This window comes from Mustela erminea, chromosome 8 (assembly GCF_009829155.1).
Source record: "Mustela erminea isolate mMusErm1 chromosome 8, mMusErm1.Pri, whole genome shotgun sequence".
In the NCBI taxonomy this organism is placed as follows: Eukaryota; Metazoa; Chordata; class Mammalia; order Carnivora; family Mustelidae; genus Mustela; species Mustela erminea.
This window is the reverse complement of record NC_045621.1, coordinates 44,318,469-44,462,323: the sequence shown is the minus strand read 5'-3', so window position 1 is coordinate 44,462,323 and position 143,855 is coordinate 44,318,469. Positions and strand designations below refer to the sequence as shown.

The 143,855-nt window shown below is 49.6% G+C and overlaps 2 protein-coding genes across 6 annotated transcripts; both read right to left on the bottom strand.

The window, feature by feature from the left end:
• Positions 1-42,815: 42,815 nt before the first annotated feature.
• On the bottom strand, positions 42,816-63,494 carry ASB1 (ankyrin repeat and SOCS box containing 1). Its single transcript, XM_032355364.1, has 5 exons — positions 63,132-63,494; positions 59,644-59,785; positions 57,310-57,612; positions 49,741-50,126; positions 42,816-48,511 (listed from the first exon to the last, which is right to left on the bottom strand). The coding sequence occupies exons 1-5, from the start codon at positions 63,178-63,180 to the stop codon at positions 48,384-48,386; spliced, it is 1,008 nt and encodes a 335-aa protein (XP_032211255.1). The 5' UTR covers positions 63,181-63,494; the 3' UTR covers positions 42,816-48,383.
• A 5,575-nt stretch (positions 63,495-69,069) lies between these two features.
• Positions 69,070-137,508, bottom strand: TRAF3IP1 (TRAF3 interacting protein 1). 5 transcript variants are annotated; one of them, XR_004288655.1, is made up of 20 exons: positions 137,233-137,508; positions 133,859-133,927; positions 133,324-133,485; positions 131,361-131,504; positions 130,821-131,255; positions 129,355-129,426; positions 128,396-128,471; positions 126,020-126,121; positions 124,557-124,652; positions 119,766-119,867; positions 117,630-117,650; positions 116,379-116,463; positions 115,838-115,921; positions 113,149-113,272; positions 112,908-112,944; positions 110,226-110,302; positions 84,079-84,302; positions 81,695-82,135; positions 77,908-78,627; positions 69,070-69,663 (listed from the first exon to the last, which is right to left on the bottom strand). XR_004288655.1 is itself a non-coding variant. In XM_032355354.1 (18 exons), exons 1-18 carry the CDS (start codon positions 137,353-137,355, stop codon positions 81,970-81,972), a joined length of 2,199 nt encoding a protein of 732 aa, XP_032211245.1. In that variant the 5' UTR covers positions 137,356-137,508; the 3' UTR covers positions 80,425-81,969. The 5 variants fall into 5 exon arrangements, 3 of the variants coding, with proteins under 3 accessions (XP_032211245.1, XP_032211247.1, XP_032211248.1); XR_004288656.1 differs by lacking the exon at positions 77,908-78,627; XM_032355354.1 differs by lacking the exons at positions 69,070-69,663; positions 77,908-78,627 and having other exon boundaries at positions 80,425-82,135.
• Between the last annotated feature and the right edge of the window lie 6,347 nt (positions 137,509-143,855).

Sequence of the window (143,855 nt, the reverse complement as noted above, 5' to 3'; positions counted from 1 at the left end):
TAAAAGAATCACACAACATAACCAAGTTGGATTTGTCCCAGGAATTCAAGGTTGGTTCAACATCTGAAAATCAGTTAATATAATACACCCTATCAATAGAATAAAAAGCAAAAATCACAGGATCATTTCAATAGATGCAGAGAAAGCACTTGACAAATTCCAACACCCTTTTGTGATTTAAAAAGAACTCAACAAAACAAAACAAAGGAACTTCCTCAAGCTAGTAAAATGAATCTACAAAAAGCCCACAGCTAAATTCACATGTGATGGTGAAAGATTAGGTGTTTTCTCTATAGGATCAGGAATCAGCAAAGGTGTTTGTGCTGTTTCTTTTTTTTTAAGATTTTAATTATTTATTTGAGAGACAGAGAGTGAGAGTAAAAGAATACAATCAGGGGAAGGGGCAGAGGGAGAGGCAGACCCCCAGCTGAGCAGGGAGCCTGATGCCAGGCTCGATCCCAGAACCCTGGGATCATGACCTGAGCCAAAAGCAGATTCTTAACCAACTGAGCCATCTGGGCACCCCTCACCATTTCTTTTCAACATTGTACTAGAAATTCTAGCCCGTGCCACCTTGACAGATTAAAGATGGGCACAAATTCTTTGACATTCCTTCCACCAAGTCATCTATAAATAGAGATAGTTTTACTTATTCCTCTCCAACCTGGATGCCTTCTATTTATTGATTTCCCAACTGACTGTCAGTCCTCTTTACACTTTCCTTTTGGCCCCCTCCAGCAATCATGGGTCCAGTCCTTACAGCTCTCTGACTTCTTGGAAAAAGCACAACATCTACCAAGAAATAAAGACCTCAGTCCTATAACCACAGGCACTGAAGCAGGACACCAACCTAAATGAGCTTGGAAGCAGATTGTTCCCAGAAGAGCCCAAGCAGGTCTACATCTTCACTGTGGATGCTGAGCAGAGAACCCAACTAAGCCAAGTCAGATCTCCAACCTAGAGAACTGTGAGCTCACAGCCAAAAGCCGTTAAGCTGAGGCTGTGATGATTTGCTGCGGCAGCAACAGATAACTAATACACACTCTCCCCCTGTGACCACTGATGATCTCCTTCAAGACCCTGCGTGCTGCATCAAAGTAGGGGAAAGAAAGGCTCATGTAGGCCTCAGGTATGGCATTCCTGCCTCTTTAGGAAAACACCTTTCATGGGCCTGTGTGGCTCCAGGAAAAAGCATGGAAGATAAGAGTGAAGACAAAAAAGCAAGAAGTTAATCTGCATGGTAAAGTGGACCTCAGTGGACCCCCGATCACTCACCTGGAGGGTATTTCCTCCCTATGCTTCTGTTGCTTTGTTTCATCTAAACCTTCTGGAACTTTGGGGCACACAACAGCCCTTAAATGTTTTGAGGAGAGTAAGTAGAAGAATGCTGTCCATTTCAATCCCTGCCTTAAATGCACAACAGTGCAGGAAATAAACCAGCGAGCAAGCTATCCAAAGTCAACTGAGACAGGTGAAAACTCCCAGCAGACTACAAGGGGCTCAGAACTTCAAGACAGTTTATTTGGGTTTCAAAGGAGTGACCCCAGAAGCTGAAGGACTTTGGAATATCCAGGAGCAGGTTATTTCGGTCATTTTTTTTTTCAGCTTGTTCTTGCTTTAAGATTGTTATTTCTTAGTAACTTCCCGTTCTATGGATATAATCTTTTTCATTCTCTCTGAGAATAATAATTCTTTTTTTTAAGATTTTATTTATTTGACAGACAGAAATGACAGGTAGGCAGAGAGGCAGGCAGAGAGGGGAAGAAGCAGGCTCCCCACCGAGAAGAGAGCCCAATACGGGGCTCAATCCCAGAACCCTGGGATCATGACCGGAGCCCAAGGCAGAGGCTTTAACCCAATGAGCCACCCAGGTGCCCCACTAGTATAATTCTTTTAATTTCAATTTTTAAATTGAATATAACTTAACTAATTCGAATATTTCATTGTAATTTAATTTAAACATTTTTGATGTTCCCTGAGTTGTGTCTACTTTTCTCAGAGCCGACTGCTCTGTCTGTGATCTCCATACTGAGTCTTCCATCCTATCGGTCTCCCTCAATGTCAGCTGTTCTGGGTTTGGTCCTAGACATCTGATCAGTGGACTATGGCAGAGAAAGCTGAGTGGCAGAGAAAGCTTCATCATCATGGAGAGCACCCACGGGCCTTGCCACAGGCTCCTGGGCACGGGGCAGGCCTCAGCTGGACAGAGCTGCCTTCCTTCCCTTTGTTCCTTTGGTGTCCGACGGGTGACTTGAGCCCCTCCAGCAGTGCTGCTTCTCCCTTGCTCCCACTTCCCACATGAGGGTCCCCTACTCAAAGACTGAATATGGGATCGCCATGTCAGTCTTTATGCAAAGGGGATGTCTCCTCTCCAGATTTGCCCACAACTGAGACCCCTGCCTCCATATCCCTAACATAACACAAAACCACCCTGCATGCAAACCACACAGGATGAAAGAATCCTAACTCCGCCCAGCCTCAAATGAAACCAGGCGGGAGAGGATCCTGTGTGGCCTCCTCTGGGATCCCATGGCCAGGAGTCATGGCTGAGGACTCCAGAGGTTTAAGGAAGCCGGGCTGGGCACCATGGCCACAGGAAGCTCAGGCGGGTTGTGAGCTGTGGCCCACAGCCTGCCCCAGACAGCTCTTCGGCAGCCAGTCAAGGTCTTGGAAACCAAGACCACTGCAGAGGCACCAATCTGCCTGCACACGGCCCAGATGCTCTGGAACCTGAGTCCCCACTCCCTGCCCGTGCACACGTACACCCATGCATGGATACACACATACGTGCACACAAGGCCCACCACCACCAGCATAGCCCCCATGTGGCCTCCTTGTATCATCGTTCTAGATTCCTCTCTTGCCTTTGGCATCGGTGTCCTGGGGCTGCCATAACGAAATACCATGAGCGAGTGACTTCAAACAATGGAAATATATTCTCTCACCCTGCCGGAAGCAGGAAATCTGCAACCAAGGGGTCATAAGACTGCACTCCCCACAGAGGCCTTAGAGGAGGGTCCTTCCTCGTCACTCCCAGCTCTTGGCAATGGTTGGCATTCCTGGGCCATGGCAGCAAACCTCCAGTCTCCGGCACTGTCTCCAGGCCAGCATCTCCTCTGCGTGTCTGGGTTTCTCCTCCTCCGGCTCTTATCTGGACATTTATCACTGATTTTCGGGCCACCCACATGATCCCAGATGGGATCCAAGATGACCCCATCAGAAGATCCTTAACTTAATACATGTGTACAGGTGCTCTTACCAAACTGAGTCCCACTCTGGTGCCATGGTGTCTGGGCACCAGCTCATGGGGCCACTGAAGACCGCACAGCAGCATGTGCACAGCCGCTAGATTCAGAGTGGGGACGTGCTCCCACAGTCCACTGCTCGCTCATAGCTGCTCAACACAGCTGCCCACCCACAGCCCAGTGGAGGTGGGCGCCTGGGAGCCAACACCCAGATAGGGTGGCCACCACCCCAGAAAATGAGACTCCCTCCAAGACAGTCATCAGACCCCTGGCAGAGGCCTTGAGCCCAGCCTGGCCCTCCCTTGCTTCCCAGGGCTGCTGTTGCCATAAACACAGTGGCATCTGACCCCAGAGCCAGCCAAGGCATCCTCTGAGCCCCAAAGTGTGCAGGGATCAGGACACACCCAGCTCCAATGGGGTCATCACCCCCCACACACAGAGGAGGGCACCCTTCGCCTACCCCAGCCCTCCCAATTCCAGATGGGGGCACATGTCTGGCACCCACGACCACCCATGCCACTGCCTAGGGTCCTGCTTCAGATTCCAAAGAACACAGAATCCAGCCATGCCCCCACCTGACCACTTGATCCGCTCCCCAGAGCCTCCTGTGGTTAAAACCACCACTACACTGGGCCGGCCCTCACCACTGGCCTGGACACCAGGACTGGGAGTCCTGGCCACTTCCCATGGGGACCAGGCTGATGTAGCAGTCCCTGATTGTTCCCCACCTCCAGACCTCAGAGGGCCTACCTCAGGTCAGAGAGACGCTGTGCGCTGTGATGGAACTGACTCCCTCTGGGGTCCCACCCCCAGGGACAAGCAGTGGCCTGGCCCTCCTTCCAGCACTGTCCCTTCTGAACACCACAGGGGGGTGACAAGTCTTCCCACATTCGGAGCCTGACCTTGGCCCCCAGCTGCCCATGATTACAGCAAATCAAAGGCCAGAAGGGAAACAACTCTGAGTTCCCACCTCTCTCTCTGAGTGAATAAGATAATAATGGGTAGGCTTGGGAAGGTGGGACCTGTCTGGATGGGATCTGTGGGGCCTGAGAGTCAATGCATTCCCTGGAAATCTGGGGGTCCTAGTTTGTTCCCCGCTGTGCACGGCTGGACTTTACTATAACCTCCTTCCACACACCAGGGCATCCGTTCCCCACGCCTCGTGTTCAACAAGCTCTGGAGAAAATTCCTTAATAAACCATGAGTGTTAATACCCAGGGCAATAAATAAGACGCAGTTAAATTTTCCCCAGGGGAAAAGAAAGTAGGTACTTCAGAATCATAAAAACATAGCCTTTCCACAAAACAGTCAGTATTTGATATAAATAGAGAACAAAAGGGCACTCGGGTTTGTTCAAACTGTTCCGTTTGTTTATACTAAGTGCACACAACATAAAACTCACCTACTCAATCTTGAAAATCAGTCTTCTCCATCGTGTACATGAAAGTTATAGTTGAGAGGTGTTTTTTTTTTTTAATAACTCCAACCCATTTGGTGGTATCCAAACAGTGAGAAGATACAAATCTTATTTAAAAAAAAAAAAAAAAAGTATCTAGACTTCCATTTAAAAATTAAATAAAGAAATGCACAAAGGCCGGCAGGCAGGTGGGGGCAGCTTCCAGGATCCGGTGAGCTGACCACCCCCTCTCCAGGAGCAAGTGACCAGGAGGGGCCTCAGTCCCTGAGGAGGACCTCCCAGTCCCCCACCGTGCCCCCCACACGCACAGACCCAGTAGTGCTGCAGCAGGAGTTACTAAGAGGAAAGAATCCAGAGAGGTGTTCTGTCAGGGGCCAAGGGCACCGCGAGCCCCCAGCTCTGCCCATTCACTGTGGGACCCAGGGTGGGACTTAAGCCACTCACTCACGTAGGCCACTCTTCTTAGCTAAGAACTAGGGACCCAGCTGCACCGCCCAGAGTGGCTGAGTAAAAGCCAAGTCATCGGAGCATGTTCCAAGTGCCCACGACAGAGCCTGGCGCCAAATGGCAGTTTTTAAATGACGAGTGCCCACGGTTAACTGTTGTTTGGTGCGGATGGACACACACAATCCAAGGGGCAGATTGCCTTGGAAATGAGAATGGGGTGAGCTCCTGTCAAAGACGACGTGACAAAAAGAAATGCAACACAGACGGCAGCGAAGTGATTCTAATGTCCTGAATCCACAAGGACAGAGAGAAGCAGAAAAGGTGACAAGAACAAGAGATCAGTAAGTGGCACTGACAGTGCAGATCCAGGAAAGCCAGCTCCTCTGCCAGGAGTTGGGCCAGTCAAGAGGCAAACCAGTCAACCCCCGCGGAGCGCCCCCAGGGTGCCCAAGCAGGGACGTGCTGTCTCTGGAAGGGGGAAGGGACCCAGAGCGGAGGAGCGGTTGCAAGTCTTGAAAGAAGCACTGAGCCACCTGCTCCGCTCCATTGCCCTAGCTGCCACAGAGGTTTCCTTCCCTGGAGAGGGCAGGACCGAGGACCTCAGGTTCAAGTACAGAGCAGAAGGGACTCCAGAGAGAGCACTGCGGAGGAAACAGAGCTGTCTGCTTGGAGACCTGCAGCCTTCTCCCCAGCAGGCGCCCCAGGGCTGGTGCCCCACTCACCCTCCAGCCCAAAGCCAGAAAATCACAGCCTGAAAGAAAAGACCCACATCTCCTGGCACAGGGCCACCCCTGCAGTAGGCGGAAAACACCTCCCGCCTCAGCTGCCCAACGAAACACAGGAAGCCCATGTGGATTTCAGGAGTTAATTAATTTTTAGCCCAAGATTATTCCACACAATATTTGGGACATACTTATACCCAAAATTTATTCATTGTTTGTCTGAAACCCACATTTAACTGGGCTTCCTGTATTTTTATTTGTTAAATCTGGCAACTTCATCCCCCCTTCGAAGTGTGTACACATGCTCACGCACACACACGTGCTTACACTCTCATGCATGTGCGTGCACAGCTCACAAACATTTTCACAATCTCATCTTAGATACAAGCGGTCATAGATCATGACACTTTGGGGGAAGCCCTGTGTCAGGGACAGGTGGTGGGGAGGGGGCTGCAGGAGAGGACAAAGCATCTAGGAAGAAAGAGAAACCTGGAAGATGGAGCTGAGGAAATCTGAACCTTTGGCAGAAGTGTGCTCAGTGAGAGGAGAACCGTAAAGAGACACGTCGTGGGGCACCTGGGTGGCCCAGTGGGTTAAAGCCTCTTCCTTCTGTTCAGGTCATGATCCCAGGGTCCTGGGATTGAGCCCCACATCGGGCTCTCTGCTCAGCAGGGAGCCTGCTTCCCCCTCTCTTTCTGCCTGCCTCTCTGCCTACTTGTGATCTCTGCCTGTCAAATAAATAAATAAAATCTTTTTAAAAAGAGAGAGAGATGACATGTGATAGCTCAGAACTCTAGGGGCAAAGAGAAGGTCCTAGAAGTGTCCAGGGAGAAAACAGGAAGGTTTTCCACGCTGGACCAAGCATTACCATGGCACAGGCCTCCCCAGAACAGTCCCAAAAGCTGGAAGAGACACAGCAGCATCGTGGAGACTCTGAGCAACCCAGGACTCTAAGCTCAAACTGGGTCAAATACGGACATTTTCAGAATTGCAGGATCCTCCCAACTGACCACCTCTGCCCCTTCCTCAAGAACGCCTGGAGCCTGTGATCCACCAGAGGCCCAGGAGTCAACCCACCTCAAGGAGACTGGGGAGCAGGACAGAGGTCTCCGACCAAGATAAGACATGGGGAGGTAGGGCGGGGGTTCGGGGAAACTCTACCCAGAGCAGCGCCCACGGTTCCAGAGGAGCCTGCCCCTAGAAGACGGATGGAGACGTGGTGTTTGCATGGGTGGCGGAGAGCGTGGCATTGTAGTCACGGCAAAAACATGGAAGTCAAAGCAAACAATCAGAATCATCACTGGCCCCAGGCAACACAACAGCTTGTCAGGCAAGGAGAAGTCATCTCTGTTCTAACACGGCTTAGCCGCGAGCAGCAAACACAGACCGTTTATCTCAGGGAGATTATTACCACTAAAGTGGAAAGGCAGGGAGCTCGTGTGTGCACGCGCATGCGTGTGCCCGCACGTGTGCTCGTGTGCATGCGCTGGAGGGGGCCCCATGTGGCAGAAAGGCAGCCGATCTGAGAATTGGAAAGTAGCCAATTAACCGAGTGGTTCCACAACCCATGTGGACACCAGTGGGACTGGCTGGAGGACTAACAGTGTTTGCCCCGATGGGCGGCCAGAGCAGGGCCGCCATTCTGTTTTTTACTCCAAATGCTTTGCGTGTACAGCTGATAGAAAGAACAACTAAACTTTCTTTGTATTTTTTTTAAGATTTTATTTATTTGTTCGACAGAGAGAGACAGCAAGAGAGAGAACACTAGCAGGGGGAGTAGGAGAGGGAGAAGTAGGCTTCCTGCCAAGCTGGGAGCCCAATGCGGGGCTTGATCCTAGGACCCAGGATCTAGATCTGTGCTGAAGGGAGACACTTAACTGACTAAGCCACCCAGGTGTCCCTTAACTTTTTTTTAAAATAGAGTTTTGTTTTGTTTTCAATCTAGGTGAGCATCAAGCTAGAGCCAGGGTAAAGACTGGGAGTTTCCATCACCACTGTTCACCGCCCCAGAGAGCTGAGGCAGCAGCCCAGAGACTGCATCCTGGTGTCTGCAGGGGCCCAGGGCTCAGAACGGCTGTCTGTCCTGAGAAAGAAAAAGCGGCTGCAGCGTTCAGTCAGGCAGCTTCAAGCCAAGTCCCCTCGCCTCTTATCCTTTTCACCAAGCTGTCTCCCCTGAATTCTGGGGCCGCCCAATTAGTTTCCTGCTTCTGCTGTAACAAATTAGCTCAACGTTAGTGGCTTAAAATAACACACGTTGATTATCTTACACTCTGGGGCTCAGAACTCCAAATTCAGTCTCTCTGCACTAAAGCCCAAGGTGTCCGCAGGGCTGTGCTCCTTCTGGAGGCTGCCCACATTCCGGACATTCTCCCACCCCAATCCTCAACTGAATCACACCCGCAAGACCCTGTGCCATGGGGGAGCCGACGCGCACCCCAAGACCCTTGACTGAATCACACCTGCAAGACCCGGTGCCATGGGGGCTGACGCTCATCCCAAGACCCTTGACTGAATCACACCCACGAGACCCTGTGCCATGGGGGAGCCGACGCGCACCCCAAGACCCTTGACTGAATCACACCCGCAAGACCCGGTGCCATGGGGGCTGACGTGCACCCCAAGACCCTTGACTGAATCACACCCGCAAGACCCTGTGCCACGGGGGAGCCAACGCGCACCCCAAGACCCTTGACTGAATCACACCCGCAAGACCCTGTGCCATGGGGGAGCCGACGTGCACCCCAAGACCCTTGACTGAATCACACCCGCAGGACCCTGTGCCTCGGGGACCGACACACACCCCAAGACCCTCGACTAAATCATACCTGCGAGACCCTGTGCCATAGGGGGGCCAACGCACACACCAAGACCTTTGACTGAATCACACCCACAAGACGCTGTGCCATGGGGGGCCGACGTGCACCCCAAGACCTTCGAATGAATCACACCCCCAAAGACCTTGTGCCATGGGGGACCGAAGCACAAAGGCTCTGGGCACGAGGATGTGGATGGTCGGGGGCCATCTGCAGCCCGCCCCAGTCTGGTGGTGACAGACACAACGGAGGAGTTCAGAGGGATGCAGGCAGTCTCTAGAAGCTGAAAACACCAGGGAAACATGTCCTCCCTCCAAGCCAGAGAAGGGTCCCCAGAGCCGTCTGGGAACAGACTGGGCTTATAAGCCACCAGACTGGTGGCTGCTTGTGCACTGTGCCCGGTCCCCATTCATAACAGAGACCAAGTGATGACAGGGAAAGGCTCCTACTCTTGAAAGAAGGTTCAGCACTCCCCATGCCCTGGAGACAGAGATGCGGTGCACCACGAGAGAGTCGGCCACACGTTGGGGTCAGAAAGCAGACGGAGGCCCTGGGCAGCGCCTTTGTGATCATGGTGGCAGGAGGGAGCCGCAGAAGGCATCCCCTGTGAATCAGTGGTCAGGACAACCGCAGGCCCACTACAGCGAGTTTGCCGTGAAGACCCATGGCTTGGGTCACAGTCTGGACCTGTGATTCACAGCCATATGGGGAGGTCGGGAGTAACAGATGTCAAAAAGCCAATACAGGATTGGCAGTGATTGACTTGTAATTGATCCATTGTCTTAGCATCCCTAGGAAGCTAACTCAACGCTCCTGGGAAGCAGGCTCGCGACAGCTGGACAGTTGGCGTGGATGCGAGCAGAGGTCTGGGAGCACAGAAGGAATCAGGAGACAGGCTGGAGGGGCCAGTGCCAGAGGCCACTTCCCTCTCTGAGCCCAGGGAGACTAAAAGTCACCACAGTCCAGCAGGGGCTATCCAGGCGTGTTGGACACCTGAGCCCACGCTCAAGACAGGCCGCTCAGCATGGACAGGGCAGCCCCCAGGAGGGCAGCGGTGAGGACGACTCTAAGCGGCCTCGCTCAACAGGACAGTCTGTTAGGTTGACAGTGGTCGGGGAATCACACCTGGGGTGACGAGAGCTTTGAGCTCTTATGGCCAGAGGAGAGCAAAACCCCAAACAGAACTGCCTTGGAAAGTCTGCCTGAGTCTCGGCCGCCCCGCTGTGGAGAGCAGAGCCGGGGGAGACGGAGGGGGTGGAAGGCCCCAGGACGTTCTCGAGGTTTTCACAAGTCTCAGCGGTGCGATGCGGAACTCGGCTGCAGCGGGGAGAAAGAATTACGGCTTGTGAATGAGGAAAGCGAGAAGGAGCCCCGGCCCGGGTTCCCCCCGCCTGGGGTGGGAAGTTCAGGATGAATTTCAACTGTGAAGACCAAGGTGATTTAGAAGGTAAAACATTTGCGTTTGTGTCAGATTTCCACACCTTCCCCCTCCAGGTCCCTGCGCCCCTGCTCCCCACACCGCATTGCTCAGCCCACGCCCCCCTGATGACAGCAGGCTTCAGGGGCTCACGTCTGCAGGTTAGAGCCCTCCACAGCCCTCCTGCTCCCCCGGGGCCCACCCGGAGCCTTCCTCAGACCTGATCCTTTGGCCGGGCCACCCGGGGAGGAAACTCCTGCCTGTGGTCTCGCCAGCACCGCGGGGCCAGAGTACACACTACCCCTATTGTACACAAGCCCCCAGCTGGCCAGGGGCCAGATTCACCCCCGTTATGACATATTTTTTAAATCCTACCATTTATGCATTGGGTTTGGTAGCTTTAGGTTGCTGATGTACTTAATTTCACCACTAGGCTGAGTCTGAATGAACTGGAAGGAAAACATACAAATATAAAACAATGCCTGGCCAGTCTCAACACCAAGAGAACAGGTGTTTCCTATCTGCATCTCCCTGGGTCTGCATCTCCCCGCTGGCTATTCTCCGCCTTGGGAGCTAGGTGTGCCCCGAGGCGTTCTCTTTTAAACAGTTTTGTGATAAACACGCGGACCTGGGGCCCAGCTGGACCTCCCCTTGGGACCGTGCTCTCTTGGGTCTTTTAAATAGAGCAGAGTTAGCAGGAAGGCTCATCTGTCACATCAGTCGACGAACGCCGGGGTCAACTATGTGCAACCATCCGGTATTTCAACTCCCACTGCAGATGACTATCTGTGGACAAAGTGAGAGATTTATACCAAACCTCACCCCTCCTTCCTTCCAGAATTGTACTCTAGACTTGCAAACGTGATTTTTAAAAGTAATAATAAAAGGACAGACTAGCTGAATAAAATGATAGGCAGGGAACCCAACATGTTTTGGGAGAACTTGCTTTTCCTTGGGCGCCATATTGCAATGGAGCCTCCCCTCAGGCTAGTGAGAGAAGCTCAACTTTAGGGGCCTCCATGACCCTCCCTTCAGGTCAGAGGCCTGAGCCCACTCCAGCAAGAGGCCCACACAATGGCCTGAGTTCCTAGGGGCAGTGTGCCCCCCTCAGCCACTGGGCTGGCTTCCTGGGCACGTAGCCCACAGAGGCCCACAGCCTCCCATGCTCAGGGCCGGGGGTGAGGGGGAGTCCCAGTGGTCACTTTCTTGAGGTTCTTCAAAAATTTGTGTTTGGTAAACGAAGGTGATGGCACAATGGTATGTGCCACCTCCCCAACCCAGGGACCTGTGCCTGAGGGCTGGGGGCACACGCCAAGTCACAGGGTGGGCCCTGGCTCCTGGGAGAGTCTGCACTTGCACAACATTAAATAGCAAATAAAAAAACACCACGACAGGTCAAAAGAGAAACCACAGGAAAGGCTTTGTTCCTGCTTTTCGAACAAGGGTTCCTGTGTTTTCATTTGGCACCGAAGCCTGCAAATTATACAGCCACCCAAGCTGGTGCCCGGGGTCCTCCCTGGAGGCGGAGGAAATGCACCCTATTGGGGTGGTGACATTGGGGGCCAGAAAAGGGCCTGATGCCTGCCAAAGCGCTGGGAAAGCAAGGCAATTGGCGGGGCGGGGGGGGGGGGGGGTCCTTGATTTTAAAAATAAGGGAAGGAGGCCAGAGAGCACAGTGAGGTCGTCAAGGTGACACCACACCACACTCCCCTCTGCCCCAGGTGGGTTTGAATCAGAGAAGACGGAGAGGGTGTGGTGTGACCCTGAGTGGGGACCACCACCCGGCAGGTCTCCCTACAACAGAGCCGTGACGCCAGGGCCTGTCACTTTGTCAGAGGTGGCAGCTGGGGGGGAGGGGCACCCCCATGCCAGCACCAGGCTGCTCCGTGCACCTCCAGTCTGAGCTCAGCACGTGCAGAAGAGGGGAATTGATTTTTCTTAGCCTTTGGCCTTTCCGCCTGCCAGTGTGGGTTGAGTTTACCAGGGAGAAAAAAATGATCAATAACTTCCGATAGCCTCAACCTACTTGGGCGGCCCACGTACACTCTTCTGAGTATTTTCAATTCTCCTGGCCCCCTGAAAAAAAAAATTGCTTAGTATGAAACTATAAATGAGATCAATATAAAGATATTTTTAAAGCTTATTTTGCTCCAATGGGGACCCCAGTGAATACATCTATCTGTTAAATGCATACAGCCCCAGAATGTTTCATTAAGCATCGGAGCCCTCTAAATTCCTCGTCAGGCCCGGCCCTGTGAAAAGAACAGAATTTAAGAGCCGCGAGAACGTCCACTTGGCGGGGCCGGCCCCACCGCCTGTCACAGGGCCCTTTGTAGGGCTGAATATATTTTGGCTTGGGGCAGAGAAAATGCATTTGCCAAAAGGGTTATTATTACCTTAGCAGTGATTCATTTAAGCGGTTTCCCGGGAGTGCTGTTTTATTATGATTTCTCAGCTCTCGGCTTGGTTCCTGCCCCTGCGGGGGGACCAGGCGGGTCAGAGCACAGACGGCCCATTCAGCCCGCCCTCGGGGCTCCAGCCATGGCCTCTATCTGCCGCCCGCCCCAGGTGAGCTGCCCCACTGAGGTCCATGGGGGCCTGGGCTTGGGTGCTGTCCACGTCCAGGGAAGGAAAGTAAGGCCATCGCCATTCCTGGTTCCCAGGACTCGTCTGTGTCCTGGCCGTGCTAGCTGCCCCAGCTGGCAGGTATGTTCTGTCCTCGCTCTGACCTTCATTATGCCGAAGGAAGACCGAGACAAAGCAGTGAGAAAAGAAACCGAACTTGCTGGTAAGGTCTGCAAGGGAGGCAGGCTTTCCAGAACGGCTCACCAACACAGACAGGACCGGAATGGAGACAGAACGGGACGTTACCCAAGCTCCCGAGTTTGCAGTGAGTCTCTTCCTGGGTTTGGTCAGAAAGCAGCACCTTGTGATGTGATCTGCATGGACGAACAGTCACAGCAGATGCTGGGAAACATGCCAGCATCGCAGGAGTTGGTGGAGTTGGGAGTCGGGGACATCCAGGAAGAGTCCAGGTGTCCTCACGGTGTCCTCGCTGGGGGAAGCAGGCTCCCTGACATGCAGCCATCAGCCCAACCCGCCTTCCTGACTTCTAACCAGCCTTCCTCTCCTCCCCGCAGGAGGGAAGGGACAGCCATTCTCTTCCTGTCACATGCTGACCAGAGCCCCAGAGGAAGCCCCAGAGCCCTCATCCAGGAGCCCCAGCCTGATGGGAAAGGGCTCTCCAAGGAGCTGTGGGCTCGAGTCGCCGAGGTGGCTCCCTCTTGTGTTCAACCCCCCTCCCCAGAGACTGAGGGCATGTCTGAGGAAATGCGATTTGATTGGGTCGCTGAACAGCCCAGGAAGGGGGATGGGGTGCTCCCAATCAGAGGCAATCCCCCGCAACCCCAGCACTCACCTTCCTTTCCATAGAGAATCTGCCCAAGAGACCCTCCCTCCCTTCGTGGGGACCCGACCCTCCCAAGGAGCCAGCCAAGCGCCAAGCTCCCTGCCTATCCCCATTTCACCTCCCAGACCTGCGCCCCCCGGACAGTGGCCACTGGACACAGGAGGCCACTGAGGTGTGCCGTTCGTGTCAAATACACACTGGTGTCAAAAACTCTGTACGAAACAAGGACACGCACTGTCTCACTGATGATTTTTATATAGTTTACAGGTTGAAATAATGTTTTAAAGAGAGTATATTAAAAAATATATTAAAATGACTGTCACCTGTTTCTTCTTCCTATTTTAACGTGGCATAGACACGGTGTTCAATTTTGTAGCCACATGTTAAAAAGGAATAAGAAACAAGCCTCTCCGTATCTCAGGGCTGGGGAACTGACTAGATCAAGAAGACTTGTCTCATTTGATGGTCCTCCCTGGGAAGCTCAGGCCACCCCAGGAATGAGATTCATAAGTGGAGGAGGCTGTTTCAAGTCACCAGCCAGGAGGTTCTGGCCCCTTCCATCTAGACAGCGGCCACCTCCCACACAGAACAGACAGTTCTGGCCCTGTGAGTTCCCACCCCCTCCCTTTGCAGCAGCAGAAGGCAATTCTTAAAACACATCTGAAGTGAATCTAAGCAATCCAAAGACATTCTATGCCCAAGAAAAAGGTTCTCTTCGACTTTCAGTCTGAGTCCCGGTGAAAAGAACAAGGTCTGAGCTGATGCCCAAAGCAAGTGCCCTTTTGAGGTGTTGCCACAGGACCCAGCCCTTCAGTTAGGATGATCAGGAAACTGAAGTTCTGGAAAGGTGACTGACATTCCCCAAGTGACACAGCTGAGGTTCAGGGTGCCTCACCTTTTTCCCCTAGTTTATTAGGTTTTTTAAGCTATGTGGGGGCAAAGAAAGATGGAAGAAAATGGGATATAATCCTAACCTGCTTTTGTTCCTCTTGGAGAAGGAGACGGAGAACGGGAAGGAAGAAGACATCCTTCGGTGCAAAATAAAACCTAGATCTTTAATGTATACAGATGTGGGGGCCTGGGGGTGTACCTCCAGCCACACAATTTGCCGATTTTGAAAGAAGTGGTACGACAAGAAATGGGGAGGCAAAGGATGTGTGCAGTGCAGGAGTGAGACCAGTGTTCACTGGAACAGCCCAGTCCCAGCAGGTGCTCACCTGGGCCATTTACATAACACACCTAGTCTCTGCTTCCCTTCGGCCACCAAGCTATGAACAGCCCCATGTGTGCACAATAAGGGAGCAAGTAGGTGTTTTCCCAGCAAGATATCACCAGAGCGTGTGATGAGACACACAATCTGAGAGTCAGCACTCTGAGCACACGGGAGGGAGGGAGGGAAGGGGGGAGGGAGAGAGCGAGGACAGGCATCCAAGGACCCAAACTATACTGTTGACTCCTAGGACCAAATGGCACCAACTGCCCTTGTGACCACGGTGACAACAAGAGGAAGACAGAAATCCTTCTCTTCACTGGAATCCATAAGGCGCAGCTCAGCTCTGAGACACTGGAGGTGACGTTGCTGGAGCACGGAGAAGGCAGGGGGCTGGGGGGGGGGGCACAACAGGGGCTTGCTGCCTCCCCCTTCCATCTTCAGACCCATGGACTCTCCCTCAGGGGCTGCCCAGAAAAGAAGAACCAGAGAAAGGACTACAGTCGTTTTCAGCCTCCTTTCAAATCTGGAAACCCCATCCGTGCTCTCCTTTCTGAAGGAGGAAACAGTTGGGGCTAGCAGAGACCGCCCGCACGCTCCCCCTCTGTTGCTTTCCTGATCTGCTGGAACACTTAAGCAGACCTTTTGGGAAGGACTTCTGGTACAAAAAGTAATCACTGGTGCAGCTAAAAGCTGGAGAGAAATAAGAACAGGGAAGCAAAGTCCAAGGTCTCAGTTATTAATTTTATGAACTACACGGGGTTGCGGTCTCTCTGCAGCAAACTTCCTTTGTCATGGATGAATGTAAACATACAAAATTTCATTGGCAATTCTGGTCAAAATGTTTAAATAGAAAAATTTATGAGCAAAAGAGTGATTTTATTATTCAGTTCTGTTGCAACCAGCCCCTTGAGTTTTTGCTCAGATTTATTTCAGCTTAAAGGCAGTTTTCTGTTCATTCTCTAATGCCTTCAACCCAATTAACACGTAACAGTTGATCAAACACTCTTGCATTTTATTTTTTCTGATTGTAAAAGAAACTCATGTTCTTTCTGCTTCTGGGAAGATGAAGTAGACCTGTTTTTTCCCTCTTTTCCCCACTAAGAATAGCTGAAAACTCTGGACATTGTATGCAAAACAAACACAAAACCCCCTGAAAGGTGGTAGACCAGGTAGGGTTCCAGGGACTCTAGGAAGACACATTGGTGGGGGAGGTTTCCTGGCTTTGCTCTTGTCTAGTATATTCCAGACTCAGAGATCAAGGAAGCTGCAACCCCGAAAGGTCAATAGGCAAAGACCCAAAAAGCCCTAACAAAAGCCTGCTCCCTCTAGCCAGAGGATCAGGAAAGAGGCCACCTGGCTGGGCAGAAAGTTATTAGACAATCACTTTTACTCTAGCCAAACACGATGGAGAAAGCCGTGGCCCCTCCTCAGGCATAAGAGCAAGGGCAAGTGGAGCCCAGACCTCTACTTCCACCCTCCCCTGCCAGCAAAGTATTGCAGGCTTCAGGCCAAAATCACTCATCACACCAAGAACCAGGCAGATCTCAAACTGAGTGAAAAAAGACAACCAAGAGATGTTGACAGCAAAGTGGCAGAGGCATTAGAATTATCTGGCAGAGATTCTAAAGCAGCCATAACAAAAACGCTTCCACAAGCAATTACAAACATGATTGCAACAAATGAAAAAATTGAAAGCCTCAGCAAAGAAATCGAATATATTCTAAATGGAAATCTAAGAACTAAAAAGTTTGATAGAAGGCTCAGTGGATAAGCTCAACAGCAGAATGGACGGGGCAAAGGAAAGACAAGATAAACTAGGAGACAAAGCAGCAGGCATTGTCCAAACTGAGCACAAAGAGAAAATGTTCTGGGAAGAGACACTACAGAGTCCCCAGGACCTACAAAAAAAGTCAAATGTCCATGTCATCAGAGTCCTGGAAGGATAGGAGAAAGAAGGAGGGGCTGAAAAACATTCAGAAATATAGTGGCTGGTAATTTCACCGATCTGACAAGACACAAACCTACAGATTCAAGAAGCCGAGCAGGCTCCAAACAGGACAAACCCAAAGAAATCTGTGGACACATAACTAAGGTCTAAAAGTAAGACAAGGAAAAGATCCTAAAGCAGCTGGAGAAAAACAACATTGTATTCCAAGAGAAAGAACAATGCAAATGGCTATGGATTTCTCACAAGAAATCAGAGTCCAGAAGGATGCAGCACGATTGTTCACATGCTGAAGAGAACAGTCTGCCCAGAATTGCTGCCCTGGGTAGGAATGAGGGGGAAAAACGAGATATCCTCAGATGAAGGAAGACTACTAAGAGAATCTGTCACCAGCAGACGTGTCCTAAAGAATGCCTCGTGGAGGTTTTCAGAGCAGAAAGCAAACAGTAGAAGAAGGAACTTGGGACATCAGTAAGGAAGAAAAACACACATTAAGAAAAAGACACAGAGAATGACCATAGGCTTTCCTTCTCCTCCTGAGATTTTGAGATTATGTTTGACGTTTATAATTATAACACTGTGTGAGGTGGTTCTCAATAGATTTAGAGTAAATATTTAAAAGGATGATATCATCGATTGGGTACAGTAAAGGGACATAAAGAGAGGTAAGATTTCTATACTTAACTCCATTCACCAGAAAGGGACCCCATTAACCCCATCTGAAACATTGCCTCTAGGGTGACAGTGCCCCCCACCAGGCTGAACTAAGGGTGAACGTCTGCACCTGAGGGGTTCCTTGGTCCCTGTCCACCAGGGGAGTCTGCTGGGCTGACTCCCCTTTCCTGGCAGAGGGCTATCCTTTCCACCACCTCTTGAAACCAGAAGGGAAGCCATATGCCTCTTGCTGAAAGTCACCTGAAAAGATTGGCCGTGAGTTGAAACTGCTTTCTGCTCTGAAGGGCTAGGGCTGTTAGGGAATGACTAGGGAACCATGCAAAGGAGGTTTGGGCTCCCATCATCAACACTACCTGTATGAGTCTTATATTAACCTATCACTACTAGCAATTGCCATCTGGACTCATCAGAGCTGTCCCAGCACTGTACATTCGCAGACCCCTAAGCTGAGGCCATCGTAGAGGAACAGGGCAAAGCCAGATGGAGTCTACCCTATGCAGGTGCTGCCAATGTGGACAGGTAATCCAAAGGAAGAAAAAGAATGGGAGAATGAACAAGAATGGGAGAATGAACAAGAATGGGAGAATGTCCCACCGTCAAGAGGAGGAAGGATGATATGTGGGGAACAGGTGTCTTAAAGGGATTCCAAAGTAATCATGGGAGGGGAGGTCCCAGAGCATGGGTAGCTAGAGGGCATGGGGCTCCCCCTTGTGGGGAAGAGAGAAGGTACAGGCCCCCCAACCACCAGCCAACTTGTGTGCAAAACAAGAGCACCAGCTTGCCCTCAGAGAGGCAATTTCCAAACCCCCACTCTTCCCCGTGGAACCAGCTTCAAAAACTTTGGGATTCAGGTAGCAAATAGGGACCAGGTGAACAAAACACACCTGCACTTGTAGAGGTAAGGGGCAAGACGGCTAAATCCAGACAAGACCAATGACAGGTTCTGAAGACACGATTTCAGAGACAGAGAGCCGGAAGGCAAGTGCAAAGTGGAAAGACTCAAACTGTCCCAGGGTCAGTGGCTCGTTCATGCCAACAGTGTGCTTAGTGGTGAACACCTGTCTTTGTTCCGGGGGCTGGGGTCACACGGGCACTGCATGCCTCCATGAGCAACCCCAATAAAAGCCTCAGCAAGTTTTCCTCTGTTGGCAGCACTCTATGCGTGCTATCACGCATCCTTGCTGAGATTATGTGTGTCTATGTGACCACCGGGAAAGCCACAAGAAGCCTGTGCCTGCTTTCTCCTGGACTGCCCCCCCCAAGGCGCCTGCTCCCCCAGCATCATGAAGACAAGCTCCACGGGGCCTGAAGAAGGTGCAGAACTCTGGGCTCCAAAGGCTCTCTGAGCATCTTGAGTTGGGTGGGGAGGGGTGCCGGGAGGGTCAGGATGGAAGGGCCTCGAGCTTTTTGTGCCCTTCCTAGCATGGGGTTACCCTCTGGCCAAGTTCTCCAGCAGCACCTGCCTGCCCTTTAGAGAGAAATGGAGAAGCACGCAGACGTCCTCCCCGAGACCTGGCTGTCTGTGCCCGGGGCAGCCAGCCGCAGGTGGGGCTCTGTCCACAGCGACAGTGGTGCATATTCCAGGCCCCGCCACTCGCGTCGAGGGGCTGCCCTGTGCCTGGCAGGCTGTGGAGCAGCATCTCTGCTCCCTATGCTCTGGTGGCCAGCCCCTCGGCTGTAGTACCTAGAAATGCATCCAGCCACGGCCACTTGTCCCAAGGGGGCAGGACCACTGCTCTGGAAGCCACTTCAGTCACGTTCAGGATTTGGTGTGCAGCTACTTTCTTCCAAACTACTTCTGTTTTCTTTATAAAACACACACACATACAAGCATATGCACACGCACACACACGCATCCCACAGAAAGCCACCAACCAGGAGATACAAATGAATAGATACCTCGGAACAGGGGCCACACAAGTCAGGTGGCCAGGAACCCATGTGACAGCCACAAGGCCATGGCCTTCCACCTTTCTGGCCACGTGTTGTGAGGACAGGGCTCAAGACGGATTCCAGGCCGGTCTCAGCAGATCGTCCGGCTTTCCGGGAGCTACCCGGGCTGCAGGGAGCCCACCAGCCTCTGCCCAGAGACAGCAGCTTGGAGAGCCTGACCACATGATGTCGCTGTCATCTGGGTCCCATGAGACATCACGCTCTTCAGATCTCCAGCGACAGCAGGAGGGGGTTGAGAATATGGAGAACTTCACTCAAGGCAAGGCATCGGGCAGTGGGGACGCAGTGGAGGGTCCTAAAAACCCCTCTGAGCCGCCCAACCAGAGTCCTCGCCAAAGCTCGTGGTCAAAGTCTTTGAAGAACGGTTTCATTCCTTCGTGATTCACACCCCTCCTGGCTCCACAGAGAGCAGAGGCACAGAAACAAAAACGAGTCATCGGAATCAGAGGGAACATTCCAGGGCCCCAGCACCAACACAACCCCACGGCTGGATCAGCCCCTGAAAGGGGGTCACGCCATTCACAGGGGCGGCAACCCTGGGACAGAGGAATTCCTCATTTCAAAGTCCTTCTGTAAAATGCTGCTGGCAGCTGGTGCGTTTTTCCTTTGAGAGGAACCAGAACAGTTCTAAACGTTGCCCCTGGGGGACAGGCCCTGCCAAGGGGGGGGTCAGCACAAGTGGAAATTGGGATTCTCCTGCAAGCGGTTAGGAACGGCGCTAGGGCGCCAGGGTGAGGGCCGACTGCAGTGAGGCTGCGGCAGGAGCCATGTGGGCTGAGGTCACTCACCCTCCACTCGGGGACTTTCTGGGGAAGGGAGGGAGCACACGGGAAGGAGAGGAAGTTTGTCAAGACTGATGATTACCAGAACACAATGAAGCGCTCAAACTGTGATCAAAGGGCGGCCTCTCCTGCTTTGGAATAATTCTCAACACTCTGTAAGAACATGGATTCCACCTCGGGCCTCAGGCCACGTAGGCCAAAGGTGAGGCTAATTAAAACAACTTATGGAACGTGAGGATGGAGGCAAGAGGCGGAGTTGCAGCTGGAGGAAGAAGGCACCTAAGCCAGCCCCGCACCCCAAGCAGCACCTGGGGAGCCAGGGCCCTGTGAAACCTGATTCAGACCAGGGCCAGGATGCTCTCATTAAACTTGAACCTTAAACCATGCCCTTTCATCCCGCTGGGCCTTTGCACAGGCCGCCATTTGTCCACCCACCCCCATCCTTAATCTACTAGATTGTTCTGGAAAAATCCCCTCCTTGCAAGATTCCCCAGACCCTAGGACATCACCACGTAAGCCAGATCCCTCCTCTGGGGCCCACATGACAGCCAGCAAGCCACTTTTCCCATTTTTTTTTTCCCCTTGGGTCACTGGGCTGAAGGTCCCAGGAGGGCAGGGCCGGGTCATCCTATTGGCTGGGCACCAAGAGCAGGGGCTATCCCTTGACTGGGCCTCCAGAAATGCTTGTGGAATTGAGTCTGTGTCCTGGGGCTGCTGACACAAAGAACCACAGACTCGGGGGCTGAACACAGCAGAGATGGACTCTCTCACAGCTCAGGAGGCCCAAAGTCCAAGATGGAGGCACGGGCGGAGTTGGTTCCTTCTGGAGCCTGTGAGGGAGACTCTCTGGCAGGCCTCCCTCTGGCCCGCAACGGCTCCAGCAACCCTTGGCACTCCTTGAGGCTGCATGAGGCCAACTTCTGCCTCCCTCTTCACGTGGCCTCATTCTCTCTGGGTCTCTTCCAAGTCTCCATGTCCAAACCTCCCTCTCCTTCCTCTCTTAAGGATACCGGTCATTGGATTTAGGGCCACTCTTCTTCCAGTATGATCTCATCTTGACTTGTTTATATCTGCAAAGACCTCACGTCCAATGAAGGCCAACATCCACGGGTAGTAGGGGTTAGGACAGGACACAATTCACTGCACTGAGGCAATGCCTGAGGGAAGGTCAGGCCCAGCCCCAGAAGCAGTATCCTTAAGCATCCCATCTCCCTCTCCTTTCCTAGGCCTTTGGTGGTGAGCACTTCCTGCCCTTGGAAAGGTGACCATAGGACACCAGGTGGCCAGCAGTGCTGCCCAGTGAGGGAACAGTCCAGTCTCCACACCTGAAATCCCAAACTGGAAGTGAGTCCTCAGTCACTAATCATAACCATATCCCAAACACACACACCAAACCACAGTTGTGGGAACACAGGCATGGGGGGTAAATGTGTGAGTGTGGTGTGTGTGAGACATGAGGTCCATATGTGATACGGGTGTGGGTGTGTGTGGACAGCTGAAGGTCTGCCTTATTCTGCTTACCTTGAGAGATTTCATGGACTTGATGTGCTTCATTAGATAAAAAAAAAATGTTTCCAAGAAACCAGGAAAGTTTCCCCAATGGGGCAGGGAGGTGGGAGAAATGATGTTTTTCCAGCTGCAGTCAGTAGTAAATGGTGGCTGTATTAGTCAGCTCAGGATGCTATAACAAAGGGCCATGGGGGCAGGGGGCTTCAACAATGGAAATTTACTTCCTCACAGTCCTAGCCACCAGAAGTCCAAGATCAAGGGTCATTAGGGTTAGCTGCTGGTGAGGTCTCTTCCTGGCTTGTAGACAGCCACCTTCTTGCTGTGGGCTCACACGGCCTGTCCCCTGTGCATTCATAGAAAGCGGGAGATCTCTCCTGCCTCCTCCTCTTATCATAAGGATATCAGTGAGATTAGATCAGCGTGCCATCCTTATGACCTATTTTAGCCTCAGTGACATCCTTAGAAGCACTAGCTGCAAATATTGGGGGTTTAGGGTTTCAACATACGAATTCTGAGGAACGTGATTCGGTCCATAATAAGACGTAATTTGAGGAGATATGAGTGCCAACACTTCTCTTTGAAAGAGCGTAAAGCACCGAGGAGAAAGGACACCTGAACAGTGCTGAAAGAATGTGGGACAAGGTGCATCCTCACCTAGGAGGCTGAGGCGTGAGGCAGGAAGTGTGACTGGCTTGGGAGGGGCTCCAGGAATACCTAGTGAGGCCACAGAATTGGGACCCCTGGATCCACACCTGCTAGAAACACAAGGAGTTTCCCTGGCTCCCTAAAGGGACCCGATGTTCCTGTGAGGGATGTGAAGAGTGAATGTCTGAGAGGAAAGAAGCACCCCAGTCGCCCTCACAGGATTCCTGGTGACTTTGGTACCATGTGCTGAGGGACTGAAGGAGGGGTTCCCAGGAGACCACACACAGATTCACAGAAGCCCAGAGCCAAGGGGACTCCAGGCAAGGCATGGTGATTAGGGGACCTAATTATGATGATCCCATAGTAAGCAAACGCATTCATGCAGCACATGTGAGAGATGGTCAGAAGGGCATGGGTTCTAGCAGGAAGTCATACCAGATATGAGCTGTCCACCCATTTTCTTGGGCTTTCCTCAAACATTCCCTGGGGGCCAGGTCCATAGCAGCCTCCAGATCCTCCAGACTGTTCTTCATGCCACCCTGGAATATGCAAAGTTCAGAGGACTCCCAGGAAGCCACCTGAGTTTGGGGGAGGCTTACTTTCCCTCATGGATGTACAAAGACAATAACGAGGGTTCCTTCCCCTATGCTGCCTTTCCCTAGAAGATGCTGTGTGTGGCTCAGACCAGGCTCTGTGTCTCAGGGGCGCCACACCCTTGCCGAGCCCCCACCTCCTCACCTGTGGGTTGGTACTTCTCTCAGGAAAGATGGGAGAACGGTACTCAGCTCATGAAATCATTGTGCCAACCACCAATACTGGCCAAGAAAAACCCATGATTCACCCACAGTGCTGCCCTTTGCATTTGAAGAGGGGATCCCAAAGCAGCCAACCAGCAGAGGGCACCCCTTCAGGCCCCACTTCTCTGTTCAACTGGGGTTGGTGTCTCCAGCTCTGCTTCTCAGCACCTCTGCTCAAAGGAGGTGGTGATGGCCCCATTCACTGTACATGGAGCAGGCTAATTTGCTGCTGGGACTTTTCAGTCACTTAGAGTGAAAATAATTGCATCCACATGGCATTTGTTTATAGAGAATTTCACTCATGTTTCACTGAGTACCTTCCTTTTAACTTGGTGACTGAACCACCACCCACCAGGTTCCCCTTCTTCGATTACTGCTGTTTCCTGTTCCCTGAGCAGTTTGGGTTCTATTAAATGGTGTCAGGTACACTGCAAGAGGGCCTCAAGTGCTGAGTAAAGGTTAGAGATGGCCTACCACACAGTAACTATACAAACTCCTGCAACCACTTTAGCCCTCTGAGCCTCAGTGTCCCCCATCTGTAAAGTTGCAACAATAACTTTGCTAACTATTTCATGGGACAATTACGAAAATCAAATTTAAAAATCATATGACAAAATGCAAATCGCTCCTGATATAAGTAGTCTGGAATTATTCCACCAATCTGCTCTAGTGTGACAGAATGGCTTGCACCAGACCAAACTCCCTGCCAGAAAGAACAAGAAAAGCTGGATAAAACACAAAGATCCCAGGGAGAAGAAAACTGACTGATATGAGTCTGACACTGAGTGCTGCTCCCACCCTCTGGGTATTTGGAAATTCCTAAGTAGCATGGATGTGAGAGGATTAGAAGCCCAGCAGAAAGTGGCTCTGAGTAAGAGAAGCAGAGTTCCTATCCGCAGAAGCAGATTCTCAACAATTTCACAGGTCTACGAGGGGAAAAAAAAAAAGAAAAACATCTATAGTCCAAGGTACCAATTCAGCCAAAATGGGAGGACCTTAAGAGACATGCATAGAAGAGAACACATAGAAGGGAGCCCAACACTCTTCACCACTTGTCTCCTCGGAGTGATTGCTTTTGCACAAACAGCAGCCCATGAGCTGACAGGCCCTGGAGAAAACAAAAGTCAAGAGTCTGAAAAGCCAAGCAGAACTTCAGGCACTGTCACTATTGAGTAATTGTAGTTCAGGGTACATCGAGAAGCATACCCATGAGCAAAGATGATCCAGGAATTGATTTGGCCTGACAAAGACCAAAAACCACCTCAAATCAGTTCACTACCTGATTAAATTCAATCAGTCTGCCCCAAATCTAACTGCCTATCATAAGCAAAAGTAAGCATTCTCTAAAGGAAGACAGTATCATTCAGAACTCCATCAGTTTATGATACAATGCCCAACATTCAATCAAAAATTACCATACACATTGGACTTAGGATCAAGAGAAAAAGTCACAAGAGAATAATAGTGTAGAAACAATTCAAATATCCATTAACAGTAGAATAAACAAATAAGATGTAGTATAGTCATATAATGTATTTCTACATGATAATAAAAAACTACTGCTAAACAAGAAAACATGGGTGAATTCAGACATAATGGTGAGTAAACAACTCAGGGATAAAGGAATACATACTAAGGAATCCATTTATGGGCAATTCAAAAATAGACAAAACTAATCCATAGTGATAGAGGTAAAAAAAAAAATGGTAGCCTTTAAGGAAAAAATCATATGTAAGGAACATGAGTGAGACTCTGGGGTGCTGGGAAGATAAAATATCCTAATAGAGGTGATTATTCAGATCTGAATATTGGTAAATGATGATATAGAAATAGAGGTTGAGACAGATAGAGGTGTGTGTGTGCATGTGTGTGTAACAATTCATCAGGCTAACCTCAGGATTTGTGCACTTTATCATGTACAAACTACACCTCATTGAAGATTTTATTTATTTATTTATTTGAGAGAGAGAGAGAGAGCATAAGCAGATGGAGTGGCAGGCAGAGGGAATGGGAGAGACAGGTTCCCCACTGAGCAGAGAGTCCAACATGGGGCTTGATCCCAGGACCCTGGGATCATGACCTGAGTCAAAAGCAGCTGCCTAACTGACTGAGCCACCCAGGTGCCCCTAAATTGTAACTTATTGAAAAAAGAAAAGAGCGAAATACTATTTCAAAAAAAAAAAAATAGAACTCAACACATGACTTTATAAGCAGATTATACATAGCTGAAGAGAGAATTAAAGAACTAGAAGATAAGTCAGTAGAAAATTAAATACAGATAAGAAAAATACAGATGGAAATACAGGAAATCATTTTTAGGGAAATCTGGGACAAGGAACACTTAATATGTAAACAAAGAAAAAATTACAAGGCGGTAGGTAGATTTGAGCCCAAATATATCAGCAATTATAATAAATGTAATTTTGTTAAATATACAAATTAAAAGACAAACTATAAGATTAGATAAAAATACAAAGTTCAACTTGATGAAGTTTAAAACTTAAAGAGACATATCTTAAATATAAGGATTCAGAGATTGTGAAAGTAAAAGGAGTATTCAAAAAGATATACTATGCAAACATTAATGAAAGGAAAACCAGTGAAGTTTACTAATATCAAATTAAACTCAAAGCAAGAAGCATAAATAAAGAGATCCTTCATAATAAAAGGGTCAGGAAGTATTGACAATTCCAAATATATATGTACCTAATAATACAGGCTTTAAATATATAAAGCAAATTGAGATGCCTCGGTGGTTCAGTCAGTTAATATATCCAACTCTTGGTTTTGGCTCAATGTGATCTCAGGGTCATGAGATCCAGCTCCAAGTCAGGCTCTGTGCTCAGCAGAGAGTCTACTCCTCTCTCTCACTCTCTCTCTCTCCTCCCTTACTCTGCCCCTCCCCCTTCATACTTTCATTCTCTAAAAATAAATTAATTAAAATATATATAACATATATACAAAGCAAATAATTACACAAATAGATGAATCCACAACCAAAATTAAATACTTTAATAAATATCTATTCAAAGTGGACAAAATAAGCAGACAAAAATATCAGTAAATACACAAAAGAATTGAGCAATAATTTTAAATAAACACATTGTATTCTCTATTTTCCCCCTATAGTGGAAAATTGTGGAAAAAAATTAAAACACTTTAAAAAAATAATGAAATTAGAGATATTTTGAAATGAATGAAAATGAAAGTAGAAATATCAAAATTTAAGAGATTAAAGTCAAAGGCATGCTCAAAGGAAAAATTTTTAAGTTTATATACACATAAAAGAAAAAGAAAAGAGGCTAAAAATCAATCAAAAAAGTCAACATTTCAAGAAATTTAAAAATAAGAATAAGTTAAACCCAAAGAAGAAAGCAACAAAGCTTAAATTCTTATCTAGAAGCAACTTGTGAATGTGGCTGTCTAATAAAGTGAACCCCAGTGAGATTCACACATGAGCCACACTACAGAAAGAATTCCACCAGTGAAGACACAGACTTAAGGGGATAGAGACAGAACTAAATTAAAGGAACTGATTTGATCCCCAAATTCCACTAACAAGAATAAGACTATGAAAACGACTCTACTGCAGATATGCACCATCTTTCTTACAAAAAGGATGACTCAGAGGGTGGAGCCAAGAGGCCAAAGGACAGAGCCAAGCACTCTGGAGAATCATTTCTGGGTCTGAAGAATTAATCAAGAAACCTCCAACAGTGGCCCAGTTGGATGAGAGAACTGTTATGGACCAGCAACTTGTTTGCACCTCCTATTTCCCCCTCTTTAAAGAGGGGTCTCTGTAGTGACTTTTTGACATGCTGGTCACACCACCGTGTGTTAGGTGTCAGGAGCAGATAACTCAGCTCTAGTTTCGTGGATCTGAAGATGGAGAGGAATGATACCCGAGGAGCTGTCCTTCCAGAACTTGGAATCTACAGAGCATTGTGGCGAGCACGGCACGCTTGGAGAAGTCTGACCCATGCAGAGAAAGAAAAGGATCTGGTGGGTACAGCTGCGAGGAAATGAGAGGTTGAGAAGAGTTGGCAGGCATGGTGTTTATGACCTTCAGTGAAGGGTCAGGGAAGTTTACTCTCACGCTCAATGACAGAACTGGAAAGCCACGTAGGGTCAGTGTAGACATAGGAAAAGGTGAAAATGGGGCCAGATCTCAACCCTGAATCTAAAATTGTACATCCAACTAGACCTGTTCCACATTTTTCACAAGGATGTCTCCAAGATACCTCAGATTGAACATTTCCAAGACCAAACCTGGTCTAGTAGCTTCCACGTGAGTGAATGACAAGACTCCGTCCAGTTGCATGAGGTAGAATTCAAGGCCCAGACCTTGATCCCTTCCCCTTCCTTACCACTCACCATCTGATCAGTCACCAAGACCAGAAGATCTGACTCCTTAAGCAATTCTAGTGTCAGCCCACTTTTCTCCATTCCCCTCTCCTGCGCCACCAACCCCCACCACAATCCAAGTTGCAGAATCCACACTGGCCTCAGGAAATGGGCAAATCATTGGCCCCACCCCTAGACATCAAGACTGGCTCTTGTGGCCAATACACTCTTTTCAAAATACAAGTGCTTTTGTGACTTTCCCTAATTAAACCATTAGGTGGCTTTCCAAGGCTCCTGGAATGAGGACCAGAGAGCTTACCTGGCCCAGGGGACACTCCACAGTCTCCACCTGCTGCCCCCACCAACTCCCTTGTTGCTCTCTCCCTCCAGCCTCGCTGGCCTGCCTGCTCTCCGTCCCTGGGGTTGCTGGGCACCCTACCACTGTGGGCCTCTGCACAAGATCTCCCCTCCCTCTACCCTCAAACCTGGCCCTTCTCCTAGGAAACTCCTAGATTTGGGCTGGGGGTTTCTCCCTAGAAGCCCTCCCCCTCCCTTAATACAGGCCCCACTAAACAGTACTCCTTTACTTGGCATCCCCTGCTTGGGTTCATTTAACCTTTGAAATAAGCCTAAGCAGTAGAGGACATTCTCGGTCTCCCCTTATACATGAAGAGACATGGGCCCAGAGGAGTGAAGAAAAATGCCAAGGTCACAGAGTTGGGGACACTGAAGGAATGGGAGGCTCAGGATATATCTGATGAACAGAACGGGGAGAAAAACTATCAGTAAAGTACTTCTCACTTAGAAAATGATGCTACTAAGAACAGGTAGAGAAGTAAAATGCTGTGATTGTGGCTTCCTTACTTGTAAACTCCTTCTCCCCCACAGATTCTCTTTCTCTCTTCTCCCTCGCTTGTTTCCTCCTTCCCTGCATTCAGTAGCTAACCTGTCTCTCGTTTAATAATTCCCAAGGAAGCTGCCTGAACAGTCTTTCCCACAGATTTGAAAATTCCCTGCAATAAAAACGTCAAGGGTGAAAGAAGACAATGCATTTTTTCGGCCCTACATCAGGCCAAATTACACAATAAAGGACCAACGACTGAACAAAAAAAAACTCAGGATGAGGGCCACATTTAACTTGCTGGAACCCCAGCAAGTGTGAGGGACAGCTGAAGTCGTCATTCTCCAATGCTTTTGTACATGGGGTACAATCTGCTCAGCCCCTCCCTCTCTTCCCCAGGCTCCTGCCCAGCCAAGGCAGATACAAACCCTGGAAAGACTCTGATCAATTCCCACAATGGTGACTGCTGACAAAAATGTCCTTCTTGCTAGAAGTGAAAATTTGCGTTATGCCTCCTTGGGTTCCCTCCACTGGAAGCCCTGGGGGCCCAATGTCCCTAGGGCTCTGAAAGCTGTCCCTTCCCTATCTCTGCACTGGGTCCAATGCACCTGCTTGGCTGAATGCATGACTGTGACCGTACACGAGCCGAATGGACGAGTTCGGCCAGGCTGACAGCATGGCCACACTTGGATCCGGGAGGCACCGGGCCCATCCCTGCACCGATGGAGATGGTGCGTCCAGATGTCTCACAGTCCGGGCAGAGAAGGGACAAGGCCTTTCTCAGCACTGTCTCGTTCATCAGGCAGCCCATTCATGCTTCCCAGCTTTTTTTTTTTTTTTAACCTTTTTAAACTTTCTTATCTAGGTGAAAGGACTCAAAGACTCCTGCCCCCAGAGTAGCTGAAAATCTTGCTCTGTCCAAATACCAATTTGCACCTTGTTGTTCTATGAGTGACCAGCACTTTCTATCTTGGACTTATCAGAAGTCAGTGCAGGGTCCCCCGAGAAGCTCGGAACACCAGGCACCAGCTCTGGGTCTCTGGAAATGCCTCAGGAACACTGTCTCTTCTGACCTGTCCAGGACAAGGTCAAGGCCCAACCCAAAGAATGAGGTGCAAGCCCTCCCCAGAGTCCCCATCCCCAAAATGACCCACAATAGGCCAGCATCTGAGCTGGATGACTTGTAAAGTTGATTTTTATTTGAAGGGTTTGGGGAGGGAAATGTTTATTTTTTCTAGAGTCAAACCAGACGTGGATGGTGACATTCTGATATGCTGACCCCCAAGGTGGCAGGCACTTGGTCCCACTGTTCTCATTACACTGGATCTGAACTTACACACACTCCCCATGCTTAATCAGCAGGTCAATCCAATCTCTCCACCCCTCTGAGGCCTCCTTAATTTTGACTTTGCCATCACAGACAAGAAGGGGAAATGCCAAAGATGCTTAGTTACTCCCCAGAGACTGTCATTGCCCCCTGCCTTGATTTGTTAATAAGGAAAATAGGACCCAAAGCAGAGATATCCTGCCCAAGTCTAGAGACCCAGCCAGCATCAGACCCAGAGTCCTCCAACCCTCCAAGTAGATTCAGTCCACAGGAAGACTCACGTTAGGCCAGGTGTGTTTCTCTCTTTCAATAGGAAGACCCTACAGGACTCAACACTATCACCAGCCCCCGGGGGCCTTCTGCTTGTCCATCCTGGCTCTGGAAACCTACTGCTTTTTGGTTTTCACCCTATTTTCCATGTAGATTAAGATAATGCTTGAAATCTAAGGTCCTTCTAAGTATCAGTGACAAGGTAGCACTGGGTTCAGGGCTTCCCCTGAGATGGCTGATATGTTAAAATATAAACTTAGTCCCAAGGAAATCAGCATGCACACACATTCACACACACATACACACACACACACACACACACACACACACACACACACACACACACATACACCATGCTGGTGTCAGAGGAGGCCTGGTGGAGAGTCAGGACTTCCCAACACTGCCCAGTGGTAATGAGGTGGCCACCCTGCCACCCTACACCCCTACAGGTTCTGGAAAGTCATCTTCTCCTTACCCCAGGGTGTCAACAGAGGCCAAGAAGGGAACCTGGAATTCCACCCCACATGACAGTAATAAGGCCACCCCCCCTTCTCTCAGTGACAAGGCATCAGAGGTCACCTGCTAAAACAGATTTAAACAAAATCCCAAATACCCAAAATGTTCAGGATTCAACCAAAAATGACTCATCATACTAAGAAACAGAAAAATATCAACTTGAATAAGAAAAGACAGTCAAAAGATCTCAACACCAAGATGACACATATGCTGGAATTATCTGGCAAGGATTTTGAAGCAGCCACCACAAGTATGTTTCAATAAGGAATTATGAACAAGCTTGAAATAAAAGAAAAAATAGAAGTCTCAGCAAAGAAACAGAAGATGTGAAGAACCTAAAGGAGAATTTATAACTGAAAAATGCCATAACCAAAGCTTTTTAAAAATTCACTGGATGGCTCCACAGCAGGACAGAAAAGGCAGAGGGGAGAACTGGTGAACTGGAAGAGAGGGCAGTAGAAATCTCCAATCTGAACATCAGAGGAAAAAATAGACTAGCCCCCAAAATTAACAGTCTTGGGGACCTGTGGGATGATACGGAAAGATGCAACACTCATGTCGTCCAGGTAATGGGAACAAGGAGGGGGACACACAAACACGCCTACAGATTCAAGAAGCTAAGCAAACTCCGAAAAGGATAAACTCAACAAAACCTGCACCAGAACATGTCATGAGACTCCTCAAAGCTAAGGACAAAGAAAACACCTTGAAAGCAGCAAGAAAAAAACATCTCTTTTTTTAAGTCTGTTTATTTATTTAAGTAACCTCCACACCCAACATGGAGCTCATGACCCTGGGATCAAGAGTCATATGCCCTACCAAGCCAGCCAGGCGCCCCTAGAAACATCTCCCCTATATAAGAAAAACAATTTGAACGATATGATTTGTCATCCAAAACCATGGAGACCGGATGGAAGCAGCACAATATCCAGCAAGTGCTGAAAGGAAAGAACCATCGACGAAAACATCTTCCAAACTAAAGGGAGACCCTGGGTAACCTCATATGGAGGGGAACTCAGAGAGTCTGTCAGCAGCCAACCTGGAGTAAAGGATGGCTAAAGGAAGCTCTTGAAATGAAAAGGAGGGGCGCCTGGGTAGCTCAGTGGGTTAAAGCCTCTGCCTTTGGCTCAAGTCATGATCCCAAGGTCCAGGGATCAAGCCCCGAATCGGGCTCTCTGCTCAGCAGGGAGCCTGCTTCCCCCTTTCTCTCTGCTTGCCTCTCTGCCTACTTGTGATTTCTGTCTGTCAAATAAATAAATAAAATCTTTTTTTTTAAAGATTTTATTTATTTGCCAGAGATAGAGAGAGAGAGTACACACAAGCAGGCAGAGAGGCAGGCAGAGGCAGTGAGAGAAGCAGGCTCCCTGCCGAGCAAAGAGCCCAATGCGGGACTCAATCCCAGGACCTTGGGATCATGACCTGAGCCGAAGGCAGCAGCTTAACCAACTGAGCCACCCAGGAGTCCCCAATAAATAAAATCTTTAAAAAAAAAAAAAAAAAAAAAAGAAAGAAAGAAAAAAAAAAGAAATAGAAAGAAAACGAGAAACAAAGGATCTTGGAACATCAGGACAGAAAACAACAGAAAAAGTAAAAATACAGGTAAATACAATAAATTGGGCTTTATGAAACTATTTGGAAAAACACATATGTTTTTCAGATCTTAAAACAGTATTATGAGATGCACAGATGGTGGGCACCTAGGAAATCACTGATACCGTCTAGATTTTTTTTAAGATTTTATTTATTTATTTGACAGAGATCACAAGTAGGCAGAGAGTCAGGCAGAGAGAGGGAGAAGCAGGCTCCCCGCTGAGCAGAGAGCCCGATGCGGGGCTCAATCCTAGGACCCTGAGATCATGACCTGAGCCAAAGGCAGAGGCTTAACCCACTGAACCACCCAGGCACCCCTAGATGTTTTTTCAAAGCTAATTTGGAAGAGTTTCATTCAGATTTCACAAATAAAAAACAATGTCTGATTACTTTGTTTGCTCTTCAAAATACCCATCATCCTCATTTATAAGGGAGATTCCCCACTGACAGAATTACATATTCATAAAATCTTTCATTTTAGTGCCAAGTTTATTCCAAATAGAATTGCTCAATTTAGCAAATAAAAAGGCTGTTCAGTTAAATGTAAATATTATATGGGACACAGTAATACTAAAATTTACCTGAAATTAAAAATGTAACTGGGCTTCCTGTATTCAGTCTGGCAACCCTATAGGATTTCAATCATTGGGGTCCATAGAATGGGTGCTCTCCTGAGTAGAAGCCCTTCTAGAACCTCGTCCTCTCCCAGCAAGAAGCAAGGGACCTGTCATCTCAGTACCACTAGTCTTGGGACAATAAATAAGGTCCTTGTTCAGAAATGTCCCATTTCCACACATCAGGAAGTTCTGGGTTCTTCAAAGTTTTAATTCATCAGGGTAAGGATTATCCAGTCTTAGGGACCTTAGAGAAGAAATGAAAGTCTTTAAGCTACTGTCAGGCAAACACTGGTGGGGGTGTCTCTAAGGCGGACTTCCTGAGTACATCCCCCCATCCAGCTCACTGTGCTCGGCTCACGCTTCTTCTGAAACACTATGGAGAGCCGGGCAGGGGTGAGGCGGATTTCAAAACCATCAGTGCGCATTTCCCAAACCCCTTCCCCTAGGCTCCTGGACATGAAGCCAGATACCCCCGACACAGTCCTGGGGAGAGAAGGAGGCTGGGGTGAGCTGCTGGTGTACCGTTACCCTGGGCTAGGCAGCCTGCACATCAGGCCCTCAGCAAGGCATTCTCTGGAGGGTATTTCAGTCCAGAAAATGAATTCATTTTTGTCAAAACATGTCTTTCGTTCTTTCATTCATTCACTCAACAGCTTCATGGAGCATCTGCGATAACCCAGGCCCAGGATATACAGCAAATGAAACAGGAAGCTCCTTCCAATCAAAGGGCATGGGTTTACCTAGGAGACAGCAGCTCCCATTCTGTTTCCCCAGAGAACAGGCTCATCTTGGGCCTGGAAGGCATGCAAAGTTCTAGCAGAGGCTGTGGTGCAGATCCAGCTGGGAGGGTTGCACCATGTGGGAGGAGGGGTGATAGTGGCCAGCCACACCTCCTCACCTTCCTGAGCCTCAGAATCCCTGCCCAAAGTCAGGCTGCATGGGACCCTGCTGGCCGCCCGAGGCCTTCTCTGACACCAGGAGGGTCAGAGCCAGCCTCCATGATCACTGCCACAGCCACGTACAGACCTCCAGGGTGTCCTCACGCATCAAGCACAAACGGATCTGTCGTCGATCTGTTTCTCGGCTCCTTATGCTGCTAGTCTACTGGTCTTACTGGTCGGTCCATCTGTAACTGTACATGCTGGCACTCACCATCTGTATCACAGCCTCAGGCTAAGTCCTCAGGTCAGGAGGAGCAAGACTCCTAGCATCTTTTTCTCCAGTGCCGGCCAGCTAGCTTCATCCCTTTATGTTACTGCATAATTGTTAGAACTGCCTTTCCAGTTCAAAAAGGAAGCCAGTAAACATTTTAACTGGAATTGCATTAAGTCCCAACATGGAGAAATTTGACAGTTTTGTATAGTGTCTTTGAACAGTGATGTCCTTCAAAGCTATCCTGCACACCTTCTGCTGCACACAGCCCTGGCTACTTGCCTTCCATGTCACTATAAACCGCACCTTCTTAAATCTTTAATTTCTCATTTCCTGGTCTTGATGCACAGGATGAGACTGAATTTTTTTAGTTGGGGGAGGGTGGAAGGGGAGAGGAGGGGGTAGAGAGAGAATCTTAAGCAGGCTCCACGCTGAGCACAGAGCCCAACCCGGAGCTCAGTCTCCCCACCCTGACATCATAAGCTGAGCTGAAATCAAAGAGCAGGACGCTTCACTGACAGAGCCCCCACAAGGCGTCCCAGACTGATTTTATAGTTGATTATGCACTCAACAACCTTATAAACTTTCTTACTAATTCTAATAATATATTTGTAGATACTTCAGGATTTTCTATATTTATATTATCAGATAACAAGTTTTCTTTTCACTGTCCCAATTCTTAGACCATCTATTTATTTTTTGTTAATTGCCTAAGTGCCCCCAACTCAAAAGCAAGGCTTGGAATTTTTCGCCATTGTTATAATGCTTGCCATAGGAGTTGGGTTTTTTTTACAAGTAACCTGTGTCAGAGCAGAGATACCTGCTTCCATTCCCAGTTGTTGAGGTTTTTCTTTTATTAATCAGGTTTTCTGCATCCACTAGTATGATCATATGATTTTTATCCCTTAATCTGTAAACATGGTGAAATATATAATTTACTGTGTAACATAAACATTATTAAGGAAGGCCAAACACACACACACAGACCTCACAGTGTGTACGAGCTCAGAGAACTGGAAGTTGATCGCCAGTATGATAGCCCAAGGTGGAGGTTCCGGACGGGAAGAAGCTCCTCTGCGCCCTCCAGCTCTCCCCTTTGGACCCCACTACCCCGCGGAGCCTGTCCTCACCCACACCCAGGGAGCAAGCCCAAAGGGGAACAGACCTGGAGCAGCCTCACCCTGGGCGGGCGTTCCCCTGGGGAAGAGTCTGGGCCCTGTGCTGTCCGGGAGCAGCCCAGACCATGAAAGAGGATTTCCTGGAGGTCGAGCCAGCGCCGCTGACATGAACCCCAGGCGGGTTTCACGCACGGTAGTTGATAGATCGCTAAAGCAAGTGTTCTGGGGTTTCTTTAGGATTTCGCACCTATCCCACGTGAGATAGGCCAGTGCTTTTTGTCCTGCCTAGTACTGGCTGGGTTGTGTCGTCCAAAGTACTCCGACCGCCCTAGGATGAGCCGACTCTGCTGGTTGCAAAAGCGCAGCCCTGCAGCAGGAGTGCGCCTTCTGCACCCTAGCTCGCTGCTGCAGTACCAGGCTGTGCCGGTAGAGGGAGCAGGGGCCGCTGGAGGAGGGCGTTTCCCTTCCTGCCTCCGCGCGCGGCTATCCTTGCTCCCTGTCCCAAGGCCCTTGGTGGACCGCTGCGCACCCAGGGATGCTGTGCCAGGGCACCCGAGGCGGGTTCCTCGTGGATAGTTCAGTGGCACCCCCGCGAGCAGCTTCCTGTAGGTGCCCCCCGCCACCCCGCTTGGAGAGTTCAAGAACACTCACCTGGAAGGCTTGGAGTGGCTCACCAGCAAGTCCAGCCATGTCCCCAGCGGGCTTCTCAGCGAACGAATGGCACCTCCCTTCCCCATGGCCAGCTTCCAGGTGAATCGTGTAGACATCCCACAGTGTGTTGGGGGGTGGGGGCTAGTACCTGGGGAGGGGGAGTTCTGCCTTCTGCTCGCTGGTAGTTCTTGCCCACCAGTCTTGCCCCAGTAGACATGGACCATCTCCAGTCCAGATCGACCCCACAAATTCCTCTGCCATCTTCTGAGCTGAAATGACACCGTCTCCAACAAGGTCTCAATCCCCACACCCTGCGGCAGGGATTCCTCTCTTCCAGATTTGTTCCTTCTGTGGTACTCTCCTTCACTGTTCCTTAGAATCCTCTTTCGTCCCCACATAGTAGAGAAATCACTGGAAAGAGTTAATATTCTTTATACGAAACCTGCTTTACTCCGAATGTGATATGGTTACTCTCTGCTGGCCTGGACCCAGAGGTACCTGGTACCAGGAGTAATCACAAGGGACAGGCTTGCACAGATGGGATTTGGGAATTGACTGTACTCCTAATCTTAGGCAGTGTTGCATTCATTACCAGTGGGAAACGGGACCCTAGTAATCTGTGGCGTGCACTGGCGTAAGACTTAATCAAGCTATCACCTTTGGTTGATGGTGATTCTGACCAAAGCAAGGGCCTTGGAGCCCCAGTAGTGGCTGAGCTTGTCTTTCCGGGGTGGTTATGACGATGACAGAAACTCCGACATGGGCTGGAGTCTCTCCAGTGCACAAGAGTGGCTCACAGAAACAAAACGACTAGATAGGGTGAGAACCAGAGAACGATGATAACCACTCTAAATGAAACATTCTACTCATAGCCACGGGGCTATTTCTAAAAATCACACCGAAAAATTAACTGCATTTGTTGAGAATAACAGTTGGATTCACAACCTCACCTTTCTCAAGGGAAAGCCAGGGCACTGACTGGGAAAGGATCAGGAACCGCGGAGCGGGGACCTCTGGTCAGACCCAGATGTAACTGCCCATCCTAAACCCTGAGTCACTCTGAGCCTTTCTTACCAGTAATAAGTCTGCCCTGCGGTGTCTTAGATCAGTCCTGTGACAGCCTTGCCAGGGGCAGGTAGGTGCCTTGAGATGGGACACTCAACACCACAACACTCTCTATGGCCGCCAGACCCATAACTAGGGTCAGACTACAGAGGGCTTCAGAGGGACAGGTACACGCTGTGCCTCTGGAAGAGCAACCTGCCCATCTAGGAAATAAGTGAGATTTTGCTAATATCTGTCAGGAGAAACATGGAGAATATATGTGGATACTGAAGGTGTTAGACCAAAGCAGATGGAATATAACACCAAGTCAGACCAAATTCATTGATGATGGTAAAGTAACTGAAGATCCAGATTTAAGCTGCTCACTTGGGCAGCTGGGGGTGGCTCTAGCAGCATATTTGATCACTTGATTGAAACCTAAACTCAAAAAATGGCCTACAATTAATGAGGTGTTAGGAATGTCAGATGGATTTATGTTGTGAAACACACATTTATCTCTTAAGTACATGCTTCCAGAAGGCCCAGGAGAGACTCCTTTCGCTAAGGCACTAAGAAACATATTAGGAAGAGGAGTATCCACACCGTTGAAAACCTCTGTGATTCCTCTCTCTGGCAGGTGGGTGTAGGGGGGGGCACTGCCATAGAGATGGGCAGATACCCTTATTTCCCTGGGGATGCCGGGATTCTAGAGGCCAGAGGCCAGGTGGCAGGATGTGACCACCAGAGGCAGGGGGCTGCCTCTGTTGAGAAGAACAGCAGGTATATACGGGGAATCAAAATACCACACGGTCCACGGGCACCTCTAATATAGCACTGAATATAGCTGAATATAGCACCCTAAAAATACAAGAGTGCTTGTGATACAACATGGGGGACAATCTTTAGATCTAGGAGCCAAAAACCTGCCTTGAGTCACAACTGGGGATGACTGCCTCTCAGCCAGTCCCTAGATCTAACCCAGTTTACAGGCCCAGACCCCTGGACTGGAGGGGAGGCTGGGTCCCTGGCAAAAGAACTCTGCAAGGCTAGAATCTTTCTTCGTTGCCTCCTGGCATGCTAGGCTTGTCAGGAGAGGGCGCCAAAGGGGCACTGGGAAGGGGGCGCTGCTCTTCAGCGTTCCATTGGACTTCTTCCTTCTTACCCCCTCCACAGGTGACTGCTACAGGAGAAAGCAGTGGAGCTCCCCTCCAGCAAGTTTCAGCAGCACCCAACAGGCAACTTCATCACATTCCCACGGGAGTCCAGCCTGCTCCAGCTAGCTTCCCACCAAGTTCAACCTCACCCCTGCAAACAGCTGCCCAGCAAATTCCCTCCACACTCCAGTAGGTGGACAACCCAGGGGACTTCTACCCTAGAGTAGGGTACAACCACTACAGAACATGCATCGGTTTCCCCCGGTACCCAAAAGATGAGCAGTCCCACGAAAGCTTTGGTAAACCAAAATGGCATAAAGGAAAGAAGCGATCACTGTTCAGTTATATGGAAATTTTTTGAGGGTTCCTAGACCCCAAAATCACCTTTCTTAGGCTTTTCCAATTACCTTAGGAGACATCTTGCTAACAGATACACGAAATAAATCAAGACAAAACACGGATGTTCACACAGTTCAAAGCCCTGACTGCTTGACGCTGAGATGCCGAGTATGGTTCCTGGGGAAGGAGTTTGCAGGACCACTCTCTGCTGAGGGTACGCCCACCTCTACAACGGCTTACTGCAAAATGAACACAGAACACTATTTTCACTCTTTACCTTTTTCATAAAAGTGAAAATCCTCTTCAGAGTTCTTTCAGTTAGCAACAGTGTGGACTAATACAGGTCTTTAGTAAAAGCAAAGTGGTGTGATGCAAACTTTCAGAAAGCAGACAACACCTGTATTTACTGACTGAGCACAGCCACAGGAAAGACGCAGGTCTGAAGATGCTGAGAACTTCTGTGCATTCTCATCTCGCAAAGCTAGTTACTACAACATTTGTGAATGCCTACTTACAAGGGGCACATCCCCCCGAACTTTGCCACAGTCGCCCCCACTCCGCCCTATTAGTTTCTGCACTAATTTTGGCTCCTACGCAGCCTCTGCAGGTCCTACAGTCAATGGTACCTGCCTACTAGGTTCTGGACTTCAGGGGACATGGCTCCTGCATGGGTCCTGGGAAGAACGCTTCCCCTCAGCAGTGCTGGGAAATGTGGGACAGACCCTGGATACAACAGACCAGCTCATACAGCCTGGAGATGCACTGGCAGGAGGTAGGGGGAGAGGACCATCTTGAAGCCCTTCAGTTATTCCCTAAAGGTCTTGGGCGACAGAACAAATCAAGCCAAAAGTGGACTGAGAGTTCTTTACTGTCATCATTGCTCCCCACCACCACCCATTCCCTCAATGCTGCAGACCCCAGTTCTGCTCTCAGCCCACACACAGAGTAAACAGAAACCGCCAGATAAAAGGTGGCTTGAACAATAAGGCTTTTATTCCCATACCCAGCAGAATAATGGGAGGGAGGCAGGTCCTTTGGAAGTCTGACTTGGAAGCTGGACAAATCCAACAGAAGTCATATGAGGTCAATAGTATCTATGAAAAAAGGTAGACCATCTCTGTCAGCCACAAAAAGACCCCAACTGAGTCCTCATGACCAAAGCTGAGTCACACCCATGCCATAACTGGCAACAACAAAATGAAGTCCCCTAGTGCGTCCCTCCCAGCAGGCAGAGTCCACCAGACGGCCTTTACCACAGGCACTGACAAGAGGGAACTGTGGCCAGGGTCCTGGCCAGGGTCCTGGGCAGGTGGGAAAGGGCAGAATGGCCCTCGCAGCCTCCCACACACCTGCGCTCACGAGGAATATCCCCAGGGTGGGTGCTGGACTTGCCCACGGCAGCCTCTCAGAGGCTGTTCTCAGAGATTCTCTCCACGCTCCTCCCCTTACAGTGAAGGAGGGAAACACAGCCGCTGCACGGCTTAAGGCTTTCTGCAGTGTGATGCTGAGTGCGATGCGGCCCTTGGCTGAAGGTTTTCCCACGCGGGCTGTGCTCGCAAGGCGCTTCTTGTGGCGAGTTCGCTGGTGCCGTTCGTTGGAAGCCTCTCTGGCGGAAGGCACTGGGCGCATCTCGGCCTTCATGTCTTCCGAGTGTGAACTTGCTAGGGGTGAAAGAGGCGGGATGGGCAGCTGAATACGGCCCCACACTAGTCCTATTTAAAAGGCTCTCCCGCCGCACAAATCCGAAGTTGGGGCAGGGTTTCCCACATCCTACTCCTAACGTCTCTCCAGGCTCGAACGCTCCGTGCTAAATCCGAGCGATGCTTCATTCCGAGCGCATAACAGATTTTCTCAGGTGGGAACGTTCTGCTGAGGAATGAGCTTGGAGATGCGGCGAAGACTCCAGCACCACCGCCTCCCGAGCCCTTCCTCCCGGGGGCTCCTAGCGCCCGCGGCACGCACCCGCCCTGACCGCGTCCTGGCCCCCGGCCGCGCTCTCAAGGCTGCTCTCCGGCGAGAACTGCGTAGCTCCGTGAGGCCGGAGCTGCGGCACTCGCTGCGCTCAGGCGGGCCTCCAGCGTGGTGGCTGCGGGAAGCTCCCCGGTTCGCTGTGCTGCCCGGTGGGAAAGGCGTCCCCGGCGGCTGCATACGGCGGGGCTCCCGCCACAGAGCGGCCCGGTGCTGGAGGAGGCACACGGAGAGCCTCTCGGGCGTGCGGGCTCCGCGGCTCCGGCCGGAACTCTCCCGCGAACTCCGCGCGCCGCACCGACCCCCCGGGACCGCCTGAGCCAGGGCGCTAATACGAAACACCCTGCCGGCGGGAGCCCTCGCAGCGCAGCAGCTCACGGCCACACCCTCGGGAGTCCTCCCGCCCGCACCGCGAGAGACCACGCCGCAGAAGAGTTCGGCGCCAGAAGCCCCGCCCCCAGCCGGACGACGCGCAGGGGAACTCCCCCTCCCGGGTTCTCATTGGCCCGGCACCGTGTGACATCATCAAAATGGGCGCCGGGATTTGATGGGAGGGGCGGGGCTTCGCCCCATCTTAAAGGAGACGCGCCAAGCTTTACAGGCGGGTGCCGCTCCCCACCTCCCGCGGTGCCGTGGGTGTGGTACTGTCCGAGCGCCTCCTTAGGGAAACTGTTTCTCTGGAAACTGGATGTTCGCCTTAACTTCCACAAACTTGTTGATGGTACCCTTAGCACTGGGTATCAACTGTGTAGCGCTGCCCTTCCCACAGTGATCTTCTGCCTGGGCTGCACTGGTCTCTCCGCGGGTGTATGCACTTAGGAAGCAGCAGCTGCGGCTTTGGGGCTGCCCCCTTGCGTTGTTCTCTAACGAGTTCCGGCTCCTTCTGCTCCCTTCCAGACCTCGGGCCCTCCGCTCCGCCTCTGACCTCTCCCTTAGGAACTGAAGGACTAGACAGCTCTCACCCACACGCTTCCCCCACGCTCCGTCCTCTCAGCAGAGCTTTAAGGCTGTAAGGTCCGTAGGGTTCAACCTCAGGGTCGATCCTACTAGGACCAAGTCAACACTAACCACCGCTGCGCCTGCTACTGTTACTGGGATAACTTTCTTGCCTGTGGTTTCCTTCTTGGACTTGGGTCCGGTGACTTCCCGGGAACGTGTCAGTAACTGAATTCCAATTCCTCTCCAGGAACGTCCAGAGGCAGGGGCGGTCTAAGAACGAAGACCTCTCTGGGTCTTCCTCACATCTGCTCCAGACTGGTGCTGTCTATGCCCACTGCACAGCCGCCATCCAGGAACCTTTCACTGTGCGAGCTTCCCCCTCGCCTTCTGGGGTCGGGTCCCCCACCTCCTGGGTACCATGATTTCCCCTTCCTCGGGTAAATCTACACTTCCCCTCATTTTGGAGGAGTACGTCCTCTCGTGGTTTCCTAAGTGTACGTGGAACACACATTTTTAAAGACACTACAGTTCTTTAGCTTGGCTTTTAATCTAGCTGCAAATATTCTTGCCCGAGTTAACGAAAGTGAAGGCCCACCCTCATCTATGGCCCAGTGTGGCATCTGAGGACTCGCCGGTACTTTGTACACATCCTGTTCATTCTAGCCACAAGTTGTAGGATCTTTTCTCTCCAGTGATAGGTGAGAGCAAGTCGTCTCCTGTTATTATCAGCAGTACACTGGCTCTTGTGATCTGGAAACCCTGGCCTTTGTTCTCAGAATTCTCTTGATTTGTTGGCATCTATTGTACAACATGTGAGCATGTGGCCACATTCTGTACTGGCATCTACGTGTTCCTCGGTCAAAAACCAAACCATACTGAATAAAACAAAACCTAGATTAGTCTCTTGCAAGGCTTTAAGCCTGAAAACCAGGTAACTCAAGGCTACAAAAGCAATGAGCTCCGAGCTGCTCACAGACTAAGCGGCTTTAATGGGACAAATATGAAAATTACTTTGCTTTTTCAGCTGATTGGTTGCCTAGCAGTGTTCTTATTTGGATAAGGGTAGCTGAGTCAGGGAACAAGAAGTCCAGAGATAGAGTGACAGACCCAGCATCTGGGAAGTAGCCGGTGTCCTCTACTGAGAAGGGCCTTCAACACCAGCACCAATGGTCTACCTTTCATCCGACATACGGCACTCCGTTTTCTTCTGCACCTTAGGCTAGTGATATTCCCCAGGAAGCCTCTTTCTGCTCTAATCCTGCGGCAGGGTACGAGCCCAATTCCCACCTGAAGAGGACAAGAAGAGACATACGGAAGACTGACTGTGATGAGCCTCCTTCATCTTTCACTGGGTTGGGGCAGCTACAGCTGCCCAGCTGGGTCAGGACCAAGTCTTAACTGGCTCTCAGCCGATCCTCCCACTTTCACCCACTTCGAAGGTACCTGAGCTCCCCTGCCCATTCCAGAGCCTTCAGGAGCTTTGCAGTGAAATCAGATTCACAGATACTCACTACTTTTGACAAGGTGGCTTTCTAGGTCAGTCATCATTCATTCATCTGTTTTCTTGAGAGGTTTGTTCCTAAATGTTGTTGCTATTCCGTCATCTCAGAGTATTTGTACATTTTTTGAAAAGTAAAATCCTGCTCTCATTTCAATGGGATTTCAGAAAGGAGTTATGGCAAATGGCCACACCTACTGCACAGAAGGCTGGGAAATGAAGAATATACTGGGACTTTAAATGTCCAGCTAAAACTGGGGGCTGTTATCACAGATGAACACTGGACAGTGAAAGAAAGCCACCCATCTCTACCACACAAATTTGAGACAGAAAGTGAGGTCACCTTTCCAGCAGAGCAGGAGATGTGTGTGTGCATCCAGGGCGGGGTGGGGGTGGGGGGATCAGGGTGTGAAGAATGAAGAAGATATCTGAAACAACAGATAGAACATGCTAGTGTCGCTGAAATAGGAGTAAATGTCTTTATTTAGTTCCTTCCCTCCTGGGTTCATTCCAAAGCTTCACACCTCCCCCTCCTGCTGTCAGAACACATCACATGTAACAGAGGCCCAGAAACAATGGTTCTGCCCACACTTCTCCACCTCCTCCCCGCTGCAGAGCACTGTAGGGACAATTCATCTTGTTTGAAAGCCATGGATTTCACACACTTTACAGGCACATCCTCTTCAAACTGGAAACCCCACCAAGTAAAACAGGCTTGGCTGGAAGTTTCTATCTGTGCCACATTCTGGGTGCCTCTCTAGAACACTAAGATCCCTCCAAGCAGTTCAAAAAAGTTCCTCTCTCCATATCTTTCCAGACAGCCAGTCACTTGGCTGAAACGTGTTTTCAAAGATTTCACAAGTCCAATTTCCACCCATTGAGATAAGCAGTCCAAAAAATTAAGGCGTGGGGGGGGCATTGAATGAAAGGGTAATAAAGCATTTATTAAAGTTACAATAACATCTCAAAGAGACCCGTCACACTTCTGGAAATGCTTAACCAGGCACAAGTGTGAGAACAGTCATGGCCCCAGTTGCTGAGGGCAAACACACCTTCATTCCCGGAGCAGGAAGGACAAACAGGAGCTACCAGGAACATTCCCGCCAGCCTGTCGGCAGGCGCACAGGCCCACTGCAGGTCACACTCTTGTGCTCATCACCAAACAAGGCCCAGGAGCTGTGCAAATGCTGCAGGGCAGAGCAGCAAGCCGGGACTCTCCACATTCACAAACGCCACACTCACACTGCACTGATGTACATTCATACATTACCTGCTAGAGATCCAAAATCAAAGCAACTGAAAAAAAAAAAAGGATGCCCATGCATTCCAGACACTGCGCAATCCTATGTTAAGGCCACAGAAGTCAGCCCTTCTCCCTGCCTCAGCTCTGCATCTGACTGTCTGCTTAGAATGTATAGTATGTGTTCTTTACACCACCACACTCCAAAATCTGCATGTCCTTCCCGTGGAATTCTCTCGGGACATAGTCCCACTAACCACTCATGAGTGACAACAGTTATTTTATTTCACACTGAGGGGTCAGGCGGGGTGGGGAGTTAACAGGTAAGCCAGGGATAAAGAGGTCACATGGCCAAATGAGGCACTTCCAAGTTGGGGCAGAATCCAGAGTACTCAGGACTATTCACCAAGTGCCTGGCGGGACTGAAGGGGCGGAAGCCTCAGTTCCAGAAGACCCACTGCAAGTGCCATCCCTGACCTGCCAGGGAGCCATGGGCGCTCAGAGGCCTGCTGCCCCCCAAAGCCTGAGGGCAGCCCTCACTGAGAAGGCCACATAACACTTCTGGGGTGTGTTTCTCCTGGATTCTGGAACAGCTAGAGGCCCGTCACCCCAGGGAACTGTGGGGAGGCTCTGTTGCCGCCAGAAGGTAAGCTCACACCTGCCAACACCACACACAGTGCACTCTGCAGCTAGACTGGGGTTCCCTGACCCTGTGACTCCAGTGACAGGCAACCTTAAGAACTTCTGGGGCTTGACAGAGAACAGCCAACATCTTATCTTCCAACCAAGAGCATTTTAAAAAATAAAAATATTGCCCTCTATTAGCACCTTCGTTACATAAAAGTAATTTTATCACCCAAATTAGAAAGGACATTATCTCAGAATAAAATATAAATCTTCAGGTTGAATAAACTTGACTGTCAGTTACTTAATATATGTCCTTATCCTTATGAACCTAAAAGGAGCCCTCTGTGCCAGGGGCCGATGCTGTCGGCCCCCATGACTGTCACTGCCCCGTGAGGTCCCCAAGGTCACAGGCTCTTCCAGCACTATCACCACCTCCAATGCAACCCCACTGGGAGGAAGGACCAGAGTCACACCAGAAGTTCACAGCCACAGGGACCGCTGGGAACAGAGCGCCTTCGCACAGGTCCCACAGGCACGCGCAGCCAGAGGGCTGCAGAAAAGCATGGGAAAGCCCTTCTCTCTGAGTTTCCTCAGCTCTGACCTCACTTGCTGCATGTTCTTCCCCTTCTACTGCTGCATGAACGCTTGATTTAAAAAATTGATTCAGAGAAAAAGAAAAAAAGAAGAAAGGATGGCCCTTAAGCCTGAAAACAGAAACAGAGTCAACAACAAAAAACTGCTAATTATCCTATTTTTAAACTCACCTAACAAGTACCTGCCAGCAGCAACTTACCAAATATTAAAACAGAACATCAAAAACCCAGTATCACTGCCTTAAACCCTTTTCAGGAACATGGCAGGACATAAATAAATAAATATGTAAATAACATAAGTAATACGAAAAGGCCTGGATGGGTCTGGGAAACAGACTCAATACCGGCACCCAGGATGCCAAAGTGGAATTCTCAGAGGCCATCGACACTGCCCCTGACCCCAGTCCCTGCCATATGTCCACAGCTGGCCAGGCCCACCACAGGACGCTGTTCAATGCCCAGGAGGTCTCCCCCGAGTGGGAACACTCAGGACACTCCTGGCTGTCCAGCTCACTCCCAGGGGTCCGTCGTGCCCTCCCCAGGGAGAGCTCTGGGGCCCGGTGGGCAGAGGCCTCCTCAAGTACCACCATGTTTCCCTGCTACAAGGGACTTTCGGGCCCCATGCCTCAGAAACACAATTTCCTAAAGTGTTCTGACAGAGTTACTCTTTCCTCTTTAGTATCCGATCCTGGGCAAGGAAAGGAAAGGGGGCTTTAGTAAAGTGTCACTCAAACAAGTAGGAATGGCCTTAATCAGCTATCTATACTGTTTTCAGATTCATGTTTGGCAGCTATGAAGTTTCAAACTACAGGCTGAACCTCACAGTTCTCAGGATTCTGAAAGCATCGGCCAAGTCTGGCTGAACCAATGACCAGACCTGAACTCTGCACAGGAAGGGTGGAGGCCCCGGACCCACACAAACTGGCCCAGAGCACAGCACATTCAAGGGGCCGAGCAGGAGCGCCCCTACTCCCTGGCACCCTCTCCTGCCTCATACTACCTCCTGGCCAGGTCGTGGGGAGACCCAACTATGAGAATCAACTCAGTCCGTTCCTTTCATAAAGACCCCAGGAAAATGGTTCAATCCCCAGAACAAAGCCCAGCAACTGCTTCGTCCGGCAGCAGACCCCATACCACCCTGCACCGGGCCCTCACCTCCCACAGCCCAAAGGCCGTGCCCACAAGTGTGCGACTTCTGCAGTGGCACCATTCCCAGGCGTGGCTTTCCAGAAGGTCCAGGGACAGAGGCACCCTCCCACCCGGGGCAGGAGTGGGGAGGCCCCATCCTAACATACCTCTGCAGAAAGCACCCAGTGAGGCAGACTCAGGTGTGCCATGCATCTGTAACACAGCCCATCTGGAGAGAACCTGAGCCAAAGGGGCCGAACCAGGGAGGCCCAGAGTTGGAAGAGCTGAAAGGGAAGGTCAACTTACCACCCACTCTAAAACTCCTCTCTCAGTCCTACCGAAAAGGTGACCAACCACTGCTTCCCCACCTCCAGGGACAGGAAGACCCCGCCAGTGGCCCAGTCCACCCCTGGGAAGCTCCAGCTTCCCTATATCCAGTGAGCCCTACCTCCCCGCAGCTCCTGCCACAGCCTAAGCGTGGTCTCAGCCCCACCCAGACTGCCACAAAAAACACCCCGAGTCCCTTCTCAGCTGAAGCCCTGGCAGCACTTGGCTCTGACCCCAAGAACCCTCATCAGCACCCACAACCCGCAGCTTACGGCCTCACTCTGACCAGCCCCCCGCTCTGTACAAGCCCCGGCAGCCAGGGGCCCAGTCCTTCAGCAGCAGCACACAAGCCCAACCTCAGGCTCAGCCAGCCATGCCGCACTTCAGTACGGTCACAGCTTATGACAGGGTCACTGTAGCCCCACGGCACCTCCGGTGATTGTGTCCACCCTCTGAATCATTCAGGGCCTCTTCTCCCCTCAGACCTCATGCATGCACCTGCAGGTCACAGCCTGGCCTTCTGGCCAAGCCATCCAAGACACACAAGGTAGGGTTTAGAATCCTATCCTCAAGCTGCATTAGACAATGACAGACACCACTTATCTCCGTGGCTAAAACCTACAAGGCTGTTAGTAATTAAGTAAACCTGTATCCTTAATTCAATCATTACAAATTAGATAGCTCTTATGACAGAAAACCTAGGCACAGATTTGAAATCTGCCTATTCCTAAACACTTCTGAAGGTTAGAATCACCACGATTCTATCCAGTGGTCACCAGGGGTGGTTTCCCAGGAAACAGCATCACCTGGGGAGCTCTGAAGAGGCAGCCAATGGCCCACCTCTGCGGACACAGCCACGTACTGAGCCGCACAGCCTGGGCGTGGGTGAGCCCTGCCCACAGCCACAGACTTGGGGATGAGAACTCAGCTCGTCTCACCCCCAGCACCCCTAGCAGGCCAGGGGAAGAATTCTGACCTGGCTGCTGCCCCCATGCTCAGGTCCTAGGAGCAACTGCCAAGACATGAGGTCCAGTAAGGCAAAGAGCAATCAACCGCGCGCTAGATGTTTTGTCCACTGGACACCAAGCAACAGAAAGCCTGGAGCCATCCCGAGGACACGCAAGTCCCCCGTCGGGGAGCGTGCAAGGACCAGAAGGCAGCGCCGCAGGTGTCTCCTTCGGTTAGAACTGGCAGTGAATGCTGTGGGAGCGTCCTTGGTCCTAATGCAGGCAGTCATCTGACTGGCTAGTTCCTCGGTGCGGGCCTCCTAAAATCAATTCGTGTCTGGAAGCTCTTCCAAGGGAAAGGGCAAAGAGTTCACGAGACCTGCTGGCATGATGCGAGGCACAGGTAGGTACAAGAACAGGTGCAGCGCTGCGGGAGGTCCTCCACTTAGACTCCGGCCAGATGCAGGCACCGACTGAGCTACCCAGCTGGTCCATGCAGCCCAGAAGCCACCCTGGGAGGAAGGCAGTTAAGAGACGACACTGCCACGAGAGAACACAGGGAGTGGTAGGGAAGAGCTGAGTGTAGACAAATACCACAGGTCACCCCCAGGAGCAGGGAAAACAGACTAGCAAGTTCGTGAACTGCATTTCTGTACTCTACCTTTTTTTTTCTTTTTTTCTTTTTTTTCTTTTTTTTTTTTCTTTTTTTACCAAAACTCTCTTTTCATTTAGGTATTAGAAGGCTTTAATCAAACAATGAACTTGAGAAGTAAAAATATAAACAGAAGCACAGTTCTGGAAAGTGCTAGGTGTCCTCCCCGCTGGAGCCATGAGCAGGCCAACTCAGCCCGTACATACACTCACCACAAGGCCCACTTTGTGAATATGCTACCATGAGAATCCAAAACAGAGATACTGAGGAAGGACAAAATGAAGTTTTGTATGGACTTTTCAGCTGACAATGACCCCAGGACTGTCCAATGCCCCGAGCACCTGAGATGGAATTACAATCCACGAGAAAAAGGCCACTTCTGCTTCACCAACAGCCAAATGGGATTCCGTCAGCAGCACAGACAGGATGTGGTTCACAGGGGCAAGAATCGGTGTCAACTTTCACTGCAGATCACCTTCCTCCTCACTGCAAGCAACCGCCACGCTTGAATTCTACTCATAAAGCAGAAACTTTTTTATGGGGTCTGGCAGAGGCAGCGAGGGAATCAGATGGAGTCGGTATTTGCCAAGAGCTCTTCTCACGGCCACACGGCACAGACTCAGCAAGGTCCTGGGAACACCTGAAATGCCATGGGAAGAAAAGGAGAGAGAGGGAGGGAGGTTAACCAAAGGCTCGCTGAGATGGACAGACAGAACCACACTGAATGCCCGCGGCCAACTTCCCAATTTCACAGTGGAGAGAGCGGTGCCTGGGGAGGAAGGTCTTGTCACCTGCTCCTCCCGTCTGTGGAAGGAGTGCAATCTTCACGTGGGGCACCTGCTCACCAGGATGGCGCCACCTTGACCGGGTTTAAGTTCCTAGACAGAAACAAGAGCTGACCACTAAAGGCCCTGGTAGGTGTGAATGACGGACCCTCATCTCCCGTCAGCCTCTGCTCTTGTCAGTCCCAGAAATTCCAGGGGGATCCAGAAGAGACACGCCGAGCAGTCTATGAGGAGAGCAGGCTGACAATTCTGCTCTGAGTCAGAAGAGCCCGGCCGGGCCTCTGCCTTGTGAAGCAGGCAGGACACCGGCAGCTTCTCTCAGCAGGACTCCAAGTGACCATTAACCAGCCCCTTTGGGGGAGGCTCAACGTGAATGTGTCTTAATGACTGGCTTAGGAAGCTCCAACAATAAAAACACAATAAACTCAAGTTCTGTATAGGCAAGGGTTAGGGAAAGGTTTTCAACTCAGATGCCCTCGAGACCCAGACAAGGAGGAGGCCGGGTGCAGGCAGGTCACAGACGGCCCACAGCAGCCAGCAGGAGGCACACAAGGTCCACCTCTGAGCCCCAGAGAGGGCCTTGGACAAGAAGACCCAGTCCAGATCAACTGCAAACAACCTGGCCATCGATTGATTAATTCATTAGCAAAATCTTCCTTCATAAATAAGCAAGCTATGGAGTTTATTCTAACAAAAACCAGAGGTATCACACAATAAACGTAATGGTGATTTGAGTGGAACTGAAGAAAGGGAATGAGGACCCCTAGAGGAGGAAGGGCCTACCACCTGTTGTCAGGCAACCGTTTAAAAACCATGCGAAAGTAAAGGGCTTTGGGGTCAAGAAGCAGAGCAGAGAGGTAAAGAGACTATAATTCCAGGAACTTCCAACGTGTACTTTTATATATTTCTTTGTATTGATTCTTGGTGTCTAGGAATTTGAAAAGACCACTCTGGAAGTATTCTGGAAATGGCCTAGCCCTAACTGCACATTCTAAGTGCTTGTTGGAAGAGGTTTTTTTTAAGCACTACAGTTCGATTCATTCAACTGACCCACGCAAGTCAGAAGGGAACTCGGGCCACTTACTTCTGGCCTCTTTAAAGACCTGCAACGCCTCGGGGTCCACCTTCCTTCTGCCTCTTGACTCTGGGCCCAAGGATTCCCACTTCACCAGGTTCAGGTTGGCTCCAAATTCAACAAGCAGGCTCACGAAGGCTGCCTCACAGCCATGACGCAGGACAGCATCCATGACACACCCGGGGGAGCCCCGGTAGAAGCCCTGTGTGTTGACGGGACCATTGCAGTTGAAGTCAGGGTTCGCCCCTGCCTGGAGAAGCAGCTTGAAGCACTGGAGGTTGTGGTAGGCCGCGCTGATATACAAGGGGCAGACCACCAGGGAGGTGAGGCGCCGGGAGAAAGGGGGCCGGATGTCAGGAGTCAGGTGGTGGTTGACGTCGACGTCAGCCCCATACCTACAGGGGAGACACAGGGACAGTGAGACCTTGCGGTGGAACGACCAAAGCCACCAGACCCCCACAGCACTGGAGACAGGCCTGACCTCTGTGAGTACCAGGACACCACTCAGGAGACACCACCGATCACAGCGGCCTCCTGACTTACAGAGCTGAGACCATTCCAAACAACTCGGAACCCTCTCACACAAGCACTCATCAGGGAACTCTTCAGAGCCTCTGAAGAGCAGACAATATTATGGCTAGTCAAACTACTTCAAAACAAAGGATAAAAAAGGAAAATTTCCAAATTCATCTTATGAAATTAGCAGAACAATCCCAAAATCTGACAAAAGCCACACCATTAGAAAAAAAAAAAAAAACTTACGAGTATCAACCTACCCACCTTCAATAACATGTTGGCAAAGCAAATCCAAAGTATGAACCACAACTTCATGCAGGTTATTCCAAGAATGCAAGGGTGGTTCCAATATTAGAAATTCTAAGAACCCTGTCCATCATATTCACAGAACTAAGGGGAAAATCATGATTACCCTTATAGATGGAAAAAAATGCGGCATGGGACAAAACCCAACACTAACGCAGGTTTATAAGTACTCAATAAAATAAGAAGTGATAGACATTTCCTTCACAAGATAAAACCCAGATGTTGGTGTCTCACCTAATAGGGCAAGGGGTGGCTCTCCTATGGAGGCTGGGGCGAGCCATCTACACCCACTCTCCAGCCCATTCTTATTCAGGCATTTTAAAGATTTATTTATTTACTTGAGAGAGAGAAAGTGCACAGCTTGATCTCAAGACCCGGAGGATCATGACCTGAGCCGAAATCAAGAGTCAGACAACCAACCAACCGAGCCACTCAGGCACCCCTAAATTTTAAATAAGGGTATTAGTGCAATCCGACAAGAGAAAGCAATTAGCTGATGAAGATCATAAAGAAAGAAAAAAAAGCTTTCCCTATTTGCAGAGAATATGACTATGTCTGGAAAGCCCTGAATAATTAATGAAAATACAATAAGCAATGAATTTATTAAATACTTTAGTAAAGTTACAAAACCAAAAGCCTTCATACATACAAAAATAAGTTCAAATACAAAATGGAAAACACCTTACTTATGAAAGCAAAATGAATTTTAGAATGAGAGATCTAAGCATAAACTTAACAGTACATATCCAAAATTTGCATAAGGGAAGTTAAAAAATACTCAAACAAGTGGGACTCGGAAATGGGGAGCCCCACCACTGCCTTGGAGAGGAGGGCTCAACACTAGTAAGAGCTCAATTTTCCTGAAGTCTATTGTATAAGTGAAAATCCCATCTTGGAGCTAAATAACTTGATTATAAATATAAGCAAAAGTAACATCTCTGCAATTCCAGAAGCTGATGATAAAGTTCATTTGGAAGATCGAAGAAGAAAAGATGTAAAAGCAAAGCTTTTTAACATGAAAATTAAACAAAGAAAAACCTGTGCCTGGCAAACAGCAGCATAAGCAAAGTAAAGCAGTAAGTGGAAAAGTTGGGGGGGATGTTACAAGGGATTAATAGCCTTATCACAGAGAGAGCCAACAAAAGGGAATGATGGGGGTGGGGGCGGGCGGGGTGGCACAGTCAGTTAAGCATCTGACTCCTGGTTTCAGCTCCAGTTATGACCTCAGGGTTGTGATCCAAGGGTCATGATCCTGTGATTGAGCCCCAAGCTGGGCACTATGCTATGCACCCAGTCTGCCTAAGACTCTCCTCTCCCTCTGAGCCTCCCCTCTGCCTGCTCAGGCTCTCTCTCTCATATAAGTAAGTAAATCTTAAAAAAAAAAAAAAAAGCAAAAGCTCAACTGCTCTACAGGAAAATGAGCTAGAGACGCTGACAGCGGCAAGCATCTCTCAGTCATCTGAAAAGATACTCAGCCTCATCATAACACAAACGCAAATTAAAACCACCTTTACACCTGAAACTAATGTAACATTTTAATTTTAATTTAAAAAAAAAAAACTACCCTGAGATACTACTTCTCACCTATCACACTGGGGAAAATCAAAATTTTATTAACCAAGCTTTAAAGAAACAAGAAGTCTCATTCAGTTCTGGGGGCAATGCAAAATGGAACAATCCCACTAGCACTGGAACAATCCCACTAGGACCCACTAAATTTGGCAAGAACTGGGAAAACTACATATCCATTTACCCTCTGACCCACCAATCACACCCTTGGAATCTCTTCCCAAGTTGCATCTGCAAAATTCCAGAAAGATGCACGCACGCAGCAATTCATTAAAATGTTTCATGTAAGAGCTGAAGGCAAGAAACAACCCACAGGTCCCTCAAGAGGAGACTGGGTGAACAAACCGTGGCCCATCCACATAAAGCAGCACTGAACCCCTGTGAAAAGGTGTAAGGAGTGTCACCACTACTCCAGAATGACCTCAGAACACACTCGGGCAGAACAGTCAAAGTGTGTACTATGCTACTGTTTATCGGAGAGAAAGTGGTTACAATACATTCGTGTATCTGATAACACACCTAGATATATGCACGTTATGCTTATTTTTTCAACAATGGAGGGATCAACTATGAAAGCTTAAAAATGGTCATCTATAGGGAAGCTGAAGGAGACTGACACAGAAGCTAGACCTCTTTTAATATATGTTGCTTTACAGACTTGACTTTGGAACCACATAAATAAGTCATAAAACAAATTAAATAAAAGGCAATCCCCAAAAACTAAAAGCAAAAAGAAAACCACTTTAGCCCCAACTGTGTATCCAGATGGTGCCATGCAGTCCTGACTGCTGGGGGCCTCCTCTTTCTGGGTGTATTAAACCGCCAGACCCAGCAGCAGAGTCCCCTGGAAGGCCCTGAGATAGGAAGCATAGCTCACCGGCCTCATGCTCACAGCTGTCCCCGCAATGATCCCTGCCCAGACGTGAGGAAATCATCTCTTAGGCGACAGGTGCAGGAGCAGCCTGACATGCCAACCTCATTCTTCAGCAGAGCCAATCTCTAAATGACTCTAAAAAGGCAGGGGCTTTGGGTTCCCACAAGGGACCTGCCCTTGTCCCTGCCCTCAAGGGAGTCTAAATATATGACTTACTATAGGGAGTTTGGAGTTCTCTAGCCCAAGTGCAAATTACCAACCTCGGTCCCTTTCATCTAAGCAGAGGCCATGGACTCAAGCACGGAGGGTGGCCTGGCTCAGGGTATCAGAGTCCTTGCAAAGTCGAGAGTGTGCTTGTTAAAAATGCTGCCTGGCATGGGGCGTGAGAGCCCACGTCGGGTGAGGAGTCATGTGTGAGAGGCGGCAGCAACATCAGACTGGTTACAGATCAGGACTGGCAAAATAAACAAATGTGTTAAGGAGAAGGGGAACCAGGTCTCTGCTGGAAAAGCAAATAATAAAGTCAGAAACGGAGAAGTAGGATATACCAGATTAGATTAGAAGTATCAGGATGAACTCAACTGTCAATGTACATAGATACAGAAATACAGACAGAAACGTACATGTAACCTTAGCTCTGTCCAATTGGAGGGACTGAAAACAGCAACATCCCATAACCAAAAAACACTATCGGTACCCAGATCTTGGCCTCTAAGCACCACTCTCCACTAAAAAGAAACCAGGATGCTTTGAAGAAATGACTCATTCCAGGGCTAAGACAGGCACAGTACTAGATGAGCCTAGACTATGTTGTTACAAGAGAAAGTAAGAAACTGATCAAAGGCTGCAGGGGACATGTCCTAAGGACAGAGCTAGGCTCCAGTTTAAAGACTCTGTGCAGCCAAATCCGAGACAATCTGAGCATCAAAATAAGTAATACTACTATGGGATTATAACTCCCTGGAAAATAAAACTGTAAGTCTAACACAAATAAATTAAAAATCTGATGAGAAATACGATATATATGTGTTGCATGGTCCCTTGCCACAAAATACGAATTAAATAATTACAGAGGGGAAAAAGAGTAGCTTTACAGTGGAGAAACCCAACAGACACCACCTTAATCAAAAGATCACACTGACATCAGCAGTGACGGGCCCAAGGACAACCCTGTGCAACCGGAGAGGACCTAAAGAGCGCAGCCTTGCTCCTGGGAGAGCTCCGCCAGGCACGCATTACGGGCTCCCCTCTGAGTCACCACTAGACAGACGTAGGCACCTGCTTCCCTGAGCTTCCATCATGCCAGACAGCCCTCCAATGCCACCCAGGTTTCATCGGCTCGTGTTTCATGGAATTAGGAAATGCCAGCATGGAGAAGCAGAGAAGACGGGTAGGCAGGCAGGCGCCTACGGCACAGGAAACAGCCCCATTTTCCAGGCCATGCTTTAAATGGCCAGCCAGCAGTCCTATTCTCTGGCCTGTCTCTTCAACACATTTGGAGTATACGAAGGAACTTCTCCTTGAAACCCACATGCCTGCTTGCAGGCAGCGCAGGCCTAAGGAGGAGAAGGGAGGGGCACACAGACCAATGTGTTCCCAGGACCGTCCTTTCCCCACTGAAGCCGCCGTCAGACACCACAAACGTAAATCTCACCCAGCCTCCTAGACACTCCAGCAGGAACAGGAAAAACGCTCCCCACCACACACCAAACCAAGCAGAACTGCCATTTCACTTCACACACTCAACCAATAAAGAAAAAGAGAACTAAATTTTAAGCAGTGATTTTTTTTTCCTTCTCCTGTTAGGGATAGGTCTTCCAAAATGTTTGTAATTTTGGGCAATATGACAATCTGGTATTAGCTGGGCTATGGGAAAGACAGCCCTTCATCCACTCATAAAAATACGCTGGATAGGATCCAGTTAATTTTAATCCTGACTGTTTTCCAAAATTCCCCTCCTGTTTTTAATATCTTTGGCAAGGAACCACTGGGACAACTCAGTGAATCAATATAAATTTTGCACATACAGAAACATCACTCCTTTACCTTTTTTTAAAAAACACCAGCAACATTTATCAAGGGAATTTACAAGTAACAAAATTGAATTCACTTGCAGAGAAACAGCAAATCACGGCATGACAGCAGAGAACCCTGCGTGTAAGAACAATGACCTAGGAAGGCAGCTGCTGACATCAGATTTAGATTGTAGTATTTGCTCAGTAACTCAACCATATCTCTCTCATTTTCCAACAGTCACTAAGTCAGTTACCTGGTAATTTAAAAAAGAGAAACCTTTCTGACATGTGTTCTCACTACCTCATTATAATAGTAACGTCCTAGCTCCATGAGGGAATGCAATGTCTTCGTAACGGTAACACTTTCTCAAATAGGGCATCCGTACACGCACTTCTCAAAGTCAAGCCTGCAGTTAATCCAAAGCAGTTGTGCATCATGAACTGACTGAAAGGCCTTACAGGGATTTCTGGAACCAACATGAAATTTCACTGACTGATCCTATTCAAAAATATTTCCAAATTAATGACTTACATTCTCTAAGATGCAAAGATACGGGACTAAGGTGGCTTAGATGATCAGGCTAAAAATTTTTAAAGAGCAGGGAAATATCATAATACCCTCATTTGTCTTGCCAAAAGCCAATCCCACAGTCATTTAAAAAATAAAAATTAAAAAACTTTAATGTAAAGTATATCCTCAGTACCTAATTCAAAAAACACACGCAGCCCTACGCAAGGGGACGCCAGGTCTCTTGCTCCTCAGAACCACGCCCACTGCCGCCTGTAACAACAGGACCCTCACCCAATCCTTTCCACACTGAAAATTGTCTACCTAAACTGTACTCTGTCCAACCACAAGAAATGCCTCCAGAGCAAAGCATGGGAAAAAAGCATCTTAAGTAGAAAGAAGTCACTGGAGACACGGAAAATGAAAATGTAATCTGGTTCAAATTCTTTAAAAATGTAAGGACTGGTACAACTAAAATAAGACCATAAACCATCTAAAAATAACAGAAAGGGAAAGCAAACAAATACAGATCATGGAACAAAGATACAAAATAAAGAACAGCTAAGAAACCAAGAGAGAGACATAGACCTAACATCAGCTGTGGCAATTAGGTTAACTGTACTTAAAAAACAAAGAATCCTATACGGTCAAATAAGAAAGGTGAGCACCCAAAGTACTTAAGCCCACGAAGATTAAAAACTGAATGTGACAGAACATGTAACTGAGCCTTCAATGAGACCTACAGTTCCCTTTTGGTTTGATAGTGAGCATAACCAAAGGAAACAACTTTTAGCATCAAAACATAGGAAGCAAAAAACACTAAAATAAAAGGGGGAAATGACAAATCACAACAGCAATTAGAGGCTAACAGACTTCTCTGAACTTGGGGCAGAGCTGATGGCTAAAAATGGGAAAAAATAGAGGGACCATGAGTAAGGCGACTGAGGCTACCACACTGCCTGCTGCAAATAAATACCCGTGGTCACATGCTTTGTTACAAGCATCCACAACATGTGTGACAGTAAAAAAAAAAAAAAAAAGAAAAGAAAGAAAAATTAAAAACTCAAAAGAAGCCCCAAAATGCAAGTTATTTGTTCCACATTACCTGAGCACGACAAGATAAAAGTAGTTCATAAAAATGTGCATTAAGTTTTTCTCCTCCATAACAACAAGAACAAAAAGGAAATCAACTTCAATAATACCTAACTTAAATATAGGGGAAAAGTTTAGCAAGTAAGAACAAAGCTACAGGTGAAAGAAATAATAACCTTGAAAGTGGACACTCTGAGAAGAGTAATGAATAATCCATCCATCATTCAACTGAAAAAGGAGAAAAATAAAGTAAAATTAAGGAAAATGGGAAAAAATAAACTAGAAATTAGTAAGCAGAAAAAGAAGAGAACTGACAGCGAAGAAGTAGCTCTTTAAAAGGACTAACAGATGGGGCGCCTGGGTGGTTCAGTGGGTTAAAGCCTCTGCCTTCGGCTCAGGTCATGATCTCAGAGTCCTAGGATCGAGCCTCGCATCGGGCTCTCTGCTCAGCAGGGAGCCTGCTTCCCCCGTCTCTCTGCCTACTTGTGATCTCTGTCTAATTAATTAATTAACTAATTGATTGATTTTTAAAAAGACTAATAGACAATTCTTCCAACACATCTAACTTTCCAGAGAGAGGGGGGTAAATATAGACAACAGGGAAAGAGCTGGCCACCATGGGAGATAGTGGCCATGGGGCCACGTCCTCCACAAGGGCCCGAGCCAGGCGACAGTGGCTGGGTGTCCACAGCACTGACCTGATGAGGGCCTGCAGAAGGTCGGCCCGGCCCACACGCGAGGCATGGTACACGGGGGTGCTGCGGTGGTGCCGGCTGCCGTTGGGGTCAGCACCAGCTTCCAGGAGGATCTGAGCACTCTCCAGGTGTCCGTTTACCACAGCCACGTACAGGGCAGTCTGTCCTTTCACGTCCACAAGATCCACCTCGGCCCCTTTCCGGATCAGGAAGTCCACACAGTTGCCGTGGCCTGCGGTGGCCGCGATTCTCAGCGGCGTGCAGGGGAGCCAGCCACAGCACCAGACAGACTTCTCGTTGATGCGGCTGAGAAAGAGCACAGGGGAGCCAGGCTGTGGGGGCAGCTGGGAACCCCACACACAGCTCTGCTTCCTTGCAGACTGGTCCATGCCGGGAACAGAGTGCAGGAGGGCAACCTCTTCAGACAGACACCGTGGTGCTTCAAGAATGCCTCCGCATGTGCTGTTTTATGAAACGCTGGCTCCATGCGTGGGGCAGAGCAGAACTGCAGAGCCCATTCCACAGCGGAGGGCCCTGAGGCACAGGCAGACTGATAGTCCCAGAGCTAAGACCTCAGACCTCCCAACTCCAGCTCCACAAAGGACGGAAGGGTCTGCCCAGGGAGGCAGCGCAGGATGAACGGCAAATAGTCGTTGGCAATCTGCCAGGGTCCCGAGGCCCCTTCTCACCAACCACTCACTGTGGTGGCCTAAGGTTGGCCTTGGCACCCTCACTGGGACCGGGTGACCCCGGTGATCCCCCTACCTGTGGCATAGCACAAATGCCAGCCTGTGGGAACTGCTAAGGTCATGCAGTGCTCCACTCCCAGCCAATATCAGCTGAAGAGAATAGGCTACGCTCAGCCCTCATCAAAAGTGACCATCAGACTGGGACTCCCTGTCAAGGAATGCCACGGCCATGAAGCCCACTGACCCACCATGTCACCAACTGAGACACAGTTCACTTCAAGCTCCCAGGGCAGCTGTGAACAAGCCTGGCCATCCAGCTCACAGCAGAATGACACAAAATGACACACAGTGGGTCAGGGGCTCCTCCTTCAGCTGAGCCCTGGCTCCCACTAGCCCAGAAGACCAAAGTACTCATGGTCACAGTACAGAGCAACAAAAATCCATCAGCAAGAAACAGATTTACTAAAGCCAAATGTAAGAAGAAAGGAAAAAAAAGTACTTAGAAAAGCAATATGAAAATACCTAGTTGAACTCTATTGTTTTTATTGTACTGTTGCATCTGCAAACTTAAGGCTTCCTTTGGGCTTGAGTCATCTGCATTAACTATTCATGCGGAATCCATCTGCTACCTTTGTATGACGATTCCTTTCTGGATATTTAGAGCTTTTTTTAAAAAAAATACTGATATCTATTCTAATGAAATAATGCTAGGGCATCAGAAGTTAAAAAAAGAAAAAAAGAAAAAAGAAAGAAAGAAACCTATTCTTGAATTGTTAGGAATACCTCCCTTGAGAGCTATTTACAGAAAGCAGCATTAATTTCAGTATTGACACGCAGACATTTCTTCCAATTCACTACCAACTTAACCCCAAAGGGAAAAGCAACACAAAGCAGGAAGGAGTTTTGGGTGGCACGTCAGCTGCTAATCTAGCTAGGGTTCCAATCTCCAACCCACAAAGCAATCAGAGAACACCCAGAGGGAAGGCAGACTCTGTGCTCTGCCAGGGGTCCCTGGTGGGAAAAAAGGAGTACCAACACCCGCTGCTGTTAAGGAAGAGCCCGAGCCAGTGTGGAGGAGCAGGGAGGAGCAGGTGGGCTCTGGCAGGCAGCAGGCCGGGCACTACAGACACGGGAAAGAAGAAGGTGAGCATACTGCATATCCCTGGGTGATGAGACAGCTGGGCTGAGGCTGAGCACCAGGCCTGGGGAGGGCAGACACCTGGGGACCAGAGACACCAGAGGAGGGTACATCAGGAAGTCTGCACCCACAGCGGGATAAGCATATGAAAACAACAAAGTTAGGGGAACTCATGTATACAGCTTAGGGTAAAGAGCCACAGGAGATTTGGAAGGAGGCAGGACCACTCTTGAAGAGAGTAACAGTGCTGCCATCAGGACTAATAGCAAGAAAGCTGACATCAGGGAGGGCCAGAAGTTTCCAGAAAATACCAAGGTCAATAACCGAGCTGGATTCGAATTCAGGTATCCCTATCCTCACCACTGGCTATCTCCTAGTAGTCTGACCATTCTCCCTCCGTCTCCTCCTCCAACCGTCTTCACCTGCTCACCAGGGAGACACAGTGCCCTCACGGATCACACCCCTCAGCTTGCAGCAGCAGCCGGCCCACCCCAGGACAGCGATGCTCACCTCCGGTAGCTCTCCTCCTGCAGCAGGCTCCTGAGGGTCTGGAGGTCCCCCACGTAGGCTGCATCATGGAGTCTCGTGTCCTCACAGTGCTCCAGCGGATGGTCACAAAACTGCTCCCTCAGCCACTCCTTCAAATTAGGACCTGCACTGAAGAGAGGGGCTCCTGTCAGCTAAGGGAAACCATGCTGACACCAAATGGGACAGGGGTCGGGGGGGGTGCCCTCTACCTTGAGCCCTTTGTCTTCAGACTGCAGGTCTAACTAATTAAGCTCAAACGTTCCAGAATAAACCATTCCCATCCTCCAGAAATGCCCAGAGCTGAGAAAAATACAGAATGTCTCCCTTAGTGAAACAAGCACATTCCTGACACCACACCTGACAAGGGCGATGATTTTTAAAACGTGATTGGGACAGGAGGCAAGGAGTCAATCCTACTGAAGAATACAGAAGATCCTACATAAAATAGCAAGGTGCAACTTAAAATACATACCAAAAACCCACCACAATATTACTCTGTTTATCTCAAGGATGTAACAATGTCTTGATATTGGGGGGAAACAAATAATCATCGCCTGTATTACAAGAAGACACTTGCATCTGGCAAAATTCAACAGGCACACAAATGCTGCTGCTTGTAACATGAATGACTACAGTGAGCCAACCTGGGCCATGACCCCACAGGAGTCGCCATGCGCAACTCATGAGACCGTAACCTAAGATGGGTGTACTGTACTGAATGTAAGTTACACCTCAGTAAGAAGGAAAATGTTAAAATATATGCATATGAACAGAAAGCCAGCTTCACATAATGAAGACTATACAACTGGAAAACAGTAAAGATAACTAGAGTCAACCGTACCATGTGCTTGGACAGGGTGAGTTAATGCTAGAAAAATTTTAAATGATAAGAAATAAAATAAGTGGTTTAACAAATCTCTTCGGGGTTTTTACGTGAGATGTGACAAAAATATTATAAAAGTCTATCTGGAAGGGCACCTGGGTGGCTCAGTCAGTTAAGCGTCTGACTCTTGATCTCAGCTCAGGTCTTGATGTCAGGGTCCTGAGCCCAAGCCCCACTTTGGGCTCCATGCTGGGTGTGGAGCTCACTTTAAAAAAAAGTTTATGTGGAAACATGACAAAAAGTCACGTTTTTTAGTACATATGAAACAAAAAGACCCAACCCATTAACAGAACATATTATCTCTTATCAGAATAAAAAATAAAACAGAATCAGTTGCCCAAAAAAGACGTTAGTATAAAGATAAATGGGTATCAAAATCTGAGGAATAGAAAGAGTAGTTGCTATAGACTGAATGTTTGCCTCCCCTAAAATATGCTGGAATCTTAAACTCCCCAAAGTGATGGTATTAAGAGGTAGTGACTGTGGTAAGTGATTACACAGATCATGAGAGAAGAGCCTTCGTGAATGGGATTAGCGTCCATATAAGAGAGACCCCAGAGAGCTCCACACACCCTCCACAGGGCAGGACAAAGTAAGAACACTGCCTCCAGGAAACAGGCCCCTGGCAGACAAAGAACATGCTGGGCCTAGGTCTTGGGACTTTCCAGCCTCCAGAGCTATGAAAAATAAGTGGTCAACAGATCTTTAAAATCAGATCCCTGTTTACAAATTATCGAGTTCTTCCCCTCACACTGGAGCCCAGAAATCAAGAGTTCTGCGGATATCGGATATCGTTACAGACAGGGGCTTAAGGAAAGAGTGTGACCACGAACTCCGAGCCTGTGACCAGGCACCAGTGGAAAGCACACCCCTCCACTGGGACTCCTCCCGATGATGAAGTTGCTTTTACATTCACATCAAATCTCTAAAATACCTACTGCAGACAAGGCCTGAGCGCTGTACAAGAGGGGTGATGAGAAGGCTTCCTTGCCCTTCAGGACTCAACAGAACACTGGCAGGTGTACACACACACACAGGTTACTTGAGCTGATCCCACATCCACGCCTGCAGCAGATTAACAGGCAGCCTCAAGGAAACCCTCAGGGCAGCCTCCACCCTGATCTTCCTTCAGTTAGTAGTTCTCCTCCACAGCAGTTATCCTGCAGTTTCACCCGCCTGAGTGAAAAGGCTCAAAGCAGGGGTGAGTAAGATTGAGGAAGTGTAGCGCCAGATGGACAGGTTAAGTGGGAACCACAGACGTTTGTTAAGTTTTTCTCTGGGCCTCCCCTCTGCTGGCCTCTTTTCAACCCACTCCCTGGCCCAGCTAGGCAGTTTCCTCTACACCCAGCTCCAGATCCAAGGACACTTCGAGTTAGCGTTTCTCTGATCATCATCTCCGATGTCAATGCGATTACTTCACATAGGACTCAGACCTTACCTGGAAATCTGTGCCCCTCCATTCCTAGGCCTGCAACACTGTAAATAACGAAACAGTACTGCTCAGACAGGAGAGGTACTGCATACTGGCCAGAGCAGCCTGTGTTCCACACGACTCCCCTCTGTACTGGGAAGCCATCATCCATCCTCCTCTCGTTCCATCTCTCTCTCACGTTCAAATGACATCCCAGACACTAAAGTCCTGATTCAAAGTATCAACCAAATTCTAGGAGAGAAGGGGCTTTGTCTGAACTGCCCTTGTTCACTGGGGTGTCTCCACCCCGGGCAAGGTCTGGTCCATAGCAGTTCCTCAAGGAAGGACTGCTGAAAGCACGGATGGAGGGATGAAAAGCGCCAAGTCCCCAACTGTCAACTCCTTGGAGGGGTAGCTGTGCAAACACCCAGAGGAACGTGTGAGGTCCAGAGCACAGAAAAGCATTTGGTACACAGGGCCAATTCAGCAACGAGCACAGAGGAAATCCCACCACAGGTTAAGAAGGAACCTCCCCTGAACACAGCAAAGAACACGCTTGGCCTGCAACTTCACATCTGCTTAGTAGTTGGGTCTCCGGGTGAAAACCCTGCGTCTGATGGCTCTTCTGAGTTGTGAGCGTGAGCATTTCCAGCTGCCGGCTCTGCTGGTGGGCCACGGGCCCCTGGACATGCTGTGTCACGGACAGCTCGCTGAGAGCGCTGTTATCGCTGTCCCTTGCCTGTGCGTTTGCGGTAGCAGCCCGTCAAGCCGTGGGTGGCGGCGCGGAGAAAAGACACCTGCCGTCCAGAGGAACCGGCCTCGGGGGGCTTCCCAGACCCCTGCGCTCAGAGCTGGATGACGACCCGTGTCCTGTTCTTAGGGTCCTATCACATCCCCACCGGTTCACAGACCGGCAGTTAGAAAGCAAGTTCCCAGCGCGACGATGTCACCGCGAGGCCGAGGAGCGGGCACACGCAGCAGCCGGGCCGCCCCGTCCGGCGTGCTGCGCTGACCCGACCCCGGCGGCAGGGCGCGGCTCCGTGGGTCTGGCCCTCCGGGGACGGGAAGGCACGGCCCCGGCCCGGGAGCAGCCACCGGGGCCCCTCGGCCAGGGCGCTGGCCCTGTCCTCTGCCGCCCCGCCCCACCCCGCGGCCCGGCGGCTGCACGCACGTTACCTGCGGGCCCCGGCCCGGCCCGCCCGTGGGGGCCGCCGCCCTCCGCCATGGGTGCCCCGGACTCGCCCAGTCCGTAGCCCTGGCCCGAGCGCGCCCCGCAGACCGGAAGCAGAGCCGCAGCGACCACTTCCGGCGCCGCGGGAAGGTGGGCCGCCTCAGGGGCGCGGCTTCCGAGGGGCGCGCCCCTCCCCCAAGGGCCTACGGGGCTTGGCGAAGGGAGCCAGCGCCCCCGCCTCCGGGCTCCAGTCGGAACGTGAGACTCGGCGAGGCGGGGCGCGCGCTGTCGGAAGGCGCGCCGTGTCGGGGTCGCGCGCCGGCAGCGCGGTGGTTTCTCTGCGGGAGTGGAGGAGTCTGGGAAAACACGCTCACCTGCGGGGCGGAGCCTAACTCATCCCGAGGAGCTCTGGCTGTCCGGACCCGTCCCCGCCCTCGCAAAGGAGGCGTGGCCCTCGCTGTTGTGGGCGGGGCTGAGGGCGGGGCTGAGGGCGGGGCTGCGGGCGGGGCTGCGGGCGGGTAGCGCGGTGGTTTGGGACAGGACCGCATCCCACGCCGAGCGCATTTCGCGGTTCAGGTGATCCCCGCGCTCCTCTGTGGGCTGGAGCAGGCTCGCGAGCGCGTGGATGCGAAGGTGCCGGACGTCCAGCCCTAGTCACCGCAGCAGGTTGTGCGGGCTGGGCGCCGCTGCGGTGAGCATGTATCTACGTGCTGAGAGAGGAGTGCGTTCCCTGAATCCCTTCCATGATTGGGGGGGGGGGGGGGGCTTGTCTATTAAATATTGCCCAGTGCCTCACACTAAGCATTTATTGAGTAAATTAGGGAACAAAGGAATGCATCTTCCTGCACTCTCGCGCTTAAGCGTTGTCAAACGGTGTGTATAGAGTTTGCATTCTTGAGCGCGATTCCCTTGGCTGCAGAGCTGGCCGGCCCTGCGAGGGTGTTTGGTGCGGGAGGAGGGCTTTCTGCAATGCGTTCGCACTCGATAAGGGCAGAGAGCTCCCCCGTCAGAGGCTTGGGGGTGACGCCCTCTGTCCCACAGGGCAGGGAGCCAGGGGCGTGCCCAGCCCACCGGCCCTCCACCACAGCTGCCACTGGGAACACCCAGGAGCTTCCAAAACACCCCAGCATGAAAACAAGCCAAGCCTCTGTCAGCGGTGCAGTCAGTAAACAGTGTGGTCTGGCCATCAGTAAACAGTGTGGTCTGGCCATCGTGGAATGATACTCAGCCTTCAAACGGAACGGGCATCGGGTGGCTCAGTCCCTTAAGTGTCTGACTTCAGCTGGGGTCCTGATCTCAGGGTCCTGGGATGGAGCCCCTCGTTGGCCTCCCTGCTCAGTGGGGAGTCTGCTTGTGCCTCTCACTCTGCCCTCCGCCTGCTTGTGCTCTCATGCTCTCTCTCTCTCTCAAATAAATAAAATCTTAAAAAAAAAAAAAGTAAGAATATTCTGACACCTACAACATGGATGAACCTTGAGGACATCATGCTAAGTGAAATAAGCCTGTCACAAAAGGACAAATACTGGATGATGCAACTTATGTGCAGCACCTGGAGGAGTCAAATTCATAGAGACAGAAAATAGCGTGGGTGCCCCAGGCTGGGGAAGGGGAGAACGGGGAGCTGTTTAAAGGACACAGAGGTTCAGTCTGAGAAAATGATAAAGTTCAGGTGATTGACCAATGTACAACAGTGTGGAGGTACTTAACTGTACACTTTTAAAAGGTTAAAGTTATAAATAATAAAAAGGTTAAAGGAGTAAAGTTTATTATGTGTATCTTACAACAATTGAAAAATAAATTAATGAAGGAAGCAAGCAAGCTAGCAAGCTTGGCCCTGCCCCACCCCTACTGTGGAGGTCCTGACGCAGCTGGTCTGGGGTGTGGCCTGGGAGCCCTGTCCCATTGGCTTCTGCTGTGCTGGCTTCCCCGGCTACCCGGTAGGCATCAGTGCCTTTGCACTGGGGTACATGGCTTGAGCAGAGCATCACTCTGTGCCGAGCCCTGGCCCTGAGGTTGCCCTCAGAACCCTGTTTCTTCGTGAGAAAGATCAGAGGCCCCACTTATATGCACAGTCTCCCACCCTCCTCCAAAATGCCTGCCAACGGGGACCAACGCTGTCTATACTGGACGTGGCACTAACCCTCCTCCATGAGCCTGGTGCTGTGCCCGAAACACACAGACACCCACTAGTCTCTCCTTTCAACACCCGTGTTAAGGATCTGCTGTGCCCCCACCACGGGGAGGGGGAGAGTCCCCGGTGTGGAAATCTCAGCCCTTATGCCTGAGTTGTAGGGGTAGGTAGTGACTCACAGCAGAAGCGGCAGACTCTTAGGGAACGACTCACCTGCTCCCGGGAGACCAACTTTACGGCTTTGCCCCAGACTCAGCAGGTTCCCGAACAAAGGACTCCTAGTTTTAAAACCATTGTGGGTTGGGAACCCTCCTCCCACCCCTCAGATTGCTCCCCACCAGCCTGCCTCCCACTGCCTCCCTCCCTCCCCACCAAGTTAATTTTTCCTGCTGAGCCACTCACTGAGATCAGCCTCTGTCTCACGGGGCTGACAATTCCTAAGCAATCCTCAGAAGTCCCACAGGTTCCTTAGCTGGACACGTGGGGCCATTCGTACACACGCTCCAACATCCTCCCTCCTACAGCTCCCAAGACACATCCAGAACCCAGGGTCTGCCCACAGCAGGTCCTCCTGTCCCCACATCAGCAGCCCAGGGGGCCACGTCCCTCCGGTTCCCCAGATGCCTCCCCGCCCCACCCACTGGGCAGCTGACGCCTGGGCTCTCTGCCAGCCTCCGCCTGCACATGGCCACGTCTATCTCTCCCCACCTGGGCTTACAGTCCCGCAAGGCTGACGCTATCTCTGCCAGCAGACCCGTGCTTTCCTCGAAAGCTGCCTCTGGTCGGATGGGTACTTTGACTCTCTCGCAGGACTTGTTATTGAACAGATGGATAAAGCCATTTATTGGCCAGAACTGACAGGGTGCCTTGTCCAGGCGCTGTGCCTGGACCCTCGGGCAGGCGTGAGCCCACCCGGACCCTGCCCACAGAACCCATGGCCCAAGGCAGCAGCGGGCATGGTGGCTCCCCAGGAGGACAAGTCTACCCCCTAACACCTGAAACCTGTGAGCATGATCTTGTTGGGAAAGTGGTCTTTTTTTTTTTTAAGATTGTATTTATTTATTTGACAGAGATCACAAGTAAGCAGAGAGAGAGAGGAGGAAGCAGGCTCCCTGCTGAGCAGAGAGACCGATGTGGGGCTCGATCCCAGGACCCTAGGATCATGACCTGAACCAAAGGCAGAGGCTTTAACCCACTGAGCCACCCAAGCGCCCAAGGGGTCTTTTTTTTTTTTTTTTAAGATTTTATATATTTGACAGAGAGAGACACAGCAAGAGAGGGAACACAAGCAGTAGGAGAGGGAGAGGGAGAAGCAGGCTCCCTGTTCAGGAGGAGGGCTTGATCCCGGGACCCCAGGACCATGACCCGAGCTGAAGGCAGACACCCAATGACTGAGCCACCCAAGTGCCCCTGGGAAAGGGGTATTGCAGATGTAATTATAATGTAATGATCTCAGGCACCCTGGACTCAGGCCCTAAATCCAAAGACAGGTGTGCTGATAAGAGAAAGGCATGATTTGAGACTGAGACACCCAAGGAGAAACCACGTGAGGCAGAGACTGGAGGATGAGGCCCCAGCTAGGGGAGCCAGGAACTATCAGGACCAGGAAGAGACTGCGAGGACGTGCAGAATCTAGCAGGGCACACACCTCGATCAGTCCCAGACCTCTGTCCCCTAAAGTGTGCGAGAATACATTTCTGTGTTTAAGCCAAGTGCACGGTAACTTTGGGGGCAGCCACAAGAAACGCATTTACCCAGGCATGGAACCAGAATCACAGACCACTGGCTGAGCCAGGGCTGTGAGCGGGACTGGGGGGCATGGAGTCAGAGAAGGGTGTGAAGCTCACCACAAAAGACAGGAAGCGTCGGAGCCCAGGGTTAGAGGCTCCGGACCACAGAGGAGAGACTGACAGAACCCATCCCCATGTCGCAGGGAAGTCGTCAGGGCGCAATGATGGTATCAGGTTTGGAAAGGGGCACAGTGTCTGCTGTGTGCAGGGAAAAGAGAAGGAAAGGATGCTGACTCCGATGAGACCCAGGGTGACCTCCTGCCCCCGCACCAGCCAAGAGGGGGCCTAGAGATGAAGAAACACCCACCTCCCAGAGGCATCAGGCATGTGAGGGTTACATTTGTTCCTGTGAGGCCAGACCCACAGAAGCTGGTTTCAGTTGAAAAGAGTCTTCAGGGGCACCTGGGGGGCTCAGTTGGTGAAGTGTCTGCCTTCGGCTCAGGTCATGATCTCTGGGTCATGGGATCGAGCCCTGCTTCAGGCTCCCTGCTCAGGGGGGAGTCTGCTTCTCCCTCTCCCTCTGCCTCTGAGGCTCCCCCTGCTTGTTCTCTCTCTTGCTTCCTCTCTCTGAAAATAATTTTTTTTTTAAAAAATCTTTAAATAAAAAGTCTTCAGTTTGGTTCAGGGACAGAAAGACAGACCGCCCTGGACCCAGAAGCTTCTCTTGACTCTTGCACTGTCTCTTCCACCCTGCTCATGTGTCTCTCTGTCTCTGACTCCACCTGCCTCTGAGGCACCGTGTCTTTCTCTCTGTGTCTACTGCTCCCTGTCTCTCCTCATCGATGACTGGTGAACAAGAACTCAGCAGCTTCCAAGGACAGTGATCACGTGTCCTCTCCCAGGGATTATGGACGGGGCCTAGCAGGAAAGGCTTGTCTTTGCCTCAGGACAGCTGAGTTCGGGGGCTGGCCCACAGGCTGGGGCGGTCAGTCAGGGCACCACATGTGGCCTCCCTGCAAGCTGGGGTTCCTTGCAACGTGGCTTCCCAGGCAAGTGTCCAAGAGAGGGAGAGAGCCAGGTGGGAGCCACTGCACTTCAGTGGTTAGAGAAGTCCCTCAGTTCTGCAGCTCAAGGGGTGCAGGGAGCCTGCCCACCTCTCAGTCAGGACCGTCAGTGTCACCTCCAGGATTGCAGGGGGCGATGGACACACATTGCTGCAACTAACTTTGGATGATTCAGTCTCTGCCTTTCCTCTGACCCCCCGTCACTCTGTCCGTCCATCTCTGCCTCTCACCATCTCCCTGAGCCTTGGTCTGGCCCTGTCCCGATGGCTCTCTCTCTCTTTGGCACCCAGACCCTCCTGCTCTCCCTCTCACAGCTCACCAGTCTCTCCTCTGCCCATGCCCCTTGGCCTTCTCTGAGCATCAGCCCCTCTGAGCGTGAGACCCTTGGTCTCACAGAGTCAGAAAGTCCAGCCTGACCCCACGTGGCCATCAGCTCAGGCAGCCACCTCCACCACAGGGCTCTCAGTTCACGTTCTTGTGACAGAATCCTGGCCAGCCAGTTGGCCAGGGTCAGGTTTCTCTGGCCCAGGGGCCCCTGCTCCAGGCCTGTATTGACTGGCAGAGCCTGACCACTTGGATAATTAAGAGCCTTGGCCGCAGTCTGTGGAGGAGGAGGTTTCCCTCCCTCACACAGTGGGTGCATGATTTGTCAGGACTTGCCATTGCAAAGGAGAGTCTCAACTCAAAGCTGCAGACAAAAAGCATCATCACCTGCGAAGCAGATGCTGCTGATGTCCTCAGGCTTTAGAACCACCACGCAAGGAGGCAAGAGAGGAAGAAGTACCTGGGCATTCCATCCCTCACCTAAGGGAGGACACACATTGTGATGGACAATGTGTGTCCATCACATAATCATTTAGGGTTCCTCAGGGACACGGAACCAACAGGATGTGTGTGTGTGTGTGTGTGTGCGCGCGCGTGCCTGTGTTTGTGTGTGCATTTCTATGTGTATGTATGTGATATATCAAGACATACACATAACACACACACATTTATATACTATACACATATACACATATGCAAAGAGATTTATTTTGAGGAATTGGCTCAGATGACAGCAAAGGCTGGCAAGTCTGAAATCCAGGCTGGCAGGCTGCAAACTCAGACAGGAGCTGATGTTGTAGTCTTGAGTCCAAAATTCACAGGGCAGGCTGGCAGCCTAGAGACTCAGACAGAGTTTGTATGCTGCAGTCTTGAGGGAGAACTGCTTTTTCTCAGAGAAACCGATTTTTGCCAGTGAGGCCTTCAACTGATGAGATGAGGCCCACCCGATTATTAAGGGTAATCTTCATGTAAAGTCCACTGATTGTAGATGCTAATCCCATTTACAAAATATCTTCCCTGCAACTCTAGACTGGCAACGCACCACATAACTTGGGGACCACAGCCTTGCCAAGTCGACATAAAATAGAACCATCGCACCCATGAAGACATCTGTAGAACAGGGATGTCCAGGACGGGCTGGTGTTTGGGCATAGCTGACTGCTGGAACTCTAAGTTTCGCCCTTAGTCTCATCCACCTTCGGGCTTGCTTTCCTCCATGTGAAGCCTCCACGGTGACACTTTCCTGCACGTGGCAACATCACACACCATCGGACACCTAGCTCAGCAGCTGCGGGAGAGACCACCTCTTGGCTCACATGCCATATCCATGCCCGGGAGAGCTGTGAGTGCCCTGCTGTGGGCCTCGACCCACCATGGGGGTTCCCACCAGAGCCTGGTGGTTCCCCACCCCACCCCCCGCCAAAGAACTGGACCAAGGGGAACAGGAAAAGGGCCAGAGAAGCCAACACGCCCACAGAGCTCCTCTCTGCCATGTTGCTCACCAGTGCATTGCTTTGATAACTTTTTCTCAGAAATCAATTTTTCTGCTGTTTGAACACAAGATGAATTTATTTTCTCAAAAGTCATAGCCAAAAAACACGGTTGCCTCAACCTTCAGCAGTCTTGATCCAGGGGACCCAGGGCCACCCCTGGACATCTCCCCGTAGCAGTGGCCGCGCTGGAGTCGTGGCCCAGGGTGTGTGCTGGCTGCTTCTGAATCCATAAAGTAACAGAAGAATGCCCTGGGTTACAATTAATAAGGATCATTGTTCCTGGACGTGAACAAAGCCGGCCTTCATTTCTTTATTTGGTGGCCCATTTGGTGAAGCAATTAAGAAGCGCCCAGGCCAACATACACACAGAGTGGTTTTCATTACATCCTGCGCATTTATTTTTCCAGAGAGAAATAGTTCTTGGGGAAATGTCCATAAAAGCAACCTTAGCGGCTGTGTGATCGTGTGTGTGCGTTTCCTGTAGGAAGTCTGTTGAGTTTAAGGCCCAGCTTTAGCACCACGGCTTAGGGAGGGAGGGGGATGGTGAAGGTCGCCCACAGCCTGGGGGATGGGGACGTCTGATGTCGTGGCCCGGGCACGGGGCGGTGGGGGAGGGCGCCCCTGAAGGCAGGCAGCCTGGCTGAGGGCAACACGGCCTCCATGGACTCCAGCAGCCCTCTGGAGCCGTTGGGACCTATGCCCACCCAACTGTGCTCGCTGCTTCATGGGTTCTTTAGAGACAATTCTAAGGGATCAATTTTACAAGGAATAATCAGACCCCAGATGGAAGGTCTGAGATGCAGGACAGAATGATGAGCAGATATCGGTGAATATGTGAATAAATTTGGACAAAATGTGGCTGCCTAAGCAACAACAAAGCAAATCGTGAGCTGAAAAAAGCAAGGTAAGATGAAAAGACCAGCTACTACAGCCTATCAGCTGGGGTTGTGCTTGTATTGTTGGAAGAAAGCTAAAGATAGGGATTAATCATAGGCTTTGTAAGCTGTAAGGAGTTCAAAGCAGCTAAGGTAATCATTAAAATAACAACTGTATGTTGGGCACCTGAGTGGCTCAGGTAAGCATCTGCCTTCAGCTCAGGTCATGATCTGGGGTGCTGAGGTCGAGTCCTGCATCAGGCTCCCCGCTGAGCAGGGAGTCTGCTTCTCCCTCTCCGTCTGCCCCTCCCCCCATGCATGCACATGCTCTCTCACTCTCTCAAATAAATAAAATCTTTTTTAAAAATAACAACCATAATTTGAAAGTTATGCTTTCAAACTAGACATATCTAGGAAAATGGTATACAAAAAAATAGGATAAAAACCTTTCCTTTTCCAAAACAAGGCAAAGAAAAAAAAAAAAGTGAAGCTGAGAAAACAAGGGAAGTGGGAAAAATAGAGCCCACGTAATAAGACCATATGGTACATCCAAATGGAACACACTCTGCAGGTGAAAACAGAATGCCCGACAGAATGCTTACAAGAGACACAATTAAAATATGAAAATTCAGAGAAATTTAAAGGCAAAGGATGAAAACACGTCCCAAGGAGAACTCCATTAACTATCACAGTGGGTGCGAGACTTTAAAATACATCTCTTAGGAAGTGAAGAATCAAGCAGGAAAAAGCATCTCCAAGAATCTGACTTCGGATAAGACAACCAACGGGCTTGACGGAACAGGCATATTACCTACAACACGGTGCCCGGGATTCCTTTCCAAAGTATACAAAACACGACAATAAGCAGTGTGGGCGAGGATGTGGGGAGATTGGACCCGGTGCCCTGCTGGTGGGACCACAAAAAGGTGCGGCTGCTGTGGAAAACAGAGCAGAGTTTCTGCAAACAGACTCCCCATATGATTCAGCAACTCCAATGCCATGTGTGTCTCCAAAAGAATAGACACAAGCAGATTTTGCACACCCATACTCACAGCAGCTGTATTTCAAGAGCCAAAGGTGAGAGCAGCCTGGGTGTTCATGGATGGATGAAGAGTTAAACAAAATGCGGCCCATCGGCACGAAGAAATATTTGTGAGCCTTAGGAAATGAGATCCTGACCCACAGGAAGACATGAAGCTGAAGACACCATGTCCCCTGAAACAGGCCAGCCACGGAAGGATAAGGACTGCACATTTGCAGTTGCACGAGGAACCTAGAGCCGTCCCCCTCACGGAGACAGAGAGCGGATGGGTGGGCGCCGGAGACTGCGGGTGGGCTGGGGAGTCAGGGTTTCATGGGGACATGAAAACATTCTGGAGACGGACTGTGATGAGCATTTACAGCACAAACGTAGTTAATGCCACTGCACTAGACACATAAAAATGATGAAAATGTGCATTTTATGTGTATTTGGCCACAATAAAAAAAAAAGGGGATAATGACATGTCAGGTGTTGTTTGTTACACCCTAGAAAGTGAAAAATTGTTGAAAAAAACTACTTGGAGCTTTTATGAACTGGAGTACGTGTGAGGCTCAGAGGGTGGGGACTAGGCAGGGAAACTTCTCTCACCACGACGCAGCCAGATCAGAAGTCAAGAATAGGAGGACCCGGGGGGTAGGGGGGTAATCTGTCAAAGAGCCAAAGGATAAATTACGATGGGCTGAGAAAATATTTGCAATGGAACCACGATAAGGTCTCCATTCAATGAAACAGTATGCAGCCATTCAAACTGTGGCGAAGAGAAGACCTGGGAAAAAGGGGGAAACGGAACAAACTGTTTATTCACAATAAGACATCAAAGTGACATTGCAATAGAAACTGTATGATCCCAAGAGCATGCATGTGTGCTTTTGTGTATGCATTGTATATGCATAAAGAATAGATGAGATTCAGGGCACCTGGGCGGCTCAGTCGGTTAAGCCACTGCCTTCGGCTCAGGTCATGATTCCAGGGTCCTGGGATCGAGTCCTGCATCAGGCTTCTTGCTCAGTAGGGAGCCTGCTTGTCTCTGCCTCTGCCCCTCTGCCTGCTCATGCACTCTCTCTCTCTCTCTGATAAATAAATAAAATCTTTAAAAAAAAATAGACGAGATTGCAAAACACGTTTTAAAGAGGAGACAGCAGCAAGCGGCATGTGGGTGGTGGTTGGCTTCAGAAGGTGTGACGATGAGCCACGTCTACCTCCTTGGAGCAGCTTTCTAACTGAACAAGTATTAAGCAAGCAGAAAGCTAGAACCACAAAGGTCTTTGAGATGAAGCAGCAGTCGCTGTCAGGGGGTCGGTCTGAAAACCAGCGCCCACCCAACTTTTAATCCACTCAGTGCCACCACTGGCCTGAAGCCCGTCACACACGGTCAACGAAGGTATTGGTGGTCAGGGAAGGACACTGGCATCACCGCCCCTGCCCTGCCTCCCCAGGTGGCAGCACCCTGGGTGGGGGCAGCGTGGATCTTCCCTGGAGTTGATGAGGCATGTTCTGATCAGTCTGCAGTGCCCCCCACCCCGTCCCATATACCCCCAAACCCCAGTCCTCGGGCTCTTTCCGATTCTAGACACACCCCTAGGAGAACCTCAGCAGCCTGGTGCCTGCTCAGTCGAGGGGAAGATGGCCACATCTAGAGCCCCCCAGTGCACCTGTTCCAGAAAATGGAGCCTGAAGCTGTGACCTCAAGAGGTGGTTTTGCTGGGCTCGGGGGAAATGCCACCTGAAGGACCAGTCATGGCAGAAGCTGGTCTGGGAGGGAAGGAAAATCCCACTCACAAAGGGAGATTTCTGGGGGGTATCCTGAAGGGGGAGACGACCCAAACCAGAGACTGTCTCCTCCCCTAGTTCAGGGGAGGTTCATTATAAAGATTAATGGTGATATAATACGGATGTTTTTTAAAAACATGACTGACATAAAGATGTGTAGCACACAATTCAGAAATCACACACGGTACTGTTTACCATCAGTTTCATACAATCAGCCCCAGAAAAGGCTCTTGTTGATTTTGCTGAACGCCTGTCCCATAGCCAGAGGCTGCGATTCCCAAGTGTGGTTGTGCTGTGAATGTGGGCTGGTGCTTTCATTCCTTTCTTTCCTAAGCAAGAGCAGAGCGAGGTCGGAAAGACACGCGGACAGGGACTGCATGCCCTGTGGTGACACAAGCAGGCTCCTTGCTGGGCTGAAAGGTAGTTTTGAATCCGGGAAGGCATCCCTGCGTGTGTCTGTACTGTCCACAAGGCGATAGAGAGGGAGAACATCCCAAGCCAGCATGCACCGTCACCGTCCGTGGGACCAGACTCCCGCCGGGGCTGAAGGGGACAGGACTGGACCAGTTGCAGGAGAGAGATGAGCCATCGGGCTACGACGAGCCTCAGGGGCTCTGACAAGCACAAAATGTGGAAGGTCACTAAGTGATGTATTTTCAGGATCGACTGACTTTGTTTTTACTGTAAGTTCTCCCCAAAATTCCCGAAGGGTAACCCTCGCAGGACCGAACAGCTCCAGCCCGCCCTGTGCGAGCGACCTGGGGTGTCACCATCTGGGGGTCTGTGGGCAGCCTGGAGGGGCAGGAGGCGCCCTGTGGCTAAGGGGATGGATAGTGAGGGGAACCCCAACACGCATGGTCCACCTCACCCCAGAGACCACCTTGCCCCTTACAAACCGTGACCTTCCTCATCCTGCTGCAGAGGGACCCAGGCCTTTTAGCCCCACACGGCTGTCGGGGCAGCTGTAAAGACAGGGACACACAAACAGTTTTGCAGGAGACGAGCCAGGCCTGGTGTGCAGGCCCCATGGGACAGCAGGGGCAATGGGGCCAGGGCAGCCGGGGACACGGGGTGGGGTGTGGGGGGCATGCACAGCGCCTCAGGCTGCCCCAGCCAAGTCCATGGCCAAGGCTCTGATTTCACAACTATCTGAATGAGCTGCACACTTAAAATCTGTGGTTTGGGAGTTTTTCTTTGAATGTTCTATTTTTAAATGCATCCCCATGTTTGTATTGAAACTGCCCCAAAGGCACTTGCCTTCAGAGCCATAATCCCTGGAAAGGGAAAACCCACCAGAAGCAGGCAGCTCTGCCGGGCTCCGGGGGTGCGTACTGGACGGGGAGGGGAGTGAGGCCAGCTCTGGGGTGGGTCCAGCCACACAGGGGCCCAGTACGAGTCCCCCGGTGCTCACATTACAACTTGGGCCTTTGTGAGCCCTTCCTCCACAGAAATTACTAAAAATTCTATTATACAACTGTGTCGATATATTAATAGCATCTATTAAAACATCTACTCTGACCTAGAAGTTCGCTCTATTTTCTGATTATAGAAGAAGTGAAAACACATTGTTGGGTCCCTACAGTACTGGAGGCACCTAGCAGCCGGGGGCCCTCGAGTGGCTGGGCCGAGTGCCAAGGGCCACCCTGGGGATGGGGTCTGGAGCAGGGCATCCGGCAGCAGCCCCTTCCCGAAAGCTCCCCGGGGCCCTGGGGCAGCCACACTCATTGCAGCTCACCCCTGGCCCATTTACCCCAAAGGTGCCAGGGACTCAGAGCCGGAAAAGGCCAGTAACTTGCTCCTACAGCTTCGGTTTCCCATCTGTAAAGTGGGTAGAAGGGCTGTCCCCCAGCCCTGGAAAGGCTCACGTGGCAAAGTGGGAGCGAAGGATCTTTGTACATAGTTCCCCACCAGGACGGGTCTTTTTTCCTGCAGCCCCCCCCAAAACAGCAGAGGGGCATCTGGGGCATTTCTAGCCCTGACTGAGGTTCAAAGCGCTGAAAACCTACAGGGCCCCTGCAGCCAACCCAGGCCCCCAGCCAGTGCCGGGCGGGCATGTGACCGCAAAGTCCGCTGCTGCCCCACAGTTTAAACGACAATCCCAGAAGGCTCTCCAATAGGCCGCTTGCGAGGGGGGCAGGAAAACCAGCAAAAGCATTTGTCCAGATCAGTACCTGCTCCAGGAGAGGCATATCTGGTCCCCAAACTGCATGCAATGTCCCCTTGGCTTCCCAGGGCCCAGAAGAAGGCCCCAGAAGGTAGCATCTGTTCAGGGGCAAAGAGGGACAGGAACCTCCTCCAGCTGGAGGAGGGCACACTGTATGCAGTGCGAGGGGCCTCACAGAGGCAGCGACGACAGCCAGGCTAGGCTGGGGGGCTCCTGAAGCTCAAGCCCGTGAACATGTTGGGTCAGCCGCTAGGCCAGTTAAGGGGCTGGGCAGGAGACCTGGGATGGTGGGGTGGTTTATTGCTTATCGGGGTAGGCAAAGCCAGGTAGTAGCCATGGGGGCAACCAGTGGAATCCTCAGCAGTACCCCTGAGAACTGGTTGACCAGTTCTGCTTGCACACCTCCTGTGATGGGGAGCTCACTATCTACCTAGACCATCTACATCATCTTGGAACCATCCTGTATGAGAGAAGACTCCTTCTTTATTCAGACCCAAGGTCTATCACTCCAAATTTCTCACCCATGAGTCAGTCCTACAGCCAGAGAGTACAGCTTCCTCCTCCCCCTCTCCAGACCTTGTATTTGAAGACAACGGTCATGTCTGTTTCAGCTTTCTACTGGATCAGGAAAATATTCCCGTCTTTAATTTTGAGAAGGACTTCCAAGATACCCTTTAAAAGAACTGGACAATTCACACCACTACATCCTCAACCACACCGTGTATTAATATAATCTAACTTTCACCAGCTGAAAACTATGCAGGTGTGGTATGAACAGAGATCAGAACAGCAGGCAGTATCTGTGTGGAGCGTACCGTGGGCCGACTGTCTATTTTTGTGCTCTACAACCAGTAATGCAACTACCCTCCGACAACACACCATAAAGCAGGCGCCCCGCAGACTGACCCAAACACAGGAAAGTGAGGCAAGAGGTTTCAGCCACTTGCCCAGTCACAAGCTAGTACCTGCGGCGTCCACAGGCCGAGGGCAGGGCCCCCTGACCAGGATTCCCACCCAGGTAACTACTGTCTGTCTGGATTCCAGACTCCCGGCCATGTTGTTTCCCCACTGTAAGGTTAAACACAGGTCTCATGCACTTCTTCTGAGAACTCCTTGTTCCATCATCCAACTGCGTCTAAGTATTTTTCTTACTATTAGAAGTCTGTCTACTATGACTATTACCTCCACTAGAGATGTTGCAAATACTTCTCCCAGTGGGACATCATTTTTTTTTTCTTTTTTAACCTTTGCTTGGCTAGAAACGTTTAATTCTTATGAGCTTATTGTTGATTTTTTTTCACCTATGGCTTCTGAAAACTAGGTCTATTTTAGAAAGTTCTTCTTCACTCCAAAACACATTTAGCATTCACTCTGCTCTCTCCTAGGTGCTTTGTTCCTATATATTACCTCTCACAAAATAAAAGTATAATAACATAAATGTATTAGCATGTCAATAAATAAAATATATCTACAAATATGATAAATACAAAATGTTCTTCAATCATTCTAGTATTCTCATATTTTTTAAGTTCTTTAATTTTGGGGGAACTTGTTTTTATATGTGGTAAGAGGCAAGAATATAACTTCATTTTTGCCATATGTATGACCATATGCTCCAATATCATATATTTGGAGAACAATCTGAAATGCTTCTCCTTTGAAAGACCATGTTTATCCGACACTAAATTCCCAATTTATATATCTAGTCAGAAGTTGATTAATGCTGTTTCAATAACTTGCATTTTTTTTCTTAGGATTTTATTTATTTATTTGAGAGACAGTGAGCACAAGCAGGCAGAAGGGTAGAGGGAAAAGCAGGCTCCCTGCTCAATAGAGAGCCCCACAAAGGGTTCAATCCTGGGACCCTGGGATCATGAACTGAGCTGAAAGCAGATGCTTAACTTACTGAGCCACTCAGGTGCCCCAGAAAGGGTAAGTTTCTTTTTCCTTTTTTTTTAAGATTTTATTTATTTGACAGAGAGAGATCACAAGTAGGCAGAGAGGCAGGCAGAGAGAGAGAAGGAAGCAGGCTCCCCATGGAGCAGAGAGCCCGATGCGGGACTCGATCCCAGGACCCCGAGATCATGACCTGAGCCGAAGGCAGTGACTTAACCCACTGAGCCACCCAGGTGCCCCAAAAGGGTAAGTTTCTTAAAAAAAACAAATTTAAAAAAAAAATCATTCTTACACATAACCTTGTCACCAGGGTGTCCTGCTGGGCTCTAAGGGATCCTGGACTAGCAGGCAGTGGCACAGGTCCAGCCAGGCTTCACGTCCTCCAGTGCCTCCCAAGATCGAAGCACCTGGCTTCTTCAGAGAACAACGGTGGCCATGGTGGGGTGGGGAGGTTTCCACTGATGCTCCCGCCCATCACATCCCAAGTGTGGTACCACCTGGACATCCGTGTCCTCACGGTTCTTCCTGTCATCTTTCACCGAGTCAGGGCTGGCCCAGCTTCATGTTCTCATGTCCTGAGTTGATGCTTCATCACATGGGGCCTGCCCACTTGTTCACACCAGTTGTGAATTACAGAGCCACTTCCCCCAGCTTTGTCCAGATCACCAGGAAAGACGTCAGAGAGAACAGACCCACCAGGAATTTGCTTCAGGGCAACATCGGTTCATAGACAGGAGCCTTTATGGCAAGGTCCTTCTACCAGCGATGAAGGCAAACACACTCCCACGTCTGCCCACAGAGAAGCAGAAACCTCGCCAGGTGTCTGAGGTCTTGAGAGCACATCCCCCCAATCCAGCTTACTAACTTCAGCAGTGGACCCTGCTGTGCGCCACACAGCGCTCCGTGGGCACCCGAGTGCCCTTGCTCCCTCTTGGCAGCCACACTCCACCAGGCATGACAGGTTTCCAATAGGAAGAGGGGCATGTTGTCTGCTGTCCAAACCAGGATGTGGCTGCAGGTGGGAGGGGGATGCTGTTAAATTCTCACTTTGAGAGCTGCACGTGCCCTGAGCAGATCAAGATGGTCAACACCCTCCAGGGGCCTGCCAGCACCCCCGGAGCCTGGGCGGGGACCGGAAGCACCGCAAGTGTCCACACCAATGACCTGGCACAGAGTCCTGCACACACCAGGTGGTGTCGTCCTGTAGAATACTGGCCTTGATGGAGGTTTTGGTGGGGAAACCTAACTGCTCTATCGTGGTGACAGCAGCATCACAGAGCTGTTCCTGAGACCTGCACGGAGATGTAAGAGAACCACAGAGGCCAGCACAGGCGCTGGGAGGTCCGGTGTGCTGGCCCCACTGTTCCACCCCTCCCGACAGGCTGGCAGGAGGCACTGGGGTCTCGGGAAAGAGCAGCAGGCGCTGACCACAGGTGTTTACAGAGCCCGACCACCTCCCCGCCCACCTCACTGGGCCCAGCTTCCTTATGGTTCATGGACTGCACTGTCTAAACCCCATTTTCTTACCAGGATGACCACTTGCCTGGTTTAAGAAGCTGATCATCAATCTAGAACTCAGCTCTAACTACGGCTTAAAAAGGTTACAGTTTAAAAACCATTCACATTTCCCTTCTCTAGCCAAATTAAAAAAAAAAAAAAAAAAAGTCCTTCCCAATCTTCCTTCATGAAAACCCACAAAACAAGCAAACAGGGCCTCACTTCTGCTCCACTGCAAGGCTGGTAAAACTACACTTACCAAGACACCTTTTGGGAAAATAGAAAAGGTTTATATAAAGTGCATCGTGAGACCGTTCAACTCAGAGCCCGAGGGTATGACACAAGTCCCCTCTGGTCCTGACGGGGCGCTCCCGCCTCCCACCTCCTGCCCTCGAGGCTGTGGCTGGCTCCTGGGGAGGCATCGCTGGGTACACATGGAAGATCATGGAGCTGGGCGCACTCTCGCAGCAGGCACGCCGACACATGGTCTTGTGCATGGCCTCCACTGAAGCCGATGCTCGTGGAAGCTCCTGCAGCTGGTCATGCCAAGCCTGTGACCATGGACATCTGCGTGTTCGCACACAGGTTGGTCTAGCCCCGCTGCCCTTGACCCACTCGTGTGCCCTGACCCTGCACGCCAAGAGCAGATAGACGCAGTCAGCTCGGCACAGCACAGACAAGGAGGGCAAGCACGCTCTGGGGCGCCTGTCGGGACGCAGGGTGGGACTCCAGACCACCCAACATCCCAAACACACTCCATGTCACTGAGTGACATCATCTCTCGTCACCAACCTGTCACCAGTATTTGTTTAAATTGCTTATTGAAAAGAAAAATAAGCATGACTATCAAAGCAGAAAGTTCACATTTTAGTCCTGAATTTTTTCCCCAAAGGTTTACACGTTTTTCTTTGAATATAAATTAATGTCAGCTCTACTTTTAGATTAAAATTCCGCAGTGAGATCCCATACTTTCTGGAAAGGTCCAAGCCAAAGCAGAGCTAAAGGCTTAATAACCCCCTTGCATACTTTCTCAAAGTAACAGATAATATCAGGACTTAATGTGTCTCTGATACCATAATCATCACAGAGACTGTCTAAAACTTCATGAGTGACCTTAAAATTTCTGACAAATGCTTATCAGTCTTATAAAGCTTTAATTTATACAGAACATGGATAAGTGTCATGATAGGAATGAAAAGATAAATTTCCCTGAACTTTCTTCACAAGAAAAATAAAATATACATGTGAAAATACAAAAATCCAAATGCTTATATTTTCTCTAGCTGTGAACTGAATTGTGCAACCCATACACTTATAGAAAAAATATGTGACTGTTTTTAATGATTTATGTATAAAATAAAAATAAATTTTATGATACAATTCGATAAACTACTTCATACAAAATTTTACTCACATAAAATGTATGCAATTTTTTTTTGCAGTGCAAAAATCCTATTCGTATGTACAAATTCATAAAAGGCAAACACACCTTGAAGCAAAACAGTCCATTTAGGGTTATGTCTAAGTCATTCAAATCCGAAGAAGAGAGACAAGTACATGGGGGACTTGTTAACGGACACCCTCCCGCCTCCAATAATGCATTTAGTACAATCTGATCAGTTTTACAGTGCAGCGTAGAAATGACCAAGTGACCAATGTGTCAAAACAGCAGAGTTTTATAATCTGATCTTAAATTGATTCAGCTTGGTAAAATCACATAACCACCTCAGAAAAGGATTTCTTTTGGAAATGACAGTAAGGAAACCTAATCTGTGCATTTGTGCTAAGACTTAAAGAAGAAGAACTTTCTCAGGCAATTCTAACATTTAAATGGCACTGCATGGTTCACACCGTATGTATCTAGAAATAATAGCATCAGGACCCAGACCATATGAACCGTATGCCTCCAAACACTGGAATCCTTTATATACAAACTTCAGACTTTTTTTAGTATTTACAATTATCAAATGTGAGTGAAAAACTTAATATAAACCACAGTCTAAAAAAAGTTGCTTTACAAAATAATTTCCAAAAAAATGGTAACATCAAAAAAATGTTGTAAATTGGTGTGTCCCCTGAAGCTGTTTGCCTCGAGCTACAGGCCTCTCTAGAAAGCACATCTACAGGAAGGACCAGGAAAGACACCGAGGCCACGGGCCCAAGCAAGTACGGGCCCAGGCAAGTACAGGCCCAGAGCAGCTCACTGCTACCTACGTGGGGAAAACCCTGGGGCCGAATGTCCATGAAGGACATACTGAAATCTCCTAAATATATGAACTTTAAGGCTGCAAACACAAGCAAGAGGCCATAGGGACGAATGAGAAAATGACAAAAAGGTATACACAGATGCAAACAGCTTTAAGAAAAAAAACTCAGGTGTACCTTGTAAAGATACAGACTGAAATGAACCCTTTCCAAGGGGAAATGAACTCAAAACAGAGCACTCATGGTCAGGCCCCATTTCTGTTTGTAAGTGCCGTCAGAAGGCAGCCACCCTTCGCTCTACTCCCTTCAGGTTCCTGTCACCAGCCCTAAAACCTGAAACCGAGGACACAGCTTCCTCGCGTGCCACCTCCACTCACCTGCTGGCGACTTCTGGCATGGCCCTGAGCACGACTGGCCGCGCGGAGACGCAGAGAACATGTCCGCACGGCAGGCAATGCCCCCACTGGAGGAAGGGGACAGAACATGGCCCTCAACACACGGATGTGCCTGCGTTTTCAGAGCTCTGCACCTTGGAGGGAGGACACGGAAAGCTTCATTTTCTCAGAAAACTGAACTGAGAGAGTGGTGACGTTCTATCTTCCTTTTTATTTTCAGACTGAGGAGGACTTCCAGCTTTGGAAACATGTGAGCTTCACCTTCTCGAGCTCAGGTTGATGCTGTAGACCATTTTCTGAATCTTCTCCTCGTTCTTCAGGATGTTGGCCTTCACGGCACAGATCTTGTCCTGCTGGTCTTTGATCAGCTGCTCCAGCTCAGCCAGCTCGGCCTTCAGGGGCTCAACCGCACCATCTGTGACGCTGGTGGGACACAACACAGGGGCTCGTGAGCGCCGGGCTCAGCTTAGAGCTGCTTTTTATTTTGATTTCTTTAAAGATTTTATTTATTCAGTGAGAGAGAGAGAGAGAATAAAAGGGGAGAATGTCAGAGGGAGAAGCAGACTCCCCACGGAGCCGGAAGCCTGATGCGGGACTCAATCCTAGGACTCCAAGATCATGACCTGAGCTGAAGGCAGATGCTCAACCAACTGAGCTATCCAGGCACCCTAGAGCGGCTTCTTGATTGAAACAATCAAAGATGACAAAAGTTAAGTTATTCACAGCATCCAAAGAAAAAGGGTAAAAATATAAACACACTTAGATAAGAATATAAAGGAACGAGGTCCTCACACCTGGGAAAAACATTATTTTACCCTCCCACAGCCCAAAGTAAAGTCAAACATGCCAATCTGCTAAGCGACATCCTCTTTCTAAAGCCTCACGTCACATACAGCAGAGAGCCCTGGGACGGCAGGGAGGGGAGCAGCGCGGCTACCAACAAGGGCCATGGCCCCGGCAGCCCAACACGAACCCCACCTTCCCCCAAGCAGGTTCGCCCAACCACCAGGGCTTCCCTACCCAGGCCCCTCCAATTCACAAGTTCCAGGCATGAGGCCTTTCAGTGCCGGGTTACCTGCCAGGAAAAATCTAGAACATATTTGGGAAAGCAAAGATCAAACTGGCCTCTCCTTTAGTTTTTTTAAATATGTAAATACAAAATAAGTACAAAAATGAGTGATGGGGACACCTGGATGGCTTAGTCAGTTGAACATCTGCCTTCGCTCAGGTCATGGTCCCAGGGTTCTGGGATCGAGCCCCGAGTCAGGCTCCCTGCTCGGAGAGAAGTCTGCATCTCACTTTCCCTCTGTCCTTCCCCCTGCTCTCTCTCTCTCTCTCTCTCTCTCTCTCTCTAATTAATAAAAATCTTTAAAAAGACTCTATATAAAAAACAAACAAAACAAATGAAGAGTGACGATTTCCAACCATCCTACCACAAAGCAAACTCAGGTTCTTTCAGGAAGAAGCATCTGCGTGCTACCTCTTAGACCTAAAATCAGCTGTAGGAAGGGCCGACAAATCACCATGCTGGGCTCGGCACCAAAAAGTTCTCGGAGATTTCCTAACTCTTCTAATGCTGGACATTTAAACTTTTAAGGGCTTTTTAGGAGAAAGCAGGCTGATAATAAAGACAGCAGCTTTCTTATCACACAGCATTTTATCGCAGGGCTTACAGACGAGCACTGGGTCCACTCAGGTCGTTTCTGGACAACAACAAGTAATAAAGTGTCATGCATTCCAGATTCCCTGATTATAAACATAGAACATCAAACATTTCCCTAAAATAAATATCTTTTTAGTAGCCATTATATTTCCTTTATAGTAGCAATTTCAGAATGGGCTCACCAGCATTTATTTCTTTTCAGAGTAAAAAATCAAAATACTTTCGAAGTACAAACAGTTACCGAACTTTGGGGATTTTGGTAAGACACATAAAACAATAATTCCCATACTGCAAAGTTCCCCGTATTGTTTACTGCCTGTACCACTTGTGTGTGAACGTTAACGCCATAACTCCTCAAGGCTGCAAAGGTGTGCCCTGTGCCATACAAAAGCAGAAGGAAAACACTTCCTTGGGGTGGGGGGTGGGGGATAGAGGGGTAGGGAGATTCCTTGGGAGGCATCCCCCTGGGCTCCCTGAGCCTCCACCCCCACCCACCTCTGCACAGCCTTGCCCCTGGTCCCCCACCAACCTCTGTTCCTTCTGCAGCCCCCCCAACCCTGGGTCCCAACTCTGCTCCTTCCGCAGCAAACCCCCCACCCCCAGCCCCTCCACCCTGCTCCTTCTGCAACACCATCCCGGCCCCCGGGCCCCCACGACCTCTGCTCCTTCTGCAGCATCCACCCTGCCCCCAGCCCCCACCCACCTCTGCTCCTTTTGCAGGGCCTCAGCATGCTGCTTGTTCTCGCTATGCCACAGCTGCAGCTCATTCTGCATGGCGTCCACATCCTCCTGGATGTAGTCCATGATCTTCCCCAGGGGGAGCGCACTCTTGCACAGGGTCTGGATGGACACGCGCAGCTTCTCGATCTCCTTGGAAACTATGTCCTTCTCCTTCTTCCACGCAGCCTCAAAGACAAGCGACTTCTCCTACAGTCAGTGGGGAAAAGGAGCAGAGAAGGAAGCATCCTCACTCCTGAGGCAGGTTGGGGACCTGCTGAGGGTAGAGAGCCATGGGAGCTGGGACCACACTGGCTCGAGCCAGCAGCAGCCCCGAGGTACCAAGCACGGTTCGGGGACTGACACCGTGCCCAGTGACGGTCCATCCCTTTTCTTCTCAGAGGTACAGGGGGTCTTCACCTGGAAGGCTGTCAGAGTGGCACAGTTCTATGTAGTAAGATTTCTTTCCCAACTGGCCAGACGCTTACTGTAGTTACAGTTACCAGAACTGAGGGACGCTGATGATTTTCCCAGACAGACTGGCAGAAAGCGGCCCTGACTCCCTGCATCTCAGTCCTTGCATGGGCCTCCTTTCCATCTCAAAGGACTCTGCAACCCATCTCCCCAAGAAAGGGGGAAAGGAACCCTTCAGAGAGGAGGAAAACTACTGGTCTGGGAATGAAGGGACGGGAGGTTTGCAAAGGAGGACATGATGGACAGCACCAAGCCGGGCAGCGGGCCCGCTGAGTAAGAAGGGCTGGACAGAGCAGGCTGGTCATAGGGCCCAGGTGGCCTGGTGCCCTCGGTGGGAACCACAGGTGTGGGGGCCAGAGGGGTGCAGCAAAAGAGACAGCAGCAACTGAGAACTTCATTCAGTTCTGGCCAGGAATTCTCTTCATGTGAGCTTTTATCACAGGCCTCTCTGAATTTCAGAAGCTGATGCAAGTTGGTGAGAAGCAATGAATGGTTTGGCTTCTTGGAAAACCTTTCCTAGGAGATGGACATCATCTAGGAAGCCCTCCCTGGATGCTCCCACTCCATCAGGCTGGCTAAGGTGTCACTGCCTCACCCACTCACAGTTTGAGTCGGCCTCTGATAATTCAAGTATAACTAATGAACTGGTTTTATTAAGTGACAAAACCATCTGCGTTACTAGTAACGCCAGCCTTAGGCTGCAGGCTCCAGGCGGGCAGGAGCCCCCGCCTGTATCCCCCCACAAGAGGTTCTCCTTAGATATTTTGCAGATGAACAAATGGAGTGACTGACTAACCCACCTGCCAAGAGGCCAGCTCCCCTGCCTCCCAGGCTTCAGCAAGCACGCAGAAAGCCCTCACATAATGCCTGGCACGCACAAACTGTTCAATAAACGGGGAGCAATGAACAGTAAAATTCATAAACCCGTCAGTTCAGCAAGGTGGCAGGAGACAAGATAAAACATACAAGTATCAGTTATATTCCTACGTACTGTCAACACATGGACACTGAAATTAAAAATAGTGTCATTCACAACTGTATATGTAAACAAAAGAGAGAAATGCCTAGGTGACTTGTGTACTGAAAATTACATAATGTGGATGAAAGAAATCAAAGTAGACCTAAATAAATGGAAAGACATACCATGTTCCTCAACTGAACAATTCAAATACTGTAAAGATGTCAATTCTCCCCCAGTTGATATACAAGTTTAACAAAATTCCTATCAAAATCCCAACCAAACTTTTTGGAAATATAGATAAGATTATCCTAAAATTTATATGGGAAGGCAAAGGAACTAGAATAGCTAGAACATTTGTTTTAGAAAAGAATAAAGAGGGAGGAATCAGTCCATCCGATTTTGGGATTTTATAGTTACAACAATCAAAACTGTGTGGTACTGGCAGGACAGACACACAGATCAATGGAACAGAATGAAAAATCTAGAAAAAGACCCTCCCAAACATACCCAACAGGTTTTTGGGTTTTTTTTTAAATTGGTATTTATTTGAAAGAGACACAGAGCATGTGCAGAGCATGGGACAGAGGGAAAAGGAGAGGGACAAGGAGAGTCCACCCTGAGCAGGGAGCCCAATGTGGGGCTCGGTCTTGGACCCCAAGATCATGACCTGAGCCAAAGTCAGCCACTTAACTGGGTGAGCCTCCCAGGTGCCCCTGCCCAGCTGATTTTTGACAAAAGTATAAAAAGCAATTCAATGAAGGAAACAGAGTCTTTAAATATGTGGTACTAGAACAACTGGATATCCACAGGGCAAAAGGAACCTTGACCTCAGTCTCCTATCTTACACAAAAATTAACTCAAAATGGATCACTGACTTAAATATAAAGTGTAAAACTACAAAACTTTTAGGAAAAAAAGTAGAGGAAAATCTTTGGAATTTAGGGCCAGAGAGTTCTCACACTGTCCCCAAAAAGCATGATTCATTAAAGGAACAATTGATAAAGTACACTCTGTCACAACTAAAAATTTTTGTTGTGCAGAAGATCCTACTGAGAGGTTGAAAGACAAATTAGAGAGTGAAAGTACATATTTTCAAACCAAGTATCTGACAAAGGACTAGTATCTAAATTTGTAAACTCTCAAAACTCGTCAGCAAAAAGCAAACACTCCAATTAGACATGAACAAAAGACACAGACCCTGCATCAAAGGGGATACATGATGGCCAATAAACACATGAAAAGAGGGTCAAAGTCATTACTTATCAGGGCAATTCAAAATAAAGCCACAATGAGATATCACTGCCAGGATGGCTTAAAAAAAAGGGGGGGGGGCACCTGTGTGGCTCAGTGGGTTAAAGCCTCTGCCTTCGTCTCAGGTCATGATCCCAGGGTCCTGGGATCGAGCCCCGCATCAGGCTCTCTGCTCAGCAGGGAGTGAGCCTGCTTCCTCCTCTCTCTCTGCCTGCCTCTCTGCCTACTTGTGATCTCTGTCAAACAAATAAATAAAATCTTTAAAAAAAAAAAAAAAATAGTGACGTCACATGCTGGTAAGGATGCAGAGAAACACGATTACTCATACCCGGCTGGTACGAGTGTAAGGTGGTACAGCTCCTATGGAAAAGAGTTCAGCCGTTTCTTTAAAAACTAATACGCAATTGGCATCTGACCTCACAACCCTCCTCCTGGACACTTAGCCCAGAGGAATGAGAAGTCACGTTCACACACTGCCTGTGCGTGAACGTTTATGAAGCTGTACTCAGAGCAGCCCCAAACTGGAAAAAACCCAGATGCCCTTCAGCAGGTGAACCGTTAAATGATCTGTGCTCCACTCACACACCGGAATCTGCCCGGCAATAAAAAGGGACGAGCTGCTGAGTCACGCAACCTCCTGGACGGCTCTCCAGACAGTTACACTGAACGAAAGGAGCCAATCTCCAAAGACGTGCTCTGTGATGCATCTGCAGAACCTTCTTGAAATGACGGTATTACAAAAACAGAGAACAGTTACTGCTTGCCAAGGGTTAAGGAGGGGTGAGGTGGGAGGGAGGGAGGAGGTGCGGTTATAGAGGGCAAGAAGGACACTTGTGGTGATGGAGCTGTTGTGTATCCCGACTGTGTCAAGGTCAGTAGCCTGGGGCTGACGCTGTACTGTGGCTTTAAAAGATGCTGCTGGTGGGGAAAACAGAGTACGTGGGAAATCCCCATCATGTCTTGCAACTGCACATGAACCTACAGTTACCTCAAGATATGTTCAGCTGAAGAAGAGTTAGTGGCCATAGAAATGCCTTTAAATTAAAATGCTAGATGACTAACATGAATTCCAGACAATAAAAAATGATTTCTCAAGAAAAAAAGTGTTGTCTTTACACAGATTAGTAAATCTCTCATTAATTTAGTTGAACACTTTATTTTTTTTTTAAGATTTTATTTATTTATTTGACAGACAGAGATTACAAATAGGCAGAGAGGCAGGCAGAGAGAGAGGAGGAAGCAGGTTCCCTGCTGAGCAGAGAGCCCGATGTGGGGCTCGATCCCAGGACTCTGAGATCATGACCTGAGCCGAAGGCAGAGGCTTAACCCACTGAGCCACCCAGGCGCCCCTAGTTGAACACTTTAAAATTCTAAAACCCATTCAAGGGCCCTGGGCAGCTCCGTCAATTGAGCATCCGACTCTGGATTTCAGCTCCAAGTCATGGGATCGAGTCCCGCATCAGGCTCCATGCTCAGTGCGGAGCGTGCTTGAGGTTCTTTCTCTCCCTCTGCCCCCGCCACCCCGGCCCTCACGCTCTCTCTCTAATAAATAAATAAACCTTTAAAAAATAAATACATGCAGTTCTACTAAAAGCTGTTCACAATGCTTATTAAGTAGTTCCTATGTGTTTGACCTTTTTGTGTTGAGTCTGATACAGAACAGATTGGGGCACGGAACTTAGGATGGGAGACAAAATCACGAAAAAGTCCAGCAAAACTGGTGAGTTATAAGGCAGACCATGACACGGAGGGTTTAAGCAGCGTAGCTCCTGCCTATCCCAGGTCACCTGGTCAAACCCCCTCAGAGTTCTGTGTCACAGCACCAAGCAGACTTGGGAATACTAGCCTTAAATTTATAACTTTGTTTTTAAGGGATTAAGAATTCAAAACAAAATGCATTTGGGCTAGGGTTATGGCAGTCAGGAAAGACTTTTATTATTGCTGCAAACAGAAAACCACAAAACACCAAAACTCTGGTGTTTAAAAAAATACATTCACTTAAATGAACGTGGCAGGGTGGAGTGGATAAGTCAACGATTGTTTGCTTTAAGAGCACACCTCTCTGACGATAGGCTGATTTATATGCAGCTCGTACAGCTCTATCAGCAAATTTCCAGGCCAACATAACCATTATAAACCCTTGGTTTATAGACTTTCAATACATATAGTAAAATATGAGAATCTACTACCATATTCACCACCCAGGAATGAGTCATATGAAATATGCTTAATTTCTGGAAACAGAAAAGGAAAAATAATGAAACTACATCATTCCACAAAGTGGGACCCACAACAGCCTGCAGCACAGGAGGACTCTGGGGAAATGGGGTGTGGGCTCCGGGACACATGCTCAGCAGGTGCAAAGCTGGTGCCGATCTGGCTTCACCACCTCCTGACTTTACGGCCCTGGGAGCCTGAACTGACCTCTCTGTACCTCGGGTTCATCCTAATAAAATGGAAATCATAATATTTATCCTGCAGGTTGAGATTAAATGGGATAATATAAAACAAGCAGCTCAGTGTTTCACACATAGTAAACCCTCAGTAAACATTAACTGTTACTGTAAATACACCCAACACAGGAACCGGGGCGCAAACCCCACAGGGGGCCGCAGGCGCACTCATCCCTCGGTGCCAGGACGTGGCTCCCTTCCCGCGAGCTATCTCACGGGCAAAAAACCGCTCCAGGTCGGGCACATTCAGAGAACACGCTCGTACCGTGTCAACACCAACCAGAAGCGTTATGTCCTGCTTCAGAGAGTTCTGCCACCAAAAACACCCCCTGCTCACTGCCACGTCCCCTTCCCCAGCTGCACTTCACAAACACAGATACCCCAATCCCATGAAACTCAACCTCAAGACCCCTTTCTGGAAGACCTGGACCTCGGCTCTGAGCCGGGCACGACCCACTGCACCCCTGCCACGGCCCCCCTCCCCACGGGGGACGCACATAGGGGAGGCAGCAGAGCATGTCTCCTGGGGCAGGCAGTGTAACCCCTACCTGCCTGACCCCCTTCTCTGGTGCAGGCTTCGTACTATGGACTACGTAACCCCAGCGTAACCCCTACCTGCCTGACCCCTTGTCTGGCGCAGGCTGCGGACTATGGACTCAGCTGCTCTCTGGCCAGACGACCTCTGACAAAGTGTATTCCAGAGGCTCGCTGGCCACTTACACCTGTGCTTTAGACAAAGCGACTTTCCAAGAATTGTCAGGGGACCAGTTACTTCTGGGACTTAATAGGATTTGCATTAAACACACACATGTCCCCAGGAATGTGAGAATTGGTGTTCACGGAGAGTTTTAAGTTTACACTGATTTATTCTAAGTCATTTAAATAAAAAATATGAGCTAAAAAACTTGTTTCTTTCAAGTTCAGTCGCAGTGCTCCATGAGAAGAAAGTACTATTTTTAAGATCATGCCTTACAAGCCCAGCCCTCTGACCCTGCCAGGAAGTCTCCCGGAAGCAGGCTCTGGGAACAAGCAGAGGGCCATAGATCCGAGAGGTCACACCCCTGAGCAGAACTCTACCCCACACTCAGCAAACACAATAAACAAAGGCCTGATTAATGCAGGAGCAGGGAGGGAACCATAAATCACAGAGCGTGAGTATTTGCTTTAAATAACATACGCTCCCATGACCTCAGGAACTGATTTATAGACAGTCTGCCAAAAGTTCATTTTCCTTACAAACTGAGGAATGCCTCTATCCAAGTTATAAGAGAAACGCAGAGACTGACAGCATAACCATTCTGAGTGTCTCGCTCATCCAGAAATATTTGCTCACCCAACTATGTCGACCAAACACGCGTCTCTCATGTGGGTCAGACCAGATCCCTTAGCGCATGGTAAAATAAAATAGTCTGCCCTCAAGTACTCCAACCCTTCTGCGCTCACACAGAAAAGCACGTAAAATGTAAATGTGTGGGACAAGATGATAAAGCGACCCCGGCAACCTCTGCCTCGATCAAGAAAGCCAACTTGGCCAGGGTCCCGAAAGCCGAGGCCGCCACCACACTGCCCGCCATGTGCTTGAGCAGCTGGTCTGCTGGGCTCACCATGTGCCTGGCTCACCCGTACGGCATGGACAGAACCACAAAGCGCACAGCCACATGCATCTGCTCTTCTGCTCAAGCGTGTGTATGCCGTTGGTATTTCGTGACAAGAACACACTGTGACTTGTTTACCCACTCTGCTGCTGGACATCAGGTGATTCAGGGTCTGGGGCTACTGCAACAGCTGCCCAGAGAAAGTGAGTATTCTGAGCAGTGAAGTTGTCAGTGACAATAAAAACAAAACAAAACAAAAAAACAAACAAAAAACCCCAGCTACGACAGTGGTTGGGAGGCACAACTGTGCTCTGTCCCAGCATACACAAGTGCAGGACTCCGGGGACACACGTGAGCAGTGGCACTGTGGCCAAAGGCTACATCTCCAACTCCATAACACAGTATCAAACGGTTTTCCAAAACGGTTGTACCAGTGACGTCAAATAGTTTTCACGCACCAGTATTTAGTTTCTGTGCATAAAATACAACAAGAGCGACTCCTGTGGCATCACCACAATCCGACAGTGGCCGGCAGAGGAGCCACAGGATCAGTACACAGGCAGCAGAGGGGGACCAGCTACGACACAGAACCTTCCACAGGAGAGACAAGGATCGCCTACGCGCCTCCAGACCAGCGTACAGGTGCAAGCAGGACACAGTCAGCATGCATGCCTATGGAGGGATGGTGTGAGGGCCGCCCAGTCCTGGGGAACATCCCACCTCTGCCACTGACGGTCTGCATCAGACAAAGGAACTCCGAGCCCTGGAGACGGGGATGGGGCTCAGCTAAACAATCACCGTGGGCAGAGCGATGTTTACCTCTCCTTCATCCTATGGAGTCGGCAGAAATGGCAACTGCTGGGACAACTGTCCACAGCTAAAAACTGGCTGGCAAGCCTCCACAGGAGGAAAAACGTGTGCCAGGCACCTCCAAGCATGTGGCACAGGGTGGAAGGCGGCTCCATGCTTTCTCCCTGCACAGACAGGAGGGTCTCTGGAGAGGAAGGGGTGGGAAGCACAAGAAAGGTGGCTTAGCCAGCATCCACTGGGGTCACTGGGGCCACAGCCGAAGCTCCGTGCAGGCCAGAAAAGATGTCTCTTCAGACTGGCCTTCTGACTGCCCCGAAAATCCAAAGTAGTTTAAAATCCACCTTTGATAACATGGACAGTGGGTCAGACGGCCACTAATGGAGCCAGCAGGCAGCAGGGAAACATAGGACTCAAATTTTCAGCCCCAACAGCCCCTTCTCTATTTAAAGTCACAGAAGTGAAGAATGCGACCAGATTGGCTTAAAACTGGTCCCTTCAAACATTTTTATGAAAGCCTATTCTCACGTATTTATTCTCTCAGAGGAACTTTAGAATATTATTTGCCAAGGTCCAAAACATCCCCTGAATATTTATTGGAATTCCATTGAATTTATAAACTAAGTTGAGGAAAATCACATATCAGATCGAGTTTCCCATCCAGAAACACTCTCTCGACTTTTTCCAGGCCCTTTAAATTTCTTGGTAAAATTCTGTGGCTTCTCAAAATAGTTGCTATAAATCTCCTATTAAACACGTGGCTCTGTAAGTCACGTTTTTGTTTTCAGTTCCGAGGGGGACTTTAAGCACAATATTTTGAATGGGCTATCACTGATGTGCTGGAGAAGTATGGACTTCTGAGTGTCTGTTTTGACACTCGGCAGCATACACATTTGTTTCAAACTATTAACCTTTCAGAGATCAACGCGGTCATCGTGGTATGACAGTGATCCCATGTCCCCCATGAAGACCTACGTGCCTCGTGTGGTCCTGCGCTGGCTGGAGCCCCCAGCAGAGCTGGCAGGACCCTTCCACAGCCTCCATCCCGCGCTTGGGGGGAAACACATGCAGCCACTCACTGCTGCCCAGGATGCTGACTGCCCAGGGGACGCGCTCCTCCATCCTCATTCACTGCACGTGTCCAGTCATACGAGAAGCTGAATCCTATATGTGCTGTTTATTCTTGAGAGAAAACGCAGCTCCCAGTGACCCGACTTGGTTCAAGAACAGCTTCTCAATTAAGCAGAGGAGAAGTAAGCCATGCCTGAAGGGTGCAGCAGCCACTGAGCCCTGTTTTTAGCTGAGAAGGCCGCGGTGGCAGGGTGACAGGCAGTGCTGACCATTGACGGAAACAGAACCATACTTGGCTAACAGATGCACATCTTCGCTCCTAGGATACATTCTAGTTTACTATTAATTATATAATAAAATACACGCCTTAGGGGGAAAAAAATCAGTGGAAAATCTGATCACAAAGGGCAGAGCAAGAGAAGAAAACGGTAAGATGGAATTAGCAAGTTCTTACCTATCATTAATCACTTGAAATACAAGTGGATTCAAATCTCCAATCAAAAGGCAGAGTTGCTGGACACCTAAAAAAGCATGACCCAGCCGTATGCTTAGGCAAGACTCCTTCTCGCTTTACAGACACACAAACTGGCTCAAAGAGATGGAAAAGGATATTCAGTGCACATGGAAACTGAGAGAGAGCAGCAGGGGCTCCACACATTATGCTGGCCAAAATGGACTTTCAGCCGAAAACTGAGATGAGAGGCAGGGAAGGTCATGTCATGACCTGTGGATGGGGCTCCCCTCATCAAGAGGACAGGAGCGCTGGCAGCAGTCAGGGCCAGCACTGCGCACCTGCACACACCACACAAACACCGACAGAGGAGGAAGAGCGCGTCTGGACTCCCGCCGCCCTGACCTGAAGCTCTGTGCACTCAGAAGCCCCAGAGACACCACACACCCTCCTGAGTGCACACATGTGGTGAGAAACCCAGTGGCATTTTGCAAACAGGACAGCTGACTCCGGGGCTGCCCTCGGAAGACCAGCAGACCGGGAAGACTGGAATCGAGCCCTGGCTGGAGCTGAAATCCCATGCCGGCTGCAGCGTTCCCACGGAAGCACCCACCGCATGTCCACATGCAGCCCAAGCCTGAGTCCTAGATGTGCCCTTCTCGAGCTTCCATCCCACTGTGCACTGCCCTCGTCTCTCTAAAACTGTGTATTTGTCACGCAGGTTTCAGAGGCCCAGAGGCCAGCAGGCGTGTGCAGGCATCCCTTCCACAGCGCTGCTGCCTGGGAAGCAGAGCGGAGTGCAGGGAGGACAGACGGCTCAGCGAGGAATCCATCCAGGTCCCCTGTCCCATTCACGGGAGCAAGCAGAAGCTGCTGTAACTGGCCTGCACTGGGGCCACTGGGCAGGGCAACAGTGCACACTTCCTACTGGTCGGGAATACACCCCAAGATCTGCCTCAACTGCCCAGCTTCCCCTCAAATGAGCTGCGTCCACGGGGCACTGCCACCACCCAGGGACCCAGGTTGGGACAGGCTCTTTCTTCCCCCAGTCTTCCAAGAGGTTCAAAGGATCAGCCTTTGTGCACAGGAACCAAAGGACAAGGTAGGAAGCCTCCCATCTTACTCTTCCAGGGTCAGCAACCAACCGGACCAGAAGTTCTGGTTCCCAGCTATGCATCAGAATCACCCAGGGAACTTTCTAAAATACCAAGGCCAGGACCCTGCCCAAAGATGGGTGTCCTGGGTCTGAGAAGGGGCCCTGGCTCCAGTGTTTCATAAAAACTCTGCACGGTTCTAACATACCAGCAGCTCTAAGCAGGTGTGCCTTCAAGTAGCTTTCAAAGGACAAAAGATTCTAAAGTTCACTCTCTTTATATATTTTTTTAAAGATTTTATTTATTTATTTGACAAACAGAGATCACAAGTAGGCAGAGAGGCAAGCAGAGAGAGAAGGTGGGGGGAAGCAGGCTCTGCACTGAGCAAAGAGCCCGATGCGGGGCTCGATCCCAGGACCCTTGGATCATGACCTGAGCCTCAGGCAGAGACTTTAACCCACTGAGCCACCCAGACACCCCTCGCTTTACATTTCATAACCATTTCTCTGCTACGGGCAATGACAGCAAAAGAATCTAAGTTTTAAAATATACTTTACTCTGTGCCCCCTCTCCCAGCCCTGCCACTAATGCTCTCTCTCAAATAAAAATTTTTTTCTAAGATTTTATTTACTTGACAGAGACAGACACAGTGAGAGAGGAAAAAGAGGAAACACAAGCAGGAGGAGTGGAGGGAGAAGCAGGCTCCCCGCTTAGCAGGGAGCCCAATGTGGGGCTCGATCCCAGGACCCCAGGATCATGACCTGAGCCAAAGGAAGACGCTTAACGACTGAGCCACCCAGGCACCCCAAACAAATAAAATTAAAAAAAAAAAATACACTTTATTTCCCTTTTCACTATCATCTCTGGAAACAACATTAGGATTATTAAATTATTTTGCTTTTTATTTCCATGCCTTTATGAACTAATTGGATTTACTACTTTAAATGTCCTGCTAAAATATTCATCATTTTTTACCAAAGCTATAGCTACAACCTTTCTTCTAATTCTGGTTCATTTTATTTTTACATATTTAGCCTCCTAAATTCTCTAAAAATACCAGACAAAATAATCACACCCAAATTAACCATCAATCTTACAAGGCAGTTTCTGGGCAACGTGAAACCCACCTTCTGGTTGGCATGTGAACTGAAAAAGAGATGCTCAAACCTGTCGTAAAAGTCAGGATGTCAAAGCCTTCCAACGAAAATACATTCCACAGAATGATGACTAGAAGGCATGACTCCAAAGACTGGAAGAGCAGAGGAAAATTCAAAACTAGGACAGTCAGATCCCAATACCTTGCAAGCGGTGGGGCCAAGATGGCAATGATGCGTTGCAAATAGTGTTCTGACCTGATGCAGATAGGGGGCTGAGCTTTCACTAAACTTGTGCTCACCATACCTCGGTTAATCCAAAACCACATTTCAGTGAGCGGTTGAGGTCAGGAAGAAAAGGAAGTAGGGTTGGAGCCTGGTGGGCAGTGGGGTGGAGGACTAATGAAGCTGGCCGGGGGTGGGAGCTCTCTGGAGAGGTGGCATATGAGCAGGGACATGCATGGTGACAGGAAGTCTCTGACTAAGCAAAATCAGAGTTTTCTCTGATGGGTCCTACTACGGTCCAGCAGGCCCAAGGGACCAGCAGCCCGCCTCCAGGTAACTTTGGACTGCCAGCACAAACAAGGGCAAGAAGACATGTGGCCCACAGGAAAACAGGCCTGTAATTCTGTACAAACACCTACTCTTCCCTACTGCCCACAGACAACCAAAGAGTAATCGGGGAAGAAACAAACTGCACAAGTCTGGGATCCTGCTGAGCCCCTGCCATGGGGTAAGGGTAGCTGGACCCACTGTTCATCTCATGGCTTCCGGGGTGAGGATGGGATGGGGACTGCACAAGGAGTCACATGAGAGCGTGCTAGAGAAGGACCCTTCCAGGGCTCCAGGCCTCAGACCCATGTACCCTGCAGGCAAGAGTCAAGGAACCTGCGACAAGTCAGGAACAGCTGACCAGGGAAGCATGTGGGCTCCGAGCTCCCAGAATCTCAAGCCATGGAATGGGATGTGAGCTCCTCCTTCTGACCAGTGGCCCTGGGGAGACAAGCCCCCAGAGAGGAACAACTTCTTCCAAGAGGGAGCCCCAAGGCTCCCCAACTTCTGTGAACCAGGTCACTCCTCAGACTTCAACTGTTCTAGGACACAGGAAGTATTTTTATAAGAATTAACTACATAAAATTAACATAATCTTGATTCTAACACCTAACAACAACAGCACACACACAAAACAGGCTAATGTCAGTTGACCATGGACTTCTGTTTTAAAAGATTAGAAAGTTGGGGTGCCTGCCTGGTTCAGTTTGAAGAGCACGTAACTCTTGATCTGGGTTTTAAGTTCGAGCCCCACAATGGATGTGCATATTATTGAAAAATAAATAAAATATAGGAATAAATAAATAAATATACTAGCAAACTGAATATGATTTTGCATCAGATAAATGATAGACCATGACCAAGCAAAGGTTACTTTAGGAATATAAGAACTGCTCGACATCAGGAATTCTATTAATATGCAATAATCTCAAAAGCTGCCAAGAAAATAATGTTTGATAACGTTGCACATCCATTTCTTTTCTTTTCTTTTTAAAGATTTCATTTATTTGACAGAGAAAATGCAAGCAGGGTGCAGTGGCAGAGGGATAGGGAGAGATGTGGCACTGGAATCGCGACCCAAGCCAAAGGCAGAGGCATAGCTGAGTCCCCCAGGCGCCCCCTGCACAGCCATTTCTGATTATCATCCTGCAACAGTGCCTGCATATGCAGGTGATGGATAAATCCTAACTTAGACCACACAGTAACTTGTAATCACAAAATAAGTTTATATAAGGCTAAAAAAAAAAAAAAGCCAAATAAACACCAGTAATGTAAGAGTCCAATTAAGAAATTAAAAGGACAAAAGAATAAACACAAAGAAAGTAGAGGGAAATGAATAAAACAGGATAAATCGGTGAAAAGAATAAAAATACAAAAGAGAAGGCCAATGACGCCAAAAGCGGGTGGTTTAAAAAGACTGACAAACTTCTGTAAACACTGCTTCAAAAAAAAAAAGGAAGAAAAAGTACAAATTAGTAGTATTATTAATAAGAACAGAACAAAACAAAATGACAAATAAAGCACATGTTTAAAGAATTCTATCAAGAGCTTTTGCCGGAAACTTGAAAATTTAAAAAAGACAACGATGACCAAAACGGACTCAAGAGGAAAGAGAAAGCCTGAATCTTCCCCTAATGTAAAAATAACAGCCATGCCCTAAAAGTTCCCATCATGCTCAGATGGGTCTACACACAAGTCCACAAACTATTGAGAAACACACCATTCCATCATCTACCATCTCTTCTAGAAAAGACAGAAAGAGAGGCGCCTGGGTGGCTCAGTGGGTTAAGCCTCTGCCTTCGGCTCAGGTCATGGTCTCGGGACCCTGGGATCAAGCCCTGCATCTGGCTCTCTGCTCAGCAGGGAACCTGCTTCCTCTCTCTCTCTGCTGGCCTCTCTGCCTACTTGTGATCTATATATCAAATAAATAAATAAAATTTTTTTTAAAAAAAGCTTCTTTAAAAAAAAAAAAAGAAAAGAAAATAAGGAACTCTCCCCAGTTCACTCTCAACCTTGGCACTAATACAAGACAAGGATCATATCAGGAAAAGAAAATCGTGGGTCCAATTCATCCATGAATATAAATGGAAAAATTCTAATTAGCAAACAGAATCTACCAGTGGATGAAAAAGATAATAGAGTGTAACAACGTTGGTTTCACCTCAGACACGATCGCTTAAAAGCTGTGTCATTTAGTGAATTAAAGAAGTATAATGGAATCATCTCAATGGAGAAAAAGCATTTCATAAAATTCAACACCCATTCATGATAAAGCCCCACAGTGGGGGAAAAAAAAATCAAACTTTCTTAATCTATTTTATTAAGCGCTACAATAAGTATCATCAGAAAAGAGTAAATTCTAGAAGAAATGTCATTAAAAACCAGAAAGGCAGAAAGTGGTGCACTATGATCGTTACTAGCCCTCCGGGAGAGGAGTCCTGGAGGCCCCATGGGAGCGATCAGACAACAGGACAGAAGGCATGAGGCCTGGAGAGGAGGTACAGGGCCATGGAGACTTGGGGCGACAGGAACGAGGGCGCAGCTCACGGGGAAGAACACAGACTCGGGCCAGGTGCCTGCGTTCACATCCCAGCTCTGGTGCTCACCAGTCCTGAGGCCCTAGACAAGTCCCTTCCCGTCCTGATCCCCCAGACGGGGGTGACCACAGTACCTGTATCTCGCTGTGTTCCGTGTTTGTATCCAGTGGCTACTTCAACACAGAAAACACAAAAGAACCAACATATAGTTTTAAAACAATGGTTTGTCAAGGAAGTGGTTGTAAGTCAACAGCATTCCTCCTCACCAACAATTAGCAAAGAAATTTAAAACAGAGTATTTCCAGTACCAGAATAGCCTCTCGAGTGCCCACATACAAATCTAACAAACAGCAGACACAATCACTATAGAAACAAGCCACAAACGCTCACTGAGAGGCATTAAGAGCGAACACACGGAGAGATCACGGCTCGCCCACACATCAGCTCCCCAGAGAGTGCCCCCTGGCGCTCAATCAATAGCTGACAGCATTTCTACAGAAGCGGAATAAATAGCCAAATCACCCAAGACAAGGCCTGTTTATAAGCCGATCCGAGCAGCGTGGAATCAGGCAGTGCCAGTGGGACAGACACATACCACAGGCTGACCCGTGGCCTAGCTGTCTGTATATCCCATGAGTGCAGATCAGCTTTTACTAAACAAATAGCTGAAAACAATATTTAAAAGGTAGTGTTTTCTGGTCCATGAAAGTTCTATAAAATCTGCATTTTGGTATCCATAAAAAAAACAAATGATCGGCACCCAGCCACACTGGTTCACCGGGGGGGGGTGTCTAGGGCCGCTCTGGAAAGCTGAATAGTGGTGACTGAGCACACACGGCTTGGAGCTAAAAACACATGCTTTTGGACCCTTGCTAGAAAAGTCTGCTAACCTCTGGCATACAGAGTCCAGAAAGCACATGTAACCTCCACACACAGCAGAGCAACGTGGAAAGGAGGAAGAACTAGTTATTCATGTTAGAGGACAAATTGCACCTCGATCTCACAGAACACAGGAAAATCAGCTCCAGGTGGACTAAGGACGGAAAGGTCCAAACAAAGCTTTAAACATTTACAAAGAAAAAGTATCCTTCTGGCCTTAGGAGAAAGAATTTTTAACTAAGACACAAAAAAGCCCTGATCTTGAGAATTAATACTGAGAAATTTTAGTTACATTAAAGTTAAGACCTCAGTCCTCAAAAGACACTTCAAAGAAAGCAAATGGGAAAAGTTTTGGACAATGGTTTTAATGTGATTTTATTTCCCTTAACCCTCTGCCCCACCCACCGAGTCTTATGAGGTTTTTTTTTCCATAAAACCGATTTTTCAGAAACTGCTTTAGGGTTTTTGCACTCAGTTCCATAGTGATGGTACGATCAACTCTTTTTGCTTAACCAGTTTTATTTACTACAAGTTTCTACTAGCTTCGTGAAAAACTAAGAGGTGAAATTAATTTCGAGACATTTAACTCAATACATATAAATTACTGTTTCAATATGCACTCAACATAAAAATTACTAATGAGACATCTTATATGCTTTTTTTTCCCTAAGTCTTCGGAATCCACTGCATATTTTATCCTCACCCTGTATTCAGTCTGGCCTGGCTGCTTTCCATGTGCTCAACTCCCAAGGGACGAGCAGTGTCATGCTTGCTTTTCCTAGTTATCCAGGTAGGCTCTGTCATAGGCCATCCTCCCCCAAGAACCCCAAGAGCAGTACATTTTGAGCCCTGGAATTACCCCGATGCATCGTTCCTTATTTCTACATGTGTAATGCCAACTGGACTAAACAACAGGAACCCTGAGTCAACCTGTTCCTCCACAACAGGTTGTCTATTGTCCCCTCTTCCTTGAGTGTTTACAGCTACAGAGCACAGGTACAAGCAAATCCGACTTTTGTTATTTTGAAAAGAACCCACGGTTTCTTGCAATATGTTCTTTCCTGGAACATGAAAGCCCCTTTAAGGGTGGACTCAAAGCAGGTTCCATTCTTGCTCTCTGTTAAAGTACCAAAGTGCCTCTAAAAAAAAAAATCACACTTCGTTTAACATCCCATTAATCTAGGTCAGGAAGCTTGTCTCTCGTATCACACTTCACTTTGCAATCTGTCTTGCTGTCCAAACTCCAATACCCCCACTGGGGCAGAGAGCCACACGGCAAGAGGGCTGTGCCTGCTCCCAGGGCCTGTGGTCAGGAGTCGCGTGTGAGCAGCTGAAGGCACTGGTCAGCGAGGGGCTCACTGAGGCTACATCACCCCCGCCACATCCTCTTCCCCTCCAGAAGCACCGTGAGAACATCCGCCGACCTTCCAAATGCAGGTCTGTTTATTTCATTCTGCCAAGTGCTGCCTCATATTTGATCATTTGTTCCTTTTTGTCTCCCTCTGTCTCTTCTAACTTTTGTTCCAGGAGCTGAACTCATCTAGGCAACAAGTTAAAGAGAACTTACGTCTAGCACTGTGCTAGCCACGGGAGAGTCACGGGTCTCCCTGATGAGATTCCGTTCCAGAAGAGAGTCAGTGGCTGGTGTTTTCCTCCTGAACCACTCAGTCCTAAAGACTGTACACGGGCCAAGCACAGAAGCACCTGCACCAGGGTGGGGAGGGGGAGAGCCACGGGGCCCAGAGTAAGGACATCCATGTGGGCAAGAGGAGCAGCAGCCAGCACAGGGCAGAAGGAGTCCTAGACAGGCAAATGGCTACCCCAGGGGTGAGCAGGAGCCCACCCACGCGACAGGATATGTTGGAGCCTGAGGTGGGTGAGGTGGGTGAAGAGGGCAGGCATGTGGGCCAGGGAAACAGCAACAACAGGAGACGGGGTTGGTTCACTAAGGCGATCTACCAGGACGATGACCGTCATGCTCCCCATGAGCGGAGAAGGGAATTATCAATACAGAACGGGAGGAAATTAACATGATCCTGTGGTGTGTGCGAGCACGTGGGCATGCGCGCGCACACACACACTTTTCCTGCAGCTCTGACCACCGAGAGGGCCCAAGAGCCGAATACCACACAGGGACAAGTGTGCCCAATAGCATATCCTGCTTTTGAGACACCAACCTCCACTAAAGGGAATCAGAAGAAATGGCTGGTTTCGGGCCTGGGGCAGGGCAAGGCAAGATGAGCCTAGAAAATCTCCGTGAGCCAAAAAGGAAGGGAGAACTCGAAGAACAACAGGGCAGACTGTAAGGACATAGAAGCCAATCTGAAGGAGCCCCTGCAGGACAAATCTGGGGCAATCTGAGCACCAACACACAAGCCAGCGTGTCAGCCCCTGAGTAAGACTGGAAAGTGAGCCCACGATGACAGAAAGAGGCAACAAAACAGACAGCGAGTGAAGAGCAGGAGACTTACGCGTCCCAGAACATGCTAGTAATTACGAAGGGAAGCGGAGGCTGGAGATGGTAGAGAAGCCAGCAGAATCCACCCCCAACCCACCTGTCACGGGACAAATGAAAACATGTGCCCGGTGACAGGGTGCAGGTGGAAGAGCTGTGGGTGACTGCAGCCCAAGAGGCTCGAGCAAACATGCCTCCCTGAGGGACCCTCTCCAAAACAGCCTGCAGTCTCCAAAGCTGGCAGGGTCAGGAGAGGGAAGGACAGACGATGGCTCCGGCCTGGGAGAGCCTACAGTGAGGCGAGCACCATGCACCTGGACAGCGGCCATGGACCACGTCCCCGTCCTCGTCTGACACAGAATGACCTGGTTTGCAGAAATCCCTCACTCAAGTGCTCAGCAGTTAGGTCAGCAATCTGTAGTCAAGTAGTGCGGGGTGGGGGGTTGGGGGGGCTTCTCCGTATCAGACACACAACCTCTCCAGCACGTGCCACCACCCCAGGCCCACGTGGCAGCAACTCACCCTGCGCTGGGGCAGGAGGACCCTGGCTGCCACCCACAGGATGGGCTGTGGGGAGGGCTGGCCTTCCCAAAACAAGAACTGTGGCGGGCGCTGTCAGCTGAACCCCGACTGAGCCGACAGGACCCTGGCAACACAGACCCCGCAAGGAGGACGGCACAACACGCTCCCTCTAGACCCTGAATGTAGTGGTCAGGCATCTCTGAAGTAGTTGAGAGCTCTCAACCTTCATAACTTTAAATATCTGACCTGCTTGCCTTCAGAAGTTGTTTTTAACGTTGTATAAAACCATCAACTTTATTCAGTCTATTTAGTTTTTCCTTTTACGGCATGATTTTCTATCATTTTCCCCTGCAAACGAACTCTCTATAGTACCATAAAGCTTTCATAAGCTACCTGGAAACTTAATCAGTACCAAAAATACGAGTATTTAAAAATTACTCCTGAGTTTCAAATTCTAACCGAACTTACAGAATGCATCTTGTGGGTAACATGGAGTGTGCATATCACAGCGTAATTCAGACGTGTCCACACAGTGTGCTTTATTTACAATGTCTAAATAACTTCATATCTAAAATAAACACATTTCTGTTTTATTTTAGTATCTTTTTTTTTTCCTGTAAGGGACTGAAGAATATTCTGTGAAATTTGACAAACCCCTGACATAATGCAAGCTCCTGGCAAAGTGGCTGTCAGTCATGGCCTCAGGGACATGGCTTTTCAAGGGCTCTGTTAATTAGTAAAGGGGTCCCAGGTGGTGGGGAGGGCTCTTCGGCCAGAAAGAAAGGTTCAGAGAATTCCACCCAGAAACCTTGATAATGCTCCAATATGAAAGATCAAACATGCATCACTGCTACAAGCAGGAAATCAAAGTATTTTAATGTCCAGAGCTTCAGTTTCCCATTACTGTAAAAAGACCCAGAAACCCATCTCCTAGAGAAACCCGACAAAGCTGCGGCCCCAGTTTGCCCACATCAGCCCCTTCTGAGCCTGCTTCCTCAGGTTCAGCTGAAGCCAAGAAAGCCTGACTCAGCAGGAGAGCCCATCCCTCCAGCAGCAGCTCGCTTCACTGGAAGCCACTCCTCAAGTTGAGAAGTCGACAGACAGGAACTAGGAAAATAAAGGCATTTCTCATTTCAAACAGTGAGCACAAATGGGTGTGTTTTAGAAAGAATAAAAATAACTAAGAAATAAGGGAAAAAGTTACCAGGAAATAAATTCCTTTGTTCAAAGAGAAGCCAAAGAAACGTAGAATTTCAGGACCGAAATAATTCTGGAAGCAGCTGCTCTACCAAACGCTGACAAAATCCCTGTGTGCCACCTCCACACAGGACAGGGCCTGTGTCCCAACATGCACCTGCCGTCCCCAAGGAGCCCGTGTGCCCGGAAGCCGGATAAGCAGAAGGACACAGGCCTAGAGCATAAGGTCACAAGCGGGCACACAGCTTAGAGAGGAAAGCCACTGTGGCTCCCCATACCACTGTTACCTGCGAACCACCTGGGTGAGCAGAGACGTAGGAGGCCCTACCTGGGGCGCCACTCGCCACTCCCAGCAGAAGAGAAAGAAGCCAGACCACGCCAACAGCTCGCCTGGGCTCAGCCACAGTGCAGGGCTTCCCAAGGTCCTTTTTCCCTTACACACACACCTCATGTCTCACCAGCTGCGTTCAGAAGTATTCATGCTTCTCCAGACCATCGAGAAAGGTTCAGCAGGGGCAGGCCATCCTCAGTGTCCCCCTGCTGGGGGCCTGCACTTGCCAGAAGGCTGCAGATTCCAGGACTCATGGGACAGAGTCCCTTCTGTCCCCTTACTGCTCTCTGCACAACCTGCATTGGTTTCCACTGAGCTTCATGCATCTTTCACAGTCCCTGATTGACTTGGATTGAATTCTAATCCTTTTCATCCTGAGGCCACCAGAGCATCAACCCTCCCACCTCAGGGATGTGCCATAGGGACAATGCCCACACTCACACCCGCACCACCGGGGACCTGAGTTCCAGCTATGCACTCAGGCTGGCGTCTGTGCACAGCAATTAGGACACTGATGGAAATAAGGCCAGAATGGCTTCTCAGGCCCAACCGACTAAATCTGTTAGAGTTATAAATACAAAATGATGTGAATGTTAAGCTGGCATTTTGGGTAAAAAAATTTTTTTTTTTTTTTTTTTTTTTTTTTGAGAGAGAGTGCGTGCACATGCACAAGCAGGGGGCAGGGCAGAGCGAGAGGGAGTGAGAGTCCCCTGCAGGCTCCAAGCTCAGTGTGGAGCCCAGTGCGAAGAATAAAATCGTTATTCGCCGTATGATCACTCACTGCGCAAACATACTACCCAGCAGATGAGGACCACTCAGTCTGGAAACGTTTGTCAGGCCAGAGCTGATCACATCCTTAGAGTCCCGTTTTCTTAAGTCATGTACACATTTCCCTGCAGATAAAGTATTCTGATAGCTTACCCATATCATGGCCTTTGTATATACAAAAAAGGCCCATTTACGCATCATAATTATTGCCATGAAGTTCACACACATATAACGTTCAGATGCTTCCCAAACCACTGTCCCAGTCTATAATGTTTCCATGCCACACATCTCCAAGCATTTTTAGGTGATATTGTTGGTTATTTGCTAGCAACAATTTTATATCGGAAACCTAAAATCCCCCGCCAGCATACTGGAAGACACTGTACTACTTGGGAACAGAAAACTATCGTCTTGTTTCCTAAAATAAATAACTCACTCTTTACAGCTGAAGTCAATGTCAGCAGCAGCCGGTTTTGCTACTAATGTCTCATCATCAAAGAATGTCGTAGCATATGTCCCCTTTCTTTCAAAGCAATTTAAATGGAAACAGTATTTCTAGCAAAAGAACACCCATCCAATAATACTAGGACCACAAACATGCAAACTAAAAATACTTTCATCAGGTACAGACTTTTTGAGCTAAGGCGTGATTTCTGAGGAATCTTTTACTAATAGGGTTCAAGTATTTGTGGTGAAACTGCACCACCTCGTGACCAAAATAAGAAATAACTGGAAGGTCTACTCAGATCACCAAAGAGAAAATCAGAATGCCTGCCTTTCACAGAATTGAGCTGACGATTGTTCACTACACACGACTTGCTGTAATTGAAACAGAACATGTTCAGGGTAAAGTCACTTTATTCACCTAGAGTCATTTCAAGATGCACATTTCCAAATACACGCTTCTTTCAGATCACTGTCCAGAGACTCCACGGGACCCGTGGCACAACACTCACTGAGAAGGGCATCAAATACATACATTCACGTCAAATTAAGCACACGCTAAGGTCTCATCTGAGATGTACAACCTCCAGAGGACACGGCTTATGTGAGCAAGAAGGGGAAGAGTAAAATCACACAAGATTTAAATGAACTAAAAAAGAAACCCACTAAGAGAAATACTCTATTTCAAAATAAAGAATTTCAGTGAAAAGAAAAAGCATCTAAAACTGACATTCGATTAGAACTGACCCAAAGCAGAGAAGCCCAACCCAGATAACCTACAGGATCAGGAGTGAGGAGTGAGGGCACCGTCTCTAAAATGGCCAGCTAGCATCCAAAGCACCTTCATTTATAAAGTTCAAAAAGCAAGTACTTTTAAAGCAGAAGAAACACTAGTAAAACTGCTTTTCTGGTTGTTTTTCAAAAACTTCCTCATAAATATGAAAGAAAAAAAAATGCTAGCATGAGCTAGTACCTTACTATTAACAAAGTTTATATTTCCTCTTGAGAAGACAGCGAGTCGGCCAGGCTAATGAAGACAATGCTCCGTCTGATGCACGTTGGTTCTGTAATGGATTATTCAAGTCCGTAGGTACAGTAAGACGTAGCTTTCCTTCCAAGGCAACGCCAAAGGCTGGCCCGAGGGACGGCTCGTCTACAAACTGCTATCTCCTCGGCACTGAAAAAACAGTGCTCCCCCAAAACAACAGGAAGTCCAAGACAAGAAGCACAATTTACATGAAAAGCAGAGAAAACATCTATCATCTGAATGTTTATGTGAGACCGAAGACAAGCAATTATGACAAGAGGCCTGAGCACAGAGTCTCACCACCACCTCTTTGCAAAATCCACCAGGAGCACTAAAGTCTGGACCGAAAGCCCAGGAAACAGACGGTCTGCGAGCTCTCAGAAACAGCTGTAAAAACTGACCTCAGACCAGACCCCAAAGAAAAGCTTCAGTCCGAATAATCAATAACACACAGACTGTATTCTTCAAACATGAAATTATATTAGGAATTATCCATAAAAAGATTTTCTAAAAACCTTTATGTTTCAAAACTAAAGAACAGGCTCATAAATAGTCCACATGATAAAAAGAAATAAAGTATTTCGAATTAAAATTCAAAGAATTTTTGATATTAATATTTAATAAATTTAAATAAAGCACGCTTAAAGAGAAATGTATAGCCTTGGGGCACAGGGTGGCTCAATCAGTTGAGCATCTGACTCCTGATTTCAGCTGAGGTCATGATCTCAGGGTCCTAAGACCAAGCCCACATCCCGCTCTGTGCTCAACACAGAGTCTGCCTGAGGTTCTCCCCCCACCCCCAACACCCCCTCCCCACCTCACATGCACGCAACATGTGTGCTCTAAAACAAATTTTAAAATTAAAAAAAAAAAGTATAGCCTTAAACATTCATTTAAAGTGACAAAGACTAAAAATGGACGAGCCAAGTATTTTCCACAAGAGACTAAAAACATAAATAACCAAAGAAATTAAAAGAAAAAATAAGGAATAGAAATCAGTGAAATGAAAACCAAAGTGAGTATCTACAAGACCAGAAGTTGGTCTTTGCTAGAGGGTGTCTTTTTCAATAGTTTCTTTAAAGTCTCATCAAAGAAAACAAAACAAAACAAAAAGAAGATTTAGCAGGAAAACTATGAACTGTAGATATATTTTTATAAAATCATAAAAGCACAGGTGAACCATCTTGATGCCATGACTTAGTAAAAAGAGAAGGAACAGTTGGCTGCAGAGAGGCTGGGGAGGGCCTGGCGACGCTGGCTTCTGCTCTCCCTCCCACGGCCAAGCGTCCTGCCTTGGGCGCATCCCACATGTAGGGGACAGGCCGCTTCCAGAAACCCTTGGCCCCCAGCCAGGCGGCTGGTCTCCTCCACCCACCCACATGCCTTGCAAATACCGTCATTTTCTGAGCGCATCAGGCAGCAAGACGACTGGGCAGATCTATCCTGATCACTGGCTGAGCAAACCAATGCACTGAATAACGGTTTCACTTCACGTGCCTTCACGGTGAAGATCTGGCCGGAACCACAGACATGGGAGTAGGATGCACAACTTCTGAGAAGCCTCAAAGGGAAGGGGCGCGCTCTTGCCCTCCGCTGTTCCTCTGTCCCCTCCCTTCCTGCCAGCCGCACCTGGATGGCCTCCTTGGGCCACAAGGGGCCAAGGTGCAGGGGTCACGCACATGGGGGATGGGCAAAAGATGCCTGAGCCACTGCTACATCCACCCTCTGGCTCGGGAGCTGAAGTGCTCCCCCCTCATCTAAGCCCCTGACACTTGGGGTCTCTCCTTCACTCACAGCCCAACCCAACCCAAAGGAACAGAAAAACGGAATTTCACCCACAAGAAACTGCCTTGGTTAGACAAACAAAGGGTCAGTCCAAAAGAACAGAACAGCTACAGCAACCCAAGTCGTCCAGCTAAGAAAAGAGCAGGAACTGGTGTCGGACAGAATCACGTCAGCCATGAAGGGAACTCACATCACAATACAAGAAATTAGAGATACTGAGCACCGCGAGTGGGGCGCGGGCGGGGGAACTGCGCTTGCGGGCACCGTGGTGGGAGCAAGGAGGACGCAGCCGGTTCTCAGAAAGACCCACGCACACCGCACTTTTGCTCATCGGGTCTGCCCCAAGGGACCGGCGCTCTCCGTGCACATAGGACGCGCAGGATGCTCTCCACAACTTTCCTTCCAAAGGACTGAACCCCCAACAAACCCCACACCCTCACCCAACAAGCGGACACACACCCAGGGCACGTTCGCACCAGGCATGATCCACAACAAAAGGGAAGGAGCTGTTCCAGCAGCATCACTCCAATGGAGAAGATGACAAAGAGGGGCTAGCCAGGACAGGAGCACAGGTAACAAGCCCACACAGCCACACGTCTGGGAAACAAACCAGAGGGACCAGCAGCAGCCACTGGACCAGGCGGGAAGGGGGTCCCCTCTCGCTGGGACCTGTGGGCAGCAAGGCCCACGTCCTCCATCCCCAGCATGGGTGGCACACCCTCTCAGACACAGGAGCGCACCCGGGCACTGCTGGCCCCAGTCCCTGACTCTGGGCCCGCGCCAGCACCAGGCTGCAAAGCTTTCCCACAACACAGCCACACAAGCTCCCACTTCTGCCAGCGCTGCAGCCACTGCCAGGCTCTGTCTGTAGGGCCGAGAAGCCGTGACAGCCCATGTGGCCCCCCGCGAACATGTGCACACCTGAAGGCCGGCCGACACACCCTAGAGCCCAAGAGTGCAGGTACACCAGAGTCCCCAGAACCAGAGCTAACAAAGACCAAAGAACCAGACACCAGGTGCCCACCCTGGGAGGGCCTGGGAACAGTACGCCACCCAAGACCAGCACTGGTGTCACAGGTCTGCCCAAGGCAAGACCCACGACTGCCGAGAGCAGGCAATGGCCTTTCAGGTCTGGCTGCCGCCAACTCTGACCCAGGGACCGAGGGCCCTGGGGACAGCGAGGCTGCGGCCGAGGCAGAAAGGACATCAAGTCTCCCCGAAGGTTTTAATTTCTTTTATTTCAAAACCTCAAAGCCGTTTTTTGAGGGCCCCCGAGTGGAACTGCAGCCTGATGCCCCTGTGTGCACCGATAACGATAAGGCTGCTCATGCTCCAGCCGCGACAGACATGCGGCCCCAGCTCTGACCCGACTGGCTGTGCTGTCCTAGAGCAGCCTGTGTCCACCACTGAGGACACGGATTCCCCGCGTCTCCTGCAATCAGAGCCTCCAGCCTGTGGCATGGACCCAGAGCACTGTGCAGAGCAAGCACAGGTGGTAAATGGGGACCCCCGGAGCCTTGCCCTCGCCCACATCACAGCCCCGAACTACACACTCGTGGTTTCCAAGCGGCTCCCAGGAATACCACCAGGGCCACAGGGCAGCCCTCTGGCCACGAAAAGGACGAGGCCCTGCTAAAACCCCACAGCAAGAGGCCGCGGCCCACGCAAAGGCAGTTTTCCCTCTGGGCGAGTGAATGGGGGTGCCACCAACTAAAGCCCCAGACAGCACTCTTCTCCTGGGACTGTTCCCGGACCCCTCCGATGTTGCTCACGACTACATGGTCCCCTCACCAACTGTTTCTGGCCACGTATTCACGAAAACTAAGACATTTTAGGCCGAACCATCTCTGCATGTAAGTGTGTAAAACATACTGGAAACGTCGGCTGCCAATAGAACTGTCTTTCTGTTACAGAAGCGGTTAAGTGAAGACATATTCTTATTTTTGAAAGTAGCTGTAACAAGCCTAGCCGTGACTTCTGAGGCTCGCTGCGTGGCCTGTAGGTATTTATCCCAGGGTCACAGGCCCAGCGGTGGTGACTGGCAGGAAGCTGGGGGAGGGGGGGGTCCCAACAAGACCACAACTGCAAGGAAGGTGGCGGGGAGGCCAGGCTCCAACAGCACCTGGATTTAAGCCAGATGTGAAAATCCCCCCATCTCTTACTCTGCAATCAGCCAGGGCCAGGCGGCCCGCCTCCCAGCTCTGCAAGCAGGGAGAAGGGACTGGATAAGGTAGGAAGGGGACAGCCATGGGGTCAGAGCAGAACAGGCCTGTGACCTTGACTCCAGGACACTCAGGAGCAGCCCTGGATTTTCTATCCTTCCAAATGAGGAGGTGGGAGGGAGCGCTGAAGTCCATCAGCACCTGCACAGACATCACTCCTTACCTTCTCTCCAGGTCTGGGTGCCCGCTGAAACTTCTCATAATCTTTCTTGGTCTCCAGAATCTTTTTCACAAGTCCTCCTGTTGAGAATCAGTGGTTTTATGTTATTCTCTAGGGAGCTATTCTACTCTAAATGGGTGGAGGGGTGTTCTTTCTCTTTCTATAATGAACACAGCTTCAAATAATCTTTTTTTAATAAAAGGGTCTACTGCAGACTGATACAACGGGTGATGGAAATTAACCATAAAACTTTAGAGTGTTTCAAAGAAATTAGCTCAAAGGTTTAAAAAAAGAGAGAGAGAAAAAAACTTTGGAAATAGAGAACAATTAGGAGGAAATGTAGATTAACATTCCAGATGATAACCATTTGTCAAACAGGAGTGGCAATCCTAAACTGTTTCTAAGCACAAATACTCGTTCAATATGAGGTCAAGAGTCTTCAACCTCCTTAAAAAAAAAAAAAGAAAGAAAGAAAGAAAAAGGAGAAAAGAATTGCCTATGGGGTAAATATCAGACAAAACATTGTCTTTAGCATACGGCCTCATCCAAACACGCACCCACGTGAAAGGGGCTGTGGACACTTGGGACGGCGTCCTGTGAGCTGCGGTGAGGGCTCGTCCACACTGCCAAGGGACAAATGTCAGCACATGCTGCCCAGTCACAAGAGCAAGAGGGACACACAGAGGTACTGCCAAATACACACACACACACACACATACACACTCCACACATGTATTAACTTGTAATTTTTTAAATCAAAATGTAAGCCATATTCTTTACTGTTATCTACAGGGGGAGTGACAGGACAGGGTGGAGGCCCCAAACTCAGAATATGCCTCCTTTGGTACATTTGACCTTGGAAATGGGACTATTTTACAGAAATAAAACAAAATCATATAAGATTTTTCAATGCCTAAAAACTGAAACCAAAATGGAACCCATAAACCTAAGAACATCACACTGGCAAGCAGAGCCTAACAGAATTGTTCTGGAAACTTACAACAGAGTAGGCTGTCCATCCCTGATGGGACATACCTGAGGACAGACAGACCCCGACAGAAACCCTACACTGTCTCTGGCAAACTGATGCTGCTGACAGCTGGTGGTGTTCCAAAGGTGCTGCATGTGCATGCCAGCCCCAGGGTGAAGCAGACAGATGCCCGACACTGAGAGCCAGGATTTTTGGCGTGCGATAGACATGCATGTAAAAATCAAAAACTTAGAAGAGAGTCTAGAATAGTAAAGCTGCACTGGAAATATCAGTATGAGCTTGGATACACGTTCTCATTGTTTTTTAAAAAAAGGTAAGAATACCCTTACGAACAACAACCCAGAAGAAAAGTACAGTCAGACATCTTGGAGAAACGGAGGGCTCCAGCCTTGGGGCAGGAAATACACCAAATGAGCCTGGAACATCTGGTCCTCTCAGAAAACAAGGAAGCTGCGAAGTCTCCCAGGCTGTGTCAACAGGCCCCAGAGAACGACTCCAACAGGCACCTACCAATTACACGCTGGGCAATCTGAACATCGGTGAGAACTGATTTGGTGTGAAATGAGACCCCTCAAATGCGTTAGAGGTAAACCCATGATTTCACATAGATATCACACAGCTATCAGCAACCACCACCCCACACGACCTCTTCAATCACAATGATGGTGCCAGGACACAGATTGACTCTGAGGAAAACCCTCCTCCTAGGGGCTGTGCCACGGCATGGTTAGAGGCTGGGTGGGGTGGGGAGCTCTGCACCTTGGCATCTGCCAGCCAAACCCTGAAGAAGGGAGGGTGGATGAGAACATCACCATCCTGTAGCCCTTAATGATCCAAGCTAACGTCACAAGCAGACATCAGGAAAAACCAACACCACCTACCAGTATTTTTGCTCAAAACCTGCATCTGACCAAGTCTCTGGGACTAAGTTACAAGAATAAAAGAATATGTAAAAAACCATACCATGAGCATATAATAAGCAACACTCAACTATGGGAGACCCTAAAGGACAACCAACCAGTTTTCTCCGCAAATACATTACAAGGGAAAAGGGAGGGAGGGAACGTACAGGTTAAGAGAGACCCAAGAGTTCAATCGAATCCAATGGTAGGACTTTATTTGGATTCTGACTCAAACTAGAAAAAAATATACAAAATAACTAGAAAAACTGTGATGATATCAGGAAATTATTTCGTTTTTATGGTTATGTTTTTTGGAAGAGAGCCCTTATCTTTTAAAGCTACATCTAACATGTTAACCCAAGACACGATCTTCTCTAGGACTTGAGAACAGTCTAGGGGAGCAGGGGTCTGCAGCAGCCAGAGGCTTACAGAAAACATGAGCCAATCACCATGGATACCATGTGACGGGTACAGGGAGTTCATTGGACTACTCTCTCTGCTTCTGCAAATGTTTGGAATCAAAGAAGATACTTGGGAAAAGGAAAAGTAGTATTACAAATACCATCAATTTGGGAATGACCCCAGAAGTCTAACCCTTAATCTAAGTGCATGCCACGTCAGAAGCCACTGACAGACAGCCCCAGGGTCCCAAGGCCCAGCACCCATCAGCTCTGAGACTAAACCCACAACCGAGGAGGAGCCCATCCGTGCCCTGGTATACCACCAGGGACAATGCGGGGTGCATGGAGCTCCCGTGTGCAAGACCCTCTCACAGCCACGCCTGCCACTCACCGTGCTTCTCCTCGGCCTCCATGTCTACCGCAGGCACCTGGGCAGGAAAGCAAGAAGGAAAAAGCTGATTCTTGAAATGCTGCTTCCATGGATCTCCTCAAGGCAATGACACAGTTAAAGAAGACAGAAATCTGACTGAAAAATCAGAGGCTCGTTTTATCTACATAAACCTCAATGCTGGATCAGAAGTTCCAAGGCTGTCCAGGGGCAACGTCAGAAACAGACGCTCCCATTAACTCACCACTTCCAGCTCCGATGTCTCAGGGAGCTGGGGGGCCGCCTCCACCACAAACTGACTGTCGTCCTCATTGTCGGAGTTCTGCGCGTCTACAATCACACTGGCAACGATTTTCCCACTTCCTGTCCTAAAGAGAAAAAGGAATCAGGTTACATCGGAAGAGCTGCTGATCGCACATCCGCATCAACCCCCTGCATTCCAGGCTCCGAGAGAGGAGTTTAACCACTACCTGCCTACAAAACCCAGGTGTGGAAGCCAAGTGCAGACCCACGCCTGGGTCCCTATGAGAGTTGCCCTCTGTGCTCCCTCCACCCCGCCCCCTCCCTACACCCCTACCTCCCGAGGGCCCTCGGAGCCTCACTCCTCCCCTGGCTGCACTCTCTGGACACCAGCCCTCCACCTGCAGCCCCTCACCCGGGGAGCCCTAGTCCTCCAAGTCACAAACATCAAGGCAGGGGTGGCGATGCGGCCCCAGACCCCTGCCCCAACACAGAGGCCTCCTCCTGGCTGCAACTCCCTGCCCAGCACCACCTCTCCACCAAGACCTACCACCACTCTGGCCAGTCCAATACCCAACTGCCTGGCCCATAGGCCTGGACCTGTCCTCGCAGGTGACTATGTCCGTCCAAGGGCTCTCTTAGACCTCCTGAAGCCACCCTCTGGAATAGCCCTACCTACTGTCACCCCACTGCAGGCCACCGTCAGCTGCCCTCTGCTTAGGCCCTCACGCCGACCACACTAGGCCCAGGTCACAAGGCTCCAAACCCAGACACTCACCAGCTGCCCATCAGTCCCACCTGCCTTCACTTCTCACGTAGCAGCGTAACACAACCCTGCTTTACTGAGTGCCCTTAACCCCCAATGCCCTACGATCACTGGTACACACACAGACACACCCTCTCACTTGCTTCAGGGTAACACACAAGGTCAGCAGGAAACTCATGCACTTGGGTATGAGCTCTCAAAACAGTACACATTTCCCCCAAAACACCCTCAGCTTCTTCGCTGGGCCCTTCAACCCTCACAGGCAATGTCCTGCCTCCAGCAGGGCCAGCCTCACCACACCCCATATCTCCCCCAAGCCCTGTACCCCTCGAGCCCCTCCCACACACCATCCCTCATCAGCAAGCCCTCTCCATTCTCCCCTGCCTCAAGCAGCAGCTTCCCATGGCCAGGCCCAAAGGGACGGCAGCTTTCTTGTGCTTACTGTGTCTTCCAGATCACTCTCTCTCAAGTCTGCCAACTCTGACTCCACACCACAGCCTCTCTGGCCCCCTTGTCACCGCTGCCAGCTGCCAGGCAGCCCCCTGCACTCCTGTCTCCCTGCCACCACTGCGCTCATCTTTACTGAGAAACAGCCCTTCCCAAAGCCTAGCTTTAGGGTCCCCAAGCCCTCCTGCCACCATCCTGCTTCCATCACCCAGCTACACGTTCAGGGTCACCCTTGGGCACTGCCACTGGCAGCAAGCCCCCAACCTCAAACCTGAGCACCCCACTCTTGGACCACCATCGCCCACATTTCTGTCTCTGTGCCCGCCCAGAGCCCACAACAGGCACCTGCCCACGGTGGGGGAACAAAGTCCACGGCAGCACTTCACACCACGTGCAACCAGAGGCAGCCCAGCTTCCTGCTTCGCATGCTATGCCACAGACCTCTGGGCCTACGGTCCTCTGGGTGGGGTTGCCAGTCTGAGGGGGACTTTAGACCTCACCCCTGCCCCACTGCCCAGCTAGATGCCAAGAACATTCCCTCTAGGCCCTCCCAGTCCTGACACTACTTGGGGTCTCCAGACACAACCCCACAGAAGGCTGGGGGTTGGGAAGAGGACAAGACCCCAGATGAGGACCCTCACCCGATCTCTGGGAGTGGGGCTCTGGGCCTCCCCGCCCAGACTTGCTCTGGGTTCACAAGACAAGTGGAGCTCTGGAGTGGGGGAGAGGGAGGTCAGCTTCTATTCTAGAACTCACCTATATGCACCATCCCCTCCAAAGCCAATCCCTCTGTGTCCCCCCACCCCTTAGGGACGATGTTCCACCAATCCTCCCACCCCCGCAGCTCCTACCTCCCCAGTTCCCCATCTCCTCAGGTCGGTCCCATCAACAGACACATGCGCCCGTCTCCTCATCTCAGAAACAGTGAAGAGTAATGTTCTCACAACCTCTCCCTCCTGCCACCTCCTGCATCAATCCTTCGTGTCCCTTACAATGCAGCCACACCTGTGCCCAGTTCCTGCCTCCTGCTCTATTTTAAACCATGCCGGTCTGGGCTGCTTTATTTTTCTATTTTTATGTTTTGATTTCTTGTACTTTCCTCTAAAGATCACACTACATCCACAGGGATAGTTGTAACACTTAGAGAGCCCTGTCTGTGGCTTGCTTTCACATACTTTATGACTTTCTGACCTTTTATCTTATATTTGTGTGCAATTAAGCCTTGAAATCTTTTTTTTTCCTATCTTCCCCCTTGTTGCTTCTATGTTTAGAAAATACTCCCCCTGGCCCCCAACTTCTCTCAAAGAATAACTCCCCCACCCCCACACCATGCTATAAATATAAAGCACATTTTCTCTTCAGCTAACTTAAGTGTGTGGCTGGGGGCATGTGGCCTGACCCGGCTTCCCCACAAGTCAGCTGGCAGTGGCCCCGCCCCGCCCTCACCCCACCCAGCACAGCGCCCCCACAGAGGTCTCACCTGTCTGGTGTCAATGCCTCCACGCTGTCCTGGCGCTTCACGCGGGGGGGTGCTGGCCTCGCACTCCCAGGCCGAGGTATTCTTCTAAACCCAAACCCGGGAAAACCAAAGAGGGGACATGACACACTTGGACATTTCAAAGGGCCAACAAGAAACAAAGATCAACAATACTACTAATTTCCCGCCATCAACATGCTCGTCGGGACACATTCTGCAGAATGTTAAGAACATCCCGTTAATCTGACAGGTTTAAAAGTGTCCATCTCTTAATCTTATGTTTTCATTAATTTTTAGGCTCAAAAGGAATCATGTAACTCTCAGTAATCAAAACATAATTTATCATAATTATGAATTTCCCTAAATCTTTATAATGTCCTATGTGTAGTAACTTCTATCCAATACAGGAAAATTAAATTAAATGGTTTCTGCTTTCTTTGCACAAGTATTTCCTCATAACTGAGCTCAAGCACTAAACGAACTGTGGGAGGTGCAGAAAGAAGGAGGCGGTGGCGACCCGGGCATTGGACAGGGGCCCACAGACCTGAGGTTGGCTGGAAGCTCGCCTGGCAGCTCGGAGCTCTCGGACACCTCAGGCTTCTCTGGGCCAGAAGGTCCAACTTCTCCTTCTGAAGCATGACAATCCAGTGAGCAGTTCATGAAGGAAGAAATACAAACAGGTAATCAATACTTGAAAAGACAGCAATTCAATAATCGCAAATATACATGAGCTTTATTCATCTCTTATTTTCATCAAGATAAAACAGACAATTCATGCCTAGATTCAGTGAAGATTGGGGGAGACGGGTGCACTCAAACCCTGGAAATACAAACTGGTTCAATTTCTTAAGAAACGGAATTCAAAAGGTAGGTTCATCCAGTCAGGCAAGTTAACATAAAGGAAATACAACCTGAGAGCAACGGACACATGCGATCTGTGTGTCCAGATGTTCCCCACCCACCACCTGTTAGTGTCAACTGTGGGTCACGTCAGCAGACCCTCGGCAAAGAACAGTGTCACCATCCTAACACGAAACTGAGGATAGTAACGTATTTAATCACACACACACACACACAACACACACACACACACACACATACACACAACGGGGGTTCTAGATGGACATTCATTTAGATTAGAAACAGTGTTTTTCGCTTCCTTCTTGATATTTTTCTGCATTTAAAAAACTCTACTTTGGTTATGTGCCAAATGGTTTTTATAATCTGAGTAAAACTTTCTTCATTTTAATAAAAAAATTAAATCAGTAAGTAACAACCCCTAACTACTAAAGCACTTAAATTTACTCCTGCATTTGGGGCACCTGGGTGGCTCAGTGGGTTAAGCCACTGCCTTCGGCTCAGGTCATGATCCCAGGGTCCTGGGATCGAGCCCCGCATCGGGCTCTCTGCTGAGCAGAGAGCCTGCTTTCCCCTCTCTCTCTCTCTCTCTGCCTGCCTCTCTGCCTACTTGTGATCTCTCTCTGTCAAATAAATAAATAAATAATCTTTAAAAAAAAAAAAAATTTACTCCTGCATTTTAAGTAAAAGGGCTTTGTATTTTAGAAAATAGGATAAATCAGACTTTGAATTTAGAAATACATGTTTTATTCTCGGAAGTGAAATACATTCTTCTGGAACAAAGGATACATAAATTAAATCTTAAAGTAATATAGTTATGTTTCCTTAATTTACTTTCCCTAACTCAGTGTGTAAAACAAATCTGAGAGTACATGTTAGTATCTACACACACATGCAAAATTTATATCAAATACACCCAGTTCAGGCCGTTCCTCACCTGCATCACTAGGAGAGTCACCTGCAAAAAAAATAAATAAATAATAATAAGGTACATCAGAAAAGTGACTTCCGTGTTGGTAAAGCTCAGTGCATTAAATAGCAGGACTACGGAAAAACACAAACCACGTAACAGTGGATACCTGTCAGGGAACACATAGCCATTCCTAGTGTCCCACTGCCAAGACTTTATTTTCAAAAATCGAAAGACAGAGAACAAAGCAAGCTATGAATCCTAAAATGCTATTAATGAAGAGAGCCAACAGGAGTACGAAGAGAGTGGGTCACAGACACAAATGAGAGAGATCTGAGAGGAGGCTGTGTTCTGGGGACAAATGAGACCTATGTGGCCACAAGGACATGAGTGGGAGAGCACTGTGGTGGTGGGGGGGGGTGGACTTAAAGTCCCAAGAGGATACTCTCTGCATGACACACTTGAGACAAAGGACCAAACCCTCAGACGCACCAGGACGGCACAGGTCCAAGTCGGAGCCAAGGACCCCAGGGAGCTGCCGGGCATCCCCCATTAACTACAAACCCACCTCCACACAGGGACCTATCTCACGCACAAGGACCAGGTCCAGGGCTCCCAAGGGCACACGGCACTCCTCAGACACCACAGTTTGTCTGCTGAGGTGAACTTCAGATCTTTGTTTACTAGTCAAAGACCGACACAAATGGTGCCCTAAAGAAGGTGACTCTGGGAAGAAAAGCCAGGCCTATGGGGCAAGAGGAAGTGGGAGGCCCTGCAGGACCTCTGGGTGTGGGACACAGGAACCTCCCAGAGGGCACACTGCACAGAGAAGAGGACGGCCCAGCACCCACAGAGCCTCACAAACTGTGGGTTAGGAGGGGCCTGGAAATCACGTTTCCAGACAGCACCACTGTAAGGATGGGGTGACAGCAATGCGGGACTGGAGCTCGACCCAGTGACAGCACTGCCCCAGGGCCAGAGCAGCTAGCGGCAGAGTCTCTCCTCAACGCCACGCCATCTGGAGTGTGCTTGACAGAGCCCAGCATGTGGCAGCCAGTGTGCGACAATGGGGCCCTGGATTCCAGACCCCAGGGCACTCTTCCAAACTCCCACCATCAGTGCTGGGGACAGACTGCAAGTTCACGTGCAACTGCTGGATCTCAGGGCCAACACCCAAAGGGAGAGTGTGCACAGCGAACCCCCTGTCACAGATGGGGTCTCCCACCCTTTGGCAAGGGCTCCTGCCCCCCAGACACTTGGGTCTTCTCTGGACCCTTCACCAGCGCAGCCTCTGTCCAGCAAGGCATGCAGGCCCTCTTTCCCTCGCCCTGGAAACCACACCCCGGGCCACTCACGGGCCATCTGTGGCACAGCCCTTGCCCGAAGTAGCCCGGAACCTGCCCGTCCCCCCACCCCCCACTCCAGCCCAGGCTGCTAAGTCTCCTAAACTAACGTGACGCATATGGGACAAAGCCTCCTGCGGGAGCTTTCCCTGCCTCCATGCCAGGATGACATCCTTTGAGCCCTGGGCATCCTCCAGGCCGGCTCTGCCCACCAAGGCAAACACACCGACAGGTGCCGGCCCCGGGGTGTCACACACTGGACTACCGGGTGCCAGCACCCCACCAAGCCTGCCAGGAGCTCTGGGGCCCAAATGTATCCTTCCCCACAGCGTAACTGCTGGGAACGACGGTGCCAAAAGCAGAATGTCACCTAGGCACAGCTGAAGAAACCCAGAGAACGTTACAGAGAGAAACACTGGATCAGGACCGTGTTTCCAGCTGCTTCAGAGTCCTCTCTGAACAAAAAATGTGGGGGTGCATGGTTCGGCCCGTGGGCCTCCCCGGAACAGACCCCGAAGCTTGTGTCTGAGGCCTCTCACCACTGCCGGGCTTCATATGCAACCTCCACGAGAGCACCAGGGACCTGGGAGGGGCCGGGGCCACCACAGCAGGACCACATGCCCTACCCTGGCTGATGTAAGATGGCACAAGGGGGTCATTTGCCACATCTGGTCCTGCAGGTATGAAGAACCAGGGCCTGGACCCTATGTGGGTCAGAGAGCCGCGGTAACCCCTTCGCAGAGAGGTGCCCCCAGCATGCAAGTGCAGTGGCTCAGTCTCCCTCACTGGGAAAGGGGCAAAGACAGGGCGTCCTTCTTACCTTTCTGCTTCACTGTTGGCTCAGGCTCAACATTCTCCCGCCACATACTTGCTGAGTTATCATCTGAAACACTAGCTGAGTTAGTATTAGCTTCTTTTGTTCCTGACAGAAAACAGTGTAAAACGAGTCAGGACAATGTCCACGGCAGGCTGGTCCTCTAGGCTTCAACAGCAGAGAGCACACCTACTTGTCCACGCCTTCCCACACTGCGAGCTTACACACACCTGACCAAAGAATGTTCCTCCCAGCTGTGGCTGTGGGATCAGGAGAGGAAAGGGGTGCCCGGAACAGGAGAAGGCCCCAGGCCCACTCAGCCCAGGAGTAGGTTGGGATCCCCAAAGCCAAAGCAAACTGGTCCCTCTACCCCCATTTCCAGAAACTTCCTGACGCTACCTGTCTCCATCCACCACCTCCTCACTGCAGCCAGGCCCAGATGAAAAGCTGCAGATAAGTGACAACTATAGCAAAGCAGGAGGGAAAGAAAGATTCCTGTGCCACAGTTCACAGTCCTGGACTCACTGAAAGCTCCTAAGCCCCCGTGAACTACTAACTAATGTATCAATGTCTATAAAAATCGAAAAAACATCAAATACCCGAGAAATAATACCTTCTTTTATATTAAAAATAAAGGAGGGGGTAGGGAGGTGCTGCAGGAAAAGATTTTTAATGTGGTAGGACTCAGGGTAGAAAACTAATCCACCACTAAAGGACCCCCACTCTAAAATTAAACCAGGAGAAGACAAAAATAAAATTCAAAAAATGTTTCCTTTCCTAAAATACAATCTTATAATTTCTTAAAAGTATTCAAATAAACAGTTTATATCAGAATCAACCTATCATTATCAAAGAACTGAATTTATGTAATAGAACCTCACAGAGTAGATGACATAATTTTCTAAGGAAATTTTTTTCAATCTATAAAAATGATCATTTAAACAGTGATTCAAGTAATTATTTATTAAATCTAAGGTAGCCAAAGAATCAATATGAAATACTAAACTCTAAAACAAATGTAAAAATAAACATAAGCTTGGCAACTGTATTTTAAAAGAAAACATGCAAAAATTTTAGATTGTTACATTTTATTTGAAAGTGTCAAAAATTTCCTACACCATTCAAAACTACCAGCACAATAACTTAACTTCCAAATGTAACATCTTCTGTCCAAAGCCCAAGGGGACTGATGACACTCTGCACCATTCCTCTCTTCAAAGGTCTAGTGGCACTTTTTTTTTGAGAGGTCTATGATGGTCGTTTTAATATCTTTCCTAATATTCTTAAGTAAACTTTACTAAAACTCCAATACACACAGAGAAACAGACTATATGTTCTGATAATACCACAATCAATTCTTAATCAGAGGACAGATTAACCAGTCTGCAAAATAACAGCTTTAAAGAAAAGAAATAACACACCCTTAAAAAATAAAAATTATTATGAACTGGCAAAAAAAATCTGTTGTCCGAATCACCAGGAATGAATGAACCCATCCGGGAAGGGTGTGGTCCCGGCGTCCTGATTTCCCAGCTTGAGCAGGCTCCTCGCCTCTTCAGAGCCTCAGTTTCCCCCAGTTTACGGCACTCTGGTAATGGGAATCTGTGCTTTATAAAGCAGGGAGCACTGTGCCTGGCCAAGTGCCTGCCTGTCAGTCATCATCCCTGAAACTCACCAGGTAGAGCCCCCCACACTGCCCAAGCTGCTTCCCACTCTGCCTGCATGCTGTGCAGATGCTCACAGCACAGGGCTGCCGGTGACATCCAAGTGTAAACGCGAACAGATACCCAGGCCCTACAACAAGGGGCTCCGCCTGGCCCAGCAACCAGTCTGAGCATCCTGTTATGGGACACAGAAGCACTAGTTTAACCAGACAGAACACAAGATAAAGGCACAGCTGGCCTATGTAGGGTCAGAGCGAAGCCAGATGTTCAACCCAAAGCTAATGAGGCCTTTAGATCAAACAGAAACACGGGGAGAAGCAGGGGGAGAGGACTGTCATAAGTGAAGTGACATCACAAGGAAATGGACGAGTGTCCAGAGGGTGGAGCATTCTACAAGGTTGGCCACCTCATCTCTTCCACAGCCAGCGCGCTAGACTAAAAAAGTAAGACGAGAGCATACGGGGTCAGGGGACTATGGGAATTCAAGTCATTTAAAAAGTAAAAGAATAAAAAACATACAGTGTGTTCATCTTAATAGAACCCTGTTTCTTGTTTTTTGTTTTTTAAAATAACACTTTGGAAACATGAAGATTTCGACACTACCAGGTAACAGTAACCCTGCTACAGGGAACCATGCTGGGGCGTGTCCCAGCACATCTCTCTTGTTTTCCGAGCTGATGCTGAAGTATTTAAAATGTTAGGATGTTTAACAGACTTTGAAATCATTCATAAAAATATATGGCCCTAGACAACGCACGTATGATGAGACATGAGAACCGCTGAATCTGTGTGAGGGGTCGGAGGGGGTTCAAAGTTCTTCCTACTCCTCTGCATTTTCATAGTAAAAACCTTTACACAACTGGACAAAATGATCTAAGTGACAGAAGCCAAACAAGTTGAAGACACGCAGACGGCACAGCGTTCCAGGAGAACCTGGACCGTCGAACAACTGTAAACAGAACGAGGCTCATCACGCCGCAAGCATTCCAAGATGGAGCAGGGAAGAAGTGGCTCGTGTTTGAGAAAGAAATGGGTAATTTCCTTGTTGAGTTCTTCAGTGTCCCTGAAAGAGGAAGCAAACAAGTGGTCCTGTGACGGCCCTGCGGCCACCGTCAGACCCAGGGACAGCGGGGGCACGGTGAGACTGGTATGCACCAGCTCAAGGTGAAGGGCAAGCAGGAGGAAAGGCTCCCAGACCAGCCCAGCAGCATTGCACCTGGAAATCACACACAGTGAGAAACTCCGCAGCTGTGACAATTGCCGACAAACCCTGAATCCCAAAGTCAAATGACTGGCAGCACAGGTGACCTCTGTCACTGGCATGACAGTGACTGACAGTGATAACAGGGACCCAGGGCCCAGGCAGTGGCAGGGAGAGGGGAGGAGACACCAGAGGTCACAGGACCACCAGGACAGGGTGCAGGACTCCACTCTGACCACCAGATGGCACCAGGCTCCGCCCGAACCTCTACCCAGAACCTCACTCCCTGAACACTGAGCAGTCGGTCAGCAGTGTCTACAAAGTGAGGGTACTTTGGTAGTACTGGGTACTACAGTAGTAGTCAGTACTACTGTAGTCTGAGTGGCCTCTGCACTTTATTCTGGATCCACGTTACCAACCCAGGATGCGATGCCTCACCCTGACGTGGGGCTTGCAGTCACTAAACAGATCCACGAAGCAGATCTGCCAGGCACACATGCGACATGCCAGCCACTTTGTGGACAGACCTCACTGAGTCGCACAGCAGGCGTTTAAAGAGCCATTTACCACAAGGTCACTGTGGCTCAGAGGACGTGCCATGAAGCTAGCTCGAGGCCAAGAGGTGGGCAAACAGGAGGCACAGGATCTTCCCACTGGTCTGGGATGTGGGCACATCTGCCCACATGGGCAGCACTACCCAAGCCCCCTCCTGCTGCACAGGGACCACCTGGTGCTTCCCCTGCTCAGACCGGACTGAACCAGCCTGCAGCCCAGACAAGGCCCGCCAGTGCAAGCCCGAGGTCAAGTGAGAACTCATCCTCTGCTCCCATTCGGCACCCCCTGTCCCAGTCACCCCACACCAGTCACCACACACCACTGAGGACCTACATAAACCATGAAAAGCTGACCTGCTCAGAATAAGATCAGTGGGGACCACCTCTCAAGAGGCCCACCTTTCCCTGTGCCCCTGCTGAGCCCAGGGAACACAGGACAAAGCAGCTGCCCTGACCAAAAATACAGCTGCTCTCAGGGATCCAACCTCTTAAAGAGAAAGCGTGTGCCCAGAAGATGTTCTTCCCATGATCCTAGCTATAGGCACAGAATTTTTGAAAGTCAAAAAGATACAAGTTCAGCCTAAACAAATTCTTATCTTTTCCTGGAGTCAAGATTTACACTCTATTTTCCCCTATATGTCACTCAAGATTTTTAGTATTTCTTAAGAATTTAGTTTGACATCACAGCAAATTCTGCTCTTCATCAAGGATCAGCCCATCTGAAATCCCCAGTTCACACGTCTCACTGCTGCAGGGTAGGGATGCACGCATACCCCTTGCACCGCCTGCCACAGGGAACAACCTCCCCAACGTGCCCTGGCAAGCACCTTAAAATCCTTATTATGGGGCATTTTCTTAATACAACACAGCAGGGCAGAATGGGAGAGCTGAATGACCATTTCTCTCTCTGACCATCCACATCACCATGCGGAATCCCAACAGCAAGATAAGGAAAGCATCTTTATCTAGATGTGAAAGGAAGTCACACCTAGAAAGGCACGTAAGAGTTAAATAAAACTGAGTTAACCTTTCTCATATAATTTAGGAAATTAAAGCAAGTGGTGTATCAAGTCATTTCTGATCTTCACTAGCCTGTGGTTAGAAGAATAAAAAAATTCTCTTTTTTTTGTATTGGGGCGCCTGGGTGGCTCAGTTGGTTACACCACTTCTTTCAGCTCAGGTCATGATCCCAGAGTCCCGAGATCGGGTCCTGCATTGGGCTCCCAGCTCCATGGGGAGTCTGCTTCTCCTTCTGACCTTCTCCCCTCTCATATTCTCTCTCACACACTCTCTCTCTCTCTCTCTCAATTATGTTGAGAGATAAATATTTCATATCAAGGTGCTGAGAAATATAAACTAAAGAGTATCTTTTTCTTACCAATTTCTGAAGTTGTAGTTTCCTGATCTGCTTCATGATTTAGTCCAGACAATACAGGATCTAACATTTTAGCTGAAATACTATCTTCCTTTCTTCCTGATGTAAAACAGTGACAGATTAAAATACTGCAGAGGTTTTTGCCTGTGGGAGGCTCTGGTCAGGACAAACAGGGGTTCACACCAGGCTCACACTACCTGGTCCCCTCCGAGGTCCCAGGACACGCCCCTGACCACCACTCCTCCCTCCCGGGGCTCTCTATCAGGACCACATGCTGTACTGCCCCTCGCCATGGGTCCTGGCCGGCTCTGGGGCTCATTAACTTGATCTCCACGCTCCCCTACACTAACTTCACATGGATCTTCATGTGACAGCAGGAAACACCTTCATGGGAAAACCCCCCAACTTCTTTTTTACCTTCAGTCGCCCCAACTCCCTCCCTGAAGAGTGGGCCTCCAGCTCCACTCTTGTCTGGACACACTGCCGGGCCATGCGGTAGTGGGTGCCTCACATTCCACGTGTGAAAATTCCTGGCACTGCCCCCCAGCCCAGCAAACAGGCTTCCCCCAAAGCCTTCACACTCCAGCAACAGCACCGCCTGGGTGCCCAGACCCCTCCATGGGTCTTCTCGCTGTGCCCTCTCCTCTAACAAGGGCCACCTAGTCACAGCGACTCTTATCCCTTCCATTGAGCACATCCTCAGCAGCGACGCTCAGGTCCCGGCTGTCAGTCTTACTGGGACACCAACTGCTGTCTGGCCTCTATACTTGCCTCCACACTCTGAAAAGGGGATGTTTCTAACATCTGTCCAGTCATGCCTCAGTCCTGCTTACTGTCCTCCAAGGATGTCTACTCACGCTCACTACAAAACTCTCACCCTGCATGGCCCAACGCCTCGGGCCTGCCTATTCCTGCAGACCCTATCGCTTTGCCTCCCCACCCAGCCTCACTGCCAGGCCTCCTGCCCTCCAACAGGCAAGGCTGTCCCCAGCTCAGGGACTCTGCCCCAGCCTAGACACTCACAGGTCCTCCTTCCCCCAGTCAATTCTCTGTCCAGACGTCCCCTCCCCAGGGCCTCTCCGCCTGTGCACCCGCTCCTACATTTGACATCAGAAGACTCATGGCTAACGTGGAAGGGCACACCCTGTGGTCTCCTGATTATCTGTCCAGTCCCTCCATACTGTGCACTCAAAAGGGCAGGTCCTCCATCAGTATCTGCAGAACAAAGAAGGGCAGACCCGGGTACAAAATCCCAGCCTGTGACTGATCCGTGCTAGGCTGGTGGCTGGGGTGGCCCCGCGACTCAGCGGGCAAGGCTCACGGCCCTTCTGCCCCCGCTCCGCTCTGGGCCCAAGCCCCACGTCCAGCAGGGCAGCCCACAGGGCTCCACCTGCTCAGTGGTCAAAGGGAAGCAAGGTGCCAACTCCCCAACAGTCACAGCCCCTCTGGGGCCTGCATCGTCTTACCAAGCTGCTTCACGGTGTGCTCCTTCTTAGCTTTACTGTAGGAAGAGTTATGTTCTTTTTCAGGGGAAAGACTATTTTCACTGGCTCTAGAGCCCCTTCTTCCTGATACGAAATTGCGTAATGAAAGTACGTATTAAGCTTAATTCATAATGCTGTACAGTATACTCATTCTTAGTACCTTATTCTGCTATAATTGCCACTTAACAACAAATCAAAAGTATTGTACTTTTGAGAAGAATGTTTTTTGGATTCTATAGAGATCCTAGAATAGCTTTAAGATTCTAAATATGTTTAATAAACAGGACACCCCACACTCCAGTAAATGCAAGGCTGATCCCCTCGGGCCACGGGGTGCCTCCCCCTCCTGCCAGATGCTGGAAAGTCGCCTAAATGTGACCCATTAAAGTCAGGCAGAAGGTCAGGGTGGAGCACAGGCTGTGCTGGGTGCGGCCGCACTGTGAGATCTGTGCCCAGCTCACCAGCAGGGTGAGCCATCAGCTTGTTGGCTCAGGAAGGCTAGTATCAGGAAGGCTGCAAACCTCAGTGATCCTCTCTCTTAGTGGCCACAGAAAAGGAGCCCGTGGGCAGCCCGCTCGCCAGCAAACTCAGATGCACATGCCAAGATACTAGAAAAGCAGACAACAGCAACTGTCGGCTTACCAAAAAACACAATTCGACAGAAGAGCTGCGGGCTAATACTGAACACAACGCGAGTCTGCAGCACAAGGACCGCAGTCCACGACGCTTCTACACTCCAGCAGTCACCAGAGGAACGGACAAGGAGAGGGAGATGCCACTTTGAAACCAACCAAAAACAAACTGTCGTGATCCAGGACGAACAGACACAGCCCCACACGTGCATGGGGAGACGCCCATACTAACTTGGGGTCAGAAATATCCAATCTTCCCCAAATCCGGAAAGCGTAAGTTTAACATAGGTCCGACACAAACCTGATCAGTTTATTAGTTCTGTTTATGGGAGGGGAGATTCTTTGGCTCAATAGTTTTAAAATAATCTAGAAGAATAAATACATAAAATGGCTTCAAATGAATGATTCTGGAACACCTGATGAGTTACTCTGAAAAAATAAACGTCACCTTACAGCATGAATTAAAATAATAACTAACTAAAAAGATTAAGTACAAAAATGCATGACAAAACACAAATCTTCATCTCTCAAATCTGTGGATAAACCACCAAAAAAAAGACTGGTCACTTCCAGTGCATAAAAATTAAACACTCAGGCAAGTCAGGAACTAACATAATGAGTAGAAATGAACTTCGGGGTGAGGGGAACACTCATGTAAAAACTGGCAGATGTTCTTAATATACAGTGAGCTTATGCAAATTAAGAATAACACTGCAACGGCCAGCACAGCAGTGAGGAACCCTGCAAAGGACAGACAAGCCCGAGGAGTCAATAAAAATTACAAACACACATAAAAATGCACAATTTCCCTAGCAATTCAAAGGAGCTAACACTGCTCATTTTTCACCTCCCAGACTCAGCAAGCCTTGGAAACCGTGGGAAAGGCATAGGGCAGAGGGTTTGGTCAACATACCCCATAGCCGACACGGCCAATGTCCCTGCCCTCTGTGCCAGGCCTCCCTGGGGAACCTGTCTCTGGAGATGGCCCGCAGAGGGAAAAGCTCATGAAAGCATTATGTACTATTCTGAAGGAGAAATTCCAACCATGGTTCTCCTGCCACGCTGCTCTAACAGTTTAGAAAAAGGACCCCATTTCAGATATTACCACTGCTCAGAGTAACCTCACACTTCATCTGAAAACCTGCAACAGCACTGGTCCCCAGCAGCACTTGCCTGCCCTGGATGGACCCTCCTGTCCTGCGTGCTGGTTGGGCTGAACCAGTGCGACCCTCAAGCAAACCCCCAGCCAGGCCTGCTCACTTCAATCTCAGATCTTAGAAGCACGACTCCCAGGAGATGGGGCCTGCTGTTTTGAAATGCAGGAACATCACCTACAAGTGATCCCCGCACCCCAAGTCCTTGCTGGCCACTGAGTCAGGACTGCACTGAGCCACCACTTCAAAGACATGAGTCAACAAAACAAGGGTGACTGATAGCTATTTCTGGAAAGTTACAGTTCGATCGCATCTTTTAGATTGTGACAGATCTCTAGCAAAGAGGGGGTACTCTGCCGCTGGTGTCATGTGCTCACACATGTACACAGGCACGCACATGGGTGTGTGTGTATGCAGAGAGAGAGAGAAAGGGAGACATATCTTCATCCTTCTCACATAGTCTTTGTTCCCCCCAATGGCAGATCTGCATTCTGACCACACGGTGGTTTTTCTACCAGATACTATGATTAATACCCATATTTTCTGCTCCTTATATGATAAATCCTCAGTACCTTCCACTGCATTTTTGGATCGCCGTTTTGATGCTTTTGTTGCCACTGACCTGGACGCTCTAGTGGAAATCTCGGTCTTAAAGAAAGGAGAACAGACAGAATTAGTTGAGGCACGACACAGCAGTGCATCGAGATTTACTATGCAGACGCTGCTCGAGGAAGAACAAAGAGGCAATAGGACACATCAACCACTAACTCCGCACAGCTCAGCAGCCCAGACCTGAGGGTGAACAGAGGACTCTCAGGCCTCCCTTATTCTAAATTCAGAAATCCTTCTTTCTGCAAAGCAGTCCAAAGCCCAGCAACCCGTCAACCACACTGAGTATGGTCTTACCGGGTATGTTTATGAGGACCCCATCTCCCTTGCTATCTGCTAATTATTCGCATGCATCGTGACAGCTCTGGGTGCAAACACACACGTTTTCAAACCGAGCACACAGCAGCCCTAAGATTTTGCTCAGCCTGCCGTAACTCCCTCCTAACCAGCCTTCCAGCCTCTGTGTCACACCCGGTCCACCTTCCTTGTAGCTGCCTGGACACGTCCCCAGAAATGCAAAGTGCTTTAGGGAAGTTGGCCTGAGTCGAATCTCCAGGGCCTGGAGGCAGGGAGACGATCTGCTCTGGCCACAGGACATACGCCACCAGACCTCACACAGGCAAAACAGAACTCGAAGGGATCCCTCTGGCAGCCTAGCTGTCCCAGCCTGCCTGGAAACTGGATCCTCACCCAGAGCCTCTCCCAAATGACTCCCGCATCCCTCTGTACCCCACGTCATACCCGTCAAATAAGTATATAAGGGAAGCCCAGAGCCCAGCATAGAAATTAGGGCTCATGCATGAGCCTACACCACATCCCCTGCACCCCAGGGTCCCCACAGACTAGAGGAGACCACAGCATGGTGTCACCACGTCAACACAGCCATGGTTTATGTCTCTGGAAGTTATTCTTCAAATTTTACCTCTGTTTCAGCTTTGGAGTCTTTCAAAGATCCATCTGGCATCTTTTTGAACACCTCCCCTGAGCTTGAGGACTGTTAAGAAAAAAATTCATCATATTCTTAGAATTCCTCAAATCTGTGACACCTAAAACCAAATCGAGGTTCAAGATGTTTCTTGCTGAGCAGCAGTAAGAGCACCCTTCCCTTACGAGCATCCGTCCCCCTCCAGGCCTGAGCTTCCGCAGCTGGTATGCTGCCTGCTTCCACAAGGGCCGTCGGATCATTCCGACAGGGGTCAAGGGGGTTGGGGCAGCACCTCCCAGGAAACTCTGGGACAGCGGGACCCATGGGATGCCCACACCAGGCCAAATCTCTTGGACACGCCCCCATAAAACAGGGGGAAATCTGGAAACAGGGGAAGGAGTGAACAAGAGAAACTGCCAGCCACCAGGAAACACAGCCACAGCTCATTATGGGGCGGGGGGAGGGGGCAACTTTCCAACAGAGGATTCTCGTCAGGCAAAAGCTTCAGACTCTCCATCAAGAAATATTCTCAAAGGGAAGTACAGGGCACCCACAAGCCCCAGCTCAGAGCCACAGTCAAGTCTCTGACCAACACGTCCTGATGAAAGGCCTAGAAGAGACTAGGCCGCAGACCTTGTGCCCGGTGAAGACTGAAAAGCAAGGGATGACCGTCAAGCTCAACGATGGTTCTGAAACTTCCTGCTGGAAGCACCAGGCTCTGCGCAGCCCAGCCTGCTGTCCCCTTAGGGTGAGGGGCACCGCACCACCAGCTGGACACCTGGTCCTTTACCGCAGGAGTCATGAGTGCTGCACAGGCCCCACCCCTCCCCACGCTTCTGACCCTGAATCTGTCCAGACCTCCACTCCCTCCTTCCTGGCAGCTGGAGACCAAGAGAGTTTCACAACCCTCCAGAGACACTCTGTAACACACTGTCCCCATGAGAACAGCCATGTGCAGGGCCAGCCCCTAACGGAGACCTGAACCACCTATAGTGAACCCAAAAGTAACTTGCACATTTAGAAAACATGGCAACTGAACAAAATTTCTGGCCAACCACAAATTTACCTGAAAATTTAATTAAGCAAAAATTACAGTAATCGGAAGTCTTGTATGTATCTGCTGACACCCACAAGACCTAGAGAGGCGCCCTGAGGCTCCGTACATTCAGCCACGCCCAGGAGCACATACACAACCGAGGCAGCTTGGAAGGACTGCTCCTGTAGCTACTGGGTGGGCCCCCCATCTTCAAAAAGCACCCAGATGCACACATGCAGCCAGAGGCTCAGAACCCCTGCAAAACTGGTGTCCGTTTGGGTTTCTACTGGGAATGCCCGAGTGGCATCACTTTACCGTAGCGCTGGAGAGAAGCAGAGTCCCCATCGCACTGTGACAAAGATGGGAAACACCTTTGAGAATAATACAAACTCTTCTTAAAGACAGAGGTTTTCAAGCAGGACTTTACCTTTTTCTCAGGTTTGTCATGCTCTCTGCTCTTCTCCCTGTCAGGGTCCCTGGAGTGCTCCCCATCCTTCAGCTTCCGCCTGTCCCTGTCCCTGTCCCTGTCCCGGGCCTTGTCTCGCTCACGCTCTCTCTCCCGGTCTTTCCACCTCTCTTTCTCCTTTCCTCCCTCGTTCCTCCTCTCTCTCTCATGGTCCAGGTCTTTGTCGCGGTCTCTGTTGCCTCGGTCTCTGTCCTGCTTGGTCCGGTTTCTGGCTCGTTCTCTCTCCCCATCGCGGTGCTTGTCTCGTTCAGGATCTTTATGTCTCTCACGGTCGTTCTCCCTCGTCTTCTCCTTCTCTTTGTCCTTCTCTCTTGCTTTGCTCTCTTCCTTCACTTCTTCTTGCTGTTTCCGATCTCTGCTTGTACTCCTCTCATTAATTTCAGAGTTCCTTTTATCCTGAAAAGAAGGTCAAACAACAATATCACTTTTTTTTTTTTAAATGTCTTTACCTGAACTCTAGAAAGACTCATTATTTTCAAATATGTGCAACCTGCAACTCACCTCTTTATCTTTATGAACTCTGGGCTCTTCTTCTTGTGCATTCTTATTGTCCAATTCCTGAGATTTTGACATCAGTGAGGACCTTCCCTTCAGATCCCCCTTCTCTCCAGCTAACACTCTCTTCACCGCCTCGTCGCTGGAGAGCTTGTGGTCCGAATGGGAGGAAATGGAACACAAGGTGAAAATGAGATCAGCACAAGAGACCAAAGCAAGTGTCCACATTCGTGGACAGTTCACTAAACACGTTAACCACGTGGACGTGAAAGTCAAAGGATAAGCTACTAGAAGGAAATGCTGTTATCAGTCACCAAGTATACCACTCCGGACATGACCAGCAGAGTCGACTCAAGCTAAGCAAATCCCACTTCAATCCCCCTGAACTGGCTCAATTGTAGACATGCGTGTCATTGAAGGACAACACGGCTACCGCGCGTGACTCCACAGATGCCACATGGTTCCCGCAGGATCGCAAAGGCCCAGCACTGAAAGGGTCTCCCAGAATGATCTGACTCAAGCTCGACTGAACCCCAAAACCCTCCCATGGCCTCCCTGACTCCACACAGAAGCTTCCAACACCTCCGGGCAGGCATCCCTCTCACTGACATGCTCACTTGCTCCCCAAGGATACACGGAGCGACCATCACACCGGGCACCAGATGTCATGCTGAGGACACACTGGGTTTCGGAGGAGAGGACAGATGCGGCAGCTAAACACCAGTGTGCCTACCCAGTCGCGGAGAGACGAAAGGCCAGGGCTCCGGGAAACAACCTATCTACAACCAGAGCCAGATGAAGAAACGAAGGGCATGACCAAGGCCAAGGACCTCAGCATCCAGGCGCAGGTGTAGGAGCTGAGAGAGGAGGGGAGGGGTAGCAGCAACTCGAGGACCCTTGTGAGCCAGGTCACAGAGCTGGCTGTGCCCACAGACAGGCAACAGGAAGCTGGCAAAGGATTAAGCAGGGAATGTGGGAGTCAAAAGTGTTTTGAAAAAGAAGTAACAGGAAGGATGCAGGGGTGGGGACTGGGGACGAAGCCAGGGCATGGGAGAAATCAGCTGTGTGCCTCCGAACCTGAGATCTGGATGGAGATCAGGGTAGGACGCACTGGAGGCCTCCTTGATACCACAAGCTCCCATCCCCATCCTCACCCCCACCCCTGCCATGGCAGGCTGAAACCCACCCTCTTGCCTATTTTGGAAACATGGAAGGTTAGCCCCAGCCCACAACCCATCAGGTACACGAAGGGCCGGATTAGCTCTGCCCTCCGACTTAGATCCCACAAAAAAGAAAGGCCCTGGAAATGCCCAGCTGGTATCGCCAAGCCGAGATGCCCTCTGGCATCCCTAGTAAGCATGGCCTGGGCTGGATCTAAGCAGAGAGGCCAAGTCTCCAACCCACAATGAGGATCTCAGGAAGTAGCGAATCACTCCCTATGTAGTGACACCGGCTTTCTCTGAAGGCAGCGCAGCTCCGCTGTTAGTAGCCAGAAGGAAGAGGATCGGAAAAACAGAGGGCAGAGAGGAGAGAGAAGACAGGAAGGAAGGAATGGAAGGAAAGAAGCAGACACAAAAGGCTGCAAAGGCAGACAGAGTACAGGGCCATGCCATAAGCTCCGAGGAAGCAGCCCAGCAAGTTATCCAGCCCCCAGCCCCTGCCCTGGAAGGAGGCTCTAAAGGAGAAAGCCAGCAGGTCTTGGCCGCTGGGCACGCCACCCCCACCAAGAGCCAGTGTCCACGAAGTTCCCTCATTCATACTTAACACCTGAAGAACCTGGTATGGCAGACCTTTGTTTCACTGTATAGTTCTGACTCAGTCCTTCTGGAACTCTGAGGCCAAAGCACTGCGCTTGGCAGACACCACCCAGGGCTCCCTCTTCAGACACTGCCCCCCACCCTGCGGGTGCCTGTCACCCCGCCTTGTCTCTCAGGACTGCTGCATCTGTGTTCTGGCCCCTCCGTGTTACCTTGCTGAGACAGCATCTGCCAATTCTCTGCAGCAGCTCGTTTGTTCTTTCAGGCTCGTGCCCAGCCACGATCCGTGCTGGCTTTGCTGACAGTGGCTCTCCCGAAACCATCACCACCACGTCTATGGCCTTCTGAAGGAAGCTAATTTTTGCATCTTTATCCTGAAAGATTTCCATTTAAAATACAAATGAAAAACTCATCCAAGAAAGTCTCCATCATCTTCAGTTTGCTTAACAGGCACACTTACTATTTAAAGTAGGTCAGATGTGGAAATATTCACTCTTTGTAACAAAAGAAAAACAAACAAAGCATTTAGTTTGAAGTGGGAGGCTAGCAGGGACCTTTAAAACACTAGTTCCCTTTCTCAGTGGATAAAATTAGCAGGATATGCAGCTGGAAAGAATAAGAAAGTGAAATGAGAAAGAGTACAGCACAATTCATTAATTAATCAACCTTGTATTTCAACACCCATCAGCATATAAACGATACACATCCACTGTAAGGACGAGGGGTGCCCCCCGCCCCCCGGCCTACCTTAACATTATCGGACTTCATCTCAGCGTCTGTGTAGAGGCCCTTCATGAAACCGGTCATCCTAATCACCTTCAAAAGATCAAGGCCGTGGTCAGCACCTATCACAGCAGCCTCTGTGTCAGCCTCAGCCCCGGAACCGCACACCGTCAGAGCTGCCGGAGTCTGTCCATATCCAGGATTTAACTCCCTCCCACATAACTCAGCCAGCTTTTAAGTGTCTACTGTCCGGGAGACCTTACACAGGCGGAACCCAGCCTGGAAGTGTGGACAGGTAAACACTGCAACAGACCTGCAGAATGCTGAGGAAGCACAGGATCAGTCCCTGGTCCGAATATAGGAGGGGCCAGGGTGTCAGGGGAAGTTTCCTAGAAGACGCTGGATCTACACTGAGCCCACGGGCTAGTGGCAGGCAGGGGTGTTTAGGACCCATGTGCCAGGCTAAACAATCCCTACAAAAGGTCCTGGACCCAGAAGGTCCTGTTCAAGAGAGCAGAACAAGTTCAGGGCAGGAGGAGTCTGAGGCCAGAGTCTGGCAGGGCCAGTGTCAGGCCGGGCCTGATCCAGATGGCTGTCAAAGCCACCAAGAATATGGACTCTCACCTAGGACTCCGAGGAGGCCCTGAAAGTTCAGAGGCAGGGGAACAGTATCTTACGAGGGTCACTCAGGCCCAAGGGTGAGAATGGACTTTGGAAAAGAACAGGAATCTCTCAGCCTGGGTTTTGAGCCTGGACGGAAAGGTCTTTCTTCTCACTCACTTTACTACAACAGGGGGATGCTCTGTGCAATTGTCACTTTTGGTTTCTCCCTTCCTGTCCCTCCCCTCGGTCAACCTGTAGCTCCCCATTACCCTGAACCAGCTTTAGGGGTGGTGATTTTCCCTGTTCCTCCCCACGCCCACAGATAGCCAAGCTCCTCGTTCTCTCAGACCAGGGCTTTTCAAAATGCAAGCAGTCCCTATAAAGTCAACAAAATGAGTAGCAACAAGCTTTTTTTTTCTTTTCTTTTCTTTTTCCAAAAAATAAACCAGAAAGGCAAGTGCCAGCTGCCCTGTATGCAGGAAGGATGAATATACCTACATGTGTGTGTTGTGGGTGGAATTAAAGCACATGTATTCATGCAAGTCATGTTCGTTGGAAAATGGACAGTCCCATGCTAACATGAGGCAATTTCTCCAAGACCAAGCACGCCTCACTAGTAAGCTGGCTCTCACTCTCATCAACTACCTAAGAGCCATGCTATCATTTCTCCTGAGAAGATATATTCCTGACGGAATATTAAGAGTATCCTACACTTCATACTCCTAGAGCCTTTTCATTTTGTCTCTTCTGAGGTTTTCCTATATTGCTGGCAAGCAAAGGGACCAGAAACATTAAACTTACAAGATCAATGCTTTGATTTATGAAAGAAACAGTTTAGCTATGGCTAAATTACTAATGTGGTGACTTGTGAAAACAACACTCAGAGTTAAGATTTTCAGGATGCTCTTTACCTCTTACATGAAAATGCTTTCCAATATGTTGATCATTCTAAAATTCTTAACAAGCAGGTGACAATTAATGTATTTACCTTTCCACAAGCAGAGAAATTCATTTCAGCATTAGATTAGGAAAAAACCATGAAAGAAAAGCAGACCACTTGTTCTTAACTGCCTCCACACAACCTGGCTGCTGGTTCACCAAGTCAGTTCCTGCTTGAAAGTCCCTCCCCCTTCCTCATTTCGAGGCACTCTGACATTCCAGGAGACCAGTGCCACACCAAGACCCACAGGAGGAGGCCTATCCCCACGGCCTGCCTCCCAGCTCTCCACTTCAGTGGGGAGATAGGACTAACAGAAGATAAAAGCGTGAGGGTATGGTAAGTGCTGCAGTCACTGCTAACTCACTTCTTCCCTTCTGGGTTCAAGGGCACTACCTGCCTACTTCGAAAGTAATGCAGCACACAGCTGTGTCCCTTCCCCAAACACCGTCTAGTGACAGGTGGAAGTGTTGCCCCAGCTACAAGAGGCTAGGCAAGACAGCACTGGGATGTGTGTGGGATTCCAGAGAGTTCTAAGCACAGTTAGGGCTTTCAACACAGAGGTACACCTTATAAACTAAGTTGAGGCAGCAAATGATAAAGCAAAGCTTGTGGAGAATAAAATACCCAACCTGTTAGCAAGAGTAAGAAATGAAGTCTGAGGACCAATATGCAGAACCCTTGGAAATCTGCAAGTTCAGCCTAATTCCTAACTCCCAGAGACCAGAGACCACGCCCAAGTCCCTGAGTTCAATGCTCTTCTTAAGTGCACCATGGAGATGAGTTACCAGGAGCCTACACAGCCTCCTTCAACAAAGAATGTGTGCTGTGCACCTTCTGTGTACCTTACCCAGTTCAGCTAATCCAGGATATGGCAACAAATAAGTACAGTCTCCATCAGCCAGTAATTCACCTTCCACTGGGGAAACGTTACAGACGACCAATCTCAGCGGAGGTGAAGCTGTGCCCTTCATCAGCCAACATCAACCTGCTCTCGTACAGTTTTCCCCTGTGGGTCCCACTACAACCACGTTCAGCAAGTTTATCCACAGGTATTTATTAAGCATCCAAAACGTGATCACCATGGACGGAAGTGTGCAGAAAAACTGTGGATATGAGGATAAAAAATAAATCACTTAATTCCCCAATGATTTTTGATCACCTTTCATGAGCGAGGCACTGAAGGGGGGAAAAGAACCCCAGAAACGCCTCTGCCAGGCAGGATGTTAGAAGAGTGCTAACAGGTACAAGGGTAGTCTGGAAAGAAAGAATGCTCAAGGAGCCAGAAGAGCCGGCCCAGGAGAAGGGATGAGAAGGGGAGAGATGAGGGCAAAGAACTCAGTACAGAGGCACCGCAGAACTGGGCCTACTGGATGTTCCTCTAGCAGGGCCTGCGCTAGGCTATAGGAGGTCCAACTTTGACGTCAGCCCTGATTCTGGCCCCGGCCGGGTCTGCACCCCGCAACTGGGCCCTGACCTCCACCTGGGCCCCAACTCCCGGCTTGGAACCCAGCCCGCACCCCACACTTAGGCCCTGACCCCCCGCCCTGACCCCCCACCCGGGCTCGCCCTGCCCCAGGACGTCTACTTGACCCCCCACCCCCGCCCCGCCCGCTCCTGGGCCCTGACCCGCAGCTGGGGGCCCACTCCGGCCCGCACTTGGGTCCTGAATTCCGGCCCTGACCCCCACCCCGGGGTCCCGACCCTCAGTCCGCACCCCGGCCACCGGCCCGCAACTGGGCCTCGAACCCTACCCGGGTCCCGACCTGCACTCCGGCCCCCCGCCCGCGTCTGGGTCCCGACCCCCACTCGGGACGCTGACTCCCGGCCTGCGCCCGGCCCCCGGCCCGGCACCCACCTCCGTGATGATGTCGTGCAGGTAGCGGAACGGGGGCTTGCTCAGCAGCTTCTCCGTCAGCGGCGGCCTCCGGATCACCTTCCCCAGGGCCTCCTGCGTCCGCTTCACCACCGCGGAGTTCATGGCGGCGCCGCCCGCGCCCGCGCTCCCGCCGGCCAGCCGAGCCTAAGCCGCGCTCCCCGGCCGCCGCCGGCCCCGCCGCCGCCGCCCGCTCTGGCCTCGACGTGCCGCTCGGGCTCCCATCCCACAGTGCACCGGAGTCGGCAGCGGCGCATGCGCAGAGCGCCGGGCCCGCCCCCGTCGCCAGGGCGTCGCGACCTTAGCAACGGACGCGCCGCGGCTCCCCGCCCCTCCCCTGCCGGCTGCACGCTGCGAGAGGTTCGTACCCAAGGTCCTGCCAGCGCCTGGCAACCGGGACCAAGCCACGCCCTTATTCATCTACCAGGTGTCGCTGATTCCGGGCACCTGTCTTCCACCCGCCGGGCACAGGCTCGCCGCGGAATTCCTTCTGGTGATTTGGAGGCTTTATGACCTGTTTCTCGTTCTTTTTTTATAAAAAGGTGCCGATTGCCCCTGCATCTTCAAATCTTTTTTTATTGACAAATAATTGAGAAAGGAGACATTATCTTCAAGTGTACGACATAATTATTTGATCTTTGTGAATTTAGCAAAATGACCACAATGAGTCTAGTTAACATCCACCACCATAGTTACAAAAAGTTTTTATTGTAATGAGAACTTTTAAGATGTATCTTAGTACCTTTCAAATATGTGACACAATATTGTTAACTACAGTCATCTTGCAACACCTTATATCTCCATTACTGACTTTATAACTGAAAATTTACACTTTTTGACCCCTTTCATCCATTTCGTTCTTGTAATGGTATCTTTATAACTTATTAACATTTATTTTTACCGTTTTCAATGCTTTTCATTCTTTGCATAGACTCAGATTTCCATGTAGTATCATGTTCCTCTTGTCTGAAGAACTTCCTTTACTAATTTCTTTTCGCAAAGGTCAGCTGGCGATGAGCTCTATCGCTTTCCTTTGTCTGAAAGTGTTTATCACACCTTCACATTTGAAAGATTGTTTCACAGCATTTGCAAGCCTAGGTTAACATTTTTTCTCTTTCACTGCTTTACAGATTTTACTCCACTGGCTTCTGGCTTACATAGTTTCTGAAGAGAAGTCTTCTCTAGTCCTTTGTTCTGTGTATACCTGGCTGCCTTCAAGATTTGCCTTTTATCCTTGGTTTTTATAAATTTGCCCGTGACGTATCTAGATGTGGGAGTTTTTAAACTTAAAATTTATATTTGAGGGAAGCCTGGGTGGCTCAGTTGGTTAAGTGACTGCCTTCGGCTCAGGTTATGATCCCAGCGTCCTGGGATCAAGTCCCACATCGGGTTCCTGGCTGGGCGGGGAGCCTGCTTCTCCCTCTGCCTCTGCCTGCCACTCTGTCTGCCTGTGCTCACGGTCTCTGACAAATAAATAAAATCTTAAAAAAAATTATATTTGATTATTATTTATATGCAATAAGCTCCACCTATTTTCTATTTTAAGTACACTGATAGATGCATTTATGCTCCTGCACCACAACCAAGGTATATAACAGTGCATGTTCCCTAAGTATTTCCTCCTGCTCATTTGCAATCTACTCCTCCCCCACCCCAGCCCCAGGCAACCACTGATTCACTTTCTGTCACTATAATTTTATCTTTTCCAGAGTTTCATATAAATGAAATCATACACACTACATAGTCTTTTGTGTTTCTTTCTCCTATAAAGACTTTGAAATTCATCCACGTTGCTACATACAGTAATATGTCATTCCTTTTTGTTGCAAGTAGTGTTTCATAATATAATTTGTTTATCCATTCACCAGTTTATCGATACTTGGATTGCTTTGGAGTTTTGATTATTTGATTATTTAGCGCTGCTAAGAATATTCACATACAAGTCTTTGTGCAAACATAGTTTTCCTTTTGTTGCAGAATTGCAGGGTTTTTGTCTTGGGGGGTTGAAGAGTGAATCTTGAGGACACAAAAAAAGGTGAAGTGAAGTGAAAGTTTATTAAGTTAAGTTAAGAACAGAAAGGAAAAGTTCTCTAGAGTGGGAAGCATCCCAAGTGGGTTGCCACGGAAGGTTTTAATGGTCGGTCTTTCACTGAAAACTGACCAGGGAACTGAAATCTTCTTAACGTCTCTACCACTGATAGCACCAAGTTTACCTCTCCTTTGAAGTTTGGTGGCTTTTAATTGTCAGTCTGTAACTGTCATAAAAATACCTCATCCCCAGGGACACCTGAGTGGCTCAGTCGGTTAAGCGCCTGCCTTTGACTCAGGTCATGATCCCGGTGTCCTGGGATTGAGCCACACATTTGGGGGGGGGGGTCTTCTGCTCATCAGGGGGTCCACTTTTTCCTCTGCCTCCCCCTCCCTGTTCCTGCTTGCTCTCCCTCTCTCTCTCTCTCAAATGAATAAATCAAATCTTTTTTAAAAAATCTCATCTCTGACATTTAAGACAAAAGGGGTGGTCTGGTTATGTTCTCTTATCTCTGGTTTCTTACCCCTCAGCATTTTTCCACATCTGGGATTTCTGTGAGCCTGGTCATGGAACCCCCCACCTCTCTCTCCCTACCTAGCCCTGCCTGTCCCTTACTCACTTTCTCTTGGATAAATACCCAGGACTGGCATTTCTGGGTGGTATGTTAAGATTATGTTCAACTTTACAAGATGCTACCAGGTTTTCAAATTCAAGTCATCTTTCATTCCCATCAGCAATGTCTGTGATTTCCAGTTGTTTTGTATTCCTGCCAAGACCCGATAGGTCAGTCTTTTTCCTTTTTTAGGTCAGTCTTTTTAACTTCAGTCATTCTCGGCATAGTGTAGTATCTTATTATGGTTTTAATTTGCATTCCTCTAGTGATTTGTGATTTTGAATTCTTTTTCATGTACTAGTTGGATATTCATACGTGATCGGTGAAGAGAGCTCATGAAGAAGTGTCCCAGCATTAATGAATCACTTCTGTGAGCCGTGGAAAGTAATGAAAGGAAACGTAGAGAGTCCAGAGGCCAGCAGGAGGAGCTCTCACTCCCAGCGCTGGTTATCAATCGCAGGTCCAACAGGAACAGAAGGACCTTGCGCATGGTTTTAAAAGATTCTACCATCCCAGCCACAGGAAGAAAGCTTTCCCCCTCACCAGGCACCAGCCTGGTCAATGACAGACTGTTACGGTTCAGCCCATGGGAAGTCACTTGCAGCTCTCAGTTGCCTTCCACAGACTTTTTGTTTGTAAGCGCCCTTCCAACCCCCTCTTTCCTCTATCAAAGAGAATTTCTCTCTTTTGTTCTGGGGACTTACCTATGGTTCTGCTGTGACGTGCTTGTTCCTGAATTCTCTGCTATTCCAGAACCAACCCATTTTTGCTGGTAGAATAACTGACAGTTTTATTTTTAAGGTTAACAGTGCAGAGGACTGGCTAGGAGCAGGGGACTTCATGGAGAACCAGGTTCCTTCTAGTGGCATCCATCCATGCTGTCCTCTGCTGTCCACTGCTCCAGGAAATATCACTGTGGCTAGCTGCATCCTGGACCGCATGAGTTTGGTCACCTGGACAGAGGCCAGGCGAGCCACCAGAGCTCATCTCCCTCCAGCAGCGCTGATCTGGATTCTGTCCATAATTCACCACGCAGGCAGGCTGCCTGTCTTAAGACTTTACTGAGGAGTTAGGAGCCACCTAAGGGAATAACAACCCAGGAGGGAAGAAATTTGGCAACACTCACTGGATAGAGCTATTCTGTGCTCCGTGGGAAAAAAGCACCCAGCAAATTGCACTCTCAGACATGTTCCCTCCTGGGTGGCCCTGAGTTACCAGTCCTATTCCCCAGCTTCCAGGTTGATCTGCTTAGCCAAAGCACCTCCATCCTCTGACCCCTCCCTTGTCAAATCTTCCTGACCTTCTAGAAACCCCACCATCTACATATGTATCTTCCCAACTACCCCCTCTCTTTCAGCACAGGGTGATCCATTCCTGACTCATCCCAAGGCAGGGGCAGGACAGTTCAATCCCTTGGAACAGTCCAGGGTCATGGGGGACACTGTGACTCAGGGTCCTTCCGGGGCTCCCAGATCTTCATGGTTCTCCTGATTGTCTACATATTTATCTTTATCACACACACACACACACACACACACACACACACACACGTCCTGCTTCCCAAGAACAAATGTTCTCAAGCAGTTCATCAGACTCCAAGAAGAAGAACAAAACGGTTTCCCAAATGTTTCATCATTTCTGAACATCTTTGTCCACCCTGAAAGTAATATTTCGTATTCACATGGAAAACCGTGTTAGCCTTCTTTCTTCCCTTTCCCTGACCCTGCCGCTGCCCCGCCCCCCACCCCTGGCTTCCCTGGAAATCTTCTAAATAGGGGAGATGGGCCTTAGCGAGACTGTGTCCTTCTTCAGGCCTGGGCCCTTGGTCCATGAGGGCTGGCACGGAGCTCTAAAGTGATTAAGCCTTTAGACAAAGTGGCACCAGCTTGCTGCCCTCTGGGTGTTAGGGAGAGAAGCGGCAGGATGTCATTCTCACAGGATGGCCAGGCAGAGCCCTTCGGGGGCTGCACCAGATACACAGGATGATGTGGTGTGTGAGAGCTGAAACATCCCGGCCCAGACGTCATCCCTGATCTGCTCACCATGGCTGAGACTTCTGTGAGGAGCACCACCTCTGAGCTCTGAACAGTGTCTATATCGGCCTGAGTAAGGGTGGTGGAGGATCTCAGAGAGGTCACCAACCCTAGTCTCTGACCTCAAGTGCTCTGCCTTCCCAGCAGACACTGGGTACAGTGTCTGTACCTCCTTCCTCCAAAATTCATGCTAGACAGAAGCCTCCTCTGGGCCTGGGGCCCTGGGACAGCTGTGACCTGTAATGGCTTATTTGTGAGCAGTCAGTCCCCTGGAGTGGTGGGGATAGGGACTATGCCACACCACCACGGGGAAGCCTGATTCTGGTTTCTCCCACAGTGTGTGGGAAACAGCAGAGCCATCTAGGCCGAGGAGGCCCTGTGAAGGCCTGTAGGCACAGGGCTTTCTTCTGTCTTTGAGGCTGAGGGCCATGATAGAGGGTCTCTCAGAGGATCTGAGACACTGAAGCAGCATCACCAGACCCCAGTGAGAGCCTGTCTGAGGAAAGCAGACCACAGAGTGGGTATGGCAGCCTTTGGGGACATGCCCCAGCCACATAAAGTGTCCTCCTGAGGCTTCCACATTGCCCAGGCAGGTCCACGCCCTCCGCACAGGGACTGACTGGGGCAGGAGCGCAGGGCCCTGGGGAAGCAGGGCCAACAAGACCCAGCTAAGGATTCCCAACTCTGAGAGAGAGAGGTGGAACCACCTCAGGAAAGAGGGGAGCAGGAGGGGGCCCAGAGGCCAGTGGGGAGTCTCTAGTTCCGGGGCTGGTGGGCGTGGGGCCTCTGAAGCTGAATTACCTAGAGCGCCTCAGGGTCATGTAAGGATTAGCAGAAAAGAAAACATAAAAAAGAGTCACTTGTGAAAACACACAAGTGATTACATAACTATAGAAAATCACAGTAGAGATGTGTTTGAGACATAAAGAGCTGGTAGGAGATGTACTTGAAATAAGCAATTTCCAAATGAATGAAAGAGATGACAGTGGCCATGACTCACCCCAGGAGAGGGAGCTCCACAAAGCAAGGGGCTTCCAGACCCTGCCTCTCCTGCCCTAAGAGGCAAACATTCCCAGAAACAAAGGCCTCCCTGGGGGCGGGGGTTGGGGTGAAGAGCCCGGGATGTGGGTCAGCCTGTGGGAAGGACTGGGCAAAAAGGAGAAGTGGCCCAGACCCTGGACACAGTCTCATCAGCCCTGGGTCCAAGACTTAACTCCCTGGCAGGCTCAGAAAGGAAAGCATCAGTTTGCATGGCCGGTCAAGTGCCTTGCTGTGTGCTGCACACACACACACACACACACACACACACACACACACACTCACACACACACACACACACACACACACACAAACACCTCCCCCCCTCCCCAGGTGGAAGGTGACAGGCATCATGGTGTGAAGCATGAGGGGTCAGGTGGTGTGGAAGGCCTTGTTCCCTCCTCTCCCAGTGAGTCTGGAGAAAAAGAAGACATGACCTTCCTCCTAAGCTTGCTAAGATCATTCCTGCCTCAGGACCTTTGCACTTGCTGGTCCCTTTAACTGAATAAGTGGAACACTCATCACCCAGATCTTCATATCTGCATCCTTGCCATTAGTTGGGTCTCAGCTTACATGTGATCTCTCAGAAATGTGAAAAATAGACTCCATCTGAATTCTGCAGCCTAAGGCTGTCATCTTACCTTATTTCCTTTAAAGTACTTACCATTCTGTGAAAGCAATTTTTTTATTCATATCTGCCCTTTCGTTTTCTGTCTCTTTCCCCCACCATGATCACCCCTGGAAAGGGAATGCAATGAGCAGAGGGGCCTGGTTTATTTGCTCACCCCTGAATCCCCTGTACCTTCAACATTGTTGGCGCTGCTATTACTGACTGTTGAATAGACTATGTTCTTATTAAAACGGCTCTTCCCCAACGGCTGTTAATAATATG

Coding starts and splice junctions, on each gene's coding strand:
- ASB1 (XM_032355364.1), bottom strand. CDS start 63,180: ATGGCGGAGGGCGGCGGCCCCCACGGGCGGGCCGGGCCGGGGCCCGCA. Junction 57,613..59,643: donor CAGGAGGAGAGCTACCGGAG/GTGAGCATCGCT, acceptor GCTCTTTCTCAG/CCGCATCAACGAGAAGTCTG. Junction 50,127..57,309: donor CTTCTGCAGGCCCTCATCAG/GTCAGTGCTGTG, acceptor TCTCCCCTGTAG/GTATGGGGCTGACGTCGACG.
- TRAF3IP1 (XM_032355354.1), bottom strand. CDS start 137,355: ATGAACTCCGCGGTGGTGAAGCGGACGCAGGAGGCCCTGGGGAAGGTG. Junction 131,505..133,323: donor GCAGATGCTGTCTCAGCAAG/GTAACACGGAGG, acceptor TCGGACCACAAG/CTCTCCAGCGACGAGGCGGT. Junction 131,256..131,360: donor GAGTTCATAAAGATAAAGAG/GTGAGTTGCAGG, acceptor CCTTCTTTTCAG/GATAAAAGGAACTCTGAAAT.